This window comes from Halichoeres trimaculatus, unplaced genomic scaffold (genome assembly GCF_033239565.1).
Source record: "Halichoeres trimaculatus isolate MK-OKI-2021-1 unplaced genomic scaffold, fHalTri1.1 fHalTri1_scaffold_4, whole genome shotgun sequence".
NCBI lineage: Eukaryota > Metazoa > Chordata > Actinopteri > Labriformes > Labridae > Halichoeres > Halichoeres trimaculatus.
The window spans coordinates 31,505,323-31,649,501 of record NW_027437182.1 but is presented as its reverse complement, the minus strand read 5'-3'; the positions used below and the strand labels follow the sequence as shown (position 1 = coordinate 31,649,501).

At 39.8% G+C, this 144,179-nt stretch overlaps 5 protein-coding genes across 21 annotated transcripts in view; 2 read left to right on the top strand and 3 right to left on the bottom strand.

The window, feature by feature from the left end:
• The window catches only part of dtymk (deoxythymidylate kinase (thymidylate kinase)), a 3,770-nt gene extending 2,694 nt beyond the window's left edge, over positions 1-1,076 (bottom strand). The window contains exons 1-2 of the mRNA XM_074668657.1: positions 761-1,076; positions 522-630 (exon numbers count right to left, since the gene is read on the bottom strand). Coding sequence (XP_074524758.1) covers positions 522-630; positions 761-890 — 239 coding nt within the window. The 5' untranslated portion in view covers positions 891-1,076. The remainder of the gene's footprint in view (positions 1-521; positions 631-760) is intronic.
• Positions 1,077-2,938: 1,862 nt separating this feature from the next.
• Positions 2,939-7,760, bottom strand: agxta (alanine--glyoxylate and serine--pyruvate aminotransferase a). The gene is made up of 11 exons (XM_074668718.1): positions 7,556-7,760; positions 7,157-7,349; positions 5,486-5,550; positions 5,299-5,399; positions 5,138-5,208; positions 4,966-5,050; positions 4,795-4,893; positions 4,623-4,692; positions 3,339-3,434; positions 3,127-3,255; positions 2,939-3,046 (listed from the first exon to the last, which is right to left on the bottom strand). Exons 1-11 carry the CDS (start codon positions 7,712-7,714, stop codon positions 2,939-2,941), a joined length of 1,176 nt encoding a protein of 391 aa, XP_074524819.1. The 5' UTR covers positions 7,715-7,760.
• A 3,631-nt stretch (positions 7,761-11,391) lies between these two features.
• LOC141789191 (allantoinase, mitochondrial) lies at positions 11,392-30,504 on the bottom strand. 2 transcript variants are annotated; one of them, XM_074668532.1, is made up of 11 exons: positions 30,378-30,504; positions 22,732-22,883; positions 18,871-18,985; positions 18,630-18,776; positions 18,488-18,533; positions 16,633-16,726; positions 16,326-16,512; positions 16,091-16,229; positions 12,992-13,164; positions 11,663-11,695; positions 11,392-11,541 (listed from the first exon to the last, which is right to left on the bottom strand). In XM_074668532.1, the coding sequence occupies exons 2-11, from the start codon at positions 22,854-22,856 to the stop codon at positions 11,392-11,394; spliced, it is 1,209 nt and encodes a 402-aa protein (XP_074524633.1). In that variant the 5' UTR covers positions 22,857-22,883; positions 30,378-30,504. The 2 variants fall into 2 exon arrangements, with proteins under 2 accessions (XP_074524633.1, XP_074524632.1); XM_074668531.1 differs by lacking the exon at positions 30,378-30,504 and adding an exon at positions 22,959-23,633.
• A 91-nt stretch (positions 30,505-30,595) lies between these two features.
• LOC141789190 (tetratricopeptide repeat protein 39C-like) lies at positions 30,596-58,692 on the top strand. Its single transcript, XM_074668530.1, has 14 exons — positions 30,596-31,212; positions 34,121-34,169; positions 35,203-35,331; positions 45,426-45,540; positions 48,947-49,310; positions 50,337-50,505; positions 50,742-50,835; positions 50,929-51,036; positions 52,470-52,579; positions 53,359-53,482; positions 53,591-53,688; positions 53,776-53,880; positions 55,768-55,806; positions 55,964-58,692. The coding sequence occupies exons 1-14, from the start codon at positions 31,067-31,069 to the stop codon at positions 56,051-56,053; spliced, it is 1,740 nt and encodes a 579-aa protein (XP_074524631.1). The 5' UTR covers positions 30,596-31,066; the 3' UTR covers positions 56,054-58,692.
• A 7,858-nt stretch (positions 58,693-66,550) lies between these two features.
• Positions 66,551-142,867, top strand: kif1aa (kinesin family member 1Aa). 16 transcript variants are annotated; one of them, XM_074668049.1, is made up of 50 exons: positions 66,551-66,885; positions 71,394-71,539; positions 89,320-89,393; positions 89,513-89,695; positions 89,794-89,859; positions 90,041-90,219; positions 91,978-92,089; positions 94,624-94,701; positions 94,819-94,884; positions 94,977-94,994; positions 95,091-95,169; positions 95,263-95,341; positions 95,607-95,749; positions 97,682-97,720; positions 101,690-101,823; positions 104,075-104,154; positions 104,515-104,590; positions 105,223-105,302; positions 107,343-107,449; positions 107,559-107,639; positions 107,952-108,132; positions 109,068-109,140; positions 109,752-109,842; positions 109,932-110,080; positions 110,173-110,348; positions 110,625-110,762; positions 115,792-116,106; positions 119,023-119,141; positions 119,237-119,343; positions 119,427-119,556; positions 121,304-121,466; positions 121,553-121,643; positions 121,735-121,853; positions 121,938-121,993; positions 125,019-125,127; positions 125,285-125,351; positions 126,779-126,863; positions 127,251-127,356; positions 130,288-130,314; positions 136,539-136,653; positions 136,766-136,899; positions 136,986-137,047; positions 137,132-137,277; positions 139,141-139,329; positions 139,495-139,566; positions 139,667-139,788; positions 139,912-140,055; positions 140,145-140,337; positions 142,089-142,207; positions 142,290-142,867. In XM_074668049.1, the coding sequence occupies exons 2-50, from the start codon at positions 71,434-71,436 to the stop codon at positions 142,330-142,332; spliced, it is 5,421 nt and encodes a 1,806-aa protein (XP_074524150.1). In that variant the 5' UTR covers positions 66,551-66,885; positions 71,394-71,433; the 3' UTR covers positions 142,333-142,867. The 16 variants fall into 16 exon arrangements, with proteins under 16 accessions (XP_074524150.1, XP_074524157.1, XP_074524147.1 ...); XM_074668056.1 differs by lacking the exon at positions 130,288-130,314 and adding an exon at positions 135,475-135,498 and having other exon boundaries at positions 101,621-101,823; positions 119,258-119,343; XM_074668046.1 differs by having other exon boundaries at positions 101,621-101,823; positions 119,258-119,343.
• Positions 142,868-144,179: the final 1,312 nt, after the last annotated feature.

Below are 144,179 nucleotides of genomic sequence, written 5' to 3'. Positions count from 1 at the left end.
GTAATAGACAGTCCGTGAGACGTCCAACATTAACAGAGTGATACGAAAGAAACACAATTTGTGGCTGCAAGTCGTAAAAAGGGTGATGACATCTTAAAAGTGCATGTTAACTTTTATAAAATGCACCCAAGTCGATACAAACCGCTTATTATCTTGTTTGCACTTGTGGAAGCTGTTTTTCTAACAGCTTGACTTCTGCTTTTCGAAACTTAAGACCAACATAGCAAACTACAGATCCAACAGAAGAGCCACACTACGAGCTACATTTACATGCGACCTAACTAGCACGCGTAACGAGCACTTCCGCACTCAGTTAATTACATAAACTGTTAACACCTGTGTCCTGCACCTTGCTGCCCCACTTCAAATGTCTGCCGGGGAAAGGCTTTGGTTTTAGTTTGCGTACTAACTTAACTTGCAAAACACTTGCAGTCTTAACCCTGAATTATGTTCATTCCATTTTTTAAGAACTACTTCAAAAAAAGAGAGTGTATGTTTTTCAGAATAAGTGGAGGTCTTACACCAGCTCCCAGCGGTTAGCAGAGAAGAGCAGATGCACCGTGTGGTCCTCCAGATCGCTCTTCTTCTCCAGGTAGGCGCTGATCAGCTGTCCGATTGTCGTTGTCCTATCTGCCATAAAAACCGAATCATGGTGTGTTATATTAAGGTGACATGGAAGTGACAGCTTTTATTTCCATAAAACAGTTGGCTGAAAGCAAAAATCCAAATCTAAAAAAACTGTTTTAGCGCCAAACCTTACCGGGAAACCGCATCATCTCAGCCGGTCTGCCGTTCTGCTGCAGCGCCTGAACGAGCTTCTTACACTGGGTCGTTTTCCCGGCTTTGTCCACCCCCTCCAGGACGATGAGAGCTCCTCGTTTGCACGCCATTTTTACAGCTTCGGGCTTTTTCGAGTGAAAAAGAAAGCAAACGACGTCAGACCTCTCCAAGAAACTGTCCTCTGCTAAACGTTAAACAATATGGATCCTTCTTGGCGTCAACATTTACCCGCTTTTTCCTACAAACCCAACATCAACACGGAAGTGACGTACTTCCTTTATTGACTTTTTCCGAAAACTTTATTGACTCAAGACCATCGACAGCTGAACACGTCTGAACATCGCACCTTATGAAATGTACATTAAAGGGCCAGTAAGGAATTTCTAAGTGATCTTGAAATAGTCTAGTTTTATATATTTACTGATCATTATCCACGGTTTAAAACCAGATTATCAGCACTAACACTGGTTATTTTTAAATGCTATTTCCCAGTATCTGTGGATGTCTCAATAAGTCAGTTTAACATCAAGCAATGGGTAGAAAGATCTTTCTTTTTTCCTGCTGAAAAGGATTTCTTAGATTTCATTTGCAGTGATAACAGACACTAAAAGAAAAAGATAGAAGAGAAGAAAGCTAAATGCGATAGTGATAGAGTCTTGGACAAAGTAAAGTAGTGTTTGAAAGACAATCTGCTTTCCCTTCATTAGCTACCAAAATGTACACCTTGGCGAGAGTCATATCTTTACAACAGTATCTAATGGTGCTCATGGGAAATGGAGTCTTTATCTGGAAAAACTCCAGCTGTTCCTCACAGCGCCTTAAAGGACTTTGAGTTTTTAACTGGTTATCAAACAGACTGAATTTAATACTGACGCCTCATAAAGACATACTAAACCCAACAATACCATTAGTGGCAAGAATTTTGTCTGTATTGATTTTTTTAGCCAACTGCCAAAGGGCTGATGGGAGTTGGGATGAGTTCAGGACAAAACCTTGATTAAAGACTGGAGACCACTCTCGAAGCTCTAAAGTTTCACCCTTGTGTCCTCCACTTGAGTTGTTCACTTGATCCTAAAATCTAATAAATGGGATCCTAAAATCTAATGAATAGCTTATATATCCAGTGTTGCTGAGACATCCTAAAGTAGGTTGCATTAATGAGATTGCAGTTAATGGTCAGGTACTCACTGAATACAGACTAAATAAAAAATGAACAGGTCAATTGATCTGTATACATTTAATCAGGACACAAAATAAACGAAGTGCAGCTTTTTTTCACGTGAAAGCATTTGTTAAACATACTTTATTAGAGTTATTACAGCGCACAAGTGCAGAAAAATAAACAGCTGTTAGAGCTGACTGATAGATGATACAGAGGTGATCAGCTGACGCCGTCATCACTGACAGACGCTGCTTTATGTGACATGTGAAAGAACTTCTCATTTAGAGTGAATCTCCTCATTCCCTCTCTGCATTTCCTTCATCTCTCCCATGCATCTGGTGGGAGCGACTAAGATGACGAGTAAACATAAGAGCAGGAGGAGAGGATGAAACGTTAGAACTTTGGGAGTCACTCGGCTGTTTTTGAAACCACATGTGACCGTATCAGAAGAAAGATTAAAGATACTGACAGAAGCTTTAATGAAAGTATTTTAACTGATGTTTATTAAAAATGAGAGTGCATAACATTTATTTTTGTTACTTTCTGTGAGAGATTGTATTTTAGAGACAGCAGTTGTTATATTGTTTTAAAATGTTATTTGTAACTTGTTTGCTTTTGGTGTTGTGAGTCTCTGGTTTATTTTGCACTAAATAGAGTGACATAGCTCAGCAAGCCATTTGTTAATCGAAAAAACTGCAATCTCGCTACGTTAAAGCTGACTTGACAAGTACAGAGATTCAGTCATTCAGTCATTTTCTCAAGTGTGTACAACCACAGCTCAATATGACGCACCAAATATTTTCTGTCTGTTGGATAAAATTCTTTATTTTCTTTTAATTCAGAGCATTTTCTTATTCAACACCTACAGCTCCAGCAGAAAAAATGTCAGATTGAACTGCACCAAATGAGTAACCACATTGATAATTTATTTCTTTTTACACTCAGTGTTTCTCTTTTGAAAGTAGCACTGATTCAGCCTTTTCAGTGCCTGACATGTCACACTTTGCTCTTATGGCAGTGTTTCAGAGCGTCTTTCAGAGCTGCTAACACCATGTCAACGTTAGCTGTGCTGCTGTTACAGCCCATGAGCCCTACACGTAGCACCTGAAATGATCAAAAACATCCAGAAGTTAGGAGACACATCCTTTCATCTGGTCTAAAGGAACTGTGTTAATGATGCTCACCAGGCCAACTGATGGTCCAAGCCCTCCAGAAATCTCTAGGTTATGTGTTTTCATGATGTACGTTGTGATCTCTTTCCAGTCGTATCCATGAGGAGCAACTATTGTGGTCACTGTGGGCAGTCTGGCTTTCTGAAATAAGAACATAGAAACAGATCACTCAAGCAGAGGTTATTCCATACAGTCTCATGACAGCATTAAAATTTCAAACCTACCTTTTCTTTGACAAATAGTTTCAGACCCATGCTCTCAAGGCCTGCGTGGAAGTACTCTGCCACTTTTTGATGTCTTTCCCATGAATTCTCCAGACCCTTAGATTAACAGGAAAAGTTATGAAAGTAGACAAAACATTCCCATTTTAGGGACAAGTCATTTTAGGTTCATGCATGTTCATTTTAAAAGCACCAACAAGGATGTACAGTATGATGTAAACAGCCAGCACTTTAAGCACAGTGAAGTTATGAGCTAAAATGTCTTTTCATGCTTACAGGGAAAATGCTAAAAAGCCTGTTTTTTGCAGAATAATCTTTACCATCTGAGTTTAGCATTATTCAAGATTTTTGGTTCATCAGCCAGTTAAATTTAAAGCAGAGCAAATTATTAAAGTCAAAGCGAAAGATAATTTTTAAATTAACATTGCAATTCCTTAAATATTTTTACTGTTTTTGTTTTTAGAAATTTATTAAGCCCAAAGGATATAGAAAACACTAAGTTCATCAACATTTATATATTTTCTGACACTCATCCTGAATGTTAAAAGTAGAGAGCTTCTGGATCTTATATGCAAAGCGTGAGCAAGAGTGAAAAATTTGTGCACTTAAAACTTTTAACTATCCAACAAGACAACACTTCACTGGGTTTAAGAATAAGTCTGATTGTGTGAAGGTATAGTCAGATTTTATCTTCCTTTTATTTTTTTTTAGGGAAGCAAACATTATTGTATCATGTTTTTGTCTTAAAAACAGGCCTGTGTCCTTTCGTGTACAACATAAATTTAAATCCTTGATAATTCCCACCAGATGTAAAAACCTAAGTAAGATCTAACCTAAGGAAAGATTTATTTCAGGTCGTACCTACCAGCAAACAGCCGACATGTCTGTGTCATCTTCCCCTATATTGACAATAGTTTGACACAGTAATGTGGGATCAGATTTGAAATTATGAATATTTTCTGTTCCAAGTTAACTTTAAGTTTTTATGCCTCTCTTTGAGCAGAGGACAGTAGGTCAAGTAGGAAACATGATGCATAAAGCTGCATGTTTATTTTTGATATGTTTTAAAATAAATAATTAAATAAAGCTGCAGGTTAAATCTAACCCAGGCTACTTGATTCAAGGACAGTAGACTCTGTTCATTAGACATATGATAATCACTAAACCAAACAAGCACCCCTGTGTTTCTTTCTGTTTTGGTCTGTACATTCTGCTTGTTTGCTTTCTGTACGTTACTGTTAAAAACTGTGAGAGATTCAAAACATGGCATTCAAACACATGTCACACCTCTTCAGCAAGAACAGCCAGGCTCTCCCTCAGAGAGTAAAAAGCAGTAACAGGCCCTGTGTGGTGATATCTGTAAAGAAAGAGTTTTCAGTCATTAAAATGTATGAATATTTAAATCAAACAATGCCTTAAAATGTTATATCTTGAAGGGTTAAAAGGAGACTTGTCTTACACTCTTGAAGGCTTCTCATCACATCCCCAGTAGTTAGCAAGCCAACTCAAATCCAAGAAGAACGACACAGGCTTTGTGCTCCGGTTGAAGATTTTCTGGCTGTTGAAAAATTCATCTGTTAACATCTTTAACGTATATTTTTAAACCATCACTTTAATTGAGGTTTCTCACCATGCTCTGTCACTGAAGGAGATGGGGGCTGTACCCGGGGGAGCGTTCAGGACTTTTTGGGAGCCTGTGTAAAGGATGTCAATCTCTGCAAGCACAAGTATCACCCAAAAGTTAAACTAAATGTCTTCAGAGCAGACTTTATAACATCAGTGAGCAGGTTTGAATACTCCACCTTGCTGGTCCATGCAGAGAGGAGCCCCACCAATCGAAGCCACAGAGTCAACCAGAAACAGGCAGTTATATCTGAAGGAACAGATCAAACATCAATCAAACTGTTCTCCTCAGACATCTTTGAATCAGCTGTGTCATAGACGTGCTCATGTTGCGTCTTACTTATGACACAGCCGTCCGATACCGTCTAAAGGATGCAGGACTCCTGTAGAAGACTCTCCATGTGCCAGGAAGAACACAGCTGGTCTGTGTTTGGATAAGGCCTGTAGAGAGAAAACATCATCAGCACAAAGACTACAGATGAGACAGGAAAATGTATGAAATGTGATAAAAGAAGAGGGATTTATACTTTCTCTATATCTTCATTTGATAAGAAACCACCAGGAGGCGCCACAATTGTATTCACTCTGGCTCCTGTTGAATTGAAATGCATGAAACAAAAAGCCCTCAGAAGAATTGTTGGAAAACCCTATGAAGATATTCCCTCAGTGAGCAGATTATGCATGTGTGAATAATGTTCAACAAAACTCCAGCACTTAGCTGTTTAAAACAATCATCTATCCTTGTTGCAGAAGGGCTAAACACTGCGTCTTTTCACTCCAGGGTGGTTTAAAAAGCTCAGAATATCCAATCATCACCTATTTTACAGGATAATTAAATGTTTGTAAAGTCTGGTTAGAATAAATAAGAATAAATAAGTTATAGCCAGGAAAAAACAATGTATATTTAGTAAGGTCTCACAAAACTACATGTGGATTGTGCATAGGCTACTTGTCTAAAGCTTAAAGCTCTGTACATTATGCAGAAACTCAACAACTCTTACAGCTGACGCCTTTTAATGAATGAATTTATCATGATGAGAAAATACATGGGTTAAAAAAATGTTGTTTCCCACATGTCCAGAGTCAAGTTATCCAGCATCTACCCAGACATCACTCCAGTCTGTGGCAAATGCAATTGTAGTGATTCTACCCTGGTTCATATGTATGGGCTGTGTCCCAAATTACAGAAACTCTGGAGTGACAATTTCCAAATTCTATCAACAATACTAAATAAAAATCTCAGCCTTAGCCCCACCCTCGCTCTGTTTGGTGTTGCGAGTGGAGAAAACCCCCAACTAACTTCCATACAACAGCATGGTCTCCTTCTGCTTGACGTCAAGATGTTATGTCCAGTCTGAAACTTGAGATGTTGCGTTTTTCTATCAGTAGCTCAAAGAAGAAAATTTTATGAGTCATGGGAACCTTTCTTATCCTATTTTCATAACAATCTATCTTAACTTTTGTGAGATGTGGCTCTTGACAAAACAAGATCTGACTCTGTGTGGTGTGCTGCACACTCCAAGATTGTGTGCCTCTTTTTTTTGTATTGTCTGTAAAGGGGGGGCTCCTGCACGGCATAAAATATTAATGTCATTGTCACAGTGATCTGCCCTAATTTGTAAATATTAGTTTTCCTTGTGGTATTGCTGAATATACTTGCCCAACCCTGGTGGTTTGAGATTTGTATTTCTATATGTATATGTTTTTATACATGTTTATATATGTTTTAAATGTACTTTCACATAAAACATTAAAACTCAATGAAAATATTTGAAATAAAAAAAAAGTTTTTTGGGGGGCAAAAAGTCTGACTAAAAAAAAAAAAACATGAACAATCCAGGTCCTTATCCTGCCATAAAAACATCCTGACATATTTTGCCCACACCGCCCCCTAATGGAGAACATGTTCCTTGGTCAGAAGCAGAGTTTGTTGATGTTTACGCAGCACGTAACACTGCAGAAAACTGACCACAGATCATCTGGTATCAGAGACACCTGAGGGACAGGTGAGCTTTGATCTCATCAGTCTGAGATGATGGAACAATGAGGTTTATGAACACTGAGAGACTTATTTTACACAAAATCACTTAAAGACACAGTGAACAAAGGGAGCATTCATACGTTACTTTCATGGTTAATAAAGAAGATAAAGAAAGAAAGCAATTAAAGTGTTAAAAATGAGCCTTCATCACTCTTACCGATCCTTTCTGCCATTTCGGCCGCTCTTTCCCCCCATATGCCGTTGACTGCAGACAGCACACTCTCCCCAGGCTCCACGGCGTTAAAGATGGCACACTCCATGGCAGTGTGTCCGGTGCCGCTCACAGCTAAAGTCACCTTGTTCTGGGTCTGGAACATGTACTGGATTCCACTTTTGATGTCACCCATTATCTGAAACACAACATAAACTTATATTAGCTGAGGAGAAGTTTGAAAAGACTATATCTGTACTGCTAAATCAGACTGTTGCTCTTTCTGAGTGGGATACCAAGTGACATGATGACCAGTACACCTGTGTTAAAAAGCAGACACTGTAAATGATCACATTTATTAAGCAACATTTCTGCTTTTTGTCTTTTTTCAGGAGGCTCAGTTACCTCAAATATCTCTGGGTGCATGTGTCCGATGACGGGATTGGCCCCGGCCTCCAGGATCCGTGGAGGAACATTTGAAGGTCCTGGTCCAAACATGTGACGATGAGGCACCACCAGAGGTTTCTGCAGACATTTTGGTGGAGGCACGGAGAGGGACGACATGTTTCCAGCTGTGAGACCGCTCAGTGGAAGCACAGGAAAAAATGTGGAGCAGGTAAAGTGACGCTCGAGCAGAGTCCTCCCCTCAGTCTGACCACTGAGGTCTGCAGGTCAGGAGTCTGTCACAACACACTCTGCCTTTATCTCTGTCTCCGTCTGTCAACAAAGACTGCTCTCTGGGCCATACGAGCTCAGCTTCTGCTTTTTTAAGATACAAAGGTCACCCAATGTGACATCAGGTGTTAATGTTTGACTGCCCTACCTCCAGAGAATCAGGATTAACCATTACACTGCTGCCCCAGTGAACTGTACAAACAAATGTGTGTCAGACATTTATGTGAAGATGCTCTTGGGCCTGAATCTGAATCAGCTTGTTAATAGTTTCAGAATCCTTCAATAAGAATTAACACTTATCGCTAGAGACACATTTTGATTATGTGCACAACAGAATCAAGACTACAAACATTTTGTTTATTCATGTTTATTCTGAAGATGATAAAAAACAGCAAACTAAATATGTCCAACGTCTACATACAGTCTTTGATGTGGCTGCAACAACATCTTTGACGTTTTCTTTGAACGCCTTTAAAAGTAAGATTTATGAAAGTTAGCAGAAAAATATAGTTTAAAAAATCCTGATTTTTTTCATCATTAAATCTCAGTCATTCAGAAAGTGTGACTTGTTTTACAGCCCCGGTGTTCTGTATAAGAGCTAACACAGAGGACCTAGACCTTACATTTTAAAGCAGGCACATGGGTTTTATTCTTATACATGATGTTGAGGGATGATCATATCAATTTCTATTGAAACACTTGAAAGATAAAAATTTTAATATCGTAATATATCCTTAATCTTTATACCCTTTTTGCACCCTAACCCTAATCCCATAAGAGTTTATTCATTACTTAAAGTGAGAATAAGTAGAGCTCTGAAAGTCACATGAAGTCACTTAAAGCTGCTCAAGAAGTTAGGATCTCCTCTGTCATTTTTTTTTTGTTTGTTTGGATGCACCAAATGTTTCCTCTGGGTCAGGGGTCTGCAACCTGTGGCTCTTTGACTCTTCAGCAGTGACTCCTTGTAGCTTTAAAAAACATTATTGAAATGAAAAAACAAATCTCACAGGCTATTGATGATTAATGACACTGACACCAAGGGGAATCCCAATTTAACATTTTGTTGAACTAAATATGCCTCACATCTGTCAATAAAGCCTGCCACCGCTCCACTTCACCTCCTACAACTTCAACAGCCCACAAACTTCCCCCAACACCTGTGGCTAACCTCAAGTTTTACAGCTCTGGTAAGAAAATCAACAGAAAGACAAACCTGGAGAAAACACAGATTTAAATTCTGTGGAGGGATTAATTCAACTTCCAGGGCCCAAGCTTAATATAAATGCTCAATATGTGGAAACACATTGGCAAATAAAAAATAACGAGTTGAGCGACACTATCAATATATGTTATCAAATTTAAGTTTTCTTTTTGTAGTTCTACAGTTTCATAAACTCACATAACTTTGTGTTTAGCTAATTATTCCACATATTTTTAAAATATGTATAGAGTTTTATTTACTGTTATGTTTTAATTGTGAAGGTTAAGTAGATTTTGTGGCTCTGGAATGACTTGATAGTAACGGTTGCAGACCCCTGCTCTATGTGATAAACCTGAGCTGGAGGCTGGCTAGTGAAGCACCCAGACTCTTCTACTACAGAGCCATACTGTTGTAATTTGTTCATGGTGTAGTTTGGTGCTATCTTGCTGCTCTGTCACTTCTGTTACTCGCAGCATGGGGAACTATCCCCGTCTTCACTTCTGAGAGACTGAGTGACTTTTCACACTCAGCTTTGTTAGTGCCATGTTAAAAATGAATTGAATAGGTTGAGAAGTTGTCCAGGTGTCATTTTAGTACAAAACAACCTTTACAGTGTTTTGTTGTCTGTGTCCCAACTGTTTAGAAATGAGATGTTGATGATCAAATCTAACATTTTTTTCAACCTAAAAATAAAAATAACATTTCTTAGTTTCAACATTTGAAGTAGTTTTTGAACAATTATTAAATCGACATAACTCTCATAATTATTTTACACCTACACAGTAACAGTCACTAAATCAAAACCCTACAAGTTTTTCAATTTTTTTTCCCAAGTTCCGAAAGTGACTGGATCACATCCAAAGCAGATTTGAAGATGTATTAATGTGTTTTATATGACGACAATAATAACTAAGAATTTGACTCATGTAATATAGCATGTCCAGAAAGGTCAAATTCAACATTCACATTAAAAACATCAAAATGAGCCACAAAACTTTATCTTGAAACATACAGAGTCAATATTTGGCTGAAATGTGGTCAAATCTGTAGCATATCATATCTGTTTGTCACTAAAGAAGAAAATTAATGAGCTGAACTGAGAGATGTGACATGTGAGGTGTTTGCAATATGGTACCAGTCATAACAAAAAAACTTTTAACCTTACAGTGTCAAATCCCGCACACTGGCCAACTTCCAGAGAGAAAAAAAATTAATATCACGTTTCATTTTATTCCCTCTGTACTTATGTCTTTTGGAGGGTCCCTTGTCCATCAATGGAAGATGTTTTAAGCCTCATATGTTGGTTTCCACCTCATCAGGTCGTTTAATTATTTATTTATTCGACCTGTTGTTTTGTGTTTACTCATGTGTAAGCAATTCTTGCAGGTATGAGTGTTACTTCCTCTTTTTGTCTCTTCCTATAATGAGAGTGATCATGTTGTATTTTTTTCTGACTGAAGTCACTAGTTTTTATTAATGTACTCAGTCACGACATGTTTTGAAATTGTTCCTTTTAAATGTTTTGTAATTTATTAATAAATTCTAATTGTATTTTATTTTTAAACGTCTTAGTGATTGGTTGGAGCCACACAACCACTTCTTTGTTGGCTGGCACAAACATTAGCTCAACAAAGGTCTATGACCCAAACGTTGCATCATTAAACGTTTTTTTCTCTGTGGAAGTTGGCCAGTGTGCGTGATTTTTCATTTTCTACTGTTAAATTTGAGCCTTTTCGTCTTCATCTGATGCACCTGCTCATGGAATAGATGTGCAAAGATCTGTGCTGTTTCTAACCTTACAGTGTCAAGTTCTCTCTTTTCCAACATCTGATATGCTCCAGATCTGGCATTTTACAGAGCTGTGTTTGGACAGTATCCACCAAGGATTTTATCATATTCTGCATGTCAGACATTAAATTATCCAAGATGCAGCTGGTTTTATTGCTGTTGTAATGATCAAGGAGTTATGAGGTGATAAACTATGTAAATCTTTTTCTCTATTATTGTTAAAACATTCTTTAAGAGTCTTTAGTTATTGATTTTAAAGTTTAAGTGGCTATAAAGAACTTGAAACAGAGTCCTTATTTAGACTTCTACTCATAATTTGGCTAAAATCTGTCTCTTAAATCCATAATCTGTCACTCATACAGGGATAAGACATATAACTTCTTGTTAAATTAGCAGCTGTTCCTACTTCTCATAAACTGTTGTAAAATAATGTTCAGGTCATAAAGTATAATTTAAAGCATGTGAGTTTGTGTTGTGTGATGAAATGAAAAACACGACATTAAGCTCTCTTATTAATGGACTCACATAACAGAGCTCAGATTTATTCTGTGTTATTACAGCTTGTTGTTATCTCTCTTTACAGCTGGGCCTGGTTTCTCCTCTGAGGGATGAGGAGGTGTTTCCCCAGGGGCTCAGGGCAGAAGGAGCCCTCCCTGTACACCAGACGCCCCCTGACAATGGTGGCACACACAACGCCTCGCAGAGTGACGCCGAGGTATGGAGTAATCTGTACACACACACACACACACACACACACACACACACACACACACACACAGACACAGAGAATGATGAGCTCAGAAAGTGGCTTCTTACCTCATATATTTATCACATTTAATCTGATTTACCTTGTTTTTATGATGCACATTTTCTTCTTCAATCTGTGAGGAATGGAAGAAAATTGCTCTGAGCAAAATCAGACATATGAAGGTTTTCATTGTCAGAATAAGTGTGAGAAAAAGCCACTTTATTAGGCACACCTGTCCAACAGCTTGTTAACACAAATTTCTAATTAGCCAATCACATGACAGCAACTCAATGCATTTAGGCATGTAGACATGGTCAAGACGATCTGCTGCAGATCAAACCGAGCATCAGAATGGGGAGTAAAGGTGATTTAAAATACTTTGAACGTGGCATGGTTGTTGGTCTGAGTATTTCAGAAACTGCTGATCTACTGGGATTTTAACCCACAACCATCTCTAGGGTTTACAGAGGATGGTCCCAAAAAGAGAAAATATCCAGTGAGCAGCAGTTCTGTGGGACAAAATGCCTTGTTGATACCAGAGGTCAGAGGAGAATGGACAGACTGGTTGGAGCTGATAGAAAGACAACAGTAACTCAAATAACCACTGGTTACAACCGAGGTCTGCAGAAGAGCATCTCTGAACACACAACACGTCCAACCTTGAGGCAGATGGGCTACAGCAGCAGAAGACCACACCGGGTGACCCTCCTGTCAGCTAAGAACAGTAAACTGAGGCTACAATTCACACAGCAACACCAAAACTGGACAATAGAAGATTGGAAAAACGTTGTCTGGTCTGATGAGTCTGGATTTCTGCTCCACATTCAGATGGTAGGGTCAGAATTTGGCATCAACAAAATGAAAACATGGATCCATCCTGCCTTGTATCAACAGTTCAGGCTGCTGCTGCTGGTGGTGTAATGGTGTGGGGGATATTTTCTTGGCTCACTTTGGGCCCCTTAGTACCAACTGAGCATGGTTTAAAGTCCACAGCCTACCTGAGTATTGTTGCTGACCATGTCCATCCCTTTATGAGCACAGTGTACCCATCTTCTGATGGCTACTTCCAGCAGGATAACGCTCCATGTCTTAAAGCTGGAATCATCTCAGACTGGTTTCTTCAACATGACAATGAGTTCCCTGTCTTCAAATGTCCTCCACAGTCCCCAGATCTCAATCCAATAGAGCACCTTTGGGATGTGGTGGAACGGGAGATTCTCATCATGGATGTTGAGCCGACAAATCTGCAGCAACTGTGTGATGCTATCATGTCAATATGGACCAAACTCTCTGAGGAATGTTTCCAGTACCTTGTTGAATCTATGCCACCAAGGATTAAGGCAGTTCTGAAGGCAAAAGAGGGTCCAACCCAGTACTAGCATGGTGTACCTAATAAAGTGGCCGGTGAGTGTAGATTTTTTATACACACTTTGAATTCTCGTTCTGGGTCCCATATGACCAGATCAGCATCATAGCCGGGGGCCAGGCTCCCCTTCTGCTTGTCCAGACCACACAGCTGAGCTGTTTTCCGGCTGAGGAGTCTCGTCACGTCACTCAGCTGAAACCCTCTCTTACTGGCTGAAGTCCAGAATAGAGGCAGACCTGATGGTGGTTGAAATGGGAGGTGTGGTTAAACATGTTGAATACAGATGGAGCTCCTCTCCTGAACAAATTCACGGTGTCATAAATGCAGGGTCGGGTCAGGAGGTATGATGTTTCTTTGGTTAAATCTGTGGATAAAGCGTCAGAGCCTTCCTGCTGTCAGACTTTGACCGTTTCTCTCCGTTTTCACTGAACAGTAAATGATTGTTCTGGCGCTCAGATTCTGTTTACCTCTGCGTGAACTTTGCTCAGTTTGGGTGATTTTCAGGATTAGAGTTTGGAAGAAGGAGGGAGAGAAGGAAACAACTAATCCACTTTAAAAGGAAATCTGCATATTAATTCTCTGTTATTCTGCCCCGGCCTGGTTTAGAGTAGAGTGTCTCCTCCAGCTGAACACAGCAGAGGATTTGTCATCTCCAGACAAATCCTGGAGCTTTTCCTCAGACTGGGATAATGTGAAACTGTATGATGGACACCATAGCCTTAAAAACTGTGTTGTGGTGTTAAACACCTCAAAATGAGATAATTTAGGGCTATTTAAAATAGAAGTTAACAAAAACAAGACTTGTACTTCAAACACTGAAATTCAACTCTCAGTAAAATGTTTAAGTGAAGTAAGAGCTCTCAAAGTAGAGCTGATAATGTCACACATACACACACCAGGGATCAAACCTCACCTGTCCCTCAGGTGTCTCTTGTCTGCAGTGTTACTTGCTCCGTAAACATCAGCAAACTCTGCTTCCGACCAAGGAACATGTTCTCCATTAGGGGGCGATATGGGGAAAATATGTCGGGGTGTTTTTATGACAGGATTAGGATCTGGATTTTATCAGGATTTTTTTTTTTTTTTAATATTCAGATTATTTTGACCTGCTAACAGTATTTGTGGCCACAAATATTTCCCATCCTGCATTCTGAACATTTTTTTTTAACCAGTTTTTGTCTTCTCTGCACCGTTCCATAACTGTAATCTCTTTGTGTCCTCTGATGTGTTTTTTGAACTCTCACATTCATAAATCCATTTAAAGACGTCAGCTGTAAGAGTTGTTGCGCTTATGCAGAAAATGTAAAAGCACACATCATTTAGAAAAGTGACATGATTGATATATTATAGGATGAAAGAACATCCAAGTTAGAGCTATAGACGTCTGCAGCCATTATTATTGTCCTCTGCAGTCCCTTGGGTGCAGCTTTAGATGTTATGGTCCCTGTGGGATCAGTACAGACGTGGCAGATCTTCAGACTCTCTCAGATTAGATTTGTGGTTCTGCTATGGGGCGCCGATTGTAAAGTTGCACACAGTGCAAATAACAACATTTCTCCACATTTAGCTAAAAAACATCACTTTTTCTGCACATTTACAGAAATATTTGTAAAATATATTCGTCAAATACTATACATAAATGTTGAATATTTTATCCAAATGTTAAATGTTATTTATAAATGTTATAAATAAATGTCCTGATTCTAAATATTTATTTCTCATTCTAAATGTTTAGCTAAGACTAAATATTTAGCTAAGATTTATAAATATTTTATAAAGATTTCTTGATATTTGAAAAGATTTCTAAATATTTAGCTACGTTTTTTAAATATTCAGCAAATTTGCTAATTCACACTCCTGCCCGCCAGAAGTACAAAAATAAAAGTTTGAGGAAGCGGTTTTGAGAATGTCAAGCTCGACTTTTTCCATATCCCCCATCACAGCAATTGGTACGTTTATTTTCTAACGGCGGATTTAGCCGTCTGTGTTTGACTTTCACAAAACCCCGCTTGGCTGGATCGCTTCCTCCAACTTTTATTTTGGTACTTCCGGCGGGCAAGAGTGTGAATTTGCGTGTTAGCAAAATATTTAGAAATCTTGACTTCATATTTAGAAATCTTAGCCTAAGATTTATAAATCTTGACAAGATATATTTTTTTTAATCTTTGCAAATATTTAGAAATCTTTGCAAAAGATTTATAAATCTTAAAAAAATATTTAGTTTTAGCTAAATATTTAGAATAAAACTAAATGTTTTGAAACATAGCTAAATATTTAGAATCGGGACATTCGTTTATCACATTTATAAATAATATTCAACATTTATATATAATATTTGACAAATATATTTCACAAATGTTTCTCTTAATGTGCAGAAAAAGTGATGTTTTAGAGCTAAATGAGGAGAAATGTTATTTGCAGTGTGTGCAACTTTACAATAGGCGCCCCATATTCTGCCCATAGACTGTATAAAATATGGACGTAGTCTCCAGGACGTCACCTGACTGTTCCTGATGCAGAACAATGGAGCCTATCATTGGCAGGGGCCACATTGGAAATGCAGACTGAAGAGGTGGGGTTTGGGTCTCCACACTAACAGCTTTAGGATGCCTGTCCGTCACATGAGCTGTGGCTGAACTGGCAATCTCAGTATCTTCTAAACCACTAAGTTAGAAACCTCCCCCTTGTACAATATGTGCTGACAGAAAGTAGTGATTCAGACCCAAGCTGTTTTTTAAACCAGGCTGTAAAGAGGTCTTTTAATGTTTGTTTTTTTGGTTTGGTGTGTCTGTGTTTTCTGGTCTTTCTGCAGCCAGCCTCAAGTACTATCTCACTGAGCTGCAACTTTTAGCACTTTGTCATCAGCTTCATTTTTAAAACAGGATGTTGCCCCTTGCTCCTGCTGCAGCCTGGGTTGTTAACTTCAAACGAGTCTTTTATGGCTAAGGATTCATTTTACTGTGTTTTAGTTGTAACAGATATTTACATAAAGAGCCGCAGCACAGTGTGGCCGAGGTAGTGTCCGATAAGTCCTGGTACATGTCAACAATGCTGGTCAAAGAGTAGCGTCATTGGTCTGTATAGCATGCGCTGTGAAACTGTTCCTAAAAATAATTACTTTGACTATCAACAGTGATTACAGCTCCATATCAGTAAAGTTACCAAACTGTAGAGAGGAGATTCCTCCCCAGGCCTGAGTAAAGTCTCCACTCTCCAGCTTCTTTAGGTCAGGGGTGCAGGGGGAGTGATCAGACACCACCATGTCAATGTGTCCATCTCTCAGCGCAGACCACAGCTGCTCCTGCAGGGAAATAAATCAATAATCAATAAAGCTGCTCAGAGTCAGAGCTGAGTTTTACAGCAAGGCTTATCACTAAAAAACAGTTGATGTGTTCACCTGGTTCATGGATCCTCTGATGGGGGGGCAGCACTTGAACTGTGTGGCCCCTGCAGGTATATCCTCTGCGCGCAGGCTGAGGTAATGGTGGGTGGTCTCCACTGTCAGGGGGGCTCCGGCCCGTCGAGCTTCCTGGATCAGTTTTAACGGCTTTGCCGACGACAAGTGGACGATGTGACACCGCACCCTGGAGCAGGAAGAGTCAGGGTCGGTTCTTTAATGTGGATTTCTATGTGCTACAGCCAAACCCTGTGAGACCTGCTCACTCTGATTCAATAGTTAGCTGTAGACATGCTGTTGTTCTTACTGGTAATGGAGGCAGAGCTCTGTGACAATTCGAATCGCTTCAACTTCCATGATGTCGGGCCTGGACTGCAGAAAGGTGGAATACTGAGAGGGGTCTGACATGAGGAGGGATACAGAATATATCAGCAGTCAAACATTTTTTTCATTAGGTCTCTGCTTTGCATTTTTAAAGATTTTATTTACAGAGAGCAGGGCAGAGTGTTATTTAACACCAGCACGGGGTTGATGGAAGACTTTGTTGATAGTTTCTGGTTCCTTATAATGCTTACACATTTTATTTTTTCCACCTAAAAGTAGAGGAAAACATAGTTTCAAATCCGGTAGACTATTCTCATATTACTAAGGATGGGTATTGATAAAATATCATCGATATCAACGCCCTTATTGACTCTGCTTATTGATACGATTCTTTATCGATTCCCTTATTAATTCCTCCTGTGAATCTCCTTTGTACAAAAAGTAGCTTTACAGGTTTTCTGTGTCAACAACATTTAATTGAGTTTATAAGTGAATAAATATGTAATTAGTCACTGGATCTGGATATCTCTTGATGAAAATATACAGAAATAAGTAGAATCATGTGTCATGTGATGTTGATGTACTGTTTTGTAAATTATTATCGACTCAAGTAGGCCATCTAGTGTCTCGTAGTGGTTATAGCATTACTCTAAGTTGTTAGGAAGCTTGCCGTAGTTATGACGTCAGCCATGAGACTGCAAGTGACTTTTCTTTCATTTGCCTGTTAGTATTTTGACATTTGGAGTTTTCAGCATTTTTCACAAAGACCATGATATGTTTCTGTGATTAAAGTTAAAATTCTTTTCTGAGATCAAAGTTGTACCGATGTATCCTAACTGCTGGCATACTAATGCAATTTCCCATGTATGTTAGCATCAAGCTAGCACTGTTTTGTTGATACAGTTTTTGGTAAATAGAGAGATTTATACCACGTTGAATGTATTGAATTGGAATCTCTTGCGAAAGTAATGTTCATTTCTTTGTTAGTTCAATTCTTAAGTAAAACTTTAAGCTGATAATCCTGAATTAGAGTTTTCTTGGGAAACGCTATCTAACCGCTAAGCTAAGATAGCTGCAGTAGACAAGTCGACTTAAGGTCCTGCAGCTCCGGCATAGTGTAAAGAATCGACAAGGGACTCGTTAAGCACAAAGGCTTACAATGTTGATAAATTGAACCATTTCTTATCGATTCTCAACAGGAACCAGTTTTTGATTCCCAACCCTACATATTACACATATTACAGAGCTGTATCCAGTGTAAAGGATCAGTTTGATAACAAGAATTTGTGCTGTATCTGTAGACATATTTGAATATACTTCTCTGCAAGTTCCACTATTGATTGATATCAATACTTGACACGACACAAAGGTCTAGCCGGATATCAAATAAATCAGCACTGCTGTGAGACATATTGCTCCGCCACCACTCACAAGCTTCAATGATTTAGTGATGTGGATTTTAGTTTGCCGTTTGATGAAGAATGAAAACCTTTTAGAGCTGCTTAGGACAATTTAAGCTCTCACTGCGGCCAACAGACCCTCAGTGTTTGCTTTGGATCTGAAGCTGCCATCAGCACCTCCACTTTATATTGGCAACGTTTCTAAGAATTTCTGATGACAACTACAGGCCAAGTGATTTACATTTTGTTTTGGAAACTCTATTGAAAATCTTTGCGTACACTAACACTATTTGAGACTCTGAACTCTTGAAGATTTAAGATATTCAAACGACGATCAAAATGATTAGTATCGGGTACAAAGTCAAAATGTTTCAAAAATGATTGTGACCAGAACACTGATGGCACAGGCTGATGTGTAGCAGTGTAAATCATTGTTACCACCATCCTCCTCTGTTGTTGGCTGAACGTCCCTCTCAGCATGGAACTGAAGGACAGGGAGCAGAAGACACAACAGTAATAGGACTTAGTCATAGCACAGAAAGTGAATAATCAGCTGGTATGTATAGAGATGGTCTTGTACCAGCAGGACACTTCCTGTTCCTTGCAGCTGCTTCATGGCTGAGTGTAGGTCGCTGTCGCTCACATGGGGGAACTCGTCCACTCCACTGTGGATGAGGAAACACTTAAAACCTGCCACTCCAGCCTGGATCATCGGCCGGAGCTCCAGCTGTAGGAGGACACCAGTTCCTCACGTTGGTTATAATTTAGCACACACTGAGAGTTCAGTTTATTAGTTTATCAGTCTAAGCTGTCTGCTGTACCTCGTTACCAGGAATGACTCCTCCCCAGAAGGCTGTGTCCACAAAACACTGTCCTGTCGCCTCACGCCGCTTCTCCTGAAAGTTACCAAGTGTGGTAGTTGGAGGGATGCTGTTTCTGTAGAAAACAAACAACAAAATAACTGGAAGCTTAAAATAAGTGGCATACACTTATATCACTTAATATCATTATACTTGGAGACCTGAATATTCATGTGGACACCCCCTCCTGTCACCTTGCAGCTGAATTCCTTCAATTACTGGACTGTCTTCATCTCAAACAACATGTTGATGTCCCCACACACAACAGAGGTCACACGCTTGACCTTATAATCACCAACTTTGCCCCCATCATAAATCTGTTGGCATATGATATAGGAGTGTCAGATCACAGAATAATCTCACTGGAGTTGAAATTGTCCCAACACACCAAGCCAAAACGCCAAATTCACTTCAGAAACATAAAAAACATCAACCCAGACACCATGACTTCTGACCTCCTGCAAATCCCCCCTGTAAATTTCACATCCACTACTGACGCAGTTGACTTCTACAATAACACCCTGAGCAGAATCCTGGACCTCCATGCCCCCATCAAATCACGAACAGTCACCTTCTCACGCTCTTCCCCCTGGTTCACTTCAGAGCTTCGGACCATGAAAGCAGCCGGGCGTGTACTGGAGCGGCGAGCTGCACATTCTGGACTCACTGTTCATAGAGAGGCCTATCGACAACACCAAAAAGCCTATTCAAAGTCACTGAAACTAGCACGGTCACAATTCTACTCCAATATCATCAGTAAAAATCCTGGTAACTCAAAGCAGCTTTTCTCCACCATAAACCATCTCCTCAAGCCACAGACTCTCCCAAACATCAACACCACAAAAGAGCAGTGCAACAGTTTCATTTCTTTCTTCAGAACGAAAACTGATACCATCCGCTCCCTTCTCTCCAGCTCCCCTCCTATAACTTCTCCTACTGCTGACCCACAGATTAGAACTCTCCAGCCACTTTCCTCCTTTACAGATACCTCTGAACAAGAGGTTGAGGACATCATCCGCAGGATGAGACCTTCCACTTGTGCCTTGGACCCTCTTCCGACAGTACTGGTCAAATCAAATATCCATGCTCTCAGCCCCTTGATCACCCAAGTCATCAACCACTCACTCCAGGCTGGTCATGTTCCATCTGCTCTTAAAACTGCTGTGATCAGACCCCTTTTAAAAAAACCCACATTAGACCCAGAAATCCTCTCAAACTACAGGCCCATCTCCAACCTCCCGTTCCTGTCCAAAGTACTGGAAAAAGTAGTTGCTGCCCATCTCCAGGACCATCTAAACTCAAACTCCATCTTTGAAAAATTCCAGTCCGGTTTCCGTTCTTCCCACAGCACTGAAACAGCTCTGGTCAGAGTCACAAATGACCTACTGATGGCAGCAGATGCCGGCACACCATCACTCCTCATCCTCCTGGATCTCTCCGCCGCTTTTGACACGGTCGACCACAACATCCTCCTTCAGCGCCTCCACCACACCGTAGGACTCTCTGACTCTGCCCTGAGCTGGTTCAAATCTTACCTGTCTGGAAGAAAAGAGTATGTTTCTCTGGGGGATGCAAAATCTGAGACACACACCGTCACCTGTGGTGTCCCTCAAGGGTCAATTCTTGGCCCCACCCTTTTCATCCTATACACCCTTCCACTTGGAAGTATCATCAGCCGTCATGGAGTATCATTCCACTGCTACGCTGATGATACACAGCTCTACATTAAGACAGACCCTTTTTCATCTGCAGCCCCACTATCATCATCATCATCTTCATCATCATCATTGGCTCTGAGCACCTGCCTTGAGGAGATAAAGGCGTGGATGTCAAACAACTTCCTGCAGTTAAACAGCTCCAAAACTGAAGCCATTTTAGTTGGCACACCGCACCAGGTCCAGTCATCCAGCATTACCCACATTAACTTCTCTGGTCAGCACATTCCTCTTTCATCAACAGTCACCAACCTGGGTGTAAGGTTCGACAGCCACCTTACCTTCCACACTCATATAAAACACATCCATAAGACCTCCTTTCACTTCCTCAGAAACATTGCAAAACTCCGTTCTCTACTCAGTCTTTCAGATGCTGAAAAACTGGTCCACGCCTTTGTCTCCTCAAGGCTTGACTACTGCAACGCACTCCTCATCGGGACTCCTAGCAAGGGCCTACAAAAACTCCAGTACATCCAAAACAGCGCCGCTAGGATCCTGATGAGGGTGCGGAAGTACGACCATATAACACCCATCCTTCACTCTCTCCACTGGCTTCCGGTCTCATTTAGGATTCAATACAAACTCTCCCTCCTAACCCACCACTGCATCCATGGAAACGCCCCCCCATACCTAAAAGAACTTCTCAAACCACAAACCTCATCACGCCTCCGCTCTGGTAACAACTACCTCCTTCTGCCCCCCAGGACTAAACTGTGTACAATGGGTGATCGGGCATTTAGCTCAGCCGCTCCTCGCTTGTGGAATGCCCTCCCTGAACACCTGAGGGCTCAACAAACAACAGACTCTTTTAAGAAGGGCCTAAAAACCTTTCTTTTTAAAAAAGCTTTCACTGAAGGCATTTAACCTCTTTGTAATCTTGTTGTTTTTAACCTTGTTTTATTGTCGCACTTTGAGATCGCTTTGATGAAAAGTGCTCTACAAATAAAATTTATTATTATTATTATTATTACTTAAGATTTTTAAATGAATAGCAGTAGAAAATACATTTGTAACTGAAACTTTTTTTTTCCTTCTTCATCCTTTACTAAACTTCAATACCTGTCCAGTTCAATGAGCTAAAATCATGTTGTTCTGGGATTGAAAAAATCCAGGAACAGTGAATTTCTTAATAGAATAGGACAGAACAGAACTTTATTGTCCCCTTGAGAAATTTGTCATGGACTCAGTGCTGACACAGTCCAACCCCCCACCCACACACTGAGAGCCATTTAGTAATTTAATGTAAGTGTTAAAAAAAAAGAGGAAAATGTGATGTTATCTGTGAGATAACCAAAGAAAATAACTGAGCTAAAGGACTGAAAACTTTAAAGTTGTTAATTATTCATTCACAGGTGCAAAATACCTCCAAACAGAAAATAAGAGACAAATCTGGTTCTGCAAAAAGTGGCAACAGTGCTTTAATGCAAATTTTTAAAAAAAGTTGCAATCATTTTTTGTAACTTGTCTTTATTTGACAGTCATTTAAACTTGAAAGATTAAACACACAGCTGACTTTTATAATTGGATGTATTTATTGTGAAATTTTGAGAAAAAAAAAACCCATGGAGGACACAAGACTAAAGTTTTGAAATGGTGCATTAAACTGTTCCGAATGCAGGGTAAGAAATATTTGAGGGTAAAAATGTGGTTTTTAGGTCAAAATAGTCTGAATATAAAATATTTTCTGGGTCAGGAGCAGAGTTTGCTGATGTTTACACAGAAAACTGACCGCTGATCATCTGGTTTAAGAGACACCTTAGGGACAGGTGAGGTTTGATTTCATCAGTCTGTGATAATGGAACAAGGATCTTTGAGCACTGAGAGACTGATTTTAACAGGAATCGCGAAAAGAAAAATTTCACAAATAGAGCATTCATGCGTTACTTGCAGGGTTAATAAATATGTCAGTGAAAGCTGCTGGTCCTTGGTTATTTTTCATAAAATAAAATGTGGCCCTCTGAAAAAGTTTTCAAATATATCAGTCAAATTAATTTTGAGAAAGTTGTATCCTGTTTTTCTTTTCATCAGCACCTTCACCCTTGTACCTTTGACCTGGCATGTCCAGCCTCTCGTAGTAAATTCACTTATTATTGGAGATTTAACTCACAGCGGCATGTCCACAATGGTCGTCACTCCCCCTGCTGCAGCAGCCCTGGTGGCGGTCCAGAAACCCTCCCAGGAGGTGCGGCCTGGTTCATTCACATGTACATGACAGTCTACAACGCCTGGCATCACAACACTGTCCCCAGCATCCAACACCTGCAGTCACATACACGACACATTAGATCCAGGTGTAACTTCCCTTGTCATCATCTTAAATCTGTGTCAGCTTACCTCCACAACATCCTCCAAGAAGTCCCCATCAGAGAGTATTTGGCTGATTTTCCCGTCCTTTATCACAACAACAGCAGGACGAACTTCATCACCGAGCAGCACCCTCTGACTCCTCACAGCTCTGACAGTTGATCCCAGCTCCATGTTTGTTTTTAATAAGAGTTAGAGAGCAAAAAGCCTGCCCTGTCTTTGCTTTAACTGTTCAGATATGATCTTTGCAGTCCTGTGACCTGCTGCTGTGGTACCACCCCCTGCTACAAGAGTCAAAGGGTCAGCTTTTGTTTACTCTTCTTGTCTGCTGGACTGAATTTCAACTGCAACTATTCACAAGTTTGGACAAGAATTAATGTGTACATACTTAAACTTAGACGCAAACAGATGACCCTATGAGCCAGAATCCTTTCTTTGGGAATGATTCAGGAGGGTCAAGTTTTTAGAGTTTTTCTTACATTAACCAAGTTTTTAATCTGCTGTTTTCTGTTGGCTCTTTTCTGAAGCACCTGAAGTAAACACTTCATGTTTGAACTGTGTGGTATAAATAATGGTACATAACTCTTGAACTCAGTGGCTAGCCAGGGAAGCGTTATCAGGCATAAATGAACTATAAGGCAGCTGGGCTGTGTGAGGGGAACCTCTCACTCAGTATGGGGTACTTTTCTTCAGTTTGGGGTAATTGAACTCCAAAAAGCCAACTTTACCCCTTCTTTTTGGGCTAATATGAAAAGTTCCCCAATTTGAACCTTTATTTTATGCTAATTTGAAAAATACCAAATGTATCCCTTCATTGTGGGCTATTTTTAAAGTTGTCTAAATTCAGCACTTTCATTTTTGGCTTCATTTTAAAGTTGCCCAAATTTATGCCCTCATTTTTGGCTACTTTAAAAATATACCAAATTTTACCCTTTATTTTTGGCTACTTTGAAAAGTGTCTCACATTTACCTCTTCATTTTTGGCTATTTTTGGCAGAAGCCCAAGTTGATCACTTTTTATAAAGGGCTTCTTTTAAAAGAAGCCCAAATATTCTTCTTCATTTTGAGCTATTTTTAACCGTAGCCAAATTTTTACTTCCATTTTTTGGACTACCTTTTTAGAGAGGCCCAAATTTACCTCTTTATTTCTGGGTACTTTTGAATAAAGCCAAAATTTAGTCCTTTTTTGGGGAGGCTTTTTTTAAGGCTACTTTCAAAAGAAGCTGAAATTTACCTCTTCATTTTGGGCTACTTTTAAAAATAGCCTTAATATACTTCTTTATTTTGGAGTACTTTCTAAAGAGTCTACCGCATAACTATCCCAAAATGAAGAGCTTAATTTTGGCCCCTCTAGAAAGCAGCGCAAAATGAAATGAAGAGGTATATATATAGTTAGGTTATAGGTTTATATATATATATATATATATATATATATATATATATATATATATATATATATATAAATAAAATACGTTTAGTTCTTCATAGTTACATATTGATAGCCTGTTTTTGGCTAGGCTACAACGTTTTTAGTCAGTAATACAGATTTCTAAATTGCATAAATGTGAGAAATAATTTACCATTCTGTTGGAGACTGAGAGGAACGAGGCTGAGCACTATCAGTGTCTAACTCAGAGTCAGTTTCTGGCTCTGATGGCTCAAACAGGTAGGGCTGGATCCGTCAGATGAGGCTGCTAGCGCTAGCTTCCATTGTCAGTGTAGCTGTCACCGTCACAGTTACACGGAGGCGGCTCCCTCCCGCGTGTGGGCGTGGTTGCAGCGCTGCTAACTGACACGCCCCCAGTGTCTCACAGCAGAGAGAAGTGCTTGTTTTTCCATGATTTTGAGACCTAATTTTATATACTTGACCATTTTTCACAAATTTTTTTCTGCTTTACACGGACTTTAAGCTACATCAAAAAGTATTACTAACAATAGGGAAATATAGGCTCCTTTGAAGTTAGGGTCTGCCGTTACTTTAGTAACTTGTTAGTAAACACAACACTAAAACTAGGCTCCTCCTTCTTGGCTCAGTGCCAGCAGTAGCGCACACCCACCGCCTCATGATCATGACCACATTTACTAGCTTAGCAAACACCTGTAGCATCGTGTTTTTACTTGGGAGAGACTCGGGAACCATGCACCTGACTTAGCCATTATCACAAGCTAATCGCTGGGTTATTTAACCTGGTTAGCAGAAAGCTAACTTGCATCACTCTTTGTTCCGAGCTGCTCTCCAACTGACTGTGAAGTTGAGCCAAGCTTCACCCTCGTTAAGAAAAAAAAGCTTTATGTGTTTGGCATTTCATTTTACTTTGGTTGTCTTTTTCTTGCTCCATGCTACGTCCACCGTTATAGACCCTCGGGATAGCTTCTCCCACTCGCTAATCAAAATGCTAAGTCCCTTGCACACTGGGCGCGCTGTGATTGGCTGAGATAACCACGCCCACTATCCACCCAGAAACATTAACAAACAGGCAGGCAGGAGGAGAGGGTTCGAGGCAGACACTGACACTGAAACACATGTAAAGAGGCCCAGAAGTGACAATTGAACAAGATTATCCCTGTAAATGTTGACATTTTATTTATTAAGAAAAATTCTGCAGACTCTACCTGTAAAATGCAGCCTGCTTTTTAAATTAGCCAAAAAAGGTAAATGTTGGCCACATTAAGAGGTTGCCCAAGCTGAAAAGGGAAATGTTGGCTACTTTAAAACATAGTACAAAATGAAGAGGTAAACTTGGGCTACTTCTAAAACATCAGGGACGTTCATCTATGACAAACATATACAAATATTGCACATGGCTGCACTTAATCACCAAAACATTGCTCCACTTCTCATTTAAAGACCTCACAGAACCAGTTTACGTCTGGATCCTTGGCTCCAGTCCTGGCCACTGGTATTAAAATGATCTTACACTATGTGAGCTGACTTCTTACTTCTCCAGGGAACTCCTTTGTTTATTCATATGAGCTGCTCCTCACACAAACACAGGAGGTAGTCAAATTTTCAGATCACTTTATTTCCATTTCTTCATGTAACTTATTTTAATATGAGCAGGTTTACCTGAACACGGCAACACAGACACGGGAACAGACAAAAACGAGGTCTATCTGGTTTTAAACCTGAAAAATTTGATTGGTCTGAGGGGAATGAAAAATAACGCAACGCTCTTTATTTGATAACACTTACATGTACTCGCTCTTTACTAACACTCGCTCCAGAGATGTGTTTGCTTCTGATGTAATGACTCAGGACGAAATCCAAAGACCTCGTTCAGTGTCACTTACCTAACCCCACAGGAAGCTGAGGTGTTGAAACAAAAAGAAGGTATTTAGTGCTCAAAAGGCTCAATGTGGAAGGTTACATGAATAATCTGACTCAATCTGATTACTGAGGCATCATATCAGCTTCAGATGAGCTTTGGGTGTATTTTAGGAGGGTGGATTTTCTCCCTGAACAGTGTGTGTGGAAGCGTATTAGCTGAAGGAGGAAAAATGGTCAGTGTGAAAAACACACCTATAAAAACTTTTTCTTGTTAAAATCTTTAGTGAGAGTATGTTATGATCGAGCTTGTTGGTAGTTCAGCTGCATAGATAAGACTTTTATTTTTATTTAACGTAAGTAAATTTATAGCCATAGTCATAAATATTACATTACATGAAACATGAACACCAATTATCCTCACACCTACAACAGAAACACAACATACAACAGCCACGGGGTGTTATTTTCAGAATTATAACAGCAGATGGGACAAAGTTCCCATCAGTCCAAGCTTGTTTACAGATTAGTGATCTGTATCTTTGGCCAGATGGAATTATTGTCAAAAGTTAGCACCATGGAGGGTCGAGTGTTATTGTGCAGATTTCGTGTATGATGGCTCTGTTGTTGAGCTTCGACAAGGTGTGGAGAAGCTGATTATTTTGATGGCCCTGTGCTGTGTGTGAGTGAGTTCATGTTGGAGACAGTAAGCAAACTGTGTGTAGCCCCAAGGTCCATTTTCCATTTCCATTTCATCCAGCCCCCAGCTTTCATCTTACAGTGTATTTATTATATCACTGAGTTGAATCATGTTTTAAATGATGTGAACATTTACATTTTCTGTCAAAGTCAGAAACCAAACCAAAGTCTATCTAGCAATGTCTCACCAGCCTACATCTGGACTGTGCATAGGCTACTTGTGGAAAGCTGAAGCTCTGTACGTTCTGCAGAAACTCAACAACTCTTACAGCTGACGTCTATAAATGAATGGATTTACCATGAGGCTGGATTAGATTAAAGTTGCACATTTGTGCATAAAAAAAATAGCCCAGAATGCAGTACAAGACATATCTGGGTCTAAAAATGTTATTTCCAGGTCAAAATTTTCTTAAAAACTTGCTGAAAAACAACCCTGATAAAACCTAGATGCTGATCCTGCCATAAAACTATCCTGAGATACAGATCCTCTCATTTAAAATATAAAAAATATATCACAAAAGCAATTGATGAGTAATCTGTACTTGCTCTTTGTACTCAATAAATGCCAAAGGTTAATCACGTTGCATTTGTGTATTTCAGGTATCCTGTTGATAGAGAGGTACTGTTATATGAACCCCTAAAAAGTGACTACTCCTCGAGAAAAGGCTCAGTGAGTGTCATGGTTTATTGAAACAAAATCAGATACACAGACTCAGGGAAATTATAGGGTTATACTCAATATATCTTGTATTGAACAAAGTACAAGACATCACTAATTCAAAGCAAAAGATCACTGATGCCATCGCCACAAATGACGAGGCTATGCTGCAATGAACATTACAAGAAATCAAAAAGAAAACAAACAAAAAAAACTTAAAAATCTACTCCTCATTTTGTAACAACTTCCAGATATTTGTCTGTTCATAGACACCCTGTATCTTCCACATATCGCCCCCTAACAGAGAACATTTTCCTTGGTCAGAAGGAGAGCTTGTTGATGTTTACGCAGCACGTAACACTGCAGAAAACTGGCCACTGATCATCTAGTATAAAGAGACACATTAGGGACAGGTAAACCTTGATTTCATAAGTGACTGATTTTTATAGAAAACACTAAAAGAAAAATCAAATGATCAAAAGCTTGGTCTCCCCCAGTGTAGAGGGTGTACAGAAAGGGGCCTAGGACGCAGCCTTGTGGCACTCCAGGAGGATAATGTTAGATTACCAACACTAGAGCCCCACAAGGTGACACAGGCTACATAGATATTTGATGTAGGTAGGCCGGTTTGTTGTCCTGTTTTTGTGCAGATAAAAACTGGAACTTCAAAACATTTCAAATTATCACAGAAACGAGAACCATAAAAAATAACTCCAGAGCTTTCTTTGACTGCATGAACCGTGTATTACCTGAAACTCTGATTGGGTCAAAGAGTGCATCAGTCACAAGAACTGATTGTTGGTCTGATTCTGGTGTTAATCTACCACGCAAAAGAGATGAAAAGCTGAAATATAAGCTCAAAATCTTACTGTCAGCACAAGAGTTTAATCTCTTGGACATGTTATCACTGAAAAACTAATGACAAAGATATTTCCAGGCAGTGGTGTAAATTGGCTGCACAGACAAACATGTTTTCATGCAGGTTTAGTCTGTGAACAGGTGTGGTGACGATGTCTCAACCACAAGTTCAACACACTGGTCATATTATAAGAAGATAAACCTGCAGACAAACTGTTGTCATGCAACGACGCTGAGAAGTGAACAAGAGAGGTGTGCCTTGGATAGGGAAGTGCAAATATTTGTGAAGTACAGGAGTTGACACAGTATAGCACAAGTCCCAGCCACAGAGACACTTTCATTGCTGCCTCTTTTATCATAATATTTATTTTTTATGTGTGCTCAGATACCTTAATTTAGTTTTTCAACCAGGATACCCCTCCAAATTATTGAATTCAGATGTTACAATGACTTCTGAACCTTGTGGAAAGCCTTCTTTGAAGAGCTGTCACAGCTGCAGAGGGCGGGCCAGCTCCATATTACACCCTATGGATTAAAACTGGGTGTCATTAAAAGTCAGATGTCCTGATGCTTTTGACAGTGAAGTGTATCTCAGTGCTCTTTTGTAAATCTTTAACTGTTTATTTTGACTTTCATTTGGACTTTGAGTCTGAAGTTAAGCTTGAGTTAAATTGTGTTTTGCTCATTAAGCTATGAATGAAATAAAAGTCCATTAAGTTGTTGCTCTTTTGACAACATCAGGGTGTTCATCTCTGTGGTTCATGACTGACCTACATATTTATTGTTATTAGAAGCTGACACATTTTAAGGTTGAACAGTTTCAGCAGTGGGAGTGTCAATGGCCCAGAGGTCGCGCTGTATAAGGTTCACCCTACGTTTGAATCCAGCCTATGGCCTCTTCCTCGCATGTTCCTCCCCATTCCCACCCTGTTTCCTGCTCTATCCCCTGTCCTCTTCTTTCTGATTAAAGACATAAAAAGCCCCAAAAGGTAACTTAAAAAAAAAATTGAACTCTTTTTCTGAACGTCTGAGGCTTACTTCCCTGTGCTCTGTTGAGTGTCTGTGGGAAGGCATCTGAGAGGTCACATTATTACCCTTGTTGACTGGGAGGATATTCAAAGGGCACTTCAATCCACTGAAAGGGCACTTATAAGGTCATTATTCTCAAGTTCTTCACTGTAACAATCTTCAGAGGGCATTTGTAATCTTCTATCTACACATAAAGGCCTGAATGTCGTTACTGCCGAGCTAGTTATTTCTGTTAAAGTTAAAGTCTTAGCAAAAAAAGCTTGAGTGATTTGCTAATACAGGGGGATAGGAGCTCAAATTTGCCTTTAAGAGCTAACTTGGACTCTATACTGTGAGGTTTTTAATGAACAACATCAAGCTCCACCTTATGTGGCTTACAGAGGGAGTTATGAGATATCTTTGCCTCTTCAGAAATCTAACCATACCGGCTTTTCCAGCTGCTGGAGGAACTTTGGCTCTAAAGAAACAAATGCCTATCACCAGTTTGAAACAAAGGAGTATTAAATACGTCATGGACGGGCATTAGTGTTGAGTCAGGCATACTTTTTGTGTGACTTTTACACTGATCATAAGTCCTTTGTGTGTGTGTTTTTTTAATGCATGGGAGGAAAGTAGCAAGAGTTGGTTTCAGTCATGCTCAAATTTTAGTCAGCTTTCCATGAAATAGATCACTGTCTCGGAGATTAAGTAAAATAAAAGATCTAATTTGGGTAGATTATTTTTTCCTCCAAATATATTTTACAAATTTATTTAAACCTTTTTTTATCAGTATGATTGATCGTAACAGTATTATGGGAGGGTGATGTGAGGTCTGAATCTTTGACCCAGATCCTAAACTGACTCTAATAAATAAAAGCCTTGTAGCTCATGGGCTGTAATAACAACCCTCATAAAAGTGATAGATCAGCCCTTTGTGCAGCTCTGTTTTGACTCCCCTCACCTGTCTGTCATCATGTGTGTCTGCATGCTGCGCCCTCTGCGCTCCTATTGGCTGGCCGCCTCATGAGGGGCTGGTTTTAGCGCGTATCCTGCGGGTGTGGAGGCAGTGTGAGTGGATGAAAGCTGACAGGATGCAGCTTCTCCTCGGCGGCCCTCATCCTCCCTCCATCCTCCCGGCGGTGCGCGCTGCGCTGTGACGCCAGGCCGTTTGACGAGTGCGTTACGTGGGACTGGGAGAGCCACACAGCCGCTCGGATCCAGGTTATGTAATACCTCGGATGCTGCTGCACGCCACAAAGAAGTGAAGGGTTAAAAACACAGGCGGATGGCTGGTTTGGACGCAGAACTCGGAGTGTTTGGTTTGTGCTGAACCGTTCAGGCTTCTGCTGCTGCTGCGAAGGAGGATGAAAGCGGTGAATCGATAAAGCACTGTGTGTTCGAGCCCGTCTGGGCATCAGTGGCCTATCTCTCCCTGAGGTGCACAGACGTCTGGAGCCTTCACAAGCGGCACCCTATCGTTTTTTTAAGCCGAGAAAGGCGCGTCTCTGTTTGGATTCATCTCCTTTATCAGTGGAAATAAACCAATGCGGGTTTGTTTCAGGGAAGAAGAACCACAGTCAGATTTGTTCCCCAGACGCAGCGGTTCAGCCCAACAGCAGCAGCAGCCACAGAGGTGTAGTGGTACAAACAATGGCGGGTCCCGAGCAGTCCCAGCAACAGCAGCAGGTGGAGGAGAAGGCAGAGCACATAGATGATGCTGAGATGGCCCTGCAGGGCATCAACATGCTGCTCAACAACGGATTCAAGGAGAGCGACGAGCTCTTCAAGAGATACAGGTACGAGTCTGATCCTCCAGGTCTGCCTGCTGGAGCCTGTCATTACAGCCAGGGTAGAAATCATCTGCTAAAACAAACAGTGCAGCTTGTTGTTCTACTACAAAACCACAGGGTGCACAGCTCATCCTGAATGCTAAATGTTCTGTCATTGAAGGGGGTCTGCTCCTCTTGGTGTCAGTCTGTGTGGTCCCACCATTGACAGACCAACACCGGCTCTGATTCTGTTTCTACAAGAGGGATGACATTTCCATCATAGACACAAACCTTCAAAAAGTAACGAGAATAGACAAAAATGAACACCTTGTTCTTTTTAAGACATTTTTTCCTTTTAATGTCAAACATTTCAGAGATGAGGTTTCTGTAGGGAGAAAAAAAAAAGATGTAAAGATCAGAAACATTAAAAGAGAATATTTTAACTGTGGCTCAACAACCTTAAAAGTACATTGGCTTTTGTCCCAAAGATGCAACCATGCACTGATTTTCTAGTCATTTTTTTCTGGTTAATTTTAGTTATAGTTAAAAATAAATAGCCTGGCTTTATGACTCGTTCCACCAGAGCTGGATTCATGATTTATGTGAGTCAATCAGTGAAGAGGAGTTAATCTGCTAGATTCTCAGATGTTTTTTTTTTCATTATAAAAATCTTTTTTTACATTTATAAAAATGGGCCTGTTCAAGCAAAACTTGAGCTACATCATTGCTATTTTATTATTTGAATTTATGAGATGGGGCTACCAAGAGAAACAGTAAAATTTGGAAAAAAAGTGCATACTGAGATGGCAAATTTAATAATAATACTGCTTCACTTGATATATGAGAAAATTAGGGGGGGAAAAAACCAAGATTTTTCAGTGAAAAATGTTCTGGTTAAATGACCTGGATCTGTTCCTTAATTAATTAATTAATTAATTTATGTTTGGTGAATAAAACACTGAATTTAAAAACTGAAGTTGAGATTGAATATGGTGATCAATCGTGAACCACTAAAAGAAACTCTGATAGCATAGGTACACCTGGTTATATTATGACTTTAAATGTGCAGTCATAAGTTACATTTGTCTGCTTACACTCTCAGTCCTCTCTGCTCGAGTGTTATCAGAAGTGAGACACTTGCATTAGACATGAAACCAGAATTAAGAATCTATGAACTGGACGTTATCAGCATGATGTCAATTCATGATCAGCTCTGTCATCATGTACAGCTGTAAACATTTCTGAAGGAGAGGTAAACAGGTGGAAAACAGCTGTTTTTTATGCTAATGAAGCACAGGAGGGGAACAGATTAGTTGAGCATCTCAAGAAATGTCATCCTGATCAGTACCAAGAGTTGACTGTTTCTATCAAAAATCTCCCCACAGTGAGACACCCTGCATTAGACATGAAATCTGGAGGTGGAATAAATGAGGGGTGCACTGTTTCATTTGCATAATTGTCCATTTCTGCTTATGTACAGCCAAGAAGTTGGCTTATTGATTATGTGTATTAATATGGAAGCTTTTATGCATCAGAATCAAAGGGAAGCAGTTTGTGAAGATCAGGAGGAGCGAAACAGAAAACTATCTATTCAGTTTGGTATCCCAAAAAGCATTGACCTGAACAGCACCAAGAGTTTCTGAAAATTAAAAAATGAAGGAGTGTTGTCACCAGTGAAAAACCCGTCCACAGCCTCAGCTTCTATCAATCAAGGAGGCTAATAAACAAAAAAGCTACCCCCTAATGGTGAAGAGGCTTTAACAACAATTTTTGCTGAAATTAAAGCTTTTAATAATCAGCGCTTCTTTCCAAACCACCCACTACATGCCACATGTAAATGTAGTAGGTAGTATGACTGTTCTGTTGGGTCTGTTTTGTTGTAAACTACTCTGGTTTCCAGTTTCAGAAGTAGAGCTACAGATTATGTTTTTTTCCCCCTTTATTATAAATGTACAAAACAAGCTATGGGAAGATCCCAGGCTTTTAATTATTTTGTTAATCATATCACACAGAATCATCATTCTTGATTTCTAATCTTACACCAAAAGTTATATCATATAAATATGAAAGAGATTTTTATTTTTATCAGCTGATGAAAAAAACACTTCCTATAATCCATGTATGGTTTAAAAAGTGAATTAGTGGTTTATATGGGCTTTTATGAATTTGTAAAAGTAAACACCTCTTTTATGACTGGAAGTGACAAGATTTACTGATGTTTCTTTGCATCACTTCACTTCTATCTCACGGACCGTCTATCGTTAATGCTGTGGTGTACGTATAATTCCGACTCATTCCAGTAGATGGCGGTAAATCACCAAAACCTGCCACCCTCATTGACAAATGGTGTTGGCGCCGTGCATTGTGGGAAACAGTACGCCAGATAGATCAGTCTGTTGCATACTGAGAAATTTTCCTGGATCAGTTGGACATCCAGGGATTTTTAGTTTACTGCAGATTTTGCAAGTTTTCGCATACTGACTACTACAGACTGGATTTCAGCCCAAATAGTAGGCACAGCTAGTGTAGGCCGTTTGGAAAACAGCCAATGTCATAACACTAAGGTTACCTCTCAGATGTAGCCTCACCTGAGCTACAAAGCTTCATCTTCAGCCACATTGTATTGTAGGACGTCATAAGTGTTTGTCTTGTTTTATGTTCATCATAGAAAATGATGGGTAATTTTTAGCCTACAGGAGAGACTTTGTGATATTTACAATGAAAAAAATATGTTAGTATCAGTATTTGCGAATCAGTCAGTGGAATATTAACAAAGAAACAATATTGTGCATCACTACAATCCATGTCAATCATTTTTTGTCTCTGGTTTTCTAGATCTAATGCCATAGCTGTGAAGTTTTCTTTTTTGTAACTTATCGTGTGATTTTTTTCATCAGAGATTTTTTTATCTCTCTCTTTTCTTCTGTCTGTGCAGGACCCAGAGTCCACTGATGAGCTTTGGGGCCAGTTTTGTCAGTTTCCTGGTGAGTTTCTACTCCTCTTGTGTTAAGATAGTCATTGCCATCAGCGAGTGTGTGTTTGGAAGTTGCAGAGCTATGATTCATAAAATTGCAGCAGTAAAAGATCCAAGCCAATAAAGTCACAGCTCATGAGCAGCCCAGTGTGAAGCCCTGAAATAACCCAATCTGTCAGATTGTTTGTCACCACTGGCATCCTCTGCATCCTTCGTCTGCGTCCATTAACATAATGGATGCATCTTCCTGTCAAAGAACAGCACTGCTTGTTCAGAGGAGCGCAGCACTGTAACAGAGTGTACATCTCTGCTGGTGAGGGGGGTTTGTGCACACCACAGCCCCTCATAACGACAGTCACACAGCATGGAGACAGGGATGATGTCATCCTCTGACCCTCAGATGCTGAGTGGCCCTGAAGGGAGAGGGGGAGGTGAGATCTGACCATCATGGAGGGCATGCTGAGGGGTCTGTTTAATGCAGCATAAAGCCAGAGTCTGCCTCAGTTATACAATGAAATGTCAAACCACCAAACTCTTCTTCAGATGTTCCTCCGTTATGACTCAGTGTTTTTGAAATAACTGTTTTTAACGACACTTTTACACGTTAACACTTTGATTTGTTTTTATAACCTCTCTGGTATAAGTGGCTCTTATGAGGTTACAGCAACATCTCAGGAAAGATCAACCAGTTTTTTATAACTGTGCTGGATCTGTCTAATTCCAAACACACAGCTGTACAGATGTCACCATGTTCCTCCATTCATTGTTAAGCACAAGAGCCTTTTGTCCTTTATAAGTCTATTACATAACACTCCTTCCCTCTGATTACACCATCTTTTGGTTTGTAAGCCAGCTTAAGCATAGATCTGTTCTGCTGAACAAGACAACGTCATATCTCTGTGTGATATTTAATGTCTCTGTACAGATAGAGAGAAATGTAAATCTGGTGTCAAATCCCTGAAGATCATTCCCATTATGAACAGTATCTTTAATTTTCAAAGGTGTATTCTGAATGAATCATTTCTTTCCACACTCTTCTCCAGAACGCCATGATGACGTTTGAGGAGGAGAAGATGCAGATGGCCTGTGACGACCTGAGGACCACAGAGAAACTGTGTGAGAGCGACAGCGCTGGAGTCATTGAGACAATTAGGAACAAGATTAAGAAAAGTGTGAGTATCAATATGAACGGACACTAGGGCTGAACGATTTTAAGAAAAGATTGAATTGCGATTTTTCTTGCAGATATTGTGATTTCAATTCGATTCACGATTTTCTTCAAATCAAGCTTTGGGATATTCACATGTAGGGCTAAACGATTTTAGGAAAATATCAAATTTTTCTGGCAGATATTGCAATTCACGATTTTTTAATCATCAATAGTGATGATAAATAATCTGTTTTCATCAACTTCTTCTCCTAAACAGAGGCTTTGTGTTGTTGACCTGCTTACCAGCACTTTTAACATATAGATTGTCTACAAATTTGTAAAACAGAACGTGTATAATACTTGACACAACAGATCCTGAGTCAGTCAGGAGCGCTGCAAAAAATTGCTGCTTTGGCGATCTCAAATTTGCATTGTCTAAAATTGCGATTTCTATCTGAAAACGATAAATTGTTCAGCCCTAACGGACACAGAAGTATGTTACATGGGCTCCCTTTTTGAAGCCTTGAGAGGAAAGGACAAGGGATAGAGTTGGAAATAGGGAAAGGGGGAAATGGTATGAGACAAGGATCTACATGTCGGGTTTAAACCTGGGTTACCTGCTTTAAGGAATACAGCCTAGGTACATGGGACGTACGGTTAAACCACCAGACTAAACTGGTGACCTGTTAAAAAAGACCAGTGGCTCCCAAAGTCAGGGGTCACAAATTTCTTTGAAAATCAAAAGCTATTTACGATAGCATATTTCATCTATTATCTTAAAGATATAAACAAAAATAGATAATGCAAACAGAAAATGTTTGAGACAGGAGTTTCAGGAGACAGGTTAATTTAGGAAACACAGCAATTTGTGTACATAGGTAGTCTGATTTTCTACAGATCAGATGAATTAAGTTTCTTTAGGCCTTTTTGTCTGTTTTGAGATTGACCCATTATATACATGACTCGACAGGAGGACTCGAGATGCAGGAGCCAGAAAACTTCAAAAACAGAGTCTTTATTCAGTACACAGGTAATCCAAAAATACACAGGCAGAGGTTCGACAACGAGGAAACGGAAACAGGTCGAACATGAGGATCAAAACTACTGAAGAGTTATGAAACCAAAGCTGACAGTAGTGACAGTCTGACAGGGAGTGAAAGAAACACCTGGGTCTAAATACCAACACAACAACACAACAACACACACACACATGAAGCACATTAGGGAGGGGCCCTGAGATCAGCAATGAGGGAGGAGCCTGACAGGAAGTGACAAGACAAGAGAATGAGTTAACACAATAAAACAGGAAGTGGTGTAAGACAGAATGAGGTTATGAAAGAAACTTAACTGACTGGGAGTCCTGGTAATGTCTTAACATTCCTACAGCAGGGGGTCCCTGGTCGAAAAGTTTTGGAATCCACTTGCGTCATCTTAAGGCTGTGAAAACTCTTTCTGTGAGGAGCATTAATCTGCTTACAGAACAGACTGAAGCTCATGTTAGTGCCTCTTCTTGACTTAAAACAGCACAAAAGACTATCTCTATAAAGTCTAATTCTGTGAAGTTATTTTTAATACATGAAACTGCTGCTGGGGAAGTGTCAAATGAAGTGAATACCTTCATTAAAGCCAAGTGGCGGCTTACACAACAACGGTTTTAGGCTAAAACGCTAAGATATTGTGACGTTACACTACCATGTGCAAACTGGATGACAACATCCTTGTGGATCTGAATCTACAGATTGCCCTACTATGGAACAGACATCTCTACTTTGGCAGAGGACTACCAAAAGACTATACACTTATAACACCAACTAGAGGCCTGGCATGTATAATACAGTGCTTCCAGCCCCTTAGTGTTTCAGTGTAAACACAGATTTTTTTTTTTTTACTGCATTTTTTGCATTTTTCATGTGAACCATCGTAAGTTATCTCAATGTGTTGGTCTAAACTTCAGTGAGGGAGCAGAAGATTGTTTGTGTTTGGCGTCTAGACTCTGAACCTCATCTCTCCTTGTACTTTAACTCTCCATGCAGAAACAGAGCACTGATGAGACATTAACTTATACCTTTGTAGTTTCATTCCAACTACTTGAGGGGATAGTCATCAGGTCATTGTACAAAGAGTGCAGGGCAAATGTGACACTGGGGCAGCTTATTTTGTCCTCCTGCTGTATCTAACACATCACTTCATTACAACACTTTTACAGGAAAAATGAGTGAAGACATGAGAAGCAGCTCTTTGTCCTCAGGGAGCAACTGAAATTTCCTCACAAGAGCTTTTACTCATATGTACAGCTTTAAGGTTTTGAGAGCAATCAAATGAACAGGCTTTTATTCTAAATGCTCCAGTTAGCGCTGTTGCCTCCTTGTTCGACTCCCCTGGTGGACAGGTGCCTTCCTGTGTGGAGTCTGAATGTTCACCTGATGCATTCCCGGGTTCTCTTCAGCTCCCTCCCACAGTCTACAAACATACTCCATAGGACAGGTGGTCACTCTAAAATTGTCTGTAATTGTGTATGAGAGAGCCCAGGTTAATGTGTATGAGCTCTGTGTGTAGCCAGGGGGTGTTACAACAGACAGTAAAGTCATAGATAATATCAATAATCTGCTAACTTTGCCAGTGTACAACTCTCTTTTTGCTGCGGGTAAGGCTTAAAATCATAGACTGAAAAAAAAAATGGATGTCATCTTGCTCGGCTTGAGGTGAGGTCGCCACAAAAACTGCTCCTCCTGGTGGCTGGCTGCAGTATAGGTAAAAATATCCAGCTCTCCAGTCATTCCAGATGGGCTATGGTCAAACTAAAAAATCTTAACACCTCATAGAAATGTTCCTCACGTCTGGTTGTTGTGGTGATATAGAGATATCATTTGGCTGCCTTGGTATTCAAGTCCTCTTTTTTCTGAAAAGTTTCGTTGTCATTAGTCATAAGAGATTAAAAACAAGGTTTTATGTTCGTTTGATGATGATTGACAGCTGACGTTCTTGTGTATTTTATCGGTGATTGTAAAATATGTCTGGAGGTAGAGTCAAGAAGTGATTAGACTCCTGAAAGAAAAAAAATAATGATTATTTTTGTCACCTGGCTCCACTTAGATTCTCCCAGAATCCCTCACAGTCTCTACCGACAGACTCTGGCTGCAGAACTGTTACCAATAGCTGAGCCTGTGACGGGGGAATTTTGGTTTTAAAACCGTACAATGGTAAAAGGTTGAGCCACGCTGTCCACTCTTAAAAGGCTTTAGTTACAGAAAGACAAAGATGCAAATGAGTGAACAACAAAAATGTCCCAAAATGTGAGAAAAAAGAATACATAGTAGGTGTAAAAACTAAAATACTTAAAAATAGGAAAGACTGTTGAATATATGGATGCTGATAGAAGAAGGACCTGAATAAATACTTGGTCAGTTGTTCCTCTTCTGGTAAAGTATTATGTAAACCTTTGACTCCTAGCCTCATCCTCCCCTTAAATGTCACCCCTCTCTACTCCCCACATTTCTGGGCTTTCTCAAACCAACTTACTCCTACTCCACTGTAGACTAAACTTTGTTCAAAGCCAAACATCCACAGCTCAATGAGGCACGTGGTGGGAGCAGATGTCGCTCTGGGCTTCAGGGCAGACTCCCCTTACTCCTCCAGAAACTTAGTGAAGCTTTGAGTTTTACATGTCACACAAATGATAAGAAGTTTACATGAATAACATTTTAGCAGACTCATAAAACTCCCCCAAAATATTATTCTTAATCTGCTGTTGTAATCTTTATGTTATTTTAATTTCTGTACGTAAAAAAACACTTCATTTAAAAAAGACAACTGCTGTTCTCAACACTTGAAAGGGTTAATTAGATCTTGAATACAGGTCTGTGCAGGTTTAATCTGTTATACCTGTTCAGTACATCAATGCAGACTTGCTGTTAGAGGGTTTAGCTACTCCACATGTAGTGAACGCCCCTTGTGAGTGTGCGGATGAAGGGGAAGTGTGTAGGAAGAGGTTTGAAGAAGACCCTTTCTGCCATTCTAAAATAAAAAAGCAGAATGGCTCAAAATTACCTCATGAAATAATCTGTGGGTTTTCTTTTCCTAATGACCTTGGTGAGGAAGTATCAGGGTTCACTGCAGAGTTAAGAAAGGCACAGCTGTTTATTTTCCACACAGAATCTAAGAGGATGTAAAGGATTGCAAAACAAGGAATTAGTTATTTGGCAGGTCCCAAACAATCAAGAGCCTGTAAACAAGCTGGAAAAACTTTAATCCTGAAACAGCTTGGGGTGCCAGTGCAGATTGCAGCAGAGCTGCTGGTTTAGTCATGATGTTAAAACAAGAGGCAGAGCACTGTGGGTCCAGATGGAGCAGTGTGCTGTGAAAGAATCAGCTGTTTGTCTCTGAGACTTGTTCTGCTCGAGCCTCACCTGGTGAAAATATGTTTGTCCATGTTTAACTGACTGAATGTTTGCTCACGGTAGATTACTGATGGGTACAAAGATGATCTACATCAGACCTGGGCAAACTACGGCCCGCGGGCCACTTCCGGCCCTTTGTACGTCCCTGTCCGGCCCGCGTGAGGCCAATCGTAAACATAAACATGAAACCAAACTCGTGCGGGTGCATATGTCTTAATACTCCATCTATCACAGGCACTGAACAAGACATTGTGGATTGAATTCTCCCTCTCTTTCACTGGCTCAGTCAGTCTCCTCCACCTGAACTCTCTCCTGTTCTGAAGACTGAGTGCCGTCGCGTACACGCGCAACGCGTATGCGCATCACACACCGAAGACGGACAGAACTTTACAACGATACGCGTTTCACTATTTTAGAGTCAGCATTCTCACTATAAAATTCAAGCTGCTCTAAACTCTCCTGATTGAAGAGGATGCTAGAGCAGAGCTACGTTAGTTTAACTCCCGACATGTCATGTCAGCTCCAAAAAAGAAAGACAGAAAACAGCTAAGGCTCTGATAAAGTCTTCATCAATAAGTGCTGCACAGTTATCTGTCTCTGTCTCTGAGGTCTCCTGCAGCGTCTCTGGATCAAACCAACTAAGAGAGAGGGGGTGGATGGTTTCTGAGTTTTCGATATAACGCCCAAGTACGGGACTTGATATAACTTAGTAAAATATTAGAGTTCACAGAAGCATACTTAAATTTTGGGGACTATCAGGAGAAATCACAAGCGAAGAGAACAGCGGGAGAAAGGGTTTAAAGAATGGGAGATTCCCTCCATATTCAGGAGTGTTGGCAGTCTGCCAGCACTCAATCGGTAAAAGTGAGTTCATGTATGACAGATATTGACAAAGACGAAAACTTAAGACATTTTCTCTTTCATTTTAGGATTCAATAATTGTTTTTTTTTCTACTTGACCTATACACCACAATTTTACATAACCTAATATAAACATTTACAGAGTGCTTTATTCTTCTGATAATCAGTTCCAGCTATTCAAAATATTTAATTTAGAGCATTTTACATGGAAGACAGTTGGTGGCCCTCTGACACAATTCAGGTTCCTCATGTGGCCCCTGGTAAAAATTAATTGCCCACCCCTGATCTACATCCTCTATTTGTCAAAGTAGAAACAGACAAAACCACACTCAAGTCCCTGAGAATGGTCACACACTTATCTCTTTCTTCAAAAAATTAGATTTCAGTAGATCTTTTTGTCATTAAAGAGTGTGTTTCCTGCTTTCTCATATCTTAAACATGGATATAAAGTATCACTGCTGGATGTTCAAACTAAACGTGCAGATTTTCAAAACATTACATATCAAAACGTTGAAATCCCTGATTAAGTCTGTAAACTGATCTAAGCACCCTGTTCTAAAAATATCACAAATCTTCACCAGACTTGCTGAAATGATGAGGTCATCACCTGAGGTCATCCCACAAGGACCTCCCAACCAGTTAATGATAAGTTTGAGAGGCGGGCCTCAAACACCAAGGTCTGCCCATGGCACTGCCCCTGACAAGTCCTCCAGAGGACTGGCCAATCAGAGGGACGGGAGTTTGTAGAGTGTGGGCCTTAAGGAGATAGCAGCTTAAACAAAGTGTTGCAGACAGAGGCTGAAATTCAGGTTTTCTAAAAGACCATTGAGAGAAAAATGTTTTTTTTTTTTTTTTTTTTTTTTGTGAGCAGTACAGCTACGGAGGTACCACACAGAGGTTATAAAGCTTAGAAAAAAAACACAGTACCCCCTCTTTAACAAAGAAAAAGCAAGGATGCTAGGAGGAATCTTGATTTCTGTAGTTACCTTGTTAAAAACATTTAGTTCTAGTTAAGTTTTCACACACACCTAGATAACAGGACTGCCGTCGTACTGCTGTTGGATTCAGCAGGACTCAGCATGTCTTAGTATGCATTGGTGTTTGGCACAACGCAAGCAGATTAAACCAGGAAGAGAAAGTAGATGACCATAATGAACAGGGCTGCTGGGCTCCAACACAACAAAAAAACACCATGTAATATAATTAACACGCACAGTATGTACAAAACATAAAGAGCTGCAGCTGCATCTATCTCGACCTTCACAGATGGAACGTTGCTTTCTCTTCAGGTGAAGTGAAACCAGCTCAATACACACACAGCAAATCATAACAGAGTGAGACGTTCTCAGCCAGTAGTCCAGTCTCTTTTCTGCATGTATATCCAGACAAGACTAGATCCCCCGCTGTGACCAGAGAAGGGTCTGGCTGCAGACCTCAACCTCAACCTTCAGCATCGGAAATTTCATGATTTTATGCACGTTTGGACCAGAAATAGCAAGATTTCATTACACACAGAGAAAATGGTAGATGACTACTCTTTAAGAAAGTTTAAAACACTCAATTAATAATAATAAATCAGATTTATAAAGTGCTTTTTAAAGATGCTCAGACGCTTTACAAAACAGATTTAAATTGATGTGCCGTTGTTCTTGATATGCTTTATAAAATGATTATGAAATAATAAAAATGATGTGCATATTTTGCGCTTCAGCAGGCTTTTTTTAAAATATGTTACACACTGTAGAGCTCATCTCCTGTTTTTGACTGAATCACCTACTTTATTTTCAGATACACTGCTTCATTCTCAGAACAACGTCAATTTACAACAGAAATTATTTCTCTTATTCCTGGCCTGAAGGTGGTGGTCTAGGTCTACAAAAAAGAGGCTTGAGAGGTGAGGTCTGCAGCCAGTCTGACTTGGAACGATCAAGCTATGACCTTAGTCGGACCGCTGCGTGCATGTCAGTGTACTGGCTCTGTCTGTTAGTTGTTTTGAAAACAGTTTCCTGCACATCGATCCTCACTCCCTCTGACTGTCACAGCACCCACAGACCCACTCAGCTGGAAGTCAGTCAACAGGGCTTGTAGTGACTATTCTGACCTGGTTTTGACCTGGTCAGTGTCTGGGTGAGGGAGCGAGATGTTTTTGACGCACAACTTAAAGGGTAAAATCCCTGGTTATTGTTGAATTGTTTTTCCACCATTTATTGATAAATTAAAAAACAGAGTCGCACAGCTTTGATACGCATGTTGAGGGTAACAGTGGTGTCTATGATCATTGACAAGTCTTCACATGCCTGTTCACCTAAACAGTGTATAACTTAAGAAAGTTCGACAACATATTAGAAAGTGAGGATGAGCAGGACAAGCTTTTTGTCTCATCCCTACAAATGTATCATTCATCTGTAGCGATCTCTAAGAGGTGTTGGCAAATGCTCCCCTGTGTTTGCTGCTGTCACTGCTGGGGATGACTGTGAGGAGTCTAAGTAGGTGCTTCAAAACCTCCAATATTTGGATGTTTCTCTTCCAAGGCCGTCGTTTTCACAGAACTTGTGATATGGCTGCCAGCCACAGCGGGCCACTCTTCACATATTACGTCTTGGGCATCAGGCCTAATGATGCAGGCAGCAGTGAGATCATGCCAAACCCACTCACAGATTCAATTAGTACTTGAGTGAAATGTGATCATCAAACTGAGTGAGGAGTGTGTGGCTGTCAAACAGCTCTGTATCATTCAGGAAACTGCTGGTTTCTTCGGCTGCAGAGTGATTAATATCAGTGTTTATCACTTTGAGTAATCTAATAATGCAAACAGAGTCAGTAATATCCTGGTGAGGATGGAAGTCTGACTGGTCTTCATTTTGAATTCAAAGTCAATCATCGTCTGCTGAAGTTGTCTTTACACATTCAAGGCTTTTCTTATTAAATTCAAAGTAATTTCACCCACTAGGAAAACAATAAACAAAGCAGATTAACTTTTAAATGAAATGTTTTTCCAATGCTCTTTGAGGAAGCTGCACGTGCAGAGGAGCTGCCAGCTGAGCTGCTTCAAGCTGCCGGGCACGGTTTTGGCCAGGATTCTGTACATATTTATTGTGTAAGAGGATTTGATCCACTGAGGTCTCCCTTTCTTCAAAACAAGAAGTTTTTTACACAAAACTAGCGACACCTCTACAGATGAAGAACATCCAGAAGGGCTGTGAGCTGAGCTGCAAAGGCTCATGTCCAGGCTGATGTTTAATGACACATTCAATAATCAATAGATATCGTAGGCTACTACTTATTCAATTGTTTGACCTGAAACAGTTCTCGTATCTAGGTGGTAATGTTTTTGGAAAGCGTCTTGAGATAACACATGTTGTGATTCAGCTTAACATACAGTTTATAATGCTGATTAATTGATTTATTGATTGTGTATAGTGAATAGAGTGTTATGTGAATATGACACAGGGGCAGAAGATGAGGAAACAGGGCGCGGTCACACTGCTCCAACATGAACCACACTTTATTGGATACATGGCCCGCCTACGTCATCGTGAAGCGTCTGTTCACATGAAGCGCGATCTCATCAGTCAGCACAATGAGTCACTGACAACACTGCTTAAACTTTCGAGACTTTTTGACTTAAAGTGAGTCGTTTTGGCCTGACACAGCCCTCTAACACCCCAGCTTTGTTTAAAATGATTGTCGAGAGATGCGCTCGCGGTGATCATACGTCATGGCTCACACACAAAGTCCGCGTGCTTGTGCTTGTGCATGAAGTAAACCGTGCTGAAGCCCACCTCTCTGAAGCGTGCCAAAGCAGAGACGTGAACCGTGCCAAGCACGGCATGGTTGCGGTCACATTGGCCATTCGAAACATGCTTTAGGGCTGAAGTGTGCTTAAAGGGGACATATCATGCTGATCCGTGATTTAATACTTACATATAAAATGATAAATTTGAAAACAAGACTTTTCACCCCCTGAATTTTCAAAAAATGAGATATTGTATTTTTTCTGATACGCTAGAACGAGATTTGATGCCTCTGAAAATAGGTCAATGACATTTGGCCGCGAGATTTCGACCTTCATGACGACACAATGATCCTTTCTTTTTATTGGAGTAATCTGATAAAGCAGCTCCTCCTCTGTGATGTCAGTTAGTTACACAACCGCCACCGAGGGATACACCCACCAAGAGCCGAGTATAAAAGTATAAACTATACATGTTACAGTACCAGTTTGACTCAGTACACTGAAGCGTCCTGAGATGATCTGTGTCGAGGTGGATTTTCTTCCTCCTGAGCTGCAGAACTATCCGGGTGTGACTCTGGGTCCAATACAAAAGGTCGTATCCACTCTGCCATTTTATTAGTGCTATCAATGCCTTACGGTGAAGTTTTGGCAAACCGCAAACTCGCTCGGTCTGCGATTTTGTAAATACTGCCATGCTGCAAAAACCGCCCCCTGGCTCTACCCCCTCCGCCCCTCTGATAGAACTGACCAATCAGAGCACAAAGGGTGTGACGTTGCGAGGTTACTGGAGGTCATTCTCCAAACGGAGCCTTTCAACGAGATCTTCAGAATGGCCTAAAATGAGGATATTGAGAACGCTATTGTGGGGCAATGAAAGAACTAAATAACTTGTACTGAGGGCAGAAACGCTTTACAGGCATCCTAGTCTGGCATAGTGAAAAGGAGAAACTAGCATGATATGTCCCCTTTAAGTATAGCACGGCTTGCCCGTGTGACCGCGTCCTGAATTATGTGCATATCCTTGTTGTCTCCTCTACTTCTCTGTCCCTATTTCCTGTACCTGTGTGATGTGTATGTAACCACCTCCTCCTCCTCTTCCTCTTCCTTCTCCTTGTGTTACAGATGGACTCCCAGAGGTCGGGCGTTGTGGTGGTGGACCGCCTGCAGAGACAGATCATTGTCGCAGACTGTCAGGTGTACCTCGCCGTCCTCTCCTTCGTCAAGCAGGAACTTTCAGGTAATAAAAATCAAAACTCATCACAAGAACAACCTTAGATTTCTGTCTCCCATGGCAACTAGTGTTCAGGTGTTATGTAATCATGCCATTGTTTGTCTGTGTGCAGATTATAAACAGGATACAGATGCAGAGACATTATAGAAATCTCACAAGTAGATGAAAGCAAATAGCGTTACATAATCTTTACACAATTAGTACTAAATTGATGAATTGATCAAGTAAGGGAGCAAGTAATTGATAAAACTGATAAATTATGAAGATGGTTGTTATTATTTATAAATTATCCCTGAATTTGATCTGACTTTGTAGACTAACGTAGCTCTATAGGAGCATTTACTGTTTTCACACTAACACTTCCTCCTTTAATGGACAACTGAAGAAGAGTCTTGAGCACCTCTTCTCACTTACTGTGTGTGTATGTAACTCTACTCAGTGCAGCTCACCGCAGCTCTCTGCTCTCTGTGTATAGAATGATGAGTGGGAGGTTTGACGGTCTGTTTATGTCGCCATTTAATCTCTGAACAGGAACAGAATCAGTGCCGGTCAGCTGTACAGTTTGCTCATTCCAGCAGCTCAACTTCAAAGGGTCAGAAAGTGATATTGGCCCCAAAGCTAGCTGAGTGTATAGTGTTTTTAAATTGACATATTAACTCTTAAAAATCAAGTAACAAACTCTGGATTAATATCAACAACAGTAACATACATTACAGTCTATTCTGAGTCTAGACACCCCAATTAATATTCAGTTCTCCATTGAGAAATGAGTGTACATTGATTTTTGTCAAGGAAGTTTCAGGAATCTTGACACTTGATGAAGAAGACTCAGGAGACTCAGATGGCTAAAGTTGAAATAGTTTATGTAGCTCAGTCGAGGAGAAATGACATACAATACACATGGGTGCCCAGTATTTATCATTCCTGAGATTGGGATTGCTATGTTGATCTATGAGCTAATGGGTTCAGCTTAGCTTGGGATCTCAATGTGTGAAGCAGTGTTCAAGGAGACAGGAACATGTGAATAGGATCCAACCCAGACTTGAAACACATAGTGCGTCCCAAATCGCATACTTCCATACTCAAATACTCAAAATTTTGAGTATACTGCGTCAAAATGAAAAACAGTATGCATAGTATGCGAGAAATGAGTATGCAAAAGTACCAGGATGATGTACTCAAATCGGCCCGGATTTTGAGTATGCAGCTGTGGACACTCAACGCACTCATTTCATCCTCTGGCAGCATGTATAAATGTAACTTATTGATGTTGTTTTTTACACGTGTTGTTTCCACCAAGCACCATCAGCTGTTGACGTTGTGTATGTGGTGTAACTTGTTTTTGTTTGTTTTGTTCTGCGAATGACAGGCTATGCCAGTGTTTCTCAAATCTGGTCCTAGGGACCCCCTGCCCTGCATGTTTTAGATGTTCCTGACTCCAACACACCTGATTCAAATGATCAGCTCGTCATCAAGCTCTGCTCGAGCCTGATAACGAGCCATTCATTTGAATCAGGTGTGCTGGAGTGGGGTAACATCTAAAACATGCAGGGCAGGGGGTCCCCAGGACCAGGATTAAGAAACACTGGGCTGTGCTAATGCTAGTTGAGCTAACAGCTATCTCAAATGCCAAAGCTCATTGGGCTAACAGTTACCGGGGCCCTAGCATTACCCAGTGAACCAGGCAAATATAATAACAAGCGGGTTAGAAGTGAATACATGACCAGAAGCACCACTCAGACATTTAATTTGTGGATGTATTTTAACTGCCCCAGTGCCCCGGTAGCTCTCTTGGTTGCTTCAGTCAGCTGCACCGACCCCCATTAATAAACTCTACACCGCTGATCGTGTTATTAGCTGTGTTTAATATACTACTGAAAAGGCTTTGAAAATTTGCTGGCAAATAGTGGCGGTGTTTGGGGGAAACGCGCTGGAAGCCGGTCACAATTAGACTTAGAAGAAGAAGAAGGTCGACATCATGTCATCATTCCCGGTAAGTACGGCGCTCGGCAGTATGCGATTTGGGACAGCACTACACCCTCAAAATTTGCGCACTAAGCCAGTGAGTATGTAGTATGCTTAGTACACTCAATTTGAAAATTTTGAGTACACAGTATGGAAGTATGCGATTTGGGACACACTAACAGTGTCTCTGTGTGCTGATAACTTTAAGGCCAAATACAGGTATTATTGTGACACATATAGTGGCAATATACAGAACTAACCAAGGGAAGGCATAAAGCAATATGAAAATTTCGTCACAATTTCTAATCCTGTTTTTATTTATCTTTGAAAAAAAAGGGATTTAATCACAGGGAAACAAAAAAAATAACCTCAGCAAACTCACCATACAAAAGATATCAACAATACTGAGGTAAAAGTTAGGACACCTTACCCCATAACAGCTAGTGTACTCCAATAAATTCCGTGAGATGCTTCTTGTGGTCTCTGACATCAGTTTAGGAAAGTTTGCCTCCCTCCTCAACGCAGAATTCTTCTAGCTGTAAGATGTTCGAGAGGTTTTTTTGCTTGTACAGCCCGTTTCAAGTCACCCAACAGCATATCGTTGGAGTTATGATCCAGGCTTTGATTCAGCCATTCCAGGACTTTTTATTTCTTAGTTTTCAGACAGTCCTTGGTGGATTCATTGGTATATTTTGGGTAATTGTTGTAGCAAGAGCCAGCTGTTGGTCCTGTGATTATATTTTAGGGGTGTTGGAGACTTGGGTTGCAAGAACCTGGACGTATCACCAGTTGCTATGAATGTGTTCAACTTGTGGACTATTTTTCCGGGCAGTGGCTGATTCCAACATCTTTTGAGATCTTTTTATATCCCTCACCAGACGTATAGGCTGCACCAATCTTCTTTCTGAATACCTCAGAGAGCTCTTAGCAACTGGCCATGGTGTTCACTCTCACCTCAACATTCAGGAGCACAGAAGACCAAATGTCATAAGGTTTCATTTGGGAAAACTTAAAAATTGTGCAGCTTATGTTTTTCACCTTTGTGTGATTTTAGCCATTTTAAGTGGGAATAAATGTGAGGGTGTCCTAATTTATCTCTCACCAGAAATTGTATTTTTTTCTCAATTCACATTTTAGAAAACTATTTTTTTTCAGTTTTAATTGTTTATTTGTTACTTGAACCTCAGTAATGTTAAAGTGATGTTTAATATCCAAATGTCCAACTATTTCAAACACACAGGTTTTTATAGTGTGTCCTAATTTTTGCTCACGACTGTATGTTACATAGCTGAGAAGGCACTGTAGAAACAATATGTGAGGGGTAACTTACAGATATCCGGAGCAGCTCATGAGTATCTGTGCCAAATTTCAGGTCAATCAACCTAAAGTTGTTATTCAGTGTTTACTGCAGATCCCCATGTGTCTTCCTTTTTGTTTCCACCATCAGCATACATCAAAGGAGGCTGGATTCTCCGTAAGGCGTGGAAAATGTACAACAAGTGCCACAGTGACATCAGCCACCTGCAGGAGGCGTGTCAGCGGAGGTCCTCAGTCAACCAGGAGTCCCTTACTGCCGACAACGCCAACCACAACGCACCAGCCGTGGAGAACGGAGTGACAGCCGAGGCCCTGGACCGGCTCAAAGGCTCCGTCAGCTTCGGCTACGGCCTCTTCCACCTGTGCATCTCCATGGTACCCCCACACCTGCTCAAGATCATCAACCTGCTGGGCTTCCCTGGAGATCGCCTGCAGGGTCTGTCCTCTTTAATGTATGCCAGTGAGAGCAAGGACATGAAGGCACCACTAGCTACGTGAGTATACGTTTTTAATCAGAAGTACACTAACCAACAGATTACTGCTGCATTCAGTTCTTGTCCAAAGTAAAACTAAGTAAGACAAACAGTTAGAGGCTGGTGAATTTGAAATAAAATAAATGAAAGAATAAGCACTCACTGAGGACACCACTCGTCCTCATAGTTTGTGCCCTGCTGCAAGGTTACATAACCTCCCACACAGCCCTGAGTGGCCTCTACAAACCCGACCAGCATTAACATCTTTAACAGACAAAGGCATCGTTTGCGAGATCCACTTTCCGGCCACACTGGCCCCTAATGACCCCCTAGACCAAGCATCACTGGACCAGGGCATCACTGGACTATCAAGTGGGCACCTTCCACTCTTGAGCTGCTTCCCAGTTTGTTCATTTATCTCCTTGTGTCCTTCACTTGCTTGCGTCATAGTTCCTCCCTGTAAGGATTTTAAAAAGTCGGACTGAAGTGACGTCAAGAGTAGATGGTGACTTACAAACATCCAGGGAACTCCTCTATTAAATCTAACTTTCAAGGTTTACTTCACACATTTATAGATATTTTAGTCATAACTGTGTCACACCAAGAAAACTGTCCGGTGAGATCTGTAACCTGTTGATTATTTGTGGTGTTATTTGGGTTGTTAGTTTTCATTATTTGACCTTTTTTTTTAGATGTATTAACACCTTAGTGTTCACACCTGTGGCTTTTTTTGTCTGTGTTAATGTGAGTCCATGAAAACCACAGTGTTGTGTGAATTTGTGCCAGTTTTATTGCTTAGTAGAGCAAAAACAAAAAAACCCCCACTGTGATTAAAATATAGTATAGTATTGTTAAATGTGCGGCAAAATATTGTGTCATCACATCATTTTATTTTGGCTCTCCCCGCTGATGACCTACATGCCGTCTACTGCCACATCCTCATATAGGGAACACAATCAAAAGCTATACGTTCAGTTCATCATCAGTTTAATGAAGGCTGCTGTGATCTCATCAGATGAAAACATCTCTCCTGTTGGTGTTGCTCAGGTTGGCCCTCTTGTGGTACCACACAGTAGTGCTGCCTTTCTTTGCCTTGGATGGCTCAGACACACACGAGGGTCTGCTGGAGGCCAAAGCCATCCTGCAGAGAAAGTCTGTGGTCTATCCGAACTCCTCGCTCTTCATGTTCTTTAAAGGACGGGTCCACAGGCTAGAGGTACGTTCAATAGCACCAATCAGTGTCAGAAAAACTAATTCTATTGTTGTACTATTCTGTTTGTTGGTTTTTATGTGGACTTTAAGTAATGACAAACTTTTTTTTTTGATGTAGAAATTCAGGATGTGTTGAATGGTTTACAAACTCTCTTATGTGGTTTTTCATCCATCATTTAACCAGAATATGATGTTTGTACACTTTAATTTTATTTATTCATATGCTCATTTTGTCCTCAGTGTCACATCAACAGTGCTCTGGCCTGTTTCCACGATGCTTTAGAGCTGGCATCAGACCAAAGAGAGATCCAGCACGTGTGTCTCTATGAGATTGGTAAGTGTTTTCTCACCAGGTCACTTCAGAAGTCCTTACTCTCTGCAGAGATTACAGGAGTTAATTTTCTCTGTTTTTGTATCGTTTCGTCAGGTTGGTGTAGCATGATCGAGCTGAACTTTGAAGACGCATTCAGATCATTTGAGAGGCTGAAGAACGAGTCACGTTGGTCACAGTGCTACTACGCCTACTTGACTGGAGGTATGGAGCTATGCAGTGTTTCTTTTACACTCAGGTTCATTACCTGTCCTCTATTTTCTCACTCCTTTAGTTCTGTCACCAAGGTGTGTCAGAAGAACTGTCATATAAAACCGAACCATCTGTCTTCTTTATAAACAGTTACCATTAGTTTGGTCCTGTATGGACTATTTACAGGTTCTACATAAAGATGTAAAAGCTGTACTGAAGGTTTAAATGTTTCCATTCATGGTCAGTTTGTAGTCCATCACCTATCAGCGGCCTTTGGTGTATGCTGAGAAAACAGTCAGTATGGAGAGCAAAAGCAGGTAGAATGCACTCTCAAGTTTTGATATCCTGGTTCCCTTCTGGCTAAGTATTTTTTTTTACAAAAATGACGTCTTCATGCAAGGGCAGCCAACAGTTCTTTCTAGATCATAAAAATCCTGCTTGATCAACAAACCTTATTTGAATCATGTTGTGGAAGCAAATCCTGATTTAGATTTTCTGACTTAAATGCAGAAGCAGTGATTGATCTTTCCTCCATTCAGTGATTGAGCATTTGTTGTTTTCCCTAGGAGGACAGACCTTTATTTTTTCTATATGAGAATCATTATATTTAAGCAAATTTAAGACAAGATAATTGCAATTAATCACAAAGGAAATGTTTATTTGTTTGTTTGGGTTCGTACGTTTCAAAGGCCCTGTAAATAATTAATAAGTGATTTTGATATAGTTTTCTTCTTTTTATTTGCCTGTTCATAATTCACATTTAAGATTAGATTTTCAGTGCAAAAATAAGTTGAAAAAATAAATAAAATAAATCTTATTTCTCAGTTACTGTGATCAGGTCGGATTTTCCTGGGAGAACATGAACCCATTTACAGCAAGTAGCAAGCAAGGTACTAAAAGTCTCTCTGATGATGCTTTGTCAGTCTACAAAATTAAGCAGTGAGAAGCAAGATCTGTCAGACCTTTTTTCTTGAAGAAAGTAGTAATGGAAGGCACTGGAGCTGGACTGGCAAATAGAAAAAAGAAGTTGTAGCAAAGGAAAGCTAAACAGGAGAGTGATGGAGCATAGGCTAAAACACGGGTTAAACTGTTTATGACAATGTTCATTCCAACCTACAGTCAGCAGTTATTCTGCAGTGGTCTGTTCAAACTTGACAGTCTATCAATAAAATGAAGAGTGATGTTACGTTCGTAAACAAGTCCTTATCCTTAAAAGCATCACTGATTCTGGACACAGGTGTCAATGCTATCTCACAGTGTTAGTAGGAACTGAGATTACGAAAGAAGCTTGCCGTCAACACTCATTACTACCATCTACCTGAACCAGAAATATGTCTGAGTAAATTATTGTCCATCTTTAGACTACACTTAGTTCTAGGAGTCTTGATGCCTGGGTTCTTGACAGCTACCTCAACTCATTTTATTTTGTTGTTTGTTTTTTCCAGTGTGTCAGGGAGCTTCAGGCGACCTGGATGGAGCGAGTGGAGTTTTCAAAGACGTGCAGAAACTGTTCAAGAGAAAAAACAACCAGATTGAGCAGTTTGCTGTCAAAAGAGTGAGTCATGCTGCAGATCTGACCTTTTAAAACATTTTTTCATTAAAAAAGAAATACAACTCTTAGCAATACAGTGACAGTTAGGGATGGGTACCTTTCACATTTGAAACGATACGGTACCGATGCCTGGTTTTGGCAATCGGGACCGGTACTCAACGGTACCAAGTTCCGGTACTTTTTTGTGTTCATGTGGTAAAAAATATCAATTTTGTTTAATAATGAAATATAAAAAAATTTCAATTTAACAAATTTATTCTTCAATATATAACCTTGCAATGCTATGTTTATGTCCAGCATGGAAAATCACCTACTCTTCCACTCCCTCACAGTCACAAGGATGCATTTAGGTACCTAAACATGGTACCTTTTGGTTTTACATGAATCGATACCCGGTACTTTTGACAGAATTCGGTCGGTACCGAAAAAAGTACCTAATTCGGTACCCATCCCTAGTGACAGTATTGCCGGAAAAGAAATCATAAAACAGTCGAAAAAGAGTGTAGTCAGAGTTTTATGTGATCATTTTAGTCCTCATGAAAGCAACACATTACCCAGTTTGGATTATGTTGTGCTACTTTTTTATTGTTTTTACCATTTTTCCCCAAAATATTCAAACTGAGATTAAATATTATTGAGAAAAGGTTATTTTACTGATAGTTCATTCAACGACTGTTTAACAGAAATGATCAGTGCACTGATCTAGTCCCTCTTTCTCTCTCAGAGAAGATGTTATGAACATGTCTCACACATAGTCTCCTCTGTCTGACATCTATCTGCAGGCTGAGAGACTGAGAAAAACCTCGCCCACCAGAGAGCTATGCATCCTGGGTGTGATTGAAGTGCTGTATCTGTGGAAAGCCCTCGCTAACTGCTCCTCATCTAAACTGCAGATAATGAACCAGGGTGAGTGTGAGCCTCAGGGTCCTTCAGTAACATGACCACGTTAGCTACCGCAGGATTATTATGAATATCGTTTTATCCTGTGTGATTGTCTCGTCTCTGGTTCCTCAGTGTTACAGAGTTTAGACGAGGCGTCCTGCAGAGGCCTGAAACACCTCCTGCTCGGTGCCATTCACAAATGTCATGGAAATATGAGAGATGCGATTCAGGTATCAGTCTTTAGTCAGCACTAAGTGATGAATGATCTGTGCTTTTATACTCAGCCTGCTCTCATCTTCATTTTCTCTGCACTGCAGGAGTTCCAGCTGGCTGCTCGAGATGAGTACGGACGACAGATCAACTCATATGTTCAGCCGTATGCCGTCTATGAGCTTGGTTGTATACTGCTCGCAAAACCAGAGGTCAGTCTGCACTAACGGCTTTGATAGATCCTCATTTACATGGAGATATGATCTTTAGATATTTATCACATCCTGTTTAGATTGCTGCTCTGAGCTGAGTCTATTTATCCCTACCCCTAAATAACAGTGTCAGACTCTTTAGAAAAAGAGAACAAATAGCCTGATTTTGGTCCTATTACTTGTCACGAAACCAAGATTTATTCATGGCGATCACCTGATGTCACTCAGTATTCATGACTGCGTCTTCAAGACAGATCTATGACTGTATGACTGTATGATAACAATCAGCACACCTCATATTAAAGATTTGTAACAATGACTCAAAGTGTAAAAACATCCAGAAAAAAAATTAAAAATTTAAAAACCCAAAATGTAATAGCTGGTCAATGATATTAAAAAAGTGCTGAGCCTGAAAAGGAAAAAAAAATCTAATCAAACACAAAATATCATAACTGACACAAAATGTAACAAGTTGTTGCGTTTTGGGCAAAAGTTTATTGTGCAATGAAAAATAATTCTAGTAATGAAAAAGATAAAAAGAGACTGGACTGACTTTTTTAAAACTCATATGTACATATTCATTTTTGTTTTGTCATTTTTTGTTTTGTAGTTTACGACACGGGGCAAATAAAAAAAGAAATCATGTATAACATGATTGTAGAAAGCTGGCCATTTCTTTTACCTTAATTCATTGATGGATTCATTGATTTTTTAATTCTGTGTTTTTTGTTTACGAAGAATGCATTAAAAATACACCGAAGTACATTAAGTACATTACTGCATGAGTGTAAAAAAACAATAAAATACAGGCTTCAAACATCCACCTACATGATCAACAAAAGAAGATGTTCAAAAAGGCGGAAGGTGAAGTTGAAACCTATTTATTCTAACTTCCCTTTTTATTTTCCAACTATACACATGAGAATCAAAGACATGATGTTGATATCAAAGAGAATTCCCATAAATCTATGCAGTTAATTTTATTTTGGTTCATGTAACATTGAGTGGAAATAACAGCCAAGCAAATTAAGTTAATCTCTGGCAGGTTGGTAATGTATTTTTTTGTCTAGTCTATGATTTTTTAATTGAAGCTGATTCAGAATCAGAAATATTTATGTAATTTCAGATAAATTCAATCATTACCGTTGCCCTTACGCAACAAAGAGGAATATCAAGGAGTAATAGGAAGTACATGTAAAATAAGAAGAAAATACTTCATAAAATAAGGTGCACTAAATAGTTGGAAAAAGCTACGTGAAAGCAACAAGAATTGAGTCATATACAGAGTTTTTAAAGAAAACATGCATTTAGAGTGAAATACACTATACAATATCTTTACTGTGATACTACATCTACATTACCCCATTCTCAATGTTTTGCTTAGTTAAGGCTGTCTCTTCTCTTTTCTTTTTTTAGAGGTTTAGAGGGCTCTTTTGTTATTTAATGATGTGCTTTTGTTTGTCCACTCATCCAAAAAGTGAGTGATTTGAACCACCTACCATGTGATTTATAAATGATTTTATGGTGCATTTTATGGTGCAGTTGTAAGAAATTTAAAGTTCTTGTGAGGATTTTTTTTTCCTGCGAGATGGTTGTGGAACAGACTAAATAAAAATAGTGATGTCTCTGTGTGACCTAAAGAAGAAAATAAGACCATCAGTGACGGGATTACTTATCTGCGTAAAGCTATTGTGACAATTCTACAGAAAAGATTCACTGTCAGTAAAAAGTTAGAGAGAAAAGAAAAAAGGATGGGTTTGGTTTTTTGGAAACAAGACAAACACATGTGCAAACTGAAAGTTCCCAACAGGAGCTTTGGGGTGCTTTATTGATAACTTGGTTAAGTACTAATGTAACTGTTCTTTTCTTTTTTTACCTGTAATACAGACGATGGGAAAGGGGAGATCATTTCTTCTTCAAGCAAAGGTAAAATATTTTTTAATTACCTCAATGAAATGTATCATGATTTCCTGAAAGATGTTAAAACTTCTTTGCCTGTTACAGTGTCCTGATCTATCTTTCTGTCTATCTGTCCTTCTATCCATTCATTCATCCATTAATCCACCCATCTATCTTCTTTCAGGAGGATTTTACGGGCTATGACTTTGAGAACAGGCTTCACGTGCGCATCCACTCAGCCTTGGCTTCTTTGAAGGAAGTAGTGCCTCAGTGACTCCTTAAAGGAGGAGCTTCAACGGCCTGAGCTATGCTAATAGCTTTTTACACCAAGTTTAAAGACATTCAGAAAATCCATACGACATCCCAGTGAACTGTTGCCTGTGTTTTTCTTTGTCACGGAGTCATGAAGGTAAATATATTTGTTTTTCATCATCCCCGGTCAGACTGAGGTGACGTTTCATCTCTGTACTTTTTGTACAGATATGCACCCTGTATGTGTATCCTGCTGGCTTCGCAGAAAGTAGATAGAGACTGCTAGCCTAGCGATGGCTATAATATTATCAAATATGATAAATGATATCTTTGGGGTTTCTACATTGTACATTTTTCAATGGCAGCCAGCTAGCTCTGCTTCTTTTTAGCACTCGCCCTAAGCTAGGCTAAACCCCTAGCTAAGCCTAGCTATTTATCTGGGCTAAACCCCTAGCCTTGGATACACAGAGATGGAACTGATTTAGGTCTTTGACTCTGGGTTTGAGAACAAACAAACATATTTTACCAACTGCTTCACTGTTCCTTTAAGTGTTTTCTGCTCCCAAACATATTAGCTAGCTGGAATCAGTTTTCCTCATTAACTTGTGTATTTGAACGATTTCAATCATACCGCACTCCTTTTGACTGTATAAAACAATGGATGAGTCATTACCACCTACTCCTGTTGTGCAAAAGTGAAGCCAAAATTTACCTGTGGTCACGTGCGTGGTCACACTGGCCTTCCAAACTGTGCTATCCTCAATACTAATGGTTCAATACTAATGGTCCTTCGAGCCACTCATGACATCTTAAGAAATGGTTGAAGCCAGGTGCAGCAAAGGCGATGAATTGAAATAAACCACAAGTTATGTTGGGAAAGATTGCATCAGTAAATATGATTACATTATGGAAAAAACAATAATATTTTTGGATGTTTTGTTCAGACGGTGAGACCAAACACTCTCTGGAGGGTCTCACTAAATTTACAAACTTGATGATTCAGAAAAAGATATCCTGCTTTTTGTTTAGGCTTTATGACCTTATCTGTTAGAAGAGAAGCTCTGATACTGGGAATACAGATACTGGTCTTCAGTCCAGCACCTGGACATCTGGAGTCAGGTGACGCAGAAATTCTCATGCTTCTCACGCCAATGATGAGCCTCTCCTCATTCATGTTTGGGCCATAAAACTTCAAACCTGGTCCGGCTGCACTCATTATATCAGTTTGTTGTTAAAGTCAAGTTAAGTTGTTTCTAAAGTCATCGTTTTTCAGAAATAGAAGTGTTGCTTATCTGATGTGAAGGGCTCCAGCCTGCTGTAGCTAAGACACAGCCCAGAAGCAACAGAGCGCACCGTAGGAGTTGACGCTTTGACTCGAATAGAAACTTGTCTGATCTGATGCTGTGATGGAGCGAAGGCGCATCCTGTGGCTGTGAATGTTTTGACTTCACTTTTGAGCAGCTACTATGTCGTCCATTGTTTTATGCAGTTGACACTCTCCTCCCTCAGTTTACAGCTATTTAGCACATTGAAGTAACTCGTTAACTAGATCATATCTCCCTCAGTAACAGGATTTTTAATCTGAGTCATATAAGAAACAGGTTCTAGACTTTTTCACATTCCTTAAAGAAATGTATGCATATCTGCTTGTTAAATTGCAAAAGGGGCCACTTAAACTTATTTACTCTTGAAAAATAGCAAACCTCTAGTCTAATCGTTGAAAAAATATTCACCTGGAGTCACATTTAGCAACAACTTGGCTGCTGTGAGCTAGTTCACAATAACGTAGTTAGCATCCTTTATTTATAGAATTTGGGAATCACCACTCCTCACGATGCCCACGGGATTCTTTCATGTGGAGACAACGATCCTGTGCACTATGCATGGTACAGCAGGGTAACGGTCTACCTGTACCCTGCAAATACATGGAGGTATTATAAAACAACACCAGTACTGTATGTTACCTTTGGAGGTGCTGCTAAATGTCAGCCTAATAAACATTTATTAATCACGGTTTATTTTCAAGTGTTTGAGTAAAACATACTTTGGAATAACTCCATCACAGTGAATTTTGGATTTACCACAAAATGAAAGTTGTAAATCACAGGAGTCATTTTCAGGACGCTATTTCATTTAGAAGTCTGAATTTACAGATCCTGGTTTAGCCGGCACTATTGATTACAGTGAATTAAAAGTGTGATCTCTGACAGGTTTACCAACTTCATTAATGCTGTACATATGAATTATTCTGTACAGATTATTGCCTTTTATGAACTATCAGTCTCGAGTCTTTGTCATGCGAGCAATATAAACAGAAAGACAGTGATTTACAAAGGCTCTCCACAAGAACTTTGTGTTTTTATCCCACTCTGAGGTTGTTGATTTGTTTCGCTCTCACTTAAAGCTGGTCAGAAAAGAGCCAGTCATCATCCCCTGTGGCTGTTATGGATGTAAACTGTGGTAAATGTTCAGGTGGCCGCTGTGCAAGTGGTCTGTGCAGTGCAAGTGAAGTAACGGTGAAATGTCAGTTCTCCTCCTGATGTACCAGAAACTTCTGTCACTGAAAGAAACTTTCTGTTTGTCATCAGATTTTGTTAAACTTGAGATAAAATGTCAGGATTATGGTGTTAAAAGTGTCACATAACGCTACAATAAATTGTTCTCCATTAATCTAACCATGTGTGTCCCCTTGAGTTATTTGGATGTCATTTTTTGTATATATTTTTTATTTATTTATTTTTATTTATTATTATTATTATTATTATTATTATTATTATTATTATTATTATTATTATTATTATTATCATTTTTTTCTATGAAAAATAACTTGTGAAAAACTATCATGCCAAACAATCTTGTGCTGCTGCTGAATGAAACAACTTGTAGCATTACAATGTAAATTCTCTGGCTGAAATGTATCAATTATAACTGCTTGATTTTTTTTTCACCAATCCTGTTGTTGACTGTACTTCAGCACCACTGAAAATAGGCAGCATGAATCCAGCAGAACTCAAGGAGGCAATGACAAATATATATGCACACTAATTTACCTTCTTCTGCAAAACCTGCAGCCAATCTGTTTCTTATTCCACAGAGATGCTGCTGCTCAGATGTTCAGGAAATGAGAAGTATTTGCCCAGGAGCCTCTAAGAGGCAGCACATGTGAGTGAGAGAGTGAATTGCATCGAATTCTCCTGACAGACAAACAATTGATTGCTGCAGTCACGCTTTGTCTCTGACACGATGAGTCACAGGGACCTGTAATGTGCCTTATAATCATCATTTGAGGCTGTTCAGTCACGTGTCCCTCTGCTTTGAAGTTTTCAGTTACACCACCAGGGGGCGCTCATCCCACAGGTTCCACCCAGGATGTGCGACGTATCATTCCTCTCACCTTGAAAACCATGACAACAGCTTTTTCAGGTGTCATCAGCTTCCTGATGACCCCTGTCAGAGAGGTATCATTTCACATCATTTACTGTTTCATAGGTGAAGCTTGAACACAGGCTGAATCAAAACACAGACAATTCTGTGTTAAACTAAGAATAGATGGTAGAACAGGAGCTCAGACTGGTGGGACTTTGTTTAGTGAGAGGAGGGTTGTTATCACAGATCAGTCAGTGTGGAGTTTGTAAGCCAGCTCACCTCTGAGGTATTGCTCTTAATACAATGTTTTATATCTTGAGCATAAATGTTTCCAGGCTTTCATGTTTGATAGAAACTGCATTAAAGCTCATGTAAAAAGGTATTTTAGCAGGATATGAGGCACACTATGACAAATACTTCCTTTTTATGACCTGAAAACAGCAACCAAGACCAAAAGAGATGGCTATTTTCCTATTTTCAAATGTTTTTCTATAGTGCGGAGTTGTGTTTGTCCTTCACACGCTACGCATACTACTCATACTAGGTTTACAAGGCATACTGCTAATACTCCTGGAAGTCACATATATGATATATCACAGCCAAAATAGCTAAGTCAATTGAAATCTTGCACAAAGTCAAACATCTTATAAACCAGTTCTCACTATACACCTTGTACTGTTTCTGCATTCGCCCATACATCACCTACTGCGTGGAAGTGTGGGGAAACACATATAAAGCAAACACAGAAACAATATCCAAACTCCAAAAGAAAGCAAAAAGAATCGTAAATAACAGCACCAACAGAGAACCATCAAACCCCCTCTTCATTAAACTGAACGCACTAAAATTCTTGGACTTGGTCTACCTCAAAACACTTCTAATAATGCACAAAGGAAACCAGAATCAACTACCACTGGGCATCTAAAAGTTGTTTCAAAAAAGAGAAAATAAACATAATCTCAAAGGATTATGCTTTTTCAAAAAAAAAGAACCAAACAAAAACAACAGCCAGTTCGTACTACCGACCAAATACACTGTGTATCAGTTAAAGGAGTCAATTTGTGGAACAAATGCTGTGAAAAAATGAAAACATGCACATCACTTCACCAGTTCAAACAGATTTATATAAATCTTAGTCTAAGTAAACACAAGAGTGAGATGGAGGCAAACTTTAACTAATGAAAAATCTGTTGTTTTCTTTTTGTTTGTTTTATTGTGATGCACTTTTTTATCTTCTGTTTTGGGTTCCTGCACATGCTGTAACAGATTACACTATAATATGCAAACACAAAGGTGCAGGACTAGAAAAGTTTCTGACTTCATCCAATACCCTTTTGAACAAGGTATAAAGATCTAAGTTATTAGAAGTGTTTTTTGAGTTGTTTTTGTTTTCATGTTTTTTCATGCATCTTATTTATCTCTGTTCTGTTTTTGCTTTGTTTTGTTATGTCTTTAACCTGTTCGAATAAACAAACAAAATACTCATACTACATAAAACTACTAGCGTACTACTCATACTACTCATACTTTGCATAATACTCTACTACTCATACTATTTACTTTAGGTATACTACCCATACTAGGCATACTACTAATACTACTCACACAAATGATAACACTTATACTAGGCAAAGTTCTCATATAAGGCTTACTACTCATACCAGAAATACTACTTATACTACTCATAGCAGGCATACCAGGCAGTTTCATAGCATGCATACTACTAATATTATTAATACTTCTTATAATAATCAAACCACTCATACTAGGCATACTAATCATACTATTCATACTAAACATCCTAGGCCTTCATTTCACACAAGCCAAATTATGCAGCCTACCCACATTATGCATACTACACATACTACTCATACAACTTATATATTTCATAACGCTCAAATTAAACAAACTAATTATACTATGTGTACTACTGATTCTACTCACATTAAGCATGTGAGAATGCTAATACAGAAATGCTAACACCTGCAGTCCTACGAGATTCCACTTGAGACTGTCTACAGAAACACACACAAAAAAAGCAGCATCAGTATCACTGACTTTGGCCTTCAAAAAGCAGTTTGAGACTTGGATTGGTCATTTCTCTATCAGCGCACACTGTGCACTGCACATGGGGGATGAAATTTTCCATTAACCCGTATTTTTCAAAGCTACTACACTTAGTTTTGCCCATTAAAGGGCATGGCTGACCTAACTGACAGGTAGACATCCTGTTGCTATCTGTAAAGAGGAAAACCTGTTTATTACCTACCCTTTTATATGGAGCCAAGTTTGTAAGGAAACATGAATTTATAGGTTGAGCAGCAGAGCTGAGTATTTGGGTTGTGTACATGGAAAATCTGTCGGATCTTCTCTGTTAATGCCAAACAGCTCATTTTGCCTGTTTGTTGTACAGTCTGTGAATGCTCTATACACCAAAAATGACACCCAACATAACTTCCTGTCACAAGTTACAAGAAAGTATGCTCTCTTCTCCCCCTCTTCCTTTTTTATAATGATAAAGTCTGAACTTAATTTTGATGTTAATTTATTTTTTGCAGAACTATTGCTGCAGGGAAGTGCTTCATTCTTTGCTTTGGCTACTCTTCCTCAAAGAACGGTACACTCACTACCCACAACGGTGATACATTTTGAATACCCAAAATTAATTAGATTTTTAGAGTCCCCACAGCTGAATTTCTCCTCTATTTATTTGAATTTTGGAGTACTTCTTTTACTTCTGAAAACAAATAATGAATATTCAATTGTCTGGTGATCTCCAGCAGGTCCAAAAATGAATGAACCTTAGTGAGGATTTTATCTCCAAAAGCACAAAATTCATTTATTCATCCAGGCAGTCTTCATGATCATCAGTTTTTTGTTTTCTTATTATTATTGTATTCAACTGGTCATTTTTTAAATAGAGATTAAAGCAAAGCAATAGAAAAATAATCTAAAACAGGAACTCTAAAAAGAGTGGCTGTAATTCAGTCATTGTGTTTATATATCTATAATTCAATGCTCGACGTTATGATACTCTGTTGTTTCCATGTTGAACGTGATTAGGGTGGGAGTTAGCTCTCCATGCTGAGATAGATACACACCAAGGGCGTCTCTTTAAGAAAACATGTCTGTCACACCAGGCTTGAGGCAACAGCTCACACAACCAATAAATTATTCAGGCTCCTGTGCCACTGAGTTTCGACATGGCAGAGCAGGAGCTGGAGGGCCGGGCAGACACAATACCAAGAATCCTCTGTGAGGGGATGAGTCTGGTTCTCCTAAATGATCCAAAGCTGTCTCCTTTAAAGCTCACGTTTAACACTGAGCCTACAGCAAGGCCTTCTTCAGTTTTAGCATGGTTAACAAGCTTATATGTGGCTCGTCATCAGGCATGTGGTGATTCATGCAGGTGACATCATCACCTCCTATGTGACGTGATTCACACTCAGTTTGTATGCTCATCGTGTGTGCACCGAGGCCCAGCTACAAAGACATATGCAGTCTCTCTGTGCAGGGATTAGACCTTCAGATCTTCATGCTGATGAATTAAATAAAGCAATTGCATCAGAAAGAAGTGGAGGAGAAGGGCCCAGGAGAGATCAGGCAAATGTGAGTGAGCGCAGTAGGAGCAGTAGGACTGTGCAAAGAGCAAGGTCACAATTGCATTGTGTTTCACTCAGGCTGAAACCTGAGCAGCCACAGTATCCTACAACCTGATGGAGAGTTCCCGTCCACTGCCCTTTATTACTGCTGCGCCTCATTTGCAATTGACTTATCACGGCGTAGAGCACATGAGCACACACGTGTGCATTTGGTGAAAATTGGTTTAGAGGCACGATTTAAGAGCAAGTGCAATTTAACATGTGGTGAAAATGTCTGTGCAGAAACAGAATCCAGGCTGCGTCATTGCGTGTTTCTGTGCAGGATGGTTTATCTTCAGATGGATGATAGTGAAAGGAAAATGTATTGATCTGAGAGCAACAACCTTTATAGTCACTGAACCATTACTGTCATTTAGAGCGCAGGTCAAATCACTCACAGGGACACGCTGACGTTATTACGCCAGGTCCTCATATCTCCTCCATCAGCTCAATGACTCTCTAAGAAGAGAGGCTGAAGAGACCTTTCTGCATCATCGTCTGATTACACTCTTTGTGCCTCTCTTATTTAAACGGACTGAAAAAATGAACGTGGTGTTTTCCTCCTCTTATGAGCATCAATTTCTATAAAATAATTCCCTTATTTAATCCCTGGTACCTTTTAAAGGATTTATTGCAGACTGAACTACAAAACATTGAAGAAATAAAGTCAAACACTTCTGTCTCAAATGCATCTCTTAAAAAGCCACATGCAGGGTATTGCATAAAACTAGTTTGCATAATGAGCAGTTTTATTTCTAGACCATCACCAGGAGAGTGTGAGTCCAAAACAACTCTCCTCTGCCTCCTTCTCTGTTTACAAGATAGTATAAACTTCAACATTCAAAGGGTATTTTTGGTGATAAACATGTATTTTTAGCCTTTTAGCCCTCTAACCTTTGGATTTCATCCTCCCTGCAGACTGGTAAGTCCCTGAATTGATGTAAAATGATGTTTATCTCTGCAGATATTTGTATTTTGGTGTAAAGATGACACATGGCAGTGCAGCTAGCCTGCCTTATTCCTGCAAATCTAAGAGGTTAGTTTAATTTAAAGCTTCACATAACATATTATTTACATCCAGATAACACACATCATTAAGCAGCAACCTCTGGTGTGAAAAGTTAAGTCAGTATAAAAGAGCAAAAGCTGCAGTTATAGAGTCTCTGCTGCTTAAGGTTGGCTGCAAACACCAAAGATTCCCCATTGATACATCTCAGAAGGCCCATCCTACAGCAAAGTTAAGCAGACAGGTGTCTTTATTTCCATATGTATGCAGTTATTTTTAGATAAAGTATAAATAGAGGCGTGGCTGATTTGAGAGACTAGTGGGTGTGATTTGGCCAAAAACCTGCCTCAGCTCCACCTTTTTGTCTGCTCCACCATCATTTGGCCTTTTTCATTTCCATAATGCAAAATTTTGATGTTATATACAAAACACTGTCAGTGTTTTACCGCTACTAACTGTAAAAAGACATTTTATTTGTACAGCGCTTTTCCAGATGATCAAAGACGCTTCACACAAGTTAGAAAAACACAGTTTAAACTGTTTGAAGAAACAAAAGAGTTTGAAAACACAGTCATGTTATTTAGCAAAAACGACACAGGGTTGAAGCACAAAATAACTATATAACTGATCTTTTTATTATTTTTTAAGTTATGCGACAAGAAGAGACAGGAAACAAAAACATACAGCAAAGGGGTGGGCTGAGAGTTGAACCAATGACCTCTGCAAAAAGCTGCAGTCTCTAAGTGTGGGGGCGTGTGCTTGAGCCCCATCCTACTCATCCTACTTTTAAAACTTCCCAAAAAACTTCCCCTCCCAGCGTTAAATGATCTTACCAATTCAAATACTAGATCACAAACAAGAGCAGACTGCAGCATGACAAAACATTTATCAAATTAAAGTCAAAATCTTTTCAAGGTTCACATTTCACATTTCACTTCACTCCCCAAAAATAGTGAACGCATGCATGAGATCTGGTTCCTCCTCTTACTCACCTTGCTTTGCAACCACTTTACTGCCTGAAGTAGTTTTGTTTGTGAATTGGTTAAACTAGTTAACCTTTTTTGGAGTCAAAATCTTTTTATTGAGGTACAAAAAGAGTATACAAAAAGTGCAGTGCTGGTTGGTCAATGATATTATAGAATGTTATGAATAAACACCAACTGCAGTTAGCAGTTACATCCGAATAGGAAAGGTGAGAGGTGTGTAAAAGGAAGAAAAATACTTTTTGCTGCTTTTAGCATCACATACTAAATAAGTTGAGCATAGACTTACAACAACAGAATGTGTTACTGTTTTGCTTTTTCGGGTAAATGAAAAAAAAAACAAGGTGAACAGAGCTAATAAAAATAAGACATGGAACAAATATCCATAATAAAACAATCCCTACCCTGTCACTGCCAATAATGATGTGAAATAACTTCCTCAGTCATATCTAAGATCTAGGAAAAAGCAGGAAAAGAGAGGTAGTCAAGCTGCACCTGGACCATGGTTTTAAGTGTGCTGAGTTCAGAAAAGGTTACATTTCAGGAAACTGTGCAGTCAAATGTTGAAGCGAGAAGCTTATTTTCTTGTACTTTTTTTTTTTTTTCAAAGTTGCTGCTGCCAATGAAATTAAGTGACTGTGCTTGTTTGGCATTTTGACATTAATGTGTGAGCTGGTGGACAGTTTTAATTATTTCAACATAATGTGTCAAAAAATCCTTTGTGTGAAGAAAAAAGCCTGTGCTGTCCTGACTTCTTGACTGTTTTACTGCTCATTATTATTGGGGTTTATAGATGACAAATTAAAACTTTGACATCATTCCACAGAGGTCATTTTGACCCACTGCAGCAGAAAAAACAAACAGTTAAACCTCTTTAGCTAATGTTCGTCACACTGATGTTCCTGGACCCAGTAATTGTAAACATTAGTGCAAATAGTGTTGTTTTCAGCCTCAAAGATTCAATGCTCCTGCTGTGAAAAATGCCTTAATGCAGAGGAAGATTACAGTATAAGCTTTTGTATCTGCTGCAGAAAATCAAAGTGTTAAACCTGCTGCAATGCAGACAACCCACAGTCCTCAGAACAATGAATATGATTACATTTCGTCCTCACTTTAACTCTGTCTAACCCTAGTTCTGGGGCCAGACTCTGCTCTGGGATGTTTACAGTGTCCCCCTTTGAACAGGCATTTTTTCACAGAGGACAGGCCGGCTGCTTTGTCTATGCTGTCTCCTCTCAGCTTGATGTCCCTGGATTGACCTACTAAACCCTATTCATGACAAATCCCCCCTTTTTCCTGTTATAGCATACAAAACAAGCCAGCTAGTAAACATGGCTGAAGAGAATCCTTACATCTTTGTGAAATATTTTGTTTGGTTCAACTTTAAGCTCTGGAGGTTTTTCTTGAGGTGTTTTAAGAGGAATACTAATCTTGTCTTAACCCTGCCTCCCCCTCCTCTCCCCTTTCTCTCTGGCTCTTCCCACTACTGCATTGATGCTGTTACCTCCCTCGGTGATGATGTCACCGGCTCAGTGGAGCTCGAGCATCCTCCTTACCAGAGACAGGGAGACAACAGAGCCATTTTGACCGCGTTTGGAGTGAGAGGAAGCGGCCGAGCATCCTGAAACAACCGACCGGCCACTGTTGACTCAAAGCGGGGACGAACAGGGAGGGAGGGTCGGTGCGGTGCGGACACGGTCGTCCTCTGCTCGTCCCGTTTTCATGGAGAGGAAAAGCTGTTAGCTGGGGGCAGAGCCAGACCTGGAGGAGACCAGAGGAGGTGGAGGATACTGAAACCAAGACAAGCCCGACAAACACGGTTTCCGCTCAGGAGGAGGAGGTTTCTGGCCTTGAAGAGGTAGGTTTTCCTCTGTTTGTCCTTCTTTTTCCACTGTCACCGCCGGTTGATGCAGTTTTAATGAGGCGGTCTTTATTTACTTAGTGTTAAATCTCCAGGGAAGAGATGGGCATAGGGTGCGGCCATTGAAGAGGCTGTCAGTGTGGGAAAGACGCTCCTGTACAGACAGGGACTTTTAAGCTTTTCCTTTACACTCTACATGTACTGTCAGGGTATTTTTAAGCTTTTACTGTCGAAAAAACAACATTTAATGGAGTGAGGTGGGCGACAGGAAGAAAAACGCCTCTCATTGGGCGTAAGGTGAACACGAAACACACCGATACACCTGCTAATTGAAGAAATGTTACATAATAACCGCTCAAATTCATAATTTCTTTACTATTAACGCTATTTATTGTTAATTTTAGCCTATTTAATTAAGAACCTGCTGTTCTGCCCTTCATGGTTTCGCTGTCATGTTAATAACTAACAAATTAAAGCATTTAATAGACTGTCCCCTGGGTTAAATTGTATGAAATTGTCGTCATGCTCATACACAGACAGGCAGGGTAAATGACATTAGCCTTTGTCACTGGGAAGATGGTGACCGCCCAGCTGAGCCCCCTCATCAGCTGATTGGTCTGAAGATTATGGATATTGATGTGGATAGTGGAAAAAGTTATTACATATTCTCCATTATTATTTAGATCTGTATATACTGATGTTACGGGCAGGGGATTCTCTCTTCCCCAAATATCAAAACAAGGGTGGATTAGAGGTTGAGTTTTGTCCCTTTCTGTCCTGATCAGACCTCAGTCTTCAGGAGCGTTGTGCTGAAAGCAACAGAATCCAGTTTTTCTTTTAAAGTGACATTGCTTTCTCACATTTCACGATGAATCTCTGCAGGTGTCAGCTTCAGCGGTTGTTCCAGGAAGTGGGGTGACACAGCAAATTTACAACAATCAATTAGGATGACAAGCATCTGAGTCACTCACTATAGGAAAATACTCCAAGTATTGATGCAGACATTATCCCTAATTGCTTACAAAGTCAGAATAAATGCTACATATAGTTTTGATATGCTTTATATTTTGATTTTGATGATGTTCACAGTTAACCCTGGGCTGCAGAGAAAGCTAATTGTATCCTCTTGCTCACTGTTAAGGCTTATTGATAAAGGCATTAAATGGATGTAATTTGATCTCCATTTACGATGAGTCACACTTGGTCCTGATGCACCCACAATGCCACCACACACTGAACACACACACACTGAACACACACACACACAGTGATTTAATGTTCATATGTGGTCTTTCAGGAGACAGTATGATGAGCTGCTAAATGGAGCCAGACTCAGGATTTGTGGCCGGTTTCAGTGCCTTTGTCATCCAGGGAAACAGTCTGACATTTAGCTGCTGCTGCTGCTGCACTTCTTTTGTCACTGCCGGCTTCATTATCCGTCCCTCTCTGCTGGCTGGAGCTGACCATGCATGGTCTTTTCATGTTGCAGCCGGGGAGCCCGACCCAGCCCCATTGTGCTGATTTCCTCAACCATAAGGTGTAACGTTCGGCCCTGCAAAGTTGTAACCCAAGTGTAGAAAATAGCTTTGTAACCTTAACCAAATAAGCAGGTTGGAGAATCGTTTGTAGGACAGGAAAACGTGTACAGGCAAGGGATGTGGCTTTTTACTTTGCTAAACCACAAAACAGTCACATATCGTCACAATCTGCTCTCAATATTTTATCACTGAAGGCCTGAAATACCCACAATGCACTGTTACCGGACACCTGCCACCAGGCTGAGGCTCCTGTAAATAGTAACAACTTGTTATAATGCTCTGCTGCTCTGACAGAAGTCATCTTGAATAGTTCAGAGGTATTTTGGTTGATTAAACAGGGATAAAAGATGTCTGTCTGGCTAAAGGCTGGTGCTAGCTCTGCCAATTTTAGCCATGCTCTGCCACCAACATAGAGTGTTTTAACCACAGACATTTTCCTTAGGGCTGCACCGATCACAATTTTCTGCCCGATCACGGATTTTTAAAAAGCCTGACCTGCTGATATCGATTTATTTTTTATAACTGACCGCATATGCCTTCAATGTTCCAATCTTATTTTATTGAAAATAGGGCTGCAGCTATCGAATATTTTAGTATTCGAATATTCTCCCGAAAATCCCATCGATTAATCGAGTAATCGAGTAATCGGATAAAATACGTTTTTGTTTAGTTAAAGAGCAGTTATTGTTCAAATTATTATTTTTTTCTTTAAGAAATAAAATTTTCTGATACAACATGTCAGTAAGAGCACTTGCTTTGGTAGCTCCAAAATTTGTAAACACACTTTGACACATTTTTTTGTGCCTTGTACATCTCATCAAATGTTGTGGACCCAAATGGCACCCGTTTCGTAGAATGACCCATTAGTCTCCAAACTCCAGAAAAGAAGCTAGATTTGTTGCTAGTTGCTATTTAGTATAAGAGGTAGCTTGAGGGGTCTGAAAACTCTCTTAATATGGCCTCAGCTCTATTTGAAATACCACTCTTTGATCTTTTTTTAAAATCGATTCCTCGAGGTGGAGAAAATTACTTGAGTAATTTTTGTAATCGAGTACCTCGAATCATTCGAGGAATCGTTTCAGCTCTAATTGAAAATCATTGAACAATACCTGTAAAACAATAAAATCTTTATGTTTTAACTTAAACAACCAATAAAGTGTCCTGAGTTTTTGGTCTCAGAGCAAAAATCAACAATGGATGGCTGTCAAACCTTCCTGGAGGAGATATAAGATCAGTATCATATGTAAGGATGGGCCAATCACCAATCCCCATAAATTAAGGCCAGCCGATCAATTGGTGCATGGCTTATTTTCATATGTTGCTCTACAGCGTTAGTGATAAATTTGTAATGGATTGCAGGAGGAAATACTAAAGGTGGAGGACCCAGATCCAGATAGAACTCAAGAAATGTTTTATTTCAACTAAACTCAAAGCCCAGATAAGACTAAAGAAATCAAGCAAAAACCCAGAACCTCTAAACCAAAAACCTCTAGAAAAACTTCTCACCAGGAGACTGAAGAACGCACAACATGCAACAAGTGACAGCAACACAGGACGATGAACTGACAAAGAACCATGGAAACACAGAGGCTATATCGACAGAGGAGCAATCAACACAGGTCGGAAACAAGACACAGGTGAAACACATGAGAGGCAGTCAAACAGGAGGGGAACACAAAGCCAGGAGGAAAAACAAAATGAAGAGGACATGAGGGAAAGCACACGACAAGAATAACTTAGGTCTTGAACACATGTAGCTTGGTATTTTCAAAAACCAACCCACCTCAATCATTCATTCTTTGGTCCACACACACCAGGCAAATCCACCAATAAGTGTGGCTCGAAGCATGCCAAACCCATTTTCTCAGAGTTTTTCAGATGTAAAACCTGTGCCATCCAATCAGAATGAACCTTGTCAATCAGTTGTGACGTTTGGGAACCAAAAACTCTGTTTCCCAGCTTGAAACCAACATGAAACCATGAATCCAGAGTTTAACTAAATCTTCTTATTTTGTTTTCAGAAAATATTATCAGTGACATTAAGCTGCGTTTTCATGAGGATGACAGGCCTGAACGTACAAAAAAAAGTGTGGTTTTCCAGAGACCCAGCTGCATGTGGACATGGCCTAAGCTGATAGGAATAACAAAGACAGAAACAACTCACAACACTGAAACACTGAGACTAAACGTGACAAAAAGCCTACACAAGACAGAAACACAAGGAAATCAAACCATGAGATCAACAACCGACAAACCAAAGACAATAACAAAGTTTAGACTTTCCCCTGAGTGGTTTACATGGAATATTTGGCCAATGTCATGCATAATACACAAAATGAAATCTGACATGTCCCGCTGGAGTGGAACTGGATAATTTTTCTATAGAAATGTACTGAATATATAAGTCACCCAATAAATGATATTTTAGCTGAAAATGAAGCGCTTCAATAATCCCCTTCAATCATTGCTACAATTTTTTGTCTAACTTCTGATAAAATAGTTTTACTTTAAAGAACTGCTCCATAAGACTTGTTTATGATAAAAAGTGAAATATTTTTGTGATAAACAGATGTCACAGATTTGATTCTCTTTTTATCAGTCAAACCTTTTTTTGCTTAGATTTGCATTTTTTTAGATGTTTTTCAAAATTGAAAAGAACAGTGCACACTTTTGCCTTTAAAGTTGGAATAAAACATTTTGTACCTCTTCTCATGAAATGATTGTGATGGATTTATGCTTCATAGATAAAGTGTACATCTCCTCCAAACATATCACAGTAAGTATCGAACCACTGTTAACCTCTTAAAATGGTTCCATGAGAAGAAAATGTTTTATTCCAGCTATACGGGGTATTCTGGGTATAATGTGTGATGATTGTACAAGGCCTCTGTTATGTCATTTGCATACCAACTGGTTTATCTTGGTGAATGTGATTACTCAGGATTCACTCTATGCTCCTCTCCACAGACCCAAAGAAGGCACCCCGAGGTGCTAGGAAGACAGCACCATGGCAGGGGCCTCTGTGAAGGTGGCGGTGCGCGTCCGCCCCTTCAATTCAAGGGAGATTGGAAAAGAGAGCAAATGCATCATTCAAATGACGGGAAACACAACCAGTAAGTAATCAAACTATCCCACCCTCAGTGGGCCCTGAGACCTCTTCTTATGTTTTTTTTCAGTCACTCTGTACGATGCATCCATGAGGAGGGATTTATTCTTCAACTAGAAGGGATGAATCTAAGCTTTGACTGGACAACAACAAATCCTAAGTCATGTTTACCACATGAAGAGTATTCACAACAAACCCATCCTACAAATCTTAATCCAGAGTACATCCAGAGCACATTTCACCTGTTGCACTGAGGATGTTGGAAGAGCATCTTCTACACCAATATGAAGCTGTTTGCAACCTTCAGATAAATTTATGGTAATTAAAGTGGTAAAAAAATTCTTTAACTTTTTATTTGTGATAGGAACGACATGTTTCAAACAGGTGTTGCGTAAAACATAAGGACTGGCAGATAGACGTAGAAATGGTCAGTTAAAGCTTTTACGCACAAATCATCATCACATTAAAGTTAAAGCACATTGCTTTTGTTCTCATTGTGCAATCCTAGGACTACTTCACTATCACTGCTGCTGTCTGCCATTTTTATATGTGAGAAAAAATAAAAAGAAAGGATGCTTAAAGCTCATGTAAAAAGAAATTAAGCAACAAAAAACGCTGTGGCAGTTTTCTCATGTTTTCTCAGATAATTCCAAATATCAGAAGCCTCCTACTTTATTTTCCCACATTGTGTTTATCATTTACTCCTCTTTCCTGTCACTCCTGTCCTACTGGCTCACATCTTACAGTTTTTCTGAAGTAACTTCCTGTTTTTAGATTCAGGGATGCAAGCGCACCTTGTGAGTCAGTCAAAACTCAGTCAAATCAATGAGAAAGAAAATGAATATTGATGTTTCTTTGGGAACAGCAGCGGAATTGTTCAAGTACTTTTTGCATCCGAATGAAATAAAGGGCTTTTGTTATCTGATTATTAGATAATGTAACCCAGGCAGGAAAGAGCAAAATGAGATCTTCAGAGATAACAGTTTTATGAGACAGTATCTTCCCTAAAGCTCAAACATCAACTGTGTTACTTATACTATGTTACTTATCATGAACTGAGCATTGTGGAATATAACCTAATGTAGGGTGAGTGTATCCTAACATTTCTGTTTAGATCACGGGTGGCCAACCAGTCAGAGACCAAGAGCCACAAAAACTACTGTGGTACTACAAAGAGCCACATCACACATAAACGAAAGGACATAAGATGAAAATGAATACACTTCCAAATTCTGAAGCGACATTTATTTCGTTTGTAAGCGTGTTTCAATTGTTACTTGGAGCCGTGTCTAAGACAAGTTTCTGTTTTTACTGCAGAAGAGACAAAGTTTCATTTATCTATCTATCTAGAAAGCTATAACCACATGTGCAATGTCGGGAAAAGAAACTGAAACTTAAGTATCAACCCCATTACCCAAGTATTGATCGATACTGATCCCAAAGTTGGCATCAATATATCAATATTTCAGATTGATTGCCACACCACTACTCATAACAATAATGAATGGATCAAAGAGCTAAAAAGCCACATGTCGCTCGGGAGCCGCAGGTTGGCCAACCCTGGTTCAGATTGTTTGCTAACATGTTTACTCAAGCTAATTTGAGGTTGGCTGAGAGCTTGTTTGGACATAATTTGTTGACACACTCTCAGATCCTGCTCATAAAACTTTTCTTTTCTTCCATTTAACCTATTGTAACAAGTCTTTTCCATATGTTTTTTGTGCATATCCCTGTGATATAAAAACTATATATAAAGGAGAGGTAATTCAGGCGTTTCTGCTGCTGCCCTTGACTCTCCAACCTCCCTGCACTGCAGGAGTGACTCTGCAAATCTCCTGTGAGATGAAAGACCTAAATCATGACACGGGATGAGCAGAGAATTAAGTCAGAATGAGCAGGTCATTAAGATGCTGTGAAGATTTTATTATTCTGAATAAGAAATGAAAGATGGTCTCATTACAGGGTAGATCCTGTAAATCACTTCATGGAGTCTGCAGCAGAGGGGTGTTATAAATGAAATCTTCTGCTCAGGAAATCTCTTTCATCCTATAGGTGACATAATCTTCTGTGTGTTTGACCTTCGATTCAATCAGAGCCGAGCCGGCTGTTTGTGTATGTCGCTGGATTTAGCCACACATAACAATGGCTGCTTAATGAAGATCCTGTCAGCTCAGTGTTAGAGTGATTGAATGTTTTCACATGAACCTGGTTTGTGAGATGTCCATTTGGGCTTGTATCTTAAACTTTGCTGGACATGTGTGAAGGAGCGTGAGTTGTATGTTTGTGTGAGTGTGGAGATGAGAGTGTTCCACATTCCTCGGGTTATTCGGTGCAGAGTGAGGACTCTAGTCGAGCAGCGACTGGAAAGACACTCGATATGTAGTCTGCTAAGCAAGGTAAAGCCGTTCATCTATAATGGATGAGGCTTCCTGAAATATTTACCGTTTGGCCTAATTTAGCCTGCTTCCCCCTCCTTCCTCATGTCACGGGTGACTAGACAACAAGCCGGGCTGCTTTTTTTGGCCTGTCATATTTTAACCGTGAGATTTGTTGCATTTCGGGATGTGGATCCTGGCCTACTCGATGCTTAATTTCATCAAACCTCACAGGAGTTTCTCTGTTTTCAGGATCCTCCCTTGAGGACTAAACAGCATGAATGTCACTCTCTTTTTGTTGACACCTACAGTTAGCTTTGTGTCACTGCCTCTGTACAGATTTCCATCATTTGTCCCGGCAGCAGTGGACAATGAGTATTATGTTGTAAGCAGACTCTCCTGCAGCAGAGTAAATTTAGATCAGAGGCTTTGTAATCCACAGAGAAGATATTTACGGTGTTGGTATCACCAAACGTCCTTGGAGACGTCCTGTTTGATTTCATCTGTAAATTAGATTTCTGAACACGTACAGCCTATTTGCTTTTCTATTAATCCAGTTTTCTATGTAAGTCGTGTTTAAATGGTTTATTATGGTATTTTTCAGTCTTGGTTCTGTTTGAATTCACCGTTTTATGGTCTCAGGAGGAAAAGGATGTAGAAATTCATCACCAGTAGTTGGTTAACGCTTAAAGACCTGGCCCTTTTTTTAGGGTCTCTGCTGGAAAAATGACACACCCAATTTAAAAGAGTGTATCTTTTAATCCACAAGGTCTGTTTGGATCCTTCTGGTGTAATAAAGGGAACACTTGGGAAATTTGTTCAGAGGTGTCAGTTTTGGTATTTATGTCACTGGCTCAGAGTAATAACTAAGGTGTTACACAGACGAATGGGAAGTTTGGTTTAAGCATGGCCTGACTTTGTTTGTAGCTGAGTTTCTCCTGGTTAAACTGACATGCAGTTTGACTTAATTTAAACATGTTTTGTTTTATACCTTTGGTTGCAGAGTGACCACAAAGTCCCCCAGTTAAATGACCTTAGGGTTTAAAGGGTCAATATGACACCAGAGGGGCAGGCTTTAATGGCTGCAGCGTAATTACATGTGGTGAATCTCCAGCAAACCTCAGAGGTCAAAAAATAAAGGACTGTGTTTCGTGGATTATTTCTTTGTTGGAGCAATGCTTCTTAAGTTATATTTCCCACTGAAAATTCTGTTAATTTGTCTTTTAAATGGAGCCACATTTGTAAGGAACATGCATTTTTGGGGTGAGCAGCAGAGCTGAGTATTAGAGTTGGGTACCTTTCACATTTGAAACGATACGGTACCGATGCCCAGTACCTGGCAATCGGTACCTGTACTCAACGGTACCAATTTTTGGTCCTTTTTTTGTGTCTATGTGGTAAAAAATATCAATTTTTTTAATAATAAAATATACATATATTTACAATTTATCAAATACAATTCTTCAATATATAACCTTGAAATGCTGTGTTCATGTCCAGCGTGGAAAATCACCTACTCTCCCACTCCCTCACAGTCACAAGGATGCGTTTAGGTACCTAAACATGGTACCTTTTGACTCTACACAAATCGGTACCCGGTACTTTTGACATAAATTGATCTGTACCTAAAAAAGTACCTAATTCGGTACCGATCCCTACTGAGTATGCGGGTTACATCCATGAAAAATTTGCTAAATCTCCTCTGCCAATGCCAAACAAACATGTTGCTGTTGACTCTTGTTTTGAGCTTCTGGTACCCCCAGGTGTCAATTGTCAGCACCTGTGAGCGTTGGCTCTGCTACAGTGGTCAGTGGATGTCTGTTCCAAGAATTAGCATGCCACATTTGACTGATCTGGATAGGTTTATAGGTCTTATAGGTACCAACCAAGTTCCATCTGTAGTACCAATTCACAAAAAATCAATTGGTACCATGTTTCGGTACCCAAACCCATGCTTGACTTTGATGGAGTAGGCAATTTTCCATGCTGAACCTGAACACAGCATTCCACATATATACACTGAGAAATAAATATCTTAAATTCAAATAACTTTGGATTTTATTTTTGAACAAACTAATATTTATTACCTCATAAACAAACACAAAAGTACCAAAAAATGGTACCATTGAGAACTGATACCAGTTGCCAGGTACCTGGCATCGGTACCATATTGTTTCAAATGTAAAAGGTACCCAAACAAGTGACAGTATAGATTAACAACATAGTGTTTTCAATACAAAGTGCAGGAGCTGTAACTAGGACCCTTTTGCCTTATAACCGTAAGCTGTTGAAAACATGGGCACAGTCTTGATGATGTCACCCGTTGGTTTCTAAAGAGGGATTTTAAAGCCAGGGAGAAAAGCTGGCGCTGCAGCGAGCTCTTAGCATCCTGGTAAATGGCTACATGGCACCAAAACAACAAGGGGTGCTGGGTTGGCTCAGATGTTGGAGAAGGATCCAGTGTTTAACATGGTTTGGAGCATGTTTCCCCACATTTCTTCTGTTTATCCAGCTGTGCTTTCTGTTTCTGGTACAGGCAAAAAGCACTAAAATATTCATCTGAACTGATAAATAAATAGATGGAGACCAAGCTATCCCTATCATGGAATGGTTCCTGTTTATCCATCACAGCACGCACTGAGCTAGTTTGTCTGAGTGACGTCTGAGATAATTTAGCATGTCACTTTTTTAGACGCTATCATGGCTCATCCATCAGTAAATATTCTAATCCTTCTTTCAGAGACGGTGTTACATAAGTCATAAATCACTCCTCTATTTAAAGATAGAGGCTAATATTGACTGCAAATGTTTTATCCGTGCATGTCTTCCTCGGATGTTGCTTCTTTTTTAGAAATCATATTTACTTTTACAAACTTTTGCCACATAATAGAAAAAAAAGTATGAATCATATCTTCCCAGATGGATTGATTAAAGGATTGACTGTGAAGATCTTTGATTTGAAAGGACATGATTACAGGAGTTTGCATCGTCATGATTAGTCAGAAACACAGCAATGTGTGATCTGTGATATGAGGATGTAATCATTAAATGTAAAAATATGACATTGGTAGTTTCATGAGAAACTGACACAAATAATTAAACTTAACAAAGTTAAAACATAATTTCATTAAACATAAAAAATCTGAGCTTTTCTGGGAAAATGTTTCCTTCCTCCAAATTATAAACTTCAAAAGTTTTCTTCAACCTTTGTTGGGAACTTGATGTCTGTCAGGTGACTAACCTGAGCAGTCTCTTCAGATTCTTGTTGTTTATTCCTGATTTTCCCAATGAGGTTTTCTTTGAGGGTTTTTGTTAACAAAAGTTGAAAGATTTATCTGAAAGTAATGTTTGGAAACTTCGATTGAATTAGCTTAAGATCTTCAGTCATTGATCACATGCACACAGTAAGAGCGTTCAAACGGTTTTTAATCAGGCCCGGGACAAGATTCTGTTTGTTCAATCAGCCTCAAACTCCAGAGATTTAACTGAGTTTATGTAAGCGGTGTAGAAAATGTCTCGCTGGTCAGATCCACGCTGAACACAAAGCTGCTTTCAGAGTCTGCAGGTCTTTCAGCAGAGCAGATTGTTCTCTCCCAAACCGAGTCAATGGCTCTGGATGTGGACTACAGGATGTGAGCACACTGATGTCATGAAAAAGCCTCATTGGTTGCAGTGTCTGGAGGGGGTACAGAGGCCGGGAATAAATGCCCCCTTGTCTTTTTGTCGTCTGGGGCTGTGGAAAGGAGGAAGAAGAAGGAGCTTTGGGTTTTTTGTGAGCGTCTCACTCTCTGCTTTGTGCTCTCTGACACTCATGTGCGGGTCAATAGCCTGGTTCCCACAAAGCAGCAGAATGGCAGTAAGCTTGTTTTTAAGAGAGCCTCCCTCCCAGGCTGACCTTAATTAAGATGCAGGGACAGACCTGCAGGCTGCATACTGTAGGCCTCTCTGTTAGGGATCTTTGTGAATTGAGATATTTAATCACCATGTAGCAGAAGTAGAATCACTTAATGTTTTAGCAGGCACTTTAACTATTACACCCGTTGATTGTATAAAATCCAATGTTTACGTCATTCATTTTGTTTTTATTTAGGCATGTCACAGATCACATTAAAAATTAATTCATCTTAAGGATTAAATCATTTCATGCCACTTATCTTCATTTCCTTCACTTGCAAAGACGTCATAATCATTACAGCGTATGCTCAAACAGGGCTTATTTGAGCAAGGTGCCTCCTGACAGACATGATGCCTTTAGACTCAGGTCTTAAAAACTCCGGATTAGTGTGTGGGATTCATCAAGCAGCAGACGAAAAACCACCTACGCCCTGCGCTGTGTCTGAATATAGCATCAACATGGCTCTGCTCCAGTCTCTGTCAGAGGGTTCACATCACATCCCCTCTGCCAGACCTGCTGACGCGGCCACATTTCCTCTCCTATTGACCAGGGCAGGTCACCCGTGACAGCCCGACCAGCATCACTCAGCCTCTGATAGAAAGACCCAACAGTCAGGGCAAAGACAGCGCAGAGGATACTGTGGCTGTGGATCATATCTAAAGCATCCTGTATATGATGCTGTGACTGTGATGTATCACCTCTGAAATGATGCTCAAAGAGTGTGTCATCAATGTAGTTAATGTGACATAAAGAGAATTACTGACGGTCATAAGATATTCATAGTTTGATAATTACATGATTATAACACCACAACAAACCGTGTAGTTTTCAGCCCTAGCTTCTCTTATTATGAACATTGATAATATCTATGTGGTAAAATAAATATTAACAGGGTAATGAAGGACATTTAACAGTGAACAGCTAGACAACAATTATTTAGAATAGAATAGAACTTTGTCATTGTAACAAGTACAACGAAATTGAAGTCAAAGCAGCAATCAAGAAAACAAAAGTAAAAGTGTATAGAAAGTGCAAAAAGGTCCATAAGAAAATAGATGCTGACAGCTTGTCCATCATTCTCCAGTTCAGCCAGCCTCCACCTACACAGGGTCCAGAACTGAGCTTCTTCAGTCATACTCCATCTCTGTCTCCTGGATCCTGTATGCTCACAGCAGGTGAAGCTCTTCCAACGTGGTGTTGGTGTCTGATGTTAGCTACGTTAGCTATGTCTGCAAATAGCATGATGCTACTCTGCCCTCTGGTATTCCATCTGTTGCTGGGTTAGCACGGCTAGCTTGTCCATCTTATTGGAGATAGATCTTACGTTCCCAATAACAATGGATGGAAGGACAGGTTGATGACGTCACTTCTGAGCTCACACCTGAGAACCAGCACGTCGTCCTCACCTCCTTCTCCTCACCTTGTGGGAAGACATCAGGCCTTACACCAGTTAGCACTGACATGCTACAGGCTGCTAACAGCTGAGTTCACATGTAAACAATGCAGACATGGTTACATGTAGGATCTCCAGACAAACACAAGAGAAAAAGTAGTAAAAATATCACTGAAGACAAAACCAGTTTGTTGTTCATGATCAACAAATGAGCCTCACAAAGTAATGATCCAATCCAAATACAAAGATTACGAAAAAGAGACAAAAAAATTACAAGAAACGGACAAAGAAAAGAGAGCCGATGCAAAAGGCAGCCATAGCCAACAGGGCGGCACCAAGCAAGTTTACATTTTCTTTGCTGGTTTTCACCGTGTGACTTGTTTGTCTGTTGAAACGAGGAAGATTTCGTTTTTTGTCATTAGAACCTTATTTGTCATAGACAAAGATCAGCAGAGAGACTAGACAGACCGCATTATCCACAGATGCCAAAAAGGGACATAAAAAAAGTTTTTGAGGGTAGCTGTGATCAGATTGATAAAGGGTCCAGAGAAAAAAAAATCTGTAGTTGCAGCCTCTTTAATGTGAATATAATCTTTACTAATTTTTAACTTTAAAATTATAAATTTCAAGACAAGGCAAAATATTTGAAGGACTCCTCTATGTCTTTAAGGCGGGAGAATCAGTTACTATTCAGTATTGTTTATTACCAGCCAACACCAGTTAACCTGAAATGATGCAGCAACACAGTATTATACAATCAATTCAATGATACTGTAGAATATGAAAAGGTGCAGTTCAATATGATACAGTCTGATACAATACAAACCAATTCAATGAGATTTGAAAAAAAGACATGAGCCTGTTCAACATCAGTGATGTGGTGTACCACAAAACCATACACAAGATAGAGAATGGTTCAATAAAGAACAATGAGGCAGCACAATGCACAGTACAATACAATATGACATGATGTGAAATGGTCTGAGACAGTACAAAACAATAAGGAATGGGTTGATATCAGTGGCGTGGAATGGAAATTTTTTTTGAGGAAGCCAAGTGAGACAAAGCCTCTAATCTGTATGATTTTTAGGGAGTGGGGTTCATAAAAGACTTTGTTGCAGCTTGTATATCGCTTTTTCATGTAATGGAATGACCTGTTAGACCGCCCAGAGAGCGCTCATTTTACTTACTTTGAACACCGACACACGCCCTTTCACTCTCCCACCCTCACTCACTCATTCACACGCGTACATTATCCTCTTGACTTAGCTTAAATGTCTTATTTATTTACTCAACCGCCTGCTCAAACGCACAACCGGCCGCTTCATGCACACTGCTAATGTGCTAATCTCACTGATTTCATTCAGTGGCTTGATGATGATGATGATTCTGTCATTTGATTGGTTTGAGGCCAAAGACAGGGTGGCTTCCCTTGACACGGTCTTGGCCAATCACTGGTGAGCAGTGTCATGACCGCAGCCTCATCTGATTGGTTAATCATTCTTTTTTTTTCACGAAGGGATGCCAACTCTGCTTGGCTTCCTTGCAGGCAACAGTGTGCAGTATCATATTTTCACCACTTATTCACAGCATAACATTTAGGAGGGCGCTGTTTTACACATCGTAAAATGCTCAATAAGTGGAGGAGAGAAATAAGGAAGAGATGACAGTGACGAAACACGGAAGAATTATCGAAACTGTTATAAAGGAGTATTTTCATTAAAACACAGCTACAGTCTGAAAAAAGTGAGGAAGCATGGCTTCCCTTGGCCTCCGGGAGAAAACGCCACTGGTTGATATGATATTATATTCTAGCATGGTATCACAGAGGAAGATCTAACAGAATACCAGTTTGCTAAGAGATGTTGTACAAAAGAATATGATGCAAAATTTAGCTTTTACGTGACTTGATACAATCTGAGTGAATGTGATGCAATGAAAGTCAAAATAGTGTGTGATACAGTAAAAAACATGAGCTGCACCACAATGCAGTATATGATTTGATCTAAACACAGTACAATACAATGCAGTATGAATGGACAGAGTGGAGATCATCTGTTTCTGAAACAGCGTTTTGAGGCCTATTGTCAGTGAGTGCCCACCTGTCATTCAAATTAGCCATGCCTTCAAATGGGAAAAACCCCATACATGGTGTGCAGATTAAGACAGTAGCTACTCAGACCCAAATTGTTTTTAAACCAGGCTAAAAACATGTTTAGTAATGCTGTAAAGCTGGTGTTTTTTGGCTTGGTGAATATGTGAATTTGGGTGTTTCTGCAGCCAGCCTCAAGTGGACTCTTTGAGGAGTGCAGCTTTTACCACTTCACATGGGCTTTTTCTGGGCCTGAAGTTTCCGCTTGGATTCGGTGTTACGGGATATGATACCAGACGAGGCAGGACGAAATGAAACAAAACGAAATGATAAGAGACACAATGTGAAACAGTATGAAAGTTATGATTTAACATGATTTAATACAATATGATAAACTTTAATGTTCTCAAAGGTAAATTTGTCTCAGACTTAGTGCTGCGTCCATTAAGCTGCACACAGTCACATTATTAAAATCCAACAGTAAAACCTGACAATGGTTCATATAAAAGCTAAAATGAAAATGCAGGCTCTCTGAAATTTTAGAACCATTAAAAAAATGAATATGACTCATTTTTTCCAATCAGAGTTTCATTCAGGAATATAAAAACTCCAGTGAAATTTCACATCAGTGATTTTACAGAGCTTTTTACAAGAAGAAATTGAAATTTAAGAGGACATTTTAGTTAGCACTTCTGCGGAGACTTCTGGCCTGAATCTAACTCATTGAAAATATTAATGAAATTTCATTTTGCATCTTTTATTGGGCAACAATTCCTGACTACTCAGAAAAGAGCTCTCATGTCTTTTCAGTCACGTTTCCTGTGACTGTGGATGGTTTGTTCGGCAGATAAAATCAACGCTTTAGATGATGGCTTTTAAAAAGTAAAATTTCTCCTAATATACATGAGTGTTTCCAACATTCATTTCTCTTTTCTGAGGATGGGGTTTGTGTTGTTAAAAAAAGAGACGGGCCGTTAAGAGGAGCACTCTTGAGCTCTCTGTTAGAGGTCATCGTGTGCTCCAGGAGAGGTGGATGCTCGCTTTACTACTTGCCATCGGTGACGTGGTTCGACGGCACACAGGCAGAATTTTAATGTGCTGCTGTTGTACATGTGACGTTTCCCCTCCATGACTTGACTTCCAAATCCTGGCGTCATCTCTTGCTTCAGTGCTTGTAATTAGAAAGTGTTTCCATCATAAAATGAAGAGACAGGCAGTTAAGGTGATGAAAATGTGAGACGTGCTCTGAGTGATAATAAAGCTGCTAAAACCGGCCTCAGGTGGAGGTTACTCTCACACGCCAGCTGTGACCGCAGACGGCGGTACGGGGGCTGACAGCTCCGCCTCTCGTCTGAGTCCTCCTCTCGTATGAGCTGCCAATCTCTGCTACTCCAAGCTAATGACCTTATCTAAGAGCAGGATGCTTCTCTTTCCGATCCAGAGCTGTTGTGTGAGGGTGTTTGGGGGAGATGCATGAATCATATCAGGCATGAGTAAGCAGCAAAAGGATGTCATACTGCAGGGGCTCTGCTTTTGGTCAACAGTACGATCAGAGTCCCGTTTTCAAGGCTCTGTCAGCTGATCTGTGTGCCCTTTGTTGAGATTTGGTGTTTGATGGCTTTTGGACAGAAAATTTAGGGCTTTTTGGAGCTTGTGAAGCAATTTTTTCCAGCAGAAACCAATCTTCTTCTTTTTTTCCTCAAAGGTTCACTTTCAAATCTCCATGAATCATTGGGCTGTTAAAAATAGGTCACATAGCCTTTTTATATTTTTGCTTTTGCCAAATTCTTACTGAAACTTTGTGCGTTGAATTATGCTGAGGAAAAACTGTACATCTTTAGAGGTAGACTGTAAATAGAAGCTGTAAAAGCCTGTAATGTTTGATGTCTTTTATGTTTTGTGTCAGTTTATCTCTATGTGTACTTTGGTGCTGTTTGTTGATCACTGAGATTGTGTTTTTGGTACAATCTGCTCCAGACCAGCTGCCTCTAAATAGAAGAATTTAATTTTGACGTTTGATTCTGAATCAGAGTTTTGTTTGTTAATTTTAGTTTTCATGGACATTTGTTCCTGTTTTTACAGTTTTGTCAAACTACTGTCCAAAATAAGTCAAAGTCTTTTTTTAAAGACGCCCACATGTTAAAGTTTGACTAAGCACCAGCTGTCGGCCAGGCATTGAAAAAGTCAACTTCTATCTTTGGGTTTCTAATAATGTGACCACTATATCTAATTTTGAAGATATGTGAGATTTGAGGCAGCTCAACTTGCTGCCTCCTAGCTTGGAGTGAAAGTGTGTAGGAGACACACATTTCTTGATATACTGTATATTTCAAAAGATGCAACCGTAATGCATCTTTAATACTTCCTGTGCCGTCTAAAATGTGAGCTGCTTTCTACAAACCAACCAAAACACTTGTAAAAAAAAAAAAAAATTGCAGACAGCAGTTTCTGTTGTGTTACAGTGGTTTATGCAGATGGTGAGATTTTATCTCTTCTTCAAAACTTATTATGAAGTTTACTTTTAAGTATACACATTTTGCGCTGTTTTAATTGAAAAGACTTACATTCAAGAGAAGAGGTGGTGGTTTCAGAGGGTTGGTTTAAGTCTTATCAAAATGAGTCCAAACAGTGGGTCCAAATCAAGCAGCAAGCTCTGGCTGTAAAAACAGAAACCACACAGAAGTTCCTAAAAACTGGAGTTCTTCAAGATGCAGCTTAATGCTAGAAACCACATACACACCAATCCGAACAAAGGACTTTTACAGCATTAAAAACACATTTACAGCCTGGTTCAGAAAACCGCCTAGATCTCCAGTACCTCATTTCCTTTTTTTAATAACTCAGCAGTTTGAAAGATATTTAGATCATGATTTTACTGTTAGCTGTTAATGTGGAGGCTCAAAGCCCCATTCAATTCCAATATGGCCTCAGCCAACGTAAGGCCTCATAAAGAAACTAGCAGGTGACATCCATATTTTATACAAAGCATGGTCCAAAGCTCACGATAGTCCTCACTACTGTAGGCTGTGCACAAGTACCACAGGTGTTAGAGTGAAAATAACTGCTGTTACAAGAAAGAGCTACACATCTGCATATAAACTACACATTTCCCACCACAGTGTATATTATATATCATATTATTATGGAGTTTACAGTAACTGCTTTCCTGATATTTCTTTTACAAAACTGAACTTGGGGTGTCTGAATTGTTTCAGACAGGATCAGCCCTGATGACAATACAAATACTCAAGGAAATCCTGATCAATCACATGCTGAGCAACCTGAAACGGGTTGGTGGCAGCTCAGCTCGCAGCCTCTTCTGACCTCTTGTGGACAACAAACATGAACCTGAAAGAAACAAAAGTTTTTAACATGGTTGTACAATAACCAGGATCTTAGTTTTTAATCAGAGAGTTAAGAAGAGGATTGGACCTTTGAGGATAATTCAGCTGACGTTGAAACAGAAACTCTGAATCATCACTTGAGACTTGATTGGAACATTTACAGCAAATTATGTTCCTCTTGGGTTTCTGTGGATATAGTGATAAAGTTAAATAGTGCAGACAGTCCATGACGAAATGACAGTTCACTTTCAGTACTTTGAGCGGATGATGCTGTCTCAGTCTGACGTCATGACACATTACCGTAGAGAACCATTTGTGGCAGGAAACGATGCACAGAGGGGGAAATGAGCCACATGGAAACGTTTTTAGCTTATTAATAAAATTGATTCTGTAGAAACCAGAAGTATTTTAGAACAGACATACGGACAGGACACTCACCAGGATGAACTTGAAGCGTAGTACTGTGAGTTCACTGCATCATGTTTGGCCCTCCTCCAGAGAGCCTGTCGGTCATGAAGGCCTCATCTCTCTGTCATGATGAGCAAAAGGCCTGAAACCTGAGACCCATGTCAGCCACACTGGCCTATATCTCAGAACTGGAGACATAGTAACAGTGTGGAGAGGAAATAACTGTGTGTGAGTGTGCGTGAGTGTGTGTACGCTGACTGAGAAAGTACTTAGCTCTGGGCGCTTTCCCTCCTATCGACTGATCTGCATTAGAAGAGAAATGGTGTCTGGAGCTTTGTGAGCAGAGAGGAAGCTTTTTTTTTTCTATCGCCAGACCACAGCTGAGATATTGTTCCTGGGTGGGCTCGCTGACTGATTCTCTCTAGAAAAACACAGATTTTATAAACTGTGAGCCTAATGACGAATTCTTATTCTGCTTTTAAACACACACTTTACATTTTGATTTTAGCACATCAGGCCTGAATACAAACACAGTAGAATGAGACAGGCTTTGTTATTCTTTTCTACCAACAGTTTTGTGGATTTTAGTTTGTGTGACTTTGAGGTCATCTAGCATTTGGCACTCACTGCATTGTATTTACTTGGGTTATTGTTTATATTTATGTCTAACATACTGTGTTATATGAATATTTATGTGGCAGCCTTTGGTCTTAAACAAGTCTGCCCATGAAAAAATAAATCCTGAATCTTGAAGATCAAGTACCAAAATATAAAACTATAATTTTCAGGGGAATGGATGTGTTTGAGACCCTGATTTTATTTACATATTTTTAAGAACAGGCGCACATCCTGGATATAAAGCTACAACGTTAAAGTGCTTCACTGACAAAGTAAACATAAGTTTGGTACTGGAAATAAATAAAAGCTTTGTTCATTCTTTGTAAACATTCAAACAAGAGAATATCATAGATCTGCATGCTGCTGAAACATTTTAAAGTTGTTCAAGTTTCTTACATCACCGTACCATGGCAACAACAGCATTAAGCTTTTATTATTGGCTTTCATTTCAGTTTTTTCTTTTTTTTTTTACCCACAATTCAAATACAGTTCAGCGTTTTTCCCAGTTAGCTCAAATCATGTATTTGCTGTATACCCTGAGAACTTGGTAAACCTGTGATACACGACTACATCGCTAACCAGCATTTTTTTTTCCACCAATAGACTAAAGAAAGGGTCAAATTATTTCTAGTGTGCACTGTGCTGTAAAGAGAGATCACTAAAGCTCATTCAACTTTACCTGGATTGAAAATACACTCACTTCCAGCTGTGAGGACATTAGGGATGGGTACCTTTCACATTTGAAACGATACAATACCAATACGCGGTACCTGGCAATCGGTACCGGTACTCCACGGTGCCAGTTTCGGTACTTTTCTGCGTTTATGTGATAAAAGATACCAATTATTCAATAATCAAGTGTAAAAAAAAATTCAATTTAACATTTCTATTCTTCATTATATAACGTTGCATTGCTGTGTTCATGTCCAGCTTGGAAAATTTCCAACTCTTCCACTCCCTCACAGTCACAAGAATGCATTTAGGTACCTAAACATGGTACCTTTTGGTCTTACATGAATTGATACCTGGTATTTTTGCCACAATTCAGTTGGTACCTTTAAAAGTACCTAATTTGGTACCCATCCCTAGAGGACATTGTTTGAACCTCTCTTTAAGTGAGGTCACAAAGATCACCTGTAGTTACTGCTTATTGCCACAAGTGGCACCAACGAGAATGAAACACAGATCTTTGACAGCGTTACTTTGTTTGAAAGTTAGGCTTTTTTTGTAGTTGTTTCCTGCTTCTTTAGCAAACAAGTCCTCACAGTTGCTCCAACACACTGGTTTTTCTTATATTGTGGGTTGAGACCGTCTCTATGGATTTCCCCAAATATTGGCTGGAGGGGCAAAAAAGCCTTCCAAAATCAAAAACTACTCTGTTGCCTATAAAGTTGAAATATATTTCTTTCTACCTCTTCCCATGAAGTGATTATGATGATATCATTTAACCCCCAAAGATAAAGTTTATATCATTTTAAAACTGTTTTACTCAAATCTCTTCCAAACATATCACAGTTGAAGTTAAACCACAATGACCCTTAGCAAATCACAATCACTTCATGAGAAGAGGCAAAAATATTTTATTGCAACTTAATGGGCCACAGTGTGTTTCACAACTGCATTTTTATTCAGTATTGTAAAAATATAAACAAAAATAAGAGTTAAATTTTATGAAAGACCATGAAAACAGAAAATGTTTTCCACGTTTCTGTCGCCGTATGACAAAGTCAGGGTAACTTTCTGAAACACAGCAATAAGAGCATCAATCAATCATTGACTAAGGTCTTTTTTGTTAGATTTTGGATTGGCTTTTTGTTCCATTTCCACAGCAGTAAGTCACCAGTCCCTCATACCACTCCTTTGGGGGTCACAGGCTTAAAAGTTTAAGAAAGCCTGGTGTACGCAACATGAACAATGTGAAGAAAACTTTAACAAGAAAAATCGTCTTTTTTTTTTTCTACTCTCGTAAAGTAAACAGATACCTGGAGGTTTATTTGTAAAAGGCCTTGGTTATAAATCTGTTGGAGGTGAAATAAGGCTTCGTACTTTAATCTGAAGGTCTGAATGAGTCATCACTGAGTCACCCCTCAGGTGTAAATCCACCAGACCACATTATTATCATTCAGACTGGAGTCAGACTCTTTCTTGGCACAAATCACTAAACTAAGAACAGACAAAGACCAGAGATCCTGTCATTTCTCCTCTGATGGTCTGGAAAGAATTGAGTTTTGTGGGGAGAGAAGAGGAAGCTCTAAGAGCGGAAATCTGAGCCTGATGAAGAGCTCAGGGCTGACGGTTGATCACGCTGTTGTAAGATGAGCTGGGTCTGAAAAGCTGAGACTGAGCTGTTCTAAAATGGACTCTGGTAGATAAAGACACGGGGTAGTAAACAACGTGGCCTGAAGTATTATCTTATCTTTTAATTCAGCATCATGCTAAATTGAGAACAAAGGAAGTAAAAGCAGCAAAACTGAATCCTCTTTATTTCACAGTTTAGCTTTTGGTGTGGATGCCACTCGGAGCATCAACAAAAGAACTGTGGTGATGAGTTTGAATCTCATTTACCAATAAACATGATACTTCAAGGTAAATTATATGTTTGCTAACGTAACAAAGTTTGTCCACAGACTCATATTGAATGTTGTGTCAGAGAGCGTCTCTAAACTTTAGAGCTCTGTCCATGGTGCTGAAATATGAGCTGAAGTAGAAACAGAAAAACCGTTTCACTGTGGTCAAAGTTCTAATACATGCAAACATTAGATTTTGTGAATGTGGAGTCTTTGTTTTTCTGTCTTTAGTTTCAATTTACAGAACATGACTCAGGCTTTACTATGAATTGACAAAATCTCTGCTGTACATCTACTAAAACTTTAAAAATGACAGTTGCCATAAAGGGCTAGTTAGTTTTATAGTGTTTTGTAATGATGTATTGTAATGTAATGCTTCAGACTAGATATAAAAAGATGACAAGTCTGATAGCTTCCCAAAAGTGAAACCAAACATTTAGACTGGCTGGGGTACAGGTTGTATAGTCTGCCTCCTCCATGTTAACAGACAAGGATTAGAGTACAAAAAATTCAAATTATGGATTGAGAGAATTTTCTGGACCTTGTTTTCTGTTGTCATGGTTACTTACTATAATGCTTATTCATGTTATCTATTTATTTTTTCTCCTGAGAAGTCAATTAATAGATGCCACATTTGCCTGAATTTAAGAAAATAAGAAATTTTAAAAAAATAAATAAATGAAGTAGCACATGTGCTGATTAGGTGCCAACATGACCACCAGCTCAACATATCGATGTCAGCCATGGAAGTAGTTTGGCTTCTTTTTTTATTGCATGAGGTAGAAACAGGCCGTTCATCATTACACACTGTGAATCACAAATGTACGACAGTCTTTGCTTTTCCTTTAAGTGCACTCTGTTTCCCTTCTAAAAAGGCAAAATAAGAAACGTTTCCTGTCACAAATCATCTGTAGTTTAATATAGAGCATAAGTTTAAAGAGCCCAAACAGTAAACATGAGCACACATACAGAAGGGGAGTGGACTGAGGCCTTCCAGCTCTATTAGCACAACATGACACTCACTCAGCGCAGATACAGTTTCACGCGGCGGCTTTTACCCTCCCTCTGACCTGGGTTTCTTGTCCTGTCTTTCAGCCATCATCAACCCCAAGCAGGCCAAAGACAACAAGAGCTTCAACTTTGATTACTCCTACTGGTCCCACACCACGGTAACTCTCTCTGCACCCCTACACTGAAACCTAACTCAGAAAAATACACATTTACATGTTTCTGCTTGTTTTTTGGACTTTTAAAGATTACAGTTGCTGATTTTTGTCTCTGTCCACAGCCCGAGGATGTCAACTACGCCTCTCAAATGTTGGTGTACAAAGACATTGGGGAGGAGATGCTGCTGCACGCCTTTGAGGGCTACAACGTCTGCATATTTGCTTACGGTCAGACAGGTGCTGGAAAGTCCTACACCATGATGGGGAAACAGGACGTGAAGGATCAACAAGGAATCATCCCCTTGGTACAAACATGACAGTTCTGATTATTAACCTGTAAAGTATTTCTTGTTTCTGATGAATAAGATTTTTAAAAGTAACTTTCTTTTTTTTTTCTTTTTAGCTGTGTGAAGATCTTTTTACAAAAATCAGTGATAACACAGACAACAGCATGTCTTACTCTGTGGAGGTAAGCATCCTTTCCTGCTGACATCTGTCTGCTCCTAATGTTTTGTCTACAGCTGTTTTTATGTGAATATTTTAGAAAGGAAAAGTCATTCAACACAAATGCTGGTTAACAGAAAAGTCTTGGTACACATAAATCTGGGACCAGTTTTAAATGTCCACACCTTTATTTTTATTTTGTTCAGGTAAGCTACATGGAAATCTACTGTGAGCGTGTGCGGGACTTACTGAATCCTAAAAACAAAGGGAACCTACGTGTACGAGAGCATCCTCTAATGGGACCTTATGTGGAGGATCTGTCCAAGCTGGCTGTCACCTCCTATAACGACATCCAGGACCTGATGGACTCTGGAAACAAGGCCAGGTAGACCAGCTGCTAACTGCTTGGATAACCTCAACCTATTGAATGTATAAAACAAGATAATTGCTCTTTTTGTCTAAAACTGCACTGAATCGAGGAGAAATTAGTGGGCTGAATAATCTGGGCTGAACAGACAGAAAAATCAAAAGATGCATTTGATACAGAAATGTTCCACTTGAAACCAAAACATTAGGATGGATTTTAAACAGAATACAGTTTAAAAAAGGTCAGAAACATCAAATCATATGCTTCTTCTCTCATGTTAGCCAACTGGGCTACTGCATAGGTGAGTTGGGCATGAAGACATGGCTTTAGGCCAGGGGTGGCCGACCAGTCAGAGACCAAGAGCCACTGAAATTTCCATGATACAGCAAAGAGCCACATCACACATGTGGTCTTACAAATTCACTTCCTGTCACTCACACGAAATAAAATTCAATAAAATTTCTAATTTTCAAAGCGAGATTTATTGTGTTGGTAAGTGTGTTAAAATGGAGCCGTGTCCAAGACATATTGCTGTTTTTACTGCAGAAGAGACAAAGTTCCATCTATCTATCTATCTATCTATCTATCTATCTATCTATCTATCTATCTATCTATCTATCTATCTATCTATCTATCTATCTATCTATCTATCTATCTATCTATCTATCTATTTATCTATCTATCTATCTATCTATCTATCTATCTATCTATCTATCTATCTATCTATCTATCTATCTATCTATCTATCTATCTATGAGCACACGAGTGATTAAGAGGAGTACATATAGAGAAGAGAAACTGAAACTTAAGTATCAGTCTCATTGCCCAAGTATTGATCAATACTGATCCCAACATTGGCATCAATATATCAATATTTAAGATTGATCAGCACACCACTACTCATAACAATAGACATATAAATATTTTTTTTAATATGTGGATCGAAGAGCCGCACACTGAAAGGCAAAGAGCCACATGTGGCTCCGGAGCCGCAGGTTGGCCACCCCTGCTTTAGGCCTTTTATTATATCAGATTGAGTGTCCATGAGGGCCACATGTCAATATACTGGTGTTTGGAAGTTTTCTTTGTGAAAGCCACAAGCCAAAACACATTGGTCTAAAATGAAGTTGTTCTCCTTACTAATTAAGTGTTGCTGGAGTTTTGGGACTTTTTAGACTTCTTTTTCCTCTCCATGCACATTAAGAGAAGTTAATGAAATCCTCCTCTCTTAAAGTTCTTCACTTTGGTGAAGAAAACAAGATAATCCCTCCTAAAGATGTTCCTGAAAAAAACTTGAAGGAATAGCAATATAGCGTGATCCAACCACCATTTGATTGAATAACACGTCAAAACAGACACATAGAGGCTGCTTTGATCCTACAGGAAGGTCAGACCAGTTCAGTTTTTAGCTCTCGAGTTTTTCTTATTGAACAAATAAAGACCAGGATTCCTCAGTCCTGGTTTTTCATTGTCTGTATCATCCTTTTTCTTCTATAGGTCTCACTTATTCTGTTTGAATGTTTATGGAGATGTAACTGAATTACTCTACCCTGCTGGCAGTGTTAGTAGCTTCCTTCCAGATGAAAGTGACAAGCCGACCCCCTACAAGCAGCACACAGTCAATGCAGCAGAGGAATTGTTTTCGCCTCCGGGATTGGCAGGACTTCATGGCGCTCTGTCTCAATCCTCTTCATCCTCATCCTCTTTGCAAATATGCAGAGCAAACAGAAGACTTGGAGGAAGAACTAATGATGAATGTAATCTCTGTCTCTGCAGGACTGTGGCTGCCACCAACATGAATGAGACAAGCAGCCGCTCGCACGCCGTGTTCAACATCATATTCACGCAGAAACGCCACGATGCTGAGACTGATAACACCTCTGAGAAGGTAGAGTTTTGTCACATCCTCACTTAACTGATTTAACATCGAGCTGTTATCCTGCTCATCTGGGAGCCCACTGATCACACTGATTTCTCTCCGCTGGGAAATTGGAAATCAATGACTGTTTGAAGGTCACCGTGTGATGAAAAGGAAACCTTTCACTCCTTATAGATTACAGATTAATATTATGTAAAGCCATTAAGTGTTTTTACACCACAGTAACATCAGAAAAAAGGCACCAATGAAAAAAATTACTCTTTAAATTCCAAAGTCGTTTGTATAGAAATATACAGTGGATGTAACTGATCCAAGACAAGATTCATGTGACCATCAGTTTTAGATAAACTGTGTCCCTTTTATAAATGAAACAGTTTTTTAACAACACTGGTGAAAGTAAAACTGTTAGGATATATATTATGGTTTTACCTGACATTAAACTTCTCTGAAGAGTTTTGAGCTTGTTATTGTACCAAATTATAGTTTATGATGAAGCCTCTTTATGACCTATGACCCAACACAAGAGTTATACCAGTCATGTCTAAGGTCAAGCCCGGTGCCAATCGTGGCCTGAGGTCTGTTTTCATACGCCTTCCAGTTTTCATCTGACAATGTGTTAATTATGGCACACATGCTCTGAATTGTAGTTACATTCACATTTTTTGTAAAGGTCACAAACCAAACCAAAGTTTGTATAGTTAACATTTTACAAAACTACATGGTGACTGTGCATAGGCTACTCGTATAAAGCTAAAGATCTGTACATTCTGCAGAAACTCAACAAATTTTCCAATTTTAAATTGCGAGAGTTCAAAAAAACAAAAACTAGATCAAAAAGCTGCTTTTACTCAAAGCAGACCGGTTCGTTTCGCCTCGGTACGGCGCACATTTTGTGGCATTTCCACTGACTTATCCCGGGACAGATCCCCAAATAACAGGGACAAGCTGTCCCACTTTTTGGGACCCTTTCGTATGAGTGCCAGAACGATCTAATCTCGTAAGGTAGAGCTACAACACTGCAGACTGATGATTGGTCAAAAGAATCGTCACTTACCCCGACAGCAGCTGTATTTCTCCTGGCAGCACACAGACTTCTCTGAAACAAAACTTGATTGCACTTTATATGAAAGGGCTACATGCCAATCACAGAGAGGACAAAATGCTGCTTGTCTTCCATTTATGCTCTTTGTTTACTGTGTCGCGTTTTTCTTCTTCTTTGGTTTTATTAGCGGGGTAAACTGTGTCGCCCTGCTACGGCGTCACACTATCGTTTAACAGCTGCAGCTTTCAGCATCCGGCTTACACGCCGCCTACCACGAGAGGGCACAGTTTGCTGTGGTAACGCAAATGGGATCAGGCTTAACTGTACAAAACCATGCTAGACCGTACTGAACCGGGCTGCTCAGTGGAAACGCGGCTAAAGTTTGGAAACAGTGCAGAAAAGACAAAAAAATAATACATAAAAGTAGTTCAGGACGCAAGAAAAGAACCTTTTGAGGCTAAAAAAAGGAATGAAGAACACTCTTGACAAAACCCAGATCCTTATCCTGCAATAAAATCATCCTGACATATTTTCCCTTTATCGCCCCCTAATGGAGAACATGTTCCTTGGTCAGAAGCAGAGTTTCCTGATGTTTATGCAGAAAACTGACCACTGATCATCTGGTATCAAGAGACACCTGAGGGACAGGTGAGGTTTGGTGTCATCTGTGATGATGAAATACACACTGAGAGACTGATTTTTACATAAACATCAACTAGGCTTTCATAACATTCCCATTTTTACAGTTGATAAATATATCAGTTGGAGCTGCTTTCTCTTCAATCGAACTCTTTGAAGATAAAAAGGGACACCTTCAGAATGACTGTTTTACAGATCCATGGCATTGTATACAGGTAACATCTCTAAAGATGGGTTTAGAAAGGGGATAATCTTGGAGGGTTGTTGGGACAAATATTCTGTCCATCTCATTCATTCAGGCAAAACAGAGTAACAAAGTACCTGATGTACAAGGCATGTGCTATTGGTGAGGAGCACACCACATCACGTGACCTCAACTGGCGAGCCTTGCTTTTCTTTTATGACAGACTTTTAGTTTTTGTTCTAATAAAACTATCACTATAGCAACCACACTCATCTCTTCACAGGCCAACATTGCTTAAGGGCTTCCAATCATAACTGAACCGTAGCATGGTGCTGATTGGTCTGGTAATTCTCCATCAGGAAACAAGTGTTTCAGGTTAAGCCTTGCCAGATCGATCGGCCTTATCACAGACATGTAATCTGGGAAATCCATCTGCTTTCCAAGATCATTGATCAGCTAAAAACAAAACGACAACGGTAGCAAACAACTGATTATTCCTGTGTAGTTTTTCTGTAAAATTCCAAATAAGTGATATACATGATAGTAACAGCAGGACATAATCAGCAAAGAGATAACAGGTTATGCTCTGTTCAAAGGGTCTGCCAATAGTAATGGAAGACCACAGTGTCTCTAAGATGAAAACCTTAATTGATGTATGTCCCTCACGTTTTGTTGCAGGTTAGCAAAATAAGCTTGGTTGATTTGGCCGGCAGTGAGAGAGCAGATTCAACTGGAGCTAAAGGCACCAGGCTCAAGGTGAGACGTTCCTTTCAGCCACATTTTGTAAAATAAAACACAAACATAGATGGGATACTATCACTATTACACCAACAGATGATCACAGTCAAAATATCATTCTCTGCTCTGTCACAGGAAGGAGCAAACATCAATAAGTCGCTAACTACTCTGGGAAAAGTCATCTCTGCTCTGGCAGAAGTGGTATGTGGTGTTATTTGTTTGAGGTTTGTTGTAAGAAAAAGCAAATTTCATTTGGGTTCAATAAGCTGATCATTATTTCTCCTTTGTTTTAGGACTCTGGGTCAAATAAGGTTTGTGTTGTTGTTCATTCACTCATTTGTTGTTTTCATTACCTGTATGCTAATGAATAAATCTCCTTTTAATGATGTATTTGTTTTGGTACGCAGAATAAAAAGAAGAAGAAGGTGGAGAGCTTCATCCCTTACAGAGATTCAGTTTTGACCTGGCTGCTCAGAGAAAATCTGGGTGTGTGTCCTGAATCTATTTGTCTAACAAGCTTTAAACCTTCTCTTCGTGACAAACTGAAATCTGAATGTGTTTCCTTCTTCGTTTCGTCAGGAGGTAACTCTCGCACTGCGATGGTTGCTGCACTCAGTCCAGCAGACATCAACTATGATGAGACTCTCAGCACACTCAGGTAGGGAGTGTTAAACATATTTTTTGATGCGTCTTTTCCTCCCACACAGCTGCTGAATGTGTCTCTGAAGGACACTAATGAGACAAAGTGTTGCGTAATACCCTCCGTCTCCCTCAGGGACCTGCATCAGTTTCACACTTCAAACAGCCTCCATGAGCTGCAGTGAGGCTGCAGAGTCCTGTGGATGTGTGAACGTGTTTGCCTTTCAGTCGTCCTCCTCTTACCTGTGTTAGCGAGCTAAACGATGCCTCCTTTACGCTCACAGGTACGCAGACAGAGCCAAACAGATCCGCTGTAACGCCGTGATCAATGAGGATCCCAACAACCGATTAGTGCGAGAGCTGAAGGAGGAGGTGTCCCGCCTGAAAGACCTCCTCTACGCCCAGGGCCTGGGTGACATCATTGAGAGTAAGGGGTCGTTTATTGGATTTATGTGACCATTAGTGCCATCTCCAGACTTAATTTATAACTTTGTAATGGCTCCTTTTTGAGCGTGCACACTTTTCTCAATGACACATAGTCAGCCCACACAGCTCCCCTCACAGGCACGGCACTCCAGCTCTCCTCCGAGCTCACAGACCTGTGTGTGTGTGTGCTGATGTGTGTTTAGACAAAACACAAAGCAAATAAAGACCCAGCCCAGAAAAATCAATTCAGAGACCTGGAGATAAAGAGATAGCGATTTTTCTCAGACTGCAGTGAGACCAGGACTGACAGACTGAAGCTCACTCCCCTGAATCCTGCAGAGCTGGAGGTAGAGAGGTTTTCAGCTTCAGATCATGATGCTCACATGACAAACCAGCTAAAATAAGATCACCGAGCTCAAGGTCAATTCATCACAATCTGTGTTTACATGACATTTAGGTTGAAGGAAGAGGGTTTCTACGATCTTTAAAGGCTCTATGAGGAGTTTTAACTGATTTTAAAAGTTCTCAGTCTTATATAGATGTCTTATCATGACAGATAAAATATTGAAAAATTATCCGTCCAGATATTTTAATCTTTGACTGGTTTTAACTCTTTGCTCTTCTTTCCTTCCTTTCAAACTCTTTTTTCTTTTATCTTTTGTTTCTTCCTTTTTGGTCTTTCTTCTTGGTCTTCCCTCATCCTTTCTTCCTTCCTTCCTTCCTTCCTTCTTTCCTTCCCTCTGCCTTGGCTTTTTCTCTTTCCTCTCTTCCTACTTTCTCTCCTTTCTTTCCTGTCTTCCTTCTTGGTCTTCTCTCCGTCTTCCTTCCTTCCTTCCTTCCTTCCTTCCTTCCTTCCATTAGTCCTTCCTTCCTTCCCTCCTTCTCTCCCTCCTTCCTTCCTTCCTTCCATTATTCCTTCCTTCCTTCCTTCCTTCCTTCCTTCCTTTCTTTCTTCCTACCTCCCTCCTTCCTTCCTTTCTCCCTACCTTCCTCCCTCCCTCCTTCTTTCCTTCCATTATTTCTTCCTTCCTTCCATTATTCCTTCCTTCCCTCCCTTCTTCCTTCCATCATTCCTTCCCTCCTACATCTCTTCCTTCCTTCTCTTTTGGCTTTGTCTATTTCCTTTCTTCCTTCTTATTCTTTTATTTTTCTTTCCTTCCAGCCTTTCTTCTTCCTCTCCATTCTTCCTTCTTGGTATTCTCTGTGTCTTTCCTTACCTCCTTCATTTGTACTTCATTTTTTCTTCCTTTTTTCATTTCTTTCTTCATTTTTGCTCTTCCCTGTTTCTATCATTTTTTATCTTTTCTCCTTCTTGTTTTTCCTTTTTCCTCTCCTTAAATCCTTTCTCCTTTCTTGTTTTTCCTTCTTCCTCTCCTTTTTCCTTTTGCTCATGTTGCTGTTCATATTTTCTTTCTTCTTCTTGTTTTTTTTGTCATCCTCTTTGTTTTTCTTTCCTTCTTTATTTGCTTCTTTCTTCCTTCTTTTCTTCCTTTTTTATATAAAATCTGAGGGTTGTGAGCATTTAGTGACAAAGTTTGTAATTTGAGGACATCATGAAGTGAATTTATTGGTTTAAGATCCAGTTAAAGGGAGGAGGTGTCCTGTGATCAGAATTACTTTTTCTAAATTCATCTATAAGAGAATAACCGATCTTTGACACTCAAAGTGAAAAATCATCATTCAGTTATTTTCATGTTGAAGTATCTACAGACGCTTTCAGACAGGATGTTGTCTTTTTTTCATAAATGTTTCAAACTTTCTGTGACCCAGAGATCATGGAGGTTGTCTGATGCTAACGTGTGCAGCTCTTCTGTTCAGGTTTCGACATAAAGAAAATATTTAAATCTGTGATTCTTTTTCTCTTTTATCTGAAGCTGTTTTCTTGCCTCTCTCTTCTTCTCTCTAACTCTCCCTCTGTCCTCTCTCCTCCCAGCATATCGAGCGACTGGTGCTGAGATCGAGGGTTTGAAATGTGTGTTTTCTGGCTCTCGCTTTTGCTCTTGTGGCAGCAGCTTAGCATCAGCCGTGCTCAGTGTGACAGTCAAAAGTAGCTTTTCTCTGTTTGTTTTTTTTTCTTTCTCTGCAGCATCAACATGTCTTAGAGAAGATATCAAAATGTTTTTGACACTTTGCACTAGAACAAGAGTTCATACCTGCCAACATGGGGTGTTTTGGCTGAGAGCAGCGACAGGAAGCTAAATTAAAAAGTAAACTTGTGACTCATTGAGCAGGGCACAGAAAAACTCCTACAGATTTGAGAAAGTAATTTCCTCTATCCTGTTGGAAACTGTTTGGTCCAGCTTTGCTTGAATTTGCATGTGTTTTCAGAGTGTGTGGTCGTATTTAGTCTTTTTAAGTGGTCAGGAAACACTACATATCCCAAAAGGCTTTCATCCAGGGGACTGAGTTTCACTGAGAGGAAAGAGCAGGACTCTGAGGACTTTGAATATGACCTCTGTATATAGGACAAGGGATTTTACTCATCAGCCAAACCAGCGCCCCCAGCTGGTAATGGCAAAGACAAAGCTGTCGATAACAGCTTAGTTGGAAGGTTTTCAAGGAGTTAATGTTGAGATGTTGTAAATCAGTGTGTAGTCACTTTGTCGTCTGTCGTCTGTGCTGTAGAGATCTAAGTGTGGCTTTGTACAGCAGCTGTGAAACAAGAGCAGCACTGAGCAGTACAACAGAAAATGTTATACAGAATAATAAAACATGCTATGAAAGTGTACTTCCACCATTCCCCTGGCAGCGTCTGTCCCCTCCTGTTGGTTTCCATAATAGAAAAACATAAGTGACAATGCAGCCTTCTGTCAAACTGAGAGAATAGTCGCTTACATAATATTGGATTCATATAACTTTTACAGTATTTCTACGACACATGGTTTTATTAGCTGCACTGTGAAGTCAATATTATGTGATCCATCTTGGCAGGGAACAGCCTGTCCAGATGGATGGGTGTGATACACTTTCCCAATTTATTGCTCTGTGTTGCCATAGCAGCAGCTGCAGGGTTGGTATTTTTCATTTGGTTGAAGCTACGAAAGCCTCGGCACGGCCGAGATAAAACACTCAGCAGACGACGGGGAGGTAAAATCAGGTTACGCTAGGATACTTTATTTGTACCTGTGAGGAGATTGGTTTTACCGTGAGGGAGTGAGTCTCTGACAAAAACAATCGACCACAGAAGATGGACTCAGTAAACATTACAGACACAGTGAGGGCAGCAGTCAGGGCTGAAACACTTATTCAAAATGAGGAAAGCAGAGCAGAGACAAAGCTTTATTGAAACAAGATAAAATACGCAATCAGTACGAACGAGAGCAACAAAACAAGATGAAATCTACAGGTATTTATAAATAATTCACACATATTACTGCTGGAACAAAAATAATTCAGTGTACAGAAACTGCAGCTCATTTTTTTCCAGGGTTTGAGTCACATTTTTAAGTGAAATGAAGCCACCCAGGGGTGTGTCCAGACTGGTTGACCCACTGACTCATACAAGGGTGGCATTAAGAATGCACACACACACACCCATGAATGAACAACGTTTATTTTCCTGTTTCTATCACATATCTGCAAGATTCATGCAGATGTGGCAACAAATGAGTCCTCTAAGCATTATTCTTGGAAACTCCAAAAGATGTTAATCCAAAATCAATTTTTATGACACTTAAAATGCTTGAAATTACACTTATCATTGATTTTCTGGTGCTAAAGTGAACGCTGAGCTCTCTTAACAGCCCCAGGGCTCTGAGAGAATGTCGTCCTCGGGTCACGACACTAATTGAACAGATCTCCAGTTCTTTGGTTGAACACCTCCCAAAAATCACACGAAGAGGATCTGTTTCCCAGTTCAGCATTATTTCAAGTCATACTGAAGGTTTACAGCACTGGTCCCAAAAGAATGAGCTCTGATATCCAGGAACAATAAACTTTAAAAAACAGTCAGTAGCTACAGAGAGTTAGTGGCCATCATTATTAGAAACAATGCTGTCTTAACTCACAGCTCCTGTCTTATTTCAGAGAAATGTACTATTCCGGGGTGACTGGGTGTTGTATCAGAGCATGTAGCTAGTGAGACTTGGTGAAAGTTCACACAGGGTCAAAGAGGTCTGACAGAAACAAGTTGGAGACAGGAGTGATCTGTTTATCTGACAGATAAATGTACATCAACCCTGAGATTGTACAAGAACGCTGCATGAGCCTAGATAAAATACTAAGCTAAAGCATCCATGATAAAAATAAAAAATAGCCCATAAAAAGATAGTAATGAAAACAGTGTAACACAAAAGATTCTCCAGATTTCAAGAGGGGCTGAAGCCACCCCTTGTAGATCTTCTGGATACACTCCTGTTACAGCCCAGAGTGCAGGAATTCTGGGTAAAAATGTGACCTTATTTCAGCACCTTTCAGGTTTCCTTTCTTTATGGACAGATTTTTCAAACCATGACACCAAGTTGATTATTCTGACATTTAAATTCATATTTATCACAGCACGGAACTGCCCGATGAGAAACTTGCTCTCTCAGAATCACAAATACTTTATTAATCCCAGGGGGAACCTCAATGTTTCCACTGCCCGTCACACAAATACAGCAGTAGGTAAAAAAATAAAAACAGAATAGGGATGCTGAAGTGAGTAACGAGTACCAAACAAGACAGGCAATATTTACATAAAAGCTGGACATACACTGTTTTTTTTTTAAAAGGGACATTGCTAATTTAAGAGAAGCACTCAGAGTGCCAAATATCTCACCCACCATGTTGTCAAACAAATAGTCTTTTCCACTGAGCTGGTCCTGTTAGACCTCAAAGGAAACCAGAAACCAACAGACGATCATAAACATCAGAAAATAATTTAAAATGGAGAAAATGACAAGTCTGCTGAGCTTACAGCACTGAGGAGGGCAGGAAACAAAGTGAAGGAGGGAGTAAGAGTAAACGACAGCTAACGACACAGGTCACCTAAGAACCTGATGATGCAAGTTTGAGGAGAGGCGCTGTGATTGGCTCGTTTTGTGCAGATTGACTCTGATTGGTCTTTTGATTAAGACTAAGACAAATAATATGTTTTTAATAGAAAGGAGCAGGCGCTCACAGACAGATCAGGATGTGTGTGCGTCAGACCATATATATATATATATATATATATATATATATATATATATATATATATATATATATATATATATATATATATATAGGCCTATATCTTGAGTGACATGCAGTGATCAAAATTCTACATTCCTGATTAAACCATGTTGCCTTCTGCAGCTTAAATTCGTCTCTCTGCTTCATGATTTCCTTTTTAATTGAGTTCTGGTTTCTTAATGTTCTCAGCAGGAAATCTGACCTGATTAGGATGAGTCATTATGGGTGTACAAATCCTCCCCCAGCTCCTGTATTTGACTTTAGAAGAACGAAACAGAATTGGATTACTGTGTTCAATTCAAAGTGAGAGTTTGACGTCTCTTTCAGTTCAGAGTAGGATCATTTTGATATGAAAGTTTTACGTTCTTCTCTTTTTGAATGTTCCTGCCTTTGACGCTCTGCTTTAAGTATTTGTATGAGAGCTGCATTTTCTTTGGTCATGGCTCGATGGTTTTATTGTTGCATCTTTTGAGTTTCTGCGCGTGGCTTTGCTCTGGCTTGCGAAGCAGCAAATTTCTCTTTGTGACTTATGTGGGAGTTGTTTCAGGCCACATATCCTCTTTCTTATTCTTTTCTACTCTCCCTTTCTCTTCTCTTCCCTATCGGTTCGCATTTCTCCTTTTTGTTTGTTCCTTCTTATCGATTTCCCCGACCCCTCTTCCTGTACACACACACGCACACACATCCTGTGCTCCCTCCCTCCCGCCCTGTCCGACAGACCTATCCGATTACGAGAACAATAACAATAAAGGCCAAGCAGTGAATCAAAGGGGTGATCTCTCCACAGTGACCAATGCCATGACGGGGATGAGTCCCTCTCCGTCTCTCTCAGCCCTGTCCAGCCGAGCCGGATCCATCGCCAGCCTGCACGACCGCATCATGTTCAGCCCGGGCAGCGAGGAGGCCATCGAGAGGCTGAAGGTGAACGCTGGATGACATTACTGTGCATGTTGTCAAATCACATTCAGTTTTTTGCCAGTAATCTTCTGCTCCATTTATCCGAAGCCTGGGGTTGTATTCAGTTTGTTTGCTGCCTCATGAAAATACAAACAGTGTCATTTGTCTGTTTGTCAATATTATCTGACTTCTACAGACTCAGACATTTTTCTCCACTGAAGTTTTTGACTTGAAAATTAATTGCAGGGAGAAAACATAAAGTTTGGGGAAACAAAAGCAGCAGTCCTGCGGTAATGTTTTTTATTGTCGTTATCCTAAAGATTAATTTCTCACACAAGGTTTGATTTTACAACACAGGCACACTGCAGAGAACGAAAAACCTCCTACAAACTGTGTCGGTATCTCATCATAGGGTTTATAAAAGAAGATAAGAAACACCTTATTCATCCTTGTAGGGGAAAGTCAGTTTTTCCACTCTTGATTTTAGATCATGCTACACGCATGCACAAACAGGACTTTATGTACATGCATGAATAGAGAGTGCAGAGTCTCACCTCTCAAACTTCCAGACCAATTCCTAAACTTGGGGCTTGAACCCTCAGGTTTCCACTTTGTCAGTCCCAATGGACTGATCTGTTGTCGCCACAGTTGGTGCTTTCTGAGTGTTTTTGTCCCAGGTCTCTCCGGGAGCATCTGGAACTTTTTTATTCCAAAGACTGTTTTCAAGAAATTACCGGTCAATGTTTTTCCTCTGCTTGAAGTTTGGACGCATCAGTCAGCTGATAAGGTTGCATTTATCCAATTACTGATGGCTGCATAAGGGCCTGTGTCCACTGACAGCTTTATTTGTGCTACTTTGTCATACTTTCTGTCCTAAATCTTGCTTGTTGATGCCACTTCTCTATCACTGACCATCTCAAATCAAGAATGAGCTGGACTTAAATCATCTTTGTCAACAACAACAGCAGCAGCAAAGGACCAAGTTGCTAATGTTCGACATTATTTTTTTCAAAATGCTTTTATTTTTTAACTTGTAAAATTTAATTTCATAAAATTAATTTCAGTGACTTACAATCACTAATGATGTGAACAACTTTTCTAACGTAGTGAGAGTAAAGGTCTTGTGTTTTTTTCATCTGAAACTTAAGCACATTTAAAATAAATTTGATCCCATGTTATGTCAGTCATGCTTGCACACTCAATCCGAAACTTTCATCCGTCATTTTTTTTTTAAATTTATAACAGGTTCATTTTTTTGCATTTTTTTGCATCTGCACCGCTCATTTCCTGGGTAGTTTGACTGTTCAGAGACGCCATAGGCTACTTGCAACATCAGATTTTCACATTTTCTGGCATTTTTTCTAAACATTTTGGGCGATGACGGTGTTTGTGTGCCTGTGTGTGTGCATGCCGCACCACTGACAGCTGCTGCTCAGGATCAGCTGCTTGATGATTACTTTTTTATCTTTGTTTAAATGATGTAGACTTGTGTACATGTGTGTGTGACAGTGTGTCTGTGTGCCTGTGTCTGTTTGTGCCACTGTGCATACCTCAAACATACTGACAGCTGCTGCTCAGGATCAGTTGCTTGATTATTCCATTTTTCTCCCACTGCAAATTTTCACAAATAATACAAAATAAACGCATTGGAGTCTCCGTGCATGATGTTTTTTGTCAGATTACGGATCCAAAAAACGTATCTGAAAAAAACGGACTCAGTGTGCAAAGACCTTAAGAGCTGTTGAAAAGTGCTGCTACAGGTTGAGGTTTAGGATGCTGACAGTGGACACAGGCCTTTACTTAAGTGTTTAAAATCATCATCACATCACTTGCGGTCATGTTTTTAAAACTTTTACTGCTTCTTGTGAGCAATATAATCCATCCTGTTGTGGGATAACTGATGTATGATTTGAAATTAAAAACGATAACTTATTGAAATAAAGCACTTACAGTAGGTATCACTGGACTCCAGCATTATGACTGGATCATATCTTCGTGTTAAGATTTTTACTCTATCAGACCTGCTTTTAATGGAAATGCTCCGGAGGTTAAATTCAAGTGTTTTTGGAGTAAATAGAGCTCCATGGTACACAGGAAAGAGACGCAGCGCTTTTAGCTGCTACTGAAATAAAATAACTGTTCATAAAACTAGATTAAATCATGGTTGGTCTTTTCAGGAGATTTTTTTTTTCACAAATAAATACGCAGCATCATCTCTAAACCTGTCCTTGAAACGCATGTTGAAATTAATCACTGCCATCTTTTGTAATTACAGGAAACTGAGAAAATCATTGCTGAGCTCAATGAGACCTGGGAGGAGAAACTTCGCCGAACAGAAGCCATTAGAATGGAAAGGTGAGACATAAACTGCTCCTAATTCTTCCTCACAACAATTATTGACGCAGGAAGAGGGATAAAAGCATAGAGTAACATATATTTACAGGTTGATACAAAGCTCATGATCCTGTTTCCTTTTTGGTTTTAAAGTATCTGAGAGATGTCTTTCACTGCGCAAAAACACAATAGTCTTAAAGAAAAGCATGCACCTCTTTTTCTTTTTTAACCACTCTTAAAAATATTAAACATGAGAAAACTGTAAATCAGTGCATGCATTTTTAAACCCAGTTGTTTTAAATGATCTGAATTAAGGAAAGGGGCATCACTTCTGTCACATCTTGCAGCTGCTTGGTACAATGAGTCTGGTTTCATTCACAGAGAGGCCTTGCTGGCAGAAATGGGCGTAGCGATGCGAGAAGATGGAGGAACTCTTGGTGTTTTCTCCCCTAAGAAGGTGAGACAATAAAACAAATCTCCAAAATTCCTCTTTATGTAACATCCAACACCTAAATTATTCTCAAAATGCTTGTTTATTCACCCCTAAAGCCGACCGATAGCCCTAGAAAGCCCCAGCCTGTGTTTATCGACACAGTGGGTCTGTTTTCCCCAAACGAGGTTTGTCGCTGTGAAGCGTTTTAAGCTGTCTCTTTCTCTGAGTGCTCTGAGTCTCTCTTCAACAGCAGGCAGATCAGTCGAGGGTTTTTCTTCATCTTCAAGTGTTATCTTAAATCTACTTCATTACTCACTTCAAACACTCCCTGAAGGAGGCGGCGGGTGTAAACATGGGGGAAAAGATAATGGTAGCGCCCCCGTTTCATTAATTTATGGCTGTTTGCCTGCAGCCTGTAACATCTGACTGAGACTTCATTAAACACTCATGCTGTGGAGCTGTGGAGCTGTGGGGAGTGAATCTGACTGCATGGTTTGATTGTTTGATGTTTCTTACTGAGGGAGGTTGTTTTCCAGCTCTTTGATGTGCAGTTTATGCACATGTTTTACTGTAAATAACATATGGTCGATGACTGTTTGATGTAAATCTCCCTCTTAACGTCTCGGGTGAATGATTCTTTCCTCTGTTGTCTTCAGACTCCTCACCTGGTCAACCTGAACGAGGATCCTCTGATGTCTGAGTGCCTACTGTACTACATTAAAGATGGAATAACCAGGTTAGAAATCTTATCATCTTATCATACAGTGACATGTTAAAGAGAATGATGCGTGTGCACATTTTATAGCCGGCTGTAACCCGGTCAGGGTGAGCAGGAACCTGGATCAGAGGGGCCATATCTCCCTCTGCTATAACAACCGGCTCACTATTACTTATTCTTCTTGCAACAAGGCAAATTAATAAATAAATTGATGTTTGTACATTTATTATTAATTTGAATATGATGTGATGAATTAAAGAAGTTTTATTTTCTTTGCTTAAAAGTCAATCACACAGTTTAACTGCATCCATAAAGAGTGACTGCAGCTCAAAATGAGCTCACTTAGCTGTTATTACTCACACTAAAAGAAAAGTTTTTGCTATAATTTCTGCCTCTTCACTGACAGTTTCACATTTATTTTTCATATTTATCAGCCAGTGTCTGATATCGTAAATTGTAAAGTGTGTTCTTCAATAAAGATAATAAATGAAGAAAAAAAGACAGATAGTCATTACTTACGTTTTTTCAATAGCTGTCTGATCTGTGTTTGGATTAATAGCACCCTGACATCATTTATCACTGATACAATCATCCTCAGCTTTAACAACATGAAACTGTGAGCTACTTTTACATTATCCATCTGAGGAAGCAACGCCGTGCCTGACTGAATGATGAGTGGATTGTCAGACTCAACCAAACAGATAGTTTAGATCACAGACTATAGAAAAAACATGGACACCATCTTGCTCAGCTTAGTGAGGTCTCCAAATTATTGCACCTCGTAGAATTTTTTCTCAGGTCGATTGCTGTGATGATTTAAAGATATAATTTGGTTGTCTTGCATTTGATTCCCCTTTTTTTCTGAAAAGTTTTGTTTTCATAAGTTGTAAGAGGTTAAAAACAAGCCTTTGCGTCATGTTTGTGATTGACAGCTGCTGTTCTTGTGTACTTTTTTCGAGGATTGTAAAATATGTTGTGAGGTAGAGTCAAGAAGTGATTTGACTGTCAAAACAAAAAGATTTTAATTTCAGTTACTCGGCTCCACTCAGATTCTTCCTGAGTCCCTCACAGTCTCTACTGCGCAGACTCTGGCTGTCAATGGCTGCGCCTGTGATGGGGGTATTTTGGCTTCAAAACCGTACAATGATTAATGGTGGAGCCACACTGTCCTCTCTATAAACAGTCAATGGTTTTGACCAGACATGTCCAAAGTCAGGCCCAGGGGAAAAATACTTTATTTATGGCACAGAAGTTAATTCTAATCATGTGTACATTTGCATAATCTAATCAGTGCACAAGCTAATTCTTTCATCTTACAATGTATTTATCATGGCACACATGTTCTATATTGTGGTTATATTTACATTTTTGTCAAGGTCACAAACTAGACCCAAGTCTTTCTAGGTCTAAACTAAACTAGATCTGGACTGTGCATAGACTACTTATATAAAGCTAAAGCTCTGTACATTCTGCAGAAACTAAACAACTCGTACAGCTGACGTCTCTAAATGAATGGATTTATCATGATGTGTTCAAAAAACATATTAGTGGACACAAAACAAGATTGGCACCTAAAATGTTGTTTCCAGTTCAGAATAGTCTGACTATTAAAAACAATTCTGATAAAATCCAGATTCTGATCCTGCCATAAAAACATCCTCACATATTTTCCCTGTATCGCCCCCTAATGGAGAACATTTTCCTTGAGAAGCAGAGTTTGCTGGTATATATGGGAAATATGTCAGTATGTGCCATCGGCCCTTAGTCATTTTCACAAAATCAGATATATATCTCTTCAGAAAGTTTGGACACCTCTGATTCAGACACAGACCATCATCTGTGAAGTCACTTGGAGAAAGATTTTGGTTTGTCAAAACATGGCATGCTGTTTTGTACAAAACTTGTCTTCTTGACAACAACCAAAGAATCAAACAGTAGAAAAGTTTTTACTAATAACTCTACAGTGTCCTATATATTTTTTGTCTCTTAGAAAAATGATTGTTTGACTTTGAAAAACCCTCTTGTTCTCCCTAACATCAGATTGTTTTTCACTTTCAGGGTGGGTCGTCTGGACGCCAGTAGTCGTCAGGACATTGTACTCAGTGGCCACTTCATCAAAGACGAACACTGCACCTTCACCAGTGCTTCTGGTCCTCTGGGAGAGAGTGGGTGCTCTTTGTTTTAGTTATTTGATTTTATGTGTTATTAACATCAGAGTTTAATGTGAACAGACAGGAAGTGAACCCTCATTCCATGTTTCCTGTTGCCAAGCAGCCGTGGTCCTCGAGCCGTGTGAGGGAGCAGAGACTTATGTGAACGGGAAGAGAGTGACTGAGCCAACTATCCTCAAATCAGGTCTTTAAGTTTCACCTTTCAAAATCTTACTTGTTAAGCAGCTTGGAACAAGACATTGTTCTTATTTCTGAAACCTGACAGGCACATTTTTCTTACCCCATTGGCAGATTTTTTTAAAGCAATTAGAGTGTCATTTTTGTCCTTTAATATTTGAAACAAGACATTTTTCTGGACTTGTCAAGTGACTGAGGCTCATTTTAAGTCTAATAAGACATTTTCTAATAAAAAGGCATGAACACTTGCTTAAATTTAAGCTTTTTCAGAGTAAAAATATTTAAATTGTGAAGTGAAATTGGGTTTGTCCCTACAAAGGAAACCGCATCATCCTGGGGAAGAGCCATGTGTTCAGGTTCAACCACCCGGTGCAGGCGAGACAGGAGAGGGAGCGGACCCCGTGTGCTGAAACGCCGTCTGAGCCAGTGGACTGGGCCTTCGCTCAGAGGGAGCTGCTGGAGAAACAGGGCATTGACATGAAACAGGAAATGGAACAGAGGTACTTTATGATAATATGAACTTTTTTGAGCTGAACCTTTCAAAGCAAAGTTTACTGAGCGCTTTGACAAACAGAGGAAAAAACGCAGGATATTAAGAAAACAATTTAAAAACAAATACAAACAATATGGAAAAAAAAAAAAAATAAGATAACATGAGGATATAGTTAAATGAAGTAAAACCCAAAAAGCGAAGACTCTATGGACAAAGCAAGATGAGGCCAATGAATGAAATAACTAAAACGATAAAATCAGAAAGAAGCAGGTCTATAATAATGGGTTTCAGATATGCCTAAAAGAACAAATCTCTCCTGACTTATCGTTTCGAGCAGGCCGGGACAAACTTAAATTGCTAAAAGTACAGAAGTGTCACCTTTAGATTTAAGCCTTTACTTCAGGACAGCAAGAAGAGCCTCAATAAAAAAGTTTAAGGCTACAAATTTACTTGTTTAGTGAATCTGCTTTGCAGCATAAAGCTGTATCCAGGGTAGGGTTAGGTATTTACTGTAGCAAAGTATTCATGGGTATTAATTCATTCACAGCTAAGTTCTTACTGTTATCAACACTTGTGTTTTTGTCATAAAAATCACTCGTTTAGTCATAATGAATTAAGTTAACAAAATTTCTTTAGTACCAGGATGCATATTGATTCTTCTTGATTTTTGGAGTCTGTCTCCAGTGGACACTTGAGGAACTGCAGATTTTTGCTATTCCACATTGACAAAAACCAGTGGAGTTGGAATCAGGAAGCATCACTTTTACAATGAAGACTGGAACAACAACTAAGACAGCTAAAAACGAGGAATAACATGCTTGTAATTGGAGTTTCATTAGAAACCTACTCTTTGTAGGACTTCAGCAAAGTGTGTGCCGTGCTTCAGGAGTTAGCCTGGAGAAAAACAGTGAAGTGAATGCATCATGTTGCTTGTGTCTGCAGGCTGCAGGAGCTGGAGGACCAGTATCGCAAAGAAAGAGAGGAGGCCAACAACCTTCTGGAGCAGCAAAGACTGGTACAGTAGAAAGCAGTTCTGTGTTTGGTGTTTTTAATTTTACAAAAGCCAAAAGAAAACTTTTTGAAAAAAACATGATTAAAAAGGTTAAAATCATGAGACAAAAGTTAAAATTTCAAGATATAAAGTTTAAATTGTCAGGTAAAAATGTTGAATTGTTAGATTAAAAGTTTATATTTTGAGACACTTGGTCAAAATTGTGAGATAAATTGAAGTTATTAGAAATTGTATTGAAATTACAATATGAAAAGTAAATAATTATGAGATAAAAATTAGACATTTAAGTCTAATTTACATGTACTTACATGTCTTTTTTAGGAGTTAGATGTTTGATAATTTCTTCGTTTTACCTTCTGGAAATAAGCTTCCATAATTTTGAGTATTTTATAAGTTAAGTTAAAGTTTAAATGATTTTATGTGTTTGTATATTTTAAATGTACTTCATTAAGAGCTAATTAACTATGGTCTTATTAAATGAGTTTGGTTTTCCTTCTCAGCTGATATGTAAATTGACTCGCTGACATCTGCTCTTAAAATGTTTCCTAATGGTGTTAATGTGTCATGAACATGTGTGTTAAAATTATTGGTTAACCAATGATTTAATCCTCCAGGATTATGAGAGTAAGCTGGAGGCTCTACAGAAGCAGGTGGACCGTTACTACCCAGAAGCCACCGAAGAAGAGGAGGAGCCAGAGGAGGAAGGTGGGAAAATTAAAGGACATACAGTACAAACTGTTCATAAACATTTGATGCTGAAGGAAATGTTGAGTGATATTATCTTTTAACGACAGTTCAATGGACTGAGAGGGAAAGAGAGATGGCCGTGTGGAGCTTCCGTAAGTGGCGCGGCTACCAGTTCACCTCTCTGCGTGATCTGCTGTGGGGCAACGCCATCTTCCTCAAGGAGGCCAACGCCATCAGCGTGGAGCTCAAGAAGAAGGTTCAGCATGACTAATATTTTTCTTTGACTGATGTTCCTCGTTATCCTCCACTCTCTCTCTGACCAGACCAACACTTGCTGTGTCTCTGCAGGTCCAGTTCCAGTTCACGCTGCTCACAGACACCCTGTACTCCCCACTGCCTCCAGACCTGCTGCCCCCAGACTCCAAGGACAGGGATGTACGACTGTTCCCACGGACCATTGTGGCTGTGGAAGTGCAGGATCAGAAAAATGGAGCCACTCACTACTGGACATTAGAAAAACTAAGGTACAAAAAAATCTTAATGGCCTTTTCAAAGCTTAAACATCTTTTTTTCCCACATATTAAATGGAATCCCTCAAAAGAAAGAAAAATCTGGATCATCCTCAGTGATCAGCTGGCTATCATTAGACCTGGATCACTGAGGACGCACAGAGAAAGTCAATACATTTCTCCTTTATTTAACTTTTGTATCACAGTTTGTTCTAAGTAATGAAAAAGTGCAGCATTCAGAAGCAGAAATATATTTTTCAATAGTGACTCATCTTCTGTTCCTTCCTGCAGGCAGAGGCTTGATCTCATGAGAGACATGTATGATCGAGCTGCCGATGTGCCCAACAACACCTCTGAAGACTGTGAAAACGTGCTGACTGGAGGAGACCCCTTCTATGACCGCTTCCCCTGGTTCCGTCTGGTTGGCAGGTAAATGCAGAGTCCCATTCCTCCTGTGAATCCAACACACAAGCGCTGCAGGAAGACATTATACTGAACTCATTTAAAGGTCAGCAGCAGCAGCAGGCAGACAGCAGATGTCCAGTATGCTTTTCTATTAAAGATAATAGGGGACTGTTGGCAGCTAATGCCACATCTAATGCATGTGAAGTTCAGATGGAAACCAGCAGTCAGCTTCATTACAGTGTCTCTATCATTACCCTGCAGCCTGTGTGCCCTTCTAACTGTCATTAAATCTCTCCTTAGCAGCTAATCAGGGATGAGTATTGTTGGATTATAACCATACAGATGCTCCCAATCGATACTGAGACTCTTTTTATTTCTGCTCCTCATCATTTGGTGCAAACTTTCAAGATATGATGTGAAAAAAATGTTAAAAGATGATTTTCAGCTGAAGCCACAGAACTGAAGACTCACTGTGCTTTGGTTTTCCTTCTGTTTGACCGCCCATGTGTCCGAACCTCGCAAATGTATCTGTTGTTGAAAGTTTTTCCCTCAAACAGAAGGCTTTAGGTTTTCTACACCAGTATCTCAAAAAGTGAGCATGTTCATCGTCATGGAAACCATGTGTTTCACCTGCTCTTTAGTTTGGATGATCACATCAGGACTCAGAGGCTGCACTGAGGACGTACCGGCTGTACATTAGCAAAAGGGGTTACATTGGCCAGATTTTTATTTTTAAACTCAGTCTGACTCATGACTAACAAAAGCAAAACAGCCAATTAATCTTTCAATGTAAACAAGCATGACAAAGGGAAGAGCTGCATCAACACAAAAAAATTTATGAGATGCAAAAAAAGACGACTACTAACCTAAAGTGATTAAAAAATATCAAATAGAAAAAGGAGGGAAACATAGAAAGAGATAGATACAAAAGGAGACTACATTTTAAGTTTTTTAATTCTTCCTTAAGAGGGAAAACACAGATTTGTTGAAGCTACTTTTGCTCCAGGGCAGAGCCGGCCCTAACCATTTTGGTGCCCCGGGCAAGGTTTCATCTGGTGCCCCTTGTATTCCAGCACCAATAACAATTTTTACATACTTCAATAAAACTATCATACAGCGCTACGTTTTAGTGACTTTATTTTTATAAAAGAAAAACCTGCAAATAAACACTTTAATCAGTAAATAAGAAATCAAGTTAGTCACATATATCAGTTAAGTTAGTAGTAGTGAATATTTATTGATAATAAAGCAAATGTTTGAAAAGCTTAAATGTTTTCTCTTCATCAGATCAGCAGGGCAAGTGTACTTCAAACTATTATTACAACATATGTATTTGAAATCAGCTGAATGTTAGCTTACCAAGTGCACAAAGATGTTAATAAGAAGCAGGACTCTAACGATACATGCGTCACAAAAGAAAAACTGTAATTCTATACGTGGTTATTTTATCTAATAAAAAATGTTTGTTCACCTGATTAAAAAGTAGAGAAAATTACTGGTCTTAACTTTGTTTGAAGTTAGGACTTACACAGTCAAACGTGACTACCAACCAATAACAAGCTAGTAAAAACCACTAAATAACATTACGCACATACCTCTGTCTTTTTAGCATTTCTCTTCCTCCTCTCTTCTTTTCTTTCACCCCTGGGCTCCTGAAGGCTTTGGGTTTTTTTTACATGATACCTGTTATTTGCCTGTATCATTTTAGCAGCATAAACTGTCTGTCCATCTTGTCCACAAATTAGCAGGTGAGGAGGAGCGATGTTGATGTTGTGACCCCTTCAGGGTCAAGCAGAGTGCAGGAAAATAGGACCTGTTTTAGGTTTTTGTCATATTTTAAAGCATTCTTTTGTAACATTACTGAATATAAGTCTGGAAATTCTTTTATAGCATTTGCCTATACTACCTATGCCACGGGCTTGCCCTGCTCCAGGGTTTAAATTCTGTGCACTGCTTCAAAGTCATAACATGTTAAACTTGTCAGATGAGGCTTCACTTTAGCCACAACTCCCATTTTTTTCAAAAAAAATCACAGATATGCATTGAAGTTAAAGATTTGCTCCTTCTGCCTCCAAGACCCACTTGACTTTTCAAGCAAGCGACATTGACAATGTCCTGTTTCTGCCTGCCACTAGTGGTTTTGTCATCACAAGGGGATGGATACGAGCTATAACAGAATGAAGCGAGCAAAAAAAAAATGTCATTCTATAGAGCAGATGTTAGCATTAAATACAAATAGCATCTTTTTCCCTCGTGAGCGTATCTGGACTTTTAATACTGACCAGCTGCACTTGGAACAAAAATACTGAGTCTTGATTCGCGTCCTTTCAACTTTTAAGAAAAAACTTTCTCTGCAGTAAGCGCTCATAAAACCATCTGCTTTAAATGTTAAGAGCTGAACCTTTTTATCATAAGCTGTCAACATCGGACACACTTTGTGAGCTTTATAAAAGACTGAAGCTGGAACATGTTTTTCCTCTAACCATGGTCTTACAGGTTGAACACAAAGGAAGGATTTAACAATCGATGTCTTGCTGATTCCAGGCCTGCCTCTTGTAATGAGAAAAATCGGCTTTGGAACATTTGAGATCGATGTTTCTTCAGCCCTCCTACTCACAGCCTGCTGTTTCTTTCTCTCCCACGTTGGCACACAGCCTCTCCGTCCCCCTGCCAAACTCCCTCCGTCTCCCTCTCAGTCATTTTCTCTCCTTGCAGATGGGTCGCACACACAGTCACATGGCCCGCTTACATAACATTCAGCATATCAAGCTTTTAATGTCATTAAGCTCCTGCAAGACAAGCAGAAATGATCAGGCATTAATCTGCAAAATGTCTTCCTGAAATATGCTGTTTGTCGGCATATTTGGACTTTCTATTTATAGACTCTGAAAGTACGACAGGCTAACAGCATGAGGCCAAAAGCAACACACATAATGAAATCTAGCTCCCCAGATAAATAACCTATCAGCAATAAGCTGGAGTTGGATTTGTAGGTTTTTGTGTATTTTTGTGCTTAGACCAGAACAGAGCTGTAATAACATCCTCAGTGATAAACGGAGCTCAGCTGATGTTTCTGATCATCTACAGAAAAGTCACTCTAACAGGACGCTGATGTCCGGGTTCACGCTCGATATCCTGTGTGAAACTGCTCCTTATGTCAGTTCAGTTTTTAATTAATGTTAGTTAAGTATTTTAGAATCCTAAATATATTAGACAGTTGTTATTAAATGTTTTTTTGACTGTCCTAGATTAAAAACAAATTACTATCAGTTTATATGTTTTTTTAATATCACAAAGCATCTTTTCTGGGTTTTGTAAATCATTAGACACAATATTTTAATCCTCTCAAGGCAGACGTTGCAGATTTGCAACAGCTAACTTCTAGTTGCCATTACTCCACATCCGAATTTTATGAGCCTTTTTTCTCAGAAGTACCACTGCAGAACTTAGCAACAAACAGTTTCCCACTATCCCACCAATCAGAAGAGCTGTGTCACTTCCAACATGGCTGCCTCCTTGGTTTCACTGAGACAGATTTTCAAAGCATCAATTTCATGTAAATTTCACTACCAACCCCCATTAATTTAAAACCCAAACTGTACAAGATGAATCCTTAATATATATAGATACAGTACACGCCAATTAGTAGATTTTGTCTCCGCTGGGTTTTTCCTTAGGGGTAGCTTTATTTCAATGTTGCAACATCCAGGAATGCATTGCATGTGGAGGTCCCTTTAAAAAAAAAAATCAGAATGGTATATAACTACCCCATATGACCTTTTCCCCTAAATATCTGATTTTTTTTTCTGTTCCTAAAACTTAAGTTAGGTCTGAAAGGGTTAACAAAAACAAGATAAAAGAAATATAAATATCCTCCTGCCAAGACATTTCAAGTAAAATGTCAGAAAAACAGAGTTAACGACAAAAGACGTGAAAAAAATGATACAAGAATAATGCCAGAGTTAAGTCTTAATATTACAAGTATAAATCAGGTTAGTTAACAGCTAAGCTTTTTGAGTAGGACAGCCCAGCAGCATCCAAAATGGGGGACATAAAATGTCTTATGCAATTATATTCAGGTTCAATTTTCTCAAATATCAAGACTTGTAATCTTTTTAGGGTAGGAAAGCTCAAGAGCTCAGGAAAAGCTCTGAAAACAACTTTATCTTTGTGATTTTTTGCCAGATGTGACTTGAATACTACGTCATGATGAACAGTGTGAGCGTTTTGATGCTGACTCTGTCCAAGAATCAGTAAAATGCTCAAAAAAAGCCACTTAGAGTAAAATCAACTTACTGATTATACTCTGAAGTAAAAAACAGATTTTCCAGAATATTTTTGCTGGCATCAAAATCCAGCAACATGAGTTTGGTGTGTCTGTTTCTTTTTATACCTAAAAGTTTTGACTTTTCATGATTCGTAGACTGTGTTATTCTTATTTTGATGAGAGTGATCTTGACCACTTCAAACAAGGACAAGTCAACTTACAATCTTTGACGACCAGCTTCAGAGGGAGTAAATAAGAAAATCAGTTCATTGGATCGAGTTGTCAGTGCCTTCAGTGAATCATGGTAATGTTTCAACAGGGCTGCAGCAGCTCCTTTATTTTTTTTATCCTTATGAAATAAAGAAAATCAAACACATAAACAGTAAAACATAAAATCATCCGCCTTAGACTAAAATGATTCTGCTCCTCTAACATCTGTGTGTTGTGTTCGGCCTCTTGCAAAGAAATCTTTTGTCCTGCAGGGAATCAAACGTCATCTCCATGGGCTGGTTTAGTTTTTTATTGTACACCAAACCTCTTCTAACAACCTCTGTAGCTTGTCTCACACTCTTCTGTCTGTCCTCTGTGTCTCTTGTACATGTCTGCTGTCACACATCAGACAGCAAACATGTCCAGCTGACGGTAAAGGAATATCTGGTTTTAAGGGGGGCAGGTTTTCTCCTGTGATTGGGTCTTGATGGTTCTGTACTGCCCCTCTTGTTTCAACAACTGTGTGCTTTCTATCTACCTGTACTAACCCAGTTCCCGTGTCTCTGGCTGCACCAGAAACCCTCTTTTCAACACATGCATGAGTGAGCGCATGAGTGACCCCACCCCGTCCTCGTCCCTCTCCAACTCTGAAATTACTGAGCTGGTCGACTCGCAGCGCGAGGGTCGAGGAGAGGCGGAGGAGTTGGAGGAGTTGGAGGACCTGGACGATGATATCTTTTTGGAGGACCCGTGCTTGGAGCTCGGGGGAGATGATGATGAGGATGATGTTGATGATGATGATGATGATGATGAGAGAGAGCTCTGCCGAGGCTCCGGCGAAGGCCAGGATCCCTTTTACGACCGCTCGCCTATATTCAGTGTAGTGGGAAGGTTGGTGAGGTTTCAGGGAGCATGCTGGTGGAGGAAACTAGCTCTTTCACGCTGAGATGCAGGGTCTGTTTCCCTCGACAAACATCAGCACAGACCAATGAAAGATACACAAAGACACGGACAAGACTGCTCACAGGGTCCCCTGTTATCACCCGGCTCTGCATGTCCAGTCCACACATGAGTACTAAACGGTAACAACTTTCTGATGTTACATCTGGCTAACTGGTTTGTCTAGAGTAGTTTTTTATTATTACTTTTTATTTCATCAGTGAAATTTTGTATTTTTTACATTTTTCCTCAGCACCTGTAAGAACGTAGCTGCACAGTAAACACAGAGCTAGACATCAGCTGTTATCTTCAATTCAGCTTCTTCAAGTTAAACATTTGTTACTTTAACCTAGGCTAATTTTTTTTCTGTTTTCAGATATTAACAAAAATTACTTTAAGAATTGCTCTTGTATTTTTATGTTTTGCTGACAGACACAAACTGGTTATCACACTTGCACATGCTCATCACTACCGATAGGCTCAGATCTGTCTTCAGTGTCTCACAGTTTAAGCTGAGGGCTTGATCACAGGATCTAAAAGTAACAACCACTTAAAGGGTCAAACCTTTTACATTTCTTGTCAACATTTTCTGCTGGTGCGTTTCATTTGTACTTCGGAAGTTGGGATTTACAAATTCCAAGGGGAAAACACCCCCAAGGTCAGAATTTCTGAGTTTTTTCAGAGTTTACAATCAAAGATGGCTGCCCTGGGTGTAAACAGTAATTAAGCTCCTGTAATATTCTGTTTATCAAAGCATTTCTGACAAGTTTTTGTTGCACTAAATTAGACATATACAAAGTATTGTTTGATGTTAATATATAGAAATATTGTTTTCGACTTGGCAACTGGAACTCTTTTAACTCCGGGGTGACGTCATTCCCTATTCCGATGTAAATGGAACGCACTGTACATTCTCCTCAGTGGGAAAAGATCCCTACAGAGGAAGATGTTTTTATCAGACAAACTATTTATAGACAAAGACAAGGTGAGGCTTATGAACTGTACTGCATCCAGTCTGTAGGGGGCACTCTAAATATTTTGGCTCCACTGTCATCAGTTTTATACAGCCCATGATTTAAAATATCATTTTCCCTTTCAACCCTCTCTGCTAACCTGTGTACAGGACAGTTCAGGAACTTTTATTTCTTGTGGTTCAAACTCCAAACCGTGCAGAAATAAAGCTCATGGTGCCCCAAAACACTCGCTGCTTGAGCAGTTAAAAAAAGAAGTCACATGACCACTTCAGTTCCTCCTCCCGACTGGTACTTAAGACACATTTTCAAGTATGAAAGCACTCCTGAGTTTTGTTTTAAGACAGGATTCTGGTCTGACTCTGGAGTAGACATTTCTGGGCCTCAGGGTTAATCTTTGCTTTCAGGCTTTAATCTCATCAGCTCTGATTATCGCTGAATGTGTTTTTTTGTTGTTATTTTGCTTCACTAACTAAACGCCTCTACTGCTTATTACAACTATAAAAGTGCTTCTTATCAGCTCAGGGTGGTTCAGTTCATGTCACTTGTTTCCATGGAAATCCAAGCAAAGTTGATGCTCAACGGCTGCTTGAGGTGTGTGTCTCACTTTTGTGTGGCTAAATGCAAACTAGCGTTGATTTAAATACGACCATTCACTACCAAAAAGCACTGACATGTCTCATGGAGTTGATTCAGGTCTGGACACAGTGAAAAGTTGTCAACATGCTGTGAAACCTTTAAAACGCACAGAAGAGTCTGATGAAAATTGTCCTGATGAAATAGCAAAGTGGTGTTCATGGAAGACTCACAATCTCAAGATGAAAGAGCTGGTTTCTACTGCAGCTGTCTCTTTTAGGCATGCCAGAGCACAAGTCTTTTCATTTTGACCTTTTTTTTGTCAGTTTTTGACTTGAATACGTCTGATGATGAACTCGTGCCCCCTCCTTTGCACAGATTATCACTTCCTCCTGGGAGGTGCCCTTTGGTTTCAGATGTCATTTGTTGTTTTTTGTGCAGCATTAAATCTATGGAGCTGTTGGCAGTTTTTCTTTTGATTCAAGCTGGGCCTTGTTGCGTTTGATGATTTCTGTTTCATTTGCTTTGGATTCCTTTGAGTCAAAACGTTGGAAGCATATTTCCTTCACCTTTTTATTTTTGTCCTGAGCATGCCTTCTTTGCACCTCACCAATCTTGTCATTTGCCTCCTTTTTTTAACACTCCACCCTTAAATGTCTACCCCTATTGGCTCATGGGAAACATGGTCCTTGAATGCTGCAGTCATGCAGCTAGAAAAGAAAGAAAGAAAGAAACATTTGTAGCACAGTTTTTCCCCACATTGATAGTCTGGAGAAGTTAATCTTTGGCACTAGTCTGAAGTATTTCAAATTTAGTCAACATGTGCCTAAAATTCTAATCCTGGATCCTCCAATTTGATTTTGAATGCCTCGTTTTTTCATAACGAGGCGCTTTTATGATGCATAGTGCAGTAAATTCTGCAAAAACTCAATTTGAGAATCAGATTTGTAGCTCATCAGGAGACATCACCCAGCTTGTTAGGAAGCTGATTCCTAGTATCGATTCCCTCACACACATGCTCCTTTGCCTCACCAAGCTCTTATCAATACAGCCCAAACTGAAGGAGTACTGCATACCCATCCTTGTCTTGAAGTTTTTATGTTTTACTGATGGTCAGGGAAAGCCCCTACGAAGCGATAGTAAAGGGCAGCCATGGCCATCGCAAGAGCAGTCCCAGCTTCTGTTTGGTTGCTTTGCAGCTCTGTGTTCTGTTGTCCAGTCACCGTCCAGTCCAGTTTTATCAAAGTGAGCTCTCCTTTGAGACATATTACTGTGTCTTATAAACCCTCTCTATCTTTGTCGTCCTCCATCTCCTTTTCAGGGCTTTTGTTTATCTGAGTAACCTGCTGTATCCGGTTCCTCTGGTCCACCGCGTGGCCATCGTCAGCGAGAAAGGAGAGGTGAAGGGCTTCCTCAGGGTGGCGGTGCAGGCTATATCAGGTAAGGCTCTGATCCTCACTGCTGTCAGACAAAGGGCGTCATGTTCTTTCTGAAAGTACAGGCTGTGTGTGACTTCTTGAGGGAGTGAAGTGAAGGTGCTCTGTGTTTCCCTCCAGCGGATGAGGAAGCTCCTGACTACGGCTCAGGAGTGAGGCAGTCCGGCACTGCCAAAATCTCGTTTGAGGATCAGCAATATGAAAAGGTAGAAATTATCACAAATCACACAGGATTCACCTCATTGTTCCTGACGTGTTTATCAGACTGTGTTTCTCTTTGCTTCTGCAGTTCCAGTCAGAGACCTGCTCTGTAGGTCTGTCTCGTACGGGGGTCTCCCAGGAGGAGCTCCGTATTGTGGAGGGTGAGGGCCAGAATACAGAAATGGGACCTTCAGCTGACGAGGTCAACAACAACACTGGTAATTTTATCTGACGTGTGAATGGATGATTAAAGGAGCATAAATGTGTGCCCTGAATTTTCCCTAGCTGGCTGCAAGGTTGAGGCCAGCTCAAACGTACTATAACTAAGGACACACTGCACACCTCTTACAAGGCTGAACACATGAATGAGGAAACAGGAGAAAAGACCAGGCAAATAAAGATATAAACATGCACGACTAATCTCAGTATTCAAATGTTCAACAAGAAAAACAGACACTAAAGAACAGGCGAGGATACGTTTTTGCTGGATAAACACGTTTCCATACTTTTAGCCCTTTATGGGGTTTTTTTTAATAATAAAAAAAGTTAAAGTGCGGTTTAAAAAAAACAGAATCAATAACAAAGGCTGGTCTCAAACTATTTTTAGATACGGGTGAGTAATTTGATAAATTCTGTCCAATTTAGCCAAAGTCAGTACCACAGAAAATAAGAGAAAGTTAAACCACATCTGATTTGTAAGGGGGGGGGGGTTTGATAATATTATTTTGTCAAATTTTACACTTATATAGAATAACAGGACACAGACAGAAACAAAAGGTAAAACAGGTATAACATAGTGGGGCATAATCAAGGTTGAAGAAGACTTTTTCTTGTTGTAATTCATTGAAGTTCAAATAAGTCCCAAAAAGTTTGTGTCCTTACCCTTTGTGATAAAGTTTGTCCATATTTCCCACTTTTTTGCAAAGGATGCTCCTCTTAGTTTCAGCGAAGAAGTCATCTTTTCAATTTTATATACTTCTGTTACAATTTCCATTAGGGATGCACCGAATATTTGGTAGCCGAATACATTCGGCCAAATATTGGAAAAAAAGGCACATTGGCCTTCAGTGAAGTGACTTTTAAGCAAGGCTGAATAGTGGTTTGTGAAGCAATGACACAATTAAACAACGTGCAGTGACATGGTGACCTCTTACCTTTGGCAAAATGTTGGCGGTGTAGAGATATTTCAAAGTGTTGGAAAGCAAGATAAGAACTGCAGTTTGCAAAGGCTGTTCAACAAAACTATCTAGAGGGAGTTACTCTGTAAAGACAACACTACTGCTTAAATTTGCCATTTAAGAACCAAATACCCTCAGCAGCATACTGAGTAAAAGAGAGAGAGACGGCTGCATCAGCTAAAAGGAGAGAGTCTTGTCTCAGCATGCCCACTTTGTCCGTGGCCTTTAAGGACAAAAAAGTTTGCTCAGGGCAGGAAAGTCATGGAGTTAGTGGCTTTGGATGATCAACCGTTTAGTGTTGTGGAGGGCATTGGCTTTTGGAGGCTTGTGGAGCACATTGAGCCCCGTTCAACTTAGCATCCGCATTCGATATTCGGTATTCAGCCAAACATTCATATTTTATTCGGCTTTGGCTTTGGCCACAAATTTTCATTTTGGTGCATCCCTAATTTCCGTCCATTCGTTGAGATTTGGAGGCTCAGGTTTATACCATCTCCTCTTTATACATTTTTTAGAGGCAATGAGCAGGATCCTAGAGAGGTATAAGTCTTTTTGCATATCAAGATTTTCACTTATCAAACCAAAATACAGGAACTTTGCATCACAAGGCAGTCCGTAACCAAAAATCGTTTTCAAAGTAACACAAACATGAACCCAAAGAGTCCAAAAGATACGGGAGTGATTGGCATCAACAAGACCACACAGTCTCCAGCATTGTTGACATTACTGAGATTGACATTCTTCCACCTAAACTCTCCCTCTGATTTGTGTTTTGCACACTTCACAGGCGGCGTAGACGAGCCGGAGAATCCTCTGAAGGCCGCACTGGACGGAGCATCTGAAGCTGCCCTGGAGCATCTAAAGATTGGTAATATTTTCACCTTCAGGGTGACCGTCCTGCAGGCGTCCAGCATCTCTGCAGAATACGCTGACATCTTCTGCCAGTTCAAGTGAGCAAACTTCAGATCTGCTGAATTAAATCCTGTTCATTTGACAGTATATCATATAAATGTGTCTCTGTTTGGTTTGATTACAGCTTCATCCATCGACATGATGAGGCCTTCTCCACCGAGCCCCTGAAAAACACCGGCCGGGGACCCCCTCTCGGCTTCTACCACGTGCAGAATGTGAGAGGCATCAGATGTGCACATTGATACATTTTGCCATGTCTTTCTCACTCACTAACTCACTCTTATATCTGACTGTCTGCTTTCACAGATTGCTGTGGAAGTTACAAAGTCCTTTGTTGACTACATCAAGACTCAGCCCATAGTGTTCGAGGTGTTCGGACACTATCAGAAACAACCGTTCCTCCCACTTTGCAAAGATGTCATCAGGTACCTGGCTATGAAACCTTAAAATCAGTCTTATAGAATGTGTTTTATACTGTTTTCATGAACGGTCCCTTTTTCCACCAACAGTCCACTCCGCCCCTGCAGAAGACAGTTCCCCCGAGTCATGCCTCTCTCCAAACCAGGTAACTCACTGTTTGCTGATCTCCTCTGATGTATTCATGTTCAATCGTCTTTGTCAAAGCTTGTGTTGTCTGCGGGTCACGTCATCTCAGCTTCATGTTGTTGGCTGCGAGCAGTTGACTCTGACGACTCGCCGGAGCGGGAGAAATCTCTGGAGCTGATCCGATACCTGGTCCCAGATGTGTTCAATGGGGCGTTGGTGGACTCGCTGTCGGGCCACGCTCTGTCTGCTGCCGGCTTGGCTGCTTCCTTTCTGCTGGAAGTAAATGAGCGAGCTCAGCTGACAGCTCCACCCACGTCTATCTGTTCAGTTATTAAAGCTCAGAAGCCGGGTTGGTCATTGATGCCGGATCCAAGAGAATCCTGTGACGGAGAGACTTTTTATATCAAGTGTTCATGTTGGAATGATTTATTCATGAGGCTGTACAAGTTTGAGCAGGCATGAATCTTGTGTTTAACACTGAAGTCTTTCAAGGTGCTGTTCTGTTCTTGTGCACCTGACTCTGAAGGAACAAGCCTCAAAACAAGAGGAGTCCTTCCAGCAAGGCTCATTTTTTGAGAAATGGACTTTAGGAAGATTTAAGATTTTTAAAGGAACTTTATCAAATTGATATAAAAGCAGTCTGTCAGCGTCAGGATTCAGTTGGATCGGCTCTCTGGTGTACTGTGTGTTTTCTTTTGACCTGCGTGAGTGATTGTCCTTTAAGTTCCCTCTTTGAGCTTCTATAAAGCGATATTGCATTATAGTGGTTAAATAGAAACAAAAAAGAAAGGGAATTAACACAAAACAGTTAAATAATTAAAGGAGAAAGCCAGACTAAATGAAATTACATTTAAACTTTAAAATAAACTTTGTTCAAACGGTACTTATGTGCGCGAACCTATTGAAACATTGAATAAAATGTGACATCTTATACATTGGATATCAAAATTCTGCTTGAACAATGGATGCTCCAGAAGAAACAAACATAGATCCTCAGTTTCCAAAGTGACAGCAGGAGTGCCTTGAACTTGCGCTCTTTCCTGATGGCCAGTAGGGGGCGACTCCTCTGGGAACATGCATAGGCAAGGCATCTTCATACACAATTACACACAAATATTTCATACACAAGGCAACTCAAAAAGGGCTATGAGTAGTTTGAAAGTTATCTTAAAAAAGTCTCTTTTCTAGATATATGCCTGATCGTAATTCACACTTCAAAATGAGATTATCAGCGCTAATATTGCTGGTTACATGTTATTTTATATTGCTATTTCTTAGCTTCCGGTTCAGGTCGACCAGGACTGGATTAATTTACAGCACGTCTAAGTCTCTATGACAGCATCATGCTGGCTGATGAAGTTTAGTAGTGATGAGAGATAAAACACAAAGATCAGTGTTTTTCTCTGCTGAAAACGATTTCTGTGATTAATTTTGTAGTGATGGTGGACACTGGAGCCTAACTGTCAGAGAGAAAAAGGACAGAAGAGCAGAAGAAAGATAAACGGGAGAGTGATACAGCCTGAGCTAAAGACTAATTAGCCTTTAGCTCAGGCTGTATCACTCTGTAACACAGGGGCTAAACTGTTTGTGATAATGTTCATTCCAACCCACAGTCAGCAGTTATTCTGCAGTGGTCTGTTCAAACTTGAGAGTCTATCAATGAAATGAAGAGTGAGGTTACGTTAGCTCTGCTTGGTAGATGACTGGCAGGACTTAACCAGGGTTCACTAACGATATACATTACAGACATGTCTTAGAGCACAGAGCTGCCAGCTGTGCTAAATATAGACAGCTACCAAGCTACTTACAAACTGACAGTGTTTACTTTTTGCCATGTTAGCCTACAGATATGTTCAAGCACCAGGCTGCTAATCACGCTACATATAGTCAGCTACTACCACATTTGCTTGATGTCACGTTTCAAACCGTAGCAGCGTGTAACTGTACTGATGAATACCTTACCTCAGTGCATTGTATCCAGTAAAAAGTCGTCTTGAACAAAGAAAATTTGTTTCGATCTGATCTCAATTTAAATTCAGAACAAACACCACCTCGCCAAGAGTAAATTATGACAGTGTGCGAAGACTCCAGGCCACAAGGTGGCAAGGGAGTGCTATTAAAACAGATCCTCCTCGTAGCATCTTTAATGTGCTTTACATAAAAACCCATTAGTTGATTAAACTGAAGCATTCAAAACATTCAATTTAAAGAAAATTAAAATCTAAATAAAATTGAAAATGTATAAAATAGAAAAGTACAGAAAAATAAAAAAGCAAACGAAAAAATGGACCGAAAATACCAACAAAATGCAAGTGCAGCATAAAATAATGATTAGCTTTCCAGTTATATGCAGAATATTTGATGCAGTTGAAAGATTTACATTAAAAATAGTGCAATATAAACATTTGCTTAGCTTACCTCTATTTTTTTCAGTCTCTATCCAGCAACAAGTGAAGTCTGATTATCTCTGATGTCAAAACTAAAGCATCTTCCTATCAAGTCATTCACGCCGCAGAAGCAAAGTTCTTACCCATCATCACGATTGCAGGTTTTTCCATGACTTTCTACAGTTTAGAAGTCCTTTCCAGTGCAGCATGATGTTCATACAACTGTCTCTTGACTCTATAGATGAGGAAAGAGGAACAAGGTACAGCAATAGATATCCTCCCTCTTGTCTGAAACAGATCAAGACAGTCTTAAAATCAAAGACTAGCACAGCCATGCTCTGAAATTCAACATGTTAAAGTGGCGTCCCAGTCGATGTGTTCACTAGCTGGCAGAACTCCTTTTCCATGTTGAACTTCGTTGTAAGTTCATGGGATGTTTAGTTGTTGTTCAGTGGAGGTCGTCTGAGTAGCGTTAATCTGCTGAAGGAAAGGAGCTCCTGAGTGCTTCTTTTCTTTCCCCTGCATCACTGATTTCCTCTCTTCATCCCTGTCTCTCCTCTGTAGGGTTAGAGCTGCTCCCTGCTGTTAGAAACTAGTCTGCCCTCCTCAGCCCCCTCTCCTCTCTGACACGCTTCCTCTCTCCTTGTTTCTGCACAGTTCCTGCCACCAAGCTGACAGCGATGACCCGCCCGCAGGCTGGACCCTGCCACTGCAAATACGATCTGATGGTGTTCTTTGAGATCTGTGAGCTGGAGGCCAACGGGGAGTGAGTATCCTGGGTCACCCTCTCTCAAACACCCAGTGCTGGGTCCAGAGTCTGTAATCTGTCAGATTACATCAGTAGAGACAGAATGAGCCCCGTAAACAGAGTGGGTTTCATATACGTCTCCAGCAAACTGAGCACAGTGTTTGTGTCTTTTCAGCTACATCCCTGCAGTGGTGGACCACAGAGGAGGAATGCCATGCCACGGTACCTTCCTGCTGCACCAGGTTTGTTAACCACATGCTGAGCAGCTTTATTACAGCGTTTTGGAACATGGGGTTGGTTTGATACGTTTACATGGGCTGATACTGGTTAAATCACCAGAGATAGATGAATAATAAACTAATTATTTCTTTTGTAACTGATCAGAGAAGATGAGTGATAAGCTGTCAATGATAAAATAGTGGTTCTCTGGAGCTCATTTGTTGGAATACTTGTTTTTTTTTAATTAGGTCAATGAAATAGAGTCATATTAAACTCAGCTTCCTTAAGAGAGTTCAGTCTATATCCTATAGTCTCAGTTTTTATACAATAGTCTTCTGTAGCCTATGGCACTAAACATTAGGGGTGGAAGACAAAAAAATATCAATATATAATGGGATTTTTTGTTTGCCAATATCAAAATCGGGTTCTTTGCAAAAAAATCCATTTTTTTTCTCGAATTTTAAATTCTTCATTTCAGTCTTTGTTTATGAACTTGATTGAAAAAAATTTACCAAATGTTTCTCTCCGGATCTCTGATGTGCATTTTATGGGGAAATATGGCTCCTGATATGGTCTGTAGAAATTTTTATCGTCATTTATCTTTTTACCATGGTCCCATGGTGTTGAGAAAAGCAAACTAAAAAAAAAAAGCGAGAAACGTAAATATCAAAAGATAGCATTTTAAATTGAATTGACACCCCAAGAATTCTAATAGACTCGAATCATGAGAATAGCATATCATCCCAGCCCTGCTAAATATATGTTACACTTTGAGAAATTTTTGTGAGAATAAGCTAGGATAAAAAATTTTGCATCTGCCAAAAGCCAAGAAACTTTCTAACTCTTCTCCTTTTTGTGGTTTCTCAGAATTTTTCTCTGCCTCAACACTTTAATTGTTAGTTGGTCCTTTTGTCTTTTGATTGCTCTTAATCATTTAATCTCTAAGTTTGTAGTTCTGCTTTTGTTTCTTTGTACAGCACTTTGGTTGGCTTTTAAAACAAAATTGTTTAAAATGAATAGGAGATTATTGAGAACGTGCTGACCAGAGATTTGAGTTTCAGTCAAATCAGTGTTATGTTAAAGTTCATAATGGAAAACTGTTTCAGAGCAAACTATTTACTGTATGAAGCTCAGCTGACCTTTTAGGACATGTATAATGTGTAAATTCAGTGCTTTTTTATCAGGGTTCTGCAATTTTGTCTTCATGTCCAGTTATGTTATTTATGGACGAAGTAACAGTGTTTGATTAAAGTTTGTGCACCGAGCTTTCCTTAATGAGTTGATGCTCTCATGGTTTCTGCTCTGGTGCAATCACTGCAGGGGATAAATTACTAAAGTGCCTTTACCTGCTGTGAAAATGAATTTTTACCAAGCACAACAATGTTTTCACAACCATATCTCTTTACATTTTTAAATTTCTGTCCTGTCTGTCCTTCCTTCAAAACCTCAGGGTCTCCAGAGGAGAATCACCGTCACCATCGTCCACGAGTCAGGAGGAGACATGGAGTGGAGGGACATTCGTGAGCTGGTTGTGGGTGAGTTTGGGTCAAATCAAATCAAATCAAATCAAATCATTTCTGTGACTACTAGCTCATCTTAGAAATTCAATTTCTAAAGGTTTTCACCATTTTCACCCTGGTTGTGGTGTCATTTAACTGCCAGATGGTGGTTGTAGGGATTCAGAAAGCTGTTTTCTTGAACTTCCAAAATATCATAACATTTAATTTAACTTTCCATTTTTACTATCCATGTGCATATTAGGTCTAACTAACCTACAGCAACTTTGCATACTGTCCTTAGGGGGAAGGGATCTGTAAAAATAATCGTTGGATAGTGGCCAGTGATTATCAAATAGTGTATCTGCATTGAAATTCCTTTTTCTGGTACAAGCTGTCCTAACAGGTGCTCTGTTTCCTCTCTAGGACGTCTTAGAAACACCCCTGAAGCAGACGATACCATCATTGACCCCAACATTCTGTCTCTGAACATCCTGTCTGCTGGGTACGCCAGACCCATGCAGGATGACCGGTACGTATTGATGCAGAGATTTGATTTTCTTTATTATTAATTAAATAGTTTGTAATTTGATTATGAATCTTTGTCTAATAATATGGATTCAATGTTTTGGTTGAAGACCTGTTGAAAGTCTTTTGAGTTTGGAGCAACATGCTGGTGGTGATGTTGAGTGTTTGTAGCTGAGGACCTGACTGTAGCTCTGCTAACACAGCTCCTGCACAGGAACACGGCTAACGGGCAGATGCATGGCATGATGATCAGCTGCACATGTGCAGAAAAGAAGCATGGCTGAAGACTTGATTGTTACAGCAAACCTTATGGCGCTACTTTGCTTTGTTAACTCTATTATTGTGATTGCACAAACTCACTTTTCTTTTCACTGTCAGGGGGATAAACGTAAAGATCCAGAGAGACTTAAAGTGAATCTTTCTGCCTGGTTGTTAGTTATTGAAACATTCACTGGTCCATGCTGGCTGTGCGACCCTCCTTGGTGTTAATCTGTGCTTAATGTCGTCTGATTGTCATTACTACACCTACATGTTGCATCCCACTGTATTTATCACCTCACCTCTAACCTGTCTCATCCCTCTGCCATCGTTAGACACACTAACCCCAACACTGACCTGCTTTTAGACTCAAGGAGACACATTTTAACCAGGCTCTTTCATTTTAATAGAAAACAAGCATTTAACACAGTTCAACTCACTTTTTTACAGTTTTTCTTACTTATCCAGGAGCATGTTTCACTTCAAGTAGAGTAAGATCACTGATAAACATTCACATGTAGAGTTAATATATCTGTCGCATTTTAACATAAAACATTTCATCTTCACCGTAGTGAATCCTGAGAATGATAGTTGACACTTAAAGGCACTGTGAGGAGTTTTTACTGATTTGGATTAATATCACTCTTACGCTGATGCTTCAGAGTAAAGTGTGGTTATTTTTTATCCATATTTTCTTAAATTTTTCACTTGTGTTTGTGTCAGATACTCTATAAAAAGCCAGGTCATAATTCTGCACCCACCCTGAGGTGTCGCTGAATAAAACACCACTGGTAAAGTTTGTCAGTGAAAAGTAATTTTAGCAAGCAAGAGTTTTTTTTTCTCTTTAGATAACTTCTTCTCCATGATTTTTTGTCATGTACATTTCCTGTCCTGATGTCATTTTAGACGGAGAAACTCACCAACCAGGGCTTTGCTAGGTGATGAACCAAAATGTCTATGAACAGAGTTTAATTTTTACACCAACCTGTTCATGCTTCACTGTTTTTGAAGACGAAAGAGTTAAAATATGGGCATTTTAATGCTATTTTTTACATTTGTATAGACACAGGAGTACATAGCATGATGCCAGGATATAACATCAAAATCAATGTCTGCTCGACTTTGCAAGCAAGCCAGTGATAATAAATCAGACTTTACAAAGATCAGTCTTTGTTACGTTATAGTTAAATCTGTGTAGCTACATATCATGAACTCATCATTCTTGCAAGAAGTTGTCAAATACAAAGATATGTCTTATTAAAAAGAAGATGTGAAATCACAAATGCGCTTAACAGTGGGTGACGGTGCTCATGGGAAATGCAGTTCTCTTTCTGGAAAATAAGGAGGTTGCCAAAATTCACATGAGAACTCCTCACAGTGCTTTTAAGAATCACAAACTCCAATCTAAAGTGCGAATTTTAAGATAATCGTGTCAATAATGTTCAACTTAAAAACTCTGAAGTTGTGTTTTTGGTGGTCTTGTGTTACAATAAGTTGATTCTGAATCAAACTCACAACTTTTGGAAAATATGGAAATTTCAGACCAAGAGTTTGATAATGTTGTATTGAAATTTAAATGATTTCATTTTCTTTGTTAAGGATTTTATGATTAAAAGACAGGCCTTATATATATTATGGTTTGTAACTTACACTGCAAAAAATTGAGATCCTATCAAGCATTTTCTCTTATCTTAAATAAAATGGTCTTGTTATACTAGTCATGAGCCACATTCATCTTGTCAGTCCAGAAAAATGTCTTTTTTTCAAGTTGTTTAAAGACAAAATGAGGTCTGAGTTGCTTGTAGCAAGTGAAAAAAATCTGCCAATGGAACAAGAAAATTTGCCTAAAACTCGAATAATGTCTCAATACAAGTAGATTTTCTTTTGTTCTATTGGCAGATTGTTTTTTTTAACTTCTTACAAATAAATTAGACCTTGTTTTTGTCTTTAACTAACTTGAAACCAGACATTTTTCTGGGTTGGTCATGTGAATGTGGCTCATATTAAGTCTAAAAAGGTATTTTCTACTGAAAGTAAGACAAAAACACTTGATAAGATTTCAGTTTTTTACAATGTATTATGGTTTGTCATCACTACAACCAGCCAGTAGAGAGCAGTAGTTTTCTCCTAGGACCCCTGGCCCCTTAATGAAAACTTCATTCTTGGTTTGTTTTTAAAAACTAATCAGTGGTAGAATGAGACAATTTTTAAATTGTATACTGGTATTTAAGAGCAGCTTTTCTGTAAATGTTTAACCTAAATTTTCATGTTCCCAGTGAAGAATTTGACCAAACTGTTGTGTATTTGTGCCGTTTTTAACCGCCTGTTTTTGGCTTGTTGCTTTAATTGCTCTGCTTTCCCAATCCCTCTCCAAAATGCTTAACTCCAACAGCAACACCCTAACCTGGACCTGAGTTTACTGAATCTAAAGCAGCTAAACGCCCCATGCAGCACTGTCCAGAAGCCCTGCTTGACCAGCCTTTCTTTCACGGCCGTGCTGCCCCCCTGTGGTCAGAGCTCTCACTGTTGGTCTGGTCTGAGGCCTCAGCACAGGGTCAGGCTGCGGTCCAGAGCGGCTTCTGCTCAGTCATGCAGAGACTAACAACAGAGTAAACATGGATGCTAACGTTTTTCTCCTCCCTGTCCACTAACTGAATGTTGTTTTTTGCTTTTGCAGACAGTTTCTTGATTCGGACATGCCTAGGTATATTATTTTGCCTCTCTCCTCATGCTCTTTAAGTTACACAGAAACAACTTCCATCTTTCTAACACCCTGTCGATCCATTCATCATTTCTCCTCTGACTTCAGTGGTTTCCTGTCCCTTGTCTCTGTCTCTGCCATCACTGTCAGCATTTTATCTGTACCTCTTTTTATTTCTCCCCCTCATAAGACGTGAGGGACGTGGATCTGCATGACCCTGGTCCTCTGGGCGCTGCGCTGGGTGTGTGTTTGAGCTGTTTGAGGCTGTGGTTTTTAAAGAGCAGGGTTCTGCATGGCTCGCTTGGCTTCATATGGACTGTCTTTGACTGTGTCTCTGCTGGAGGTGTCGTGGGGCCAGTATCAGACTCTGTTTCCTCTTCAGCAGCTGCTACTGGAGCATTTATTAAAGCTTACGTTGTACAGGGAATATATCTGACATTTTGGGTTAAAACAAGACATTTTTAAAATCTTCAAATTTAGTTTTCCTGCTATCTGATTTTCTTTTGTTACTTTAAGGCAGAAAAAATCTCAACAGAACTGATTAAATTGCACATGGAGTGTGAGCACTACTGGTCAGAAGAGGGCGGTAGTTGGTCATAGTTGCAACAGGATTCATTTGAATCAATAAAGGCAAAGAGATCAGTCCTGTACTTTCATACACATGCATTAGATAAAAACTGCATATTCATGCTTTTATAAAGGCAGTGCAGGCTAAGCTGGATTTATATTTTATAAAAGATTATGGTGTTAAAAGTGATGTTCAGGCTACAGAGGGAAGACATCACTTGATGAAAATCCCAAAGCTTACACTTCACCTTAACAATCAATACACTCTATCAAAATCACTTCAAAAGGCAAATAGAGAAACTAAACATCAGAAAACAACTGACGGTCAAGACATGCATGTTTTTAACGAGGTAGTCTATATTTAGAAACAAATTACTGATCAAACTCTGTGATGGGTGGAGGAAACCTGATTAAGCCCCAAAGCTTTATATGTAACTGTGTCTCAAAAGACTCTCAGCTTCAGACTCAGCAAACACAGCGACATCTGGTGGTGTAAAGCATTTATAGCAGCTCTCTTTATGCCTATCTGAAGCATCACCACACCCTGCAAATATTAACAGATCCAGTCCAGGATGTTTGAAGAGTCAAAAGCTCAAACAGGAGGACTTGAAATGCAGGAGTCAGAGAGTCTTTGATCAGAAAAGGGTTTGATACTCTGTTAGTCCAATCAGCCAAGCAGAGTTTGACAGGCAGGAACAGTGACAAGAATCAGAGACAGGTCTTATTTGAGGAATCAGAAAACTACAGCACTGGTGATAATCTGGCAGAGAGTGAAGGGAAGAAGGGAACCAACATGGATAACAGGGAGTAAAGAGACAGGTGACCCGGTAATCAGGAGTGAAGGAGAAACTTGAGGGGAATGAAAGAGAAGGGACAAGTTAACACAATAAAACAGGAAGTGGAAAACAAAAGAATTAGGTAATGAAAGAAATTTAACAGACAGGTAGTCCTGATAAGAAGTGACATTTAGTTTAGGGCATAAAGAAGCCTTTTTACTGTAGCTATACAAGTCCGTCTTTCAGCTCATGTCTTCCAGCTTCCTCCCCTGTTTGTGTGGTGGTTGAAAGTTGCTGAGATGCATTATAGTCTCATTTAGCTGATTACTTTAAAATATGGCTGTCAGCATTAATAGCAATACCAATGAGCTTAAGGTCTGTAGTTACCAATGTTTTTCTTCCTAATAGCTTGCTCTATTGTCCCTCTTGGCACACTGTAGTTGAGCTGCTGCAGCGTCTTCCTGCTTCTGTTAAAGGACATGTCTCTTTAAACTCTGAGACGGCTCAGTTGATATCTCAAGTTACAGTTTTCAAAAAAAAACTGAAGCATCCTGTTTGGACTTGAAGACCAGAGGTGCAAAGGTATTCACATTCATCACTCAAGTAGAAGTTGAAGTAAAGATGCTAGGGTTTAAAAAGACTTTTGTGGACGTTGAAATATCAACTCAAGCTTTTTACTTAGGTGAAAGTGTAAAAGAACTGGTTTCAAAACCACTTAAAGTATAAAAGTAAAAGTAACTTGGGGGGGTCATGTGCAGCAGGTGTGATAGATCTCGTACAAACCAATAGGGTGTTGGAATGGTGTTACATTTATACATCTCTTCCATCCACAATCAAAATCACTTTTTCTGATTGTGCGATTTCAGTGATAGGATAGGTTTCTACTGTTTTTGGTGTTTGTCTTTTTGAACGATGACAAGCTGGAATGAAACAGGAGTAGTGAGGCTGTTTTTAAAATGTGCGGAGAAAAAAAAGTACATTGCCTGAAAATGTAGAGAGTAGAAGTACAAAGTCGACTGAAACAAAATTATTTAAGTAAAGCTAACCAAACTTTTTTTTACCAAAGTAAGGTAACAAAGTATTTTTACCTCGTTACTCTGTTGAAGACTGAGCTACCTCCTACAAGCTAAGCGTACAGGTGCAGCTACCCAGACTGATGCCACTGAGCCAGCGCGTCACAAAAGCTCACAGAGTGTGATTTAGAAAGTCCTCTCAAACCCCTCAAATTAAAAGAACACTGCTGACATTTAAAGCTTTGCATGTCCCCTGCCTATGGACATTTAACAGATACAAGCTCCAACAGGCCGTAAACACGCCCCAGAGCTCAGGTATCATCTGCCATCTCTACTGAACTTTCAGCCCTCTGTCATAGTGCTGCAGCAGAGTAACATTTTGGACATGACTTTGTTTGCTAACCCTGATCTCGAGAGCCAGAGAGCACTTCCCATCACAGCCGCAAAATATTAACAGGAACATGATTACTCCAGCGCTGTAATATGGATCACATCATTTACAGTACTCGCACTGGCACAGCTTTCAAATGCAGCTATTAAAATGTAATCCGGTGAACCATTACCTCAGCAGTAGCACGTTGCCCAAAATTGCTGCGATGTTGTGAATATTTTTCTAAATCTCTTGTACCCGTGGTGAAACTCTGCCAGACACCAGAAACAAACGGCCCCTCACATGTCACGCCAGCAGCATGACTTCAATCCTGGCTGCGGCGCTTTTAGGAGGCAGTAAAACACGGAGAGGCACATGTTGGGGCAGGGCAAAGAGGAAATTGCCTCCTTGTAGAGCAAGCGAAGAGTTTCTCTGCTGCAAGGAAGAAGGTGTGAGTGTGTTAGTTCATGTTCCTTTGAAGACAGGCCATTTCTGCTCTGAATTTCTTTTATCAAAGCAGAGCAACAACATGTTCTTCTCACCATGGAGTGAACTGTGAGCTGTCTTCAGGGTCACACGTTGTTCGCTTCCTCTGTAGGTCACTTCAGTCCAAAGAAAATGAGTCTGTTTTCATGGCTGCAGAAACACAAGTGTCCTCACACAGCTCATGTTTGGATCAGGCTGTACCGGGATGCAGGCCAGAAAAATAACTAATTTCAGCGTGTGATCACTTCATTTTAATGAAAGGGGAAATTGTTTTTGTTAAAGCCGCTGCATGGGGGTTTTTAATTGGTTATGAATGGATTGAAATTTAAACTGGTGCCTTGTGATGACCTGAAAAAGCAACATAAAGTCCATCAGTGACATTGTTGATTATCGTTACAGTTTTAAACAAGCCCTTAATGTAAACTTATGGATGATTAGAGCATAAAATTACATCTATAATCGTGGTTTTAGTTTGTTGTGAGTTGAATTTTCAAAGAAGTTGTTGTCTAATGTTTGTCTCGTGAACAACAAATTTAAATACTATTCATACATGTTTCTAGCAGTAGTTTTAATACCTTTAACCCCTTTCTCCAGGTAGGTATCAGACAAAATTCTTTTAACTTTATTTTACAGACATCAGGAGATTTTCTTGCAGAAAACACCACCTACACCTTAGCAGGACAAGATTAGAGAAAAGAGAAGTGACTGATTTTCGCTAGGGGGCGCCAAAGTTTGAACATTAGCTGTATATCAGAAAGAAAACAAAAGTCAATATAACTAAAAGATACGACCATATGGCGCACGGTGACGGAAACCTTAGCGCTGCAGCTTCACAGCAAGGTTACCAGTCCGTTTCCCAGCTTGACCGATGGAGTTTACACGTTCTCCGGCTTCCTCCCACAGTCCAAAAACATGCTCATCAGGTTAATTGGTCATTCTAAATTGGCCATAGGTGTGAGTGTGTGAGTGAATTGTTGTCTGTCTCTGTGTCAGCCCTGTGATTGACTCGAGACTAGTCCAGGGTGTACCCCGCCTCTCGCCCAATGACAGCTGGGATAGGCTCCAGCCACCTGGGACCCTGAACAGGAAAAGCAGTTCAGAAAATGAATGAATGAATGAAATGGCCATGTGTTATTCGATATTCAATGAAGCTTTTGCAGAAAACCTGTTTTTGGTTTTTGTTGATTTCGGTGCCCCCTGTGGACAGAGCTGTCATTCTTGGAGGATTTGTTTCCAGTGTGCAAATACTGAAAAATTCAGCATCCTTTCAAAAGACAAACGTATTGAAAGTTGTGAATCTCTGCTGTGGAATATACAGAAAAAACATGGAGACTTCCTTTGACCTCTGAAGTACCTGGGACCAGCTACCCCCTACTGTGGGATTATACTGAGTGGCCAATCATAAATCTGACATAAAAGAATAATAATAAAAGGGCCTGAGTTTTATATCAAAATTTAACTACTATCTGGATGATATTTGCAGTTTTAAACAGTTCTTGATTTTGAATGGTGTTTTGCGACCCCCAGGTGGTTGTTGGTTTGTATCCCACTGTTAAAAATCACCTCCTCTGAACCCCCCCCAAAGCAATTACAGGTTGTTAAATTAACCGTATGACTGACTTTATCTTTATGCTGATGGTTTGGTTTCCTTCAGTTTATAAAAAGACACCAGTTTAATTGAAATCTGATTCATAACCAGCTAAAAGCTGCTCACAGGAGCTTTACTGTCACTGCAGGCTCAAAGGTTAAATAGCGTGGATCTTAACTTTCCTCTTTTTTGTTAAATGATCTTAATTTTGAGCGAGCTGTTCTTTTCCCGGCACTGTCCACGTGATGAGATAACCGTATGATTAAAAAAGACAAACACAATCCCAGCCACACAAGCCCACATCCACAGCAGACTTCCTGACTCTCACTCTCTGTTCCTGTGATGGTTTCTTCTTTCTCACAGTTTTTCCCGGGGACTTGATCATAGGTATTTCACTGTCCTGTCCCTCATGTTGTCTGGCTCTCTCAGCCTCATCCTCTTCTCATCTGTCTGTACTCAAGTCATCCCAACTCTTCTTTGGTGTTGTGTTTGAAATATCATATTGACACAGTCACTCTGTTGCATGCAAAGATTTCTCTTTCACTCTTGTTAAACCGTGACTTTTGAAACAGCAATGTTTTAACTGTGTGCAATGCTTTATTTAATCCAAATTTCTGAGTAGTTTTCAATGTAAAATTATATACTGTATGAATTTATCCATGACTTTTTTTGGAAATGGAGATCTGATTAAAATTCAGTCCAAATAACTAAAAACACAGAAGGTTTTTTTTAATTTTCAGAGTAGATTTGCTTCAGCTGGCAGCTCCCAGGCAGGCTGTCACGATGGCAGAACATTTGAATAGATTTGATTAATTTTTCACAGAGACAGCGTGCAGTGACATAGCTCTTTGGAAAATGAAAGGATGGTTGCTGCAGCTTTAGCAAGCTGCTGATTTCCATCTGCAGTTCAATAAAGTAAAACAACGTGTACAAAGGGTTAAAAAGACAACAGAAATACATAAACAATACTTAGAAGTACACAGAAGACAGTCAGGATCCTACTGAGATCAAAATACACCGAAGAAGGTAAAGTTACAATAGATACTTTAAATCTAATTGGTTTATAAGGAATAATACACCACTATCTGGACAAAATGCATAGATGGTATTACTTAAAATCCAATCGTGGACATCAGTTGATCATGTAATACTGGCTCTCACATCTTCATTTTCCACCTTTACAGCCTGTCCTGTGGCTTCCATCTGATGCAGTCTACCAGATTTATAAACTATCTCTTGTTGTTTCCCTGAGAGACTCAGGGGCCACTTTCGAAAACACCAGAATCCCCAAAACATCTGAAATAGTTTTAAAGTACTAACAAAAAATCGATTTGAAGTAGATTGATAGTGTTGAAATGATCACTAATGTGGTCTAAATTTCGACTTTTGATTCATTGTTTGGTTTCCTCTCACTGGGATAACTTCAGGACGTTCTACCGCTTCGAGGCTGCCTGGGATAGCTCCATGCACAACTCCCTGCTGCTCAACAGAGTCACTCCATACGGGGAGAAGATCTACATGACCCTCTCTGCCTACTTGGAGGTACAGTCCTGGATCTATGAGAGGCAGAGACAGCTCTAAGAGTGTTTAATGTGACGTGTGAGTTAACCCAGAGGATTACTGTGAGAAATGATTCCACTTTTATCGATTACAGATGGAGAACTGCACCCAGCCTGCAGTCATAACCAAAGATATCTGCATGGTGTTTTACTCTCGAGACACAAAGCTGTCAGCCTCACGCTCCATCCGCAACCTCTTTGGTACTGGGAGCCTCCGAGCAGCAGACGGGTGAGTTAAAAACAGAAAATGAAAGGCAGACTTCATCTCTAATGTTGTCTCTGTTCATTAAGTTCCCTGTCTTTTCTTGCCTCTAGAAACCGTGTGACTGGAGTCTATGAGGTCAGTCTGTGTAACCTGGCAGACGCTGGCAGCCCAGGTGAGAAGACAGACAATGTCAGTATTTATCATTAAACTCCCTCCTCCAACGTTCATAATCCTAATCCTGACTTTCTTTTCCCAGGTATGCAGAGGAGGCGCAGGCGGGTGCTGGACACCTCAGTGGCCTACGTCCGTGGAGAGGAGAACCTGGCTGGGTGGAGACCCCGGAGTGACAGCCTCATTTTGGATCACCAGTGGGAGCTGGAGAAGCTCAGCCTCTTGCAAGATGTGAGGAAAACTTTGATACGTATCTGTATAAGTGCTGACTCTGGTGTGTTTATAGGAACGAGTTTAGACAACATATGAAATCTTTTGCTTTTAATATTCAGCACAAAAATTCAAAACTGAAATTTGAAAGAAGAATAAAACAAGAAATAATTAATTTTTCCCCCATCAGGTAAAATTCTCTTGTTCCAGGAGCTTAAAGCAGCTTTTTCTCTTTCCTTCAGCGTCCTGGACCGTTACATGCGAATGACTTGTTATGCAAACTAGTTGATTACATCATTTAGTGTTGCAGTTAATCTATAAAACATGGCACTGAAAAAACAAAAACATAACAGAGCTAACTGGTTGTCTAGTTAAGCTCACAGGTCAATGAAGAATAAAATATCAAGTAGTAATGGAGCCATATGTGCTCCCAAACAGCAGGGGTCATCATTTTAGTCTGAACACTGCGAAGAGTCAAAATCTTTCAAGAATGTCTTATTCCTAGTTAAAATGTCACATATCTTATCAGATTGCACTAAACTTAAGATTAATTACCAAAGTCATGTGATTTTACACTTGCTTGAAACAAATTTTCTTTTGAAAAATAACTGCTCTTTAACTAAACAAAAATGTGTTTTATCCGATTACTCGATTAATTGATGGAACTTTCAGTAGAATACTTTAATACTAAAATATTTGATAGCTGCAGCCCTAACTCTCACAGCATTAAAACACAGTCATATTAATGTTAAAATGTCAGTGTGAACACTATGTACAAGTTTAACTTGTGGATAGATCAGTAATTGTAGACAAATGGCTATGAATGTGGCTGTCATCCAGGCGGTGTTCTAAAATTAGCGACAAAGCTAATTTTAAAGGACAACTAGACATCACCAATGTAAGAGAGTATGCAAGGACACAATCATGTGGGACCGAGAACTGACCCTTGGGGGACTCCGTCAGTCAGAGGAGAAGCATCAGGCAGCTTGTCACTGACGATCCCAACCCCCTGATTTAGTCTGTCATATCAGAAATTTGATCGATAGATTTGAATGTAATCATCTCAAACCTGCCTTAAACTAAAATCAGTCTGTAATTTCTCTAATTCACGTTTTTCCCCAACACTTTTGCAGAAAGTCTTCTGTAGGTTTAACGATCATTGACTAACATTGTCTGCATTTCCATTACACCTAGAATTGCGCAAAACCTAAATATTGCAATAAAGAAACGGTAATGGAAATACCACATTTTCAAAAAACCTCTCAAATTTAGATTAAAAAAACTCAGAAATTTCGATACTGAACTTTGTCGCAAAAGTGCAATGGAAAGACCTTTTCTGCAAAAACATGTCAAGTTGTCATAACAACTCACCTCCTCGTATGTGTCCACTGCCACACAAACAGACTCCAGCGTTCATATTTTATCAGCTCTGCTCTTATTTATATATTCAGTGCAGATGTTTGACTGACACTTGTGAAGGCATCAGGACGGCTGTGAGCCAGTCAGAGTCAGAGAGCAGCAGGAGGGAGGGGCGGAGGTGTGTGTGTGTGAGAGTGTGTGAGCTCAAGATGATGATTTTCTTTCAGTGTTTTGTTCCTGCCTGTTTTGAGTTGCCGTGATCACGGCTGACAGTTTAACCAGTGAATAAAAACACTAAAGTTCATGAATCAGCATCATCATCATCAGTGCAGCGTCTGGATGGATGTTACGTTTTACTTAACTCAAGTTGTGCGCAATTCTAGTCGTAATGGAAACCCCGGCAAGGTGCAATTATTCTTTATTAAAACTTCAGAAATATCGCTTTTATTTTGCAAAAAAGTGAAATGGAAACGCAGCTACTGTCTGTTGTAGATGACTGATATGAATTCTCTCCTCGACTCTCAGGTGGAGAAGACCAAACATTATCTCCTGCTGAGGGAGAAACTGGAGTCCACGCTGCTCCTGGGCCAGGAGGCCCTGCTGACGTGTGTGACTGAGGAGCTGAGTGAGTCTCCTCAGCCTCCTGAGGTCGACCAGGAGGTCTGCGCCGGCACTGAGATCACCACTGAGCGGCAGAGAGAGCTTGCTGCTAAGGTCGGACATCTTTGTTCGCTGAATGCTAAAGTCCATATTTGATAATCTTACATTTGTCCAGAGTTATTTTGTCCTCTGTCTCTGCCATGTATGACTTGATGAAAAGTGCTTACAGTTTTACGTTGCTGACGGATTTTACTGATCTAGTCTCACCTTCTTCTGCAGTGTTTGCGGCTGCTCACACACTCCTTCAACAGAGAATACAGTCACGTGTGTGTCAGCGCCAGTGAAAGCAAGGTAGTCCCTCTGCTCTGAAGTAAAACCTTCACGTATAAAAACATCAGGAGAATGTCTGCTGATCCTCTTGAGCTCATATTTGTGTTTGTGTGTCTCACAGATTTCAGAGATGTCTGTCACAACGTTAAAGGACTCCACTTCGATCTCTGCTCTCAACACAATCATCCCCTCCACCACATGTCCTTCTCTTGTTGATGGCTGCTACAGCAGTGCTGAGCTCAGGTCAGTCCTCAGATGAACTCGTTTGTTATTTATGTGTTTTGATTCCAGACTGCAGCCCTGCTAAGCCCTGCTTATTACTTCAGTCTCATCGGTAGTTTGTTCATGTCTTCTTGTTTCTTGCAGACCTCCTGCACCTCGCTCTCATGCTGTCAGCCCCACCTCTGAAAAGCAGCAGGAAGGAGAGGCGAAGAAGTCTGTCAATGGAGCCTCTGACGCCAAACCAAGAATCCGCAGATTTGTCCCAGATATTCAGGAGATCAGAGTCAGGTGAGCCTGCTCAGCAGCCTAAAATAGATCTGTGTCTTTTTCCTGCAGGATTACTCACACACGGTGTCATTTGACTTCTTGTTTTACAGCCCTATTGTGTCAAAGAAGGGTTACATCCATTTCTTGGAGCCACACACAAACGGATGGGTGAAGCGCTACGTGGTTGTGCGGCGGCCATACGTCTACATCTACAACACAGAGAGAGACACTGTGGAGCGGGCCATCCTTAACCTCTCCTCTGCACAGGTGGAGTACAGCGAGGACCAGCAGGCCATGCTGAAGGTGAGAGATCACACACACACACAAAAAAAAAAAAAAAGCTTAGGGTCAGATCACGGCTCAATAAGCTCCATTCAGGCAGTCAAACAAATTTTCTGGCATGCTACACTTTGGTCAGCTGATAGTTCACTGACACAGCCAGAGCGGGAGCACAAGCCTATCAACTGACTTTGAGGGCTTGTTTTTTTGCAAAATATTAAACAGCTCATGAAAACACCACCAACCTGCTGCATCATGTCAGTCAAATGACATAAAGATGTAAACCAATCTACCGTGTCATGACATCTGTGCAAACGATACAACAGCTCTACTTTACAAAGCTTCTACCTTTATCATTTTTGTTTTCAGAAAGATGATTCAGGGCTCCAGACTAACATTTTGCATTGGTTGCACCAATGCACCTAACTTTTTTTTTGTTTTTAAGTGCACAAGCACAAAATTTAGGTGCACCCAAATTTTTAATTGCGCCACCCTAAATACCATCATGTCACCTTTTCATGGCTTTCCATGACCGTCATACAATGTTAATAATTTTTAAACGAGAATAAGGTATAGAGAAAGTCTGGACATGCCCTTCCACAGAGGCACATATGGTGACAGCGGGTTGAAGCTAACAAGCTTTCAAGTTTGTTCACCTAAAGCTGGAGGAAAACTCTTGATGTTTTTTTAAAGAATGAGTGGAAATGTAGCCAAAGTACAACTTCTGTTCCAGAGAGAGCAGAAAGGTGACTCCAGTATGAGCCTGAGGAGGATTAACGATCAGCTGGTGTATGCACGCGAGTTAATTGAAAGCGCAAGCGTCATCATTACAGTCTCAACAAACTGATCAGGGTGAAGTTTAAAGTTAATACAAACCACACAAAGTGTCAGAGGGTACCTCTGCTGGTGCTGACTTTATATGTGGAAATAAACCTGTAAATACAGATGAAAGATTTCTCTGTGACTTATGGGAAATTTATGTTGTGACAAACCGGACATCAACCTGTCCTGTAAACCAACCAACCAAACCAACTGTTACTCGGAAAGTTTGTTCAGTCTCTGCCCTCTGGATCCTGTCTGCTCACAGCAGGTGAAGCTCTTCCATTGTGGCGTTGGTGTCTGGTGTTAGCTCCGTTAGCCATGTCTGTGAATAGCATGATGCTACTCTGCCCCCTGGTATTCCCTCTGTTGCTGGGTTAGCGCAGCTAGCTCGTCCATCTTATTGGAGATAGATCTTATGTTCCAAATAATGATGGATGGAAGGACAGGTCGATGTTGTCACTTCTTAGCTCACACCTGAGAACCAGCACGTCGTCCTCACCTCCTTCTCCTCACCTTGTGGGGGAACATCCGGCCTTGCACCAGTTAGCATTGATATGCTACAGGCTGCTAACAGCTGATTTCACGTGTAAACAATGTAGCCACGGTTACATGTAGGATCTCCAGACAAGCACAGGAGAAAAAGTATTAAAAATATCACTGAAGACCAAACCAGTTTGGTGTCCATGACCAACAAATGAGCCACACAAAGTAATGATCCACTCCAAATACAAAGATTACGAAAAAGTCACAAGAAACAGACACACAACAGGAAGCCACAAAAAGATGGTGCCTAGAAACAAATAGCCAATAACAATACTAATGTATTAAAACTGCTGAGTAACTGTTTCGGTAAAGCTCTTCTTCATTTCCTGTATTTCTTCATGCTGGTTTGCATGAGATCAACTGCAATTTTTGATTTGAGATCTGATGAGAAGCCTTCCTGTCTCTTTCAGACCCCGAACACATTTGCCGTGTGCACAGAACATCGTGGAATCCTGCTTCAAGCCACAAATGACAAAGAGATGCATGACTGGCTGTATGCGTTTAACCCTCTCCTCGCTGGAACGATCAGGTAAAAATACAGAAGAACATGAACGTGAACACAGCTTGGTACATGCAGCTGAAGTGAAACTGTATTTTTTTCTGCGTCTCAGGTCAAAGCTGTCGAGAAGACGAGCCGGACAGATGAGGATGTGAAACAAAGACTGAGATGTACATAGATCCCTGTCCTCCTCCCTCCCTTCGTGCTGAGCCCCCCCTTCTACACACAGTCACAAACAACCATCCTCCCCCTGTACGTCCTCAGTTTCTCACTAGTGTCCTTGGCACCAAAAGCGCCCATTTCGTGTCAGACCTTTGCTGCAGTGTGAGTCTCGTAGTCTGAAGACGCTCTTCTGTCACTGTACTGTACTGGAGTTTTAATCATAGCTGGACGAAAGAAGAAAAAGAAGAAAGTAGCAACAGTTTCTTAACTCTGATTACAAAACGTGTGGTACTGTACTGTAGTTGTTGTAAGTGACACATCAAGCCTTATACATTTATTCCTTGAAAAAATGCAGTGACGTTTCTTTCGACCTGAAGCTGACGTGTCGGCCAGGATCACACTGCTACATTTGCATCAGTAAATAGACAAACATGCAAATTCTTCTCTACTCTACTCTACAGCTATATATACAGTGTTTAAACTGGTTTGCATACAGCTAAAAGACATGCTCGTAGGTTAAAAAATAAAGACAGCTGAGTGTAACTCGTTAGAATAATCTCTTTTCTTTGTGGTCCGTAAATCTGACATCGAGTAATCTGCCTCTTGTTCCTAAAACTTCTTAGAAACTTTAGCACACACAGCCTGGCAAAGGGAATGGCGTTCTCATCATAGACTTCATGTTCTTGTGGCATTTTGATCATTTCATGTAGGTTTAGCGACTCGTAGGAGCACCAAGGGTATCTGCATTCACACACACACACACTAGGTAATCAAGCGTCATCACCCTTAATCCTGACGATTTCATCTCAAACTCCACATGAATTTCCTTTAAAATGTGATATATTTAGATATTTAACAGCTTTTATTATTTATTTCTGCATGTATTTATTTACAAAGACATTTATATTTCTAAAAAAATAAGTAGTACCGTGCAATTTCTGCACACTGCACTTTTTAATATGAGTTCCATAAATATCTGGATAATAAAACCTCGTCCCCTTGTAGTTTAGGCTATTTAGGCAATTTAGTGGTTAATGATTGGCTCCTTCCTTTGTGCTTAAGATTACTTGAATAAAACTATCCCCCTTTAAGAGTAGGATAGTCATACCTAACCATTCCCCCGGCTAACAAACATCATAAGGTAGAGGATGATGAGGTGGTTTGCACAAAATTCTGGGATCAAAAGTTTCTTTTCCTCACAGTACAGAAGAAGAAACTGGTTTTCTGAATGATATGTATATTTGTTGATGTAGTGCCTCTCTTTTCAGTCATACTGTACAGTATGCCTCTGCACCAGTTGCTTTGAAACCACATCCTTCATGCTGCTATCTTACTTTTTCTGGAAGTGTCTGCAGATCATTTCTCATCATCACCTCAACAATTCTTTTATCGTCATTATCAGCGTGTTTGAACAAAAACGATGGGGTTCATGTTCAGATCGAACACAGCGATCAGGTGTACTATATGCTCAGTTCATCAATCATATGACATTCATGTTGAAACATAAGGATACCCTACAATTGCATTGTCAGAAAGAAAAGTTATGTCCATGGTTTTGTCCTGAGTTGTAAAGACTTTAAAGTTAAGGTATCAAAGCCTGTACACCTGGAAAAAAGGGTGTTTTGTCCCCTCTTTAATTTAATTTTACTACAATTGAGTGACTGTCTCTATAAAGTAGGGCTGCTTAAAGCTTGTGAGATGTTGTGTTATACCTGTGAGTTTGATGAATAAGCATGCCTAAGGTCAGCCAGCCTTGAGAGCATGATCCTAAAAGTTTCTCTAACAAACAGGTGCATGCACAACATCTCCAAGCTTTAAACTGCGGCACAAAATCAAAATA

Coding starts and splice junctions, on each gene's coding strand:
- agxta (XM_074668718.1), bottom strand. CDS start 7,714: ATGTCGTCCCTCTCCGTGCCTCCACCAAAATGTCTGCAGAAACCTCTG. Junction 5,209..5,298: donor ATCGGACGGCTGTGTCATAA/GTAAGACGCAAC, acceptor CTGTTCCTTCAG/ATATAACTGCCTGTTTCTGG. Junction 3,256..3,338: donor AACTATTTGTCAAAGAAAAG/GTAGGTTTGAAA, acceptor TTCTTATTTCAG/AAAGCCAGACTGCCCACAGT.
- LOC141789191 (XM_074668531.1), bottom strand. CDS start 23,102: ATGGAGCTGGGATCAACTGTCAGAGCTGTGAGGAGTCAGAGGGTGCTG. Junction 18,534..18,629: donor GAACAGGAAGTGTCCTGCTG/GTACAAGACCAT, acceptor CCTGTCCTTCAG/TTCCATGCTGAGAGGGACGT. Junction 16,513..16,632: donor GAGCTCTGCCTCCATTACCA/GTAAGAACAACA, acceptor TTCCTGCTCCAG/GGTGCGGTGTCACATCGTCC.
- LOC141789190 (XM_074668530.1), top strand. CDS start 31,067: ATGGCGGGTCCCGAGCAGTCCCAGCAACAGCAGCAGGTGGAGGAGAAG. Junction 34,170..35,202: donor CCAGTTTTGTCAGTTTCCTG/GTGAGTTTCTAC, acceptor ACTCTTCTCCAG/AACGCCATGATGACGTTTGA. Junction 51,037..52,469: donor CTACGCCTACTTGACTGGAG/GTATGGAGCTAT, acceptor TGTTTTTTCCAG/TGTGTCAGGGAGCTTCAGGC.
- kif1aa (XM_074668044.1), top strand. CDS start 71,434: ATGGCAGGGGCCTCTGTGAAGGTGGCGGTGCGCGTCCGCCCCTTCAAT. Junction 107,450..107,558: donor TTCTGGTCCTCTGGGAGAGA/GTGGGTGCTCTT, acceptor GTTGCCAAGCAG/CCGTGGTCCTCGAGCCGTGT. Junction 139,789..139,911: donor TACAGCAGTGCTGAGCTCAG/GTCAGTCCTCAG, acceptor TGTTTCTTGCAG/ACCTCCTGCACCTCGCTCTC.